General features: G+C 39.7%; 16 protein-coding genes across 20 annotated transcripts; 14 read left to right on the top strand and 2 right to left on the bottom strand.

Annotated features, from left to right (window-relative positions):
- Positions 1-6,692: 6,692 nt before the first annotated feature.
- LOC104435515 (probable LRR receptor-like serine/threonine-protein kinase At3g47570) lies at positions 6,693-8,770 on the top strand. Its single transcript, XM_039307147.1, has 2 exons — positions 6,693-7,232; positions 7,325-8,770. The coding sequence occupies exons 1-2, from the start codon at positions 6,693-6,695 to the stop codon at positions 8,768-8,770; spliced, it is 1,986 nt and encodes a 661-aa protein (XP_039163081.1).
- Positions 8,771-8,843: 73 nt separating this feature from the next.
- LOC120290758 (probable LRR receptor-like serine/threonine-protein kinase At3g47570) lies at positions 8,844-9,775 on the top strand. The gene is made up of 2 exons (XM_039307146.1): positions 8,844-9,366; positions 9,498-9,775. The coding sequence occupies exons 1-2, from the start codon at positions 9,042-9,044 to the stop codon at positions 9,773-9,775; spliced, it is 603 nt and encodes a 200-aa protein (XP_039163080.1). The 5' UTR covers positions 8,844-9,041.
- A 3,114-nt stretch (positions 9,776-12,889) lies between these two features.
- Positions 12,890-17,087, top strand: LOC104435516 (LRR receptor-like serine/threonine-protein kinase EFR). The gene is given in 4 exon segments (XM_039307145.1): positions 12,890-12,909; positions 14,027-15,197; positions 15,545-16,565; positions 16,693-17,087. Coding segments are annotated over 4 exon segments (2,607 nt in total).
- A 16,628-nt stretch (positions 17,088-33,715) lies between these two features.
- LOC104433218 lies at positions 33,716-35,152 on the top strand. Its single transcript, XM_010045902.3, has 2 exons — positions 33,716-34,513; positions 34,783-35,152. The coding sequence occupies exons 1-2, from the start codon at positions 34,282-34,284 to the stop codon at positions 34,965-34,967; spliced, it is 417 nt and encodes a 138-aa protein (XP_010044204.2). The 5' UTR covers positions 33,716-34,281; the 3' UTR covers positions 34,968-35,152.
- A 5,560-nt stretch (positions 35,153-40,712) lies between these two features.
- On the top strand, positions 40,713-48,049 carry LOC104433219 (protein CELLULOSE SYNTHASE INTERACTIVE 3). The gene is made up of 9 exons (XM_010045903.3): positions 40,713-41,064; positions 41,889-42,239; positions 42,336-42,551; positions 43,271-43,923; positions 44,529-44,625; positions 44,720-44,773; positions 44,867-44,985; positions 46,279-46,466; positions 47,237-48,049. The coding sequence occupies exons 1-9, from the start codon at positions 40,834-40,836 to the stop codon at positions 47,872-47,874; spliced, it is 2,547 nt and encodes an 848-aa protein (XP_010044205.2). The 5' UTR covers positions 40,713-40,833; the 3' UTR covers positions 47,875-48,049.
- A 659-nt stretch (positions 48,050-48,708) lies between these two features.
- On the top strand, positions 48,709-50,769 carry LOC104433220 (plant-specific TFIIB-related protein PTF2). Its single transcript, XM_010045904.3, has one exon. The coding sequence runs from the start codon at positions 48,885-48,887 to the stop codon at positions 50,484-50,486; it is 1,602 nt and encodes a 533-aa protein (XP_010044206.2). The 5' UTR covers positions 48,709-48,884; the 3' UTR covers positions 50,487-50,769.
- A 1,767-nt stretch (positions 50,770-52,536) lies between these two features.
- LOC104433221 (probable NAD(P)H dehydrogenase subunit CRR3, chloroplastic) lies at positions 52,537-54,315 on the top strand. The gene is made up of 3 exons (XM_010045905.3): positions 52,537-53,061; positions 53,441-53,580; positions 53,785-54,315. Exons 1-3 carry the CDS (start codon positions 52,817-52,819, stop codon positions 53,907-53,909), a joined length of 510 nt encoding a protein of 169 aa, XP_010044207.2. The 5' UTR covers positions 52,537-52,816; the 3' UTR covers positions 53,910-54,315.
- Positions 54,316-57,655: 3,340 nt separating this feature from the next.
- Positions 57,656-67,868, top strand: LOC104433223 (putative clathrin assembly protein At2g01600). Its single transcript, XM_010045906.3, has 15 exons — positions 57,656-58,025; positions 58,191-58,260; positions 58,398-58,495; positions 59,989-60,127; positions 60,245-60,372; positions 62,685-62,777; positions 62,881-62,931; positions 63,411-63,476; positions 63,587-63,652; positions 63,739-63,819; positions 63,942-64,022; positions 64,964-65,137; positions 65,224-65,305; positions 65,384-65,508; positions 67,158-67,868. The coding sequence occupies exons 1-15, from the start codon at positions 57,936-57,938 to the stop codon at positions 67,518-67,520; spliced, it is 1,707 nt and encodes a 568-aa protein (XP_010044208.1). The 5' UTR covers positions 57,656-57,935; the 3' UTR covers positions 67,521-67,868.
- Positions 67,869-70,152: 2,284 nt separating this feature from the next.
- Positions 70,153-71,368, top strand: LOC104433224 (HMG-Y-related protein B). The gene is made up of 2 exons (XM_010045907.3): positions 70,153-70,370; positions 70,487-71,368. Exons 1-2 carry the CDS (start codon positions 70,263-70,265, stop codon positions 70,988-70,990), a joined length of 612 nt encoding a protein of 203 aa, XP_010044209.2. The 5' UTR covers positions 70,153-70,262; the 3' UTR covers positions 70,991-71,368.
- Positions 71,369-77,953: 6,585 nt separating this feature from the next.
- Positions 77,954-89,219, top strand: LOC104433225 (phosphoglucomutase, cytoplasmic). Of its 4 annotated transcripts, none has more exons than XM_010045908.3 (19): positions 77,954-78,079; positions 78,249-78,343; positions 79,603-79,684; positions 80,764-80,819; positions 81,514-81,627; positions 81,754-81,816; positions 83,018-83,137; positions 83,244-83,344; positions 84,637-84,696; positions 84,795-84,894; positions 84,980-85,137; positions 85,221-85,316; positions 86,309-86,372; positions 86,464-86,545; positions 86,720-86,895; positions 86,992-87,068; positions 87,928-88,060; positions 88,621-88,737; positions 88,811-89,219. In XM_010045908.3, exons 2-19 carry the CDS (start codon positions 78,263-78,265, stop codon positions 88,880-88,882), a joined length of 1,752 nt encoding a protein of 583 aa, XP_010044210.2. In that variant the 5' UTR covers positions 77,954-78,079; positions 78,249-78,262; the 3' UTR covers positions 88,883-89,219. The 4 variants fall into 4 exon arrangements, with proteins under 4 accessions (XP_010044210.2, XP_018724545.2, XP_039162570.1 ...); XM_018869000.2 differs by having other exon boundaries at positions 77,983-78,079; positions 78,260-78,343; XM_039306636.1 differs by lacking the exon at positions 77,954-78,079 and adding an exon at positions 78,106-78,141.
- A 2,566-nt stretch (positions 89,220-91,785) lies between these two features.
- LOC104433226 (pectinesterase) lies at positions 91,786-94,519 on the bottom strand. The gene is made up of 2 exons (XM_010045910.3): positions 93,498-94,519; positions 91,786-92,679 (listed from the first exon to the last, which is right to left on the bottom strand). Exons 1-2 carry the CDS (start codon positions 94,462-94,464, stop codon positions 91,988-91,990), a joined length of 1,659 nt encoding a protein of 552 aa, XP_010044212.2. The 5' UTR covers positions 94,465-94,519; the 3' UTR covers positions 91,786-91,987.
- Positions 94,520-103,420: 8,901 nt separating this feature from the next.
- LOC104433227 (21 kDa protein) lies at positions 103,421-104,191 on the bottom strand. Its single transcript, XM_010045911.3, has one exon. It carries the CDS (start codon positions 104,175-104,177, stop codon positions 103,533-103,535), a length of 645 nt encoding a protein of 214 aa, XP_010044213.2. The 5' UTR covers positions 104,178-104,191; the 3' UTR covers positions 103,421-103,532.
- A 5,196-nt stretch (positions 104,192-109,387) lies between these two features.
- LOC104433228 (endoglucanase 8) lies at positions 109,388-114,440 on the top strand. The gene is made up of 7 exons (XM_010045912.3): positions 109,388-109,681; positions 109,876-110,283; positions 111,176-111,268; positions 111,361-111,522; positions 113,256-113,367; positions 113,567-113,730; positions 113,861-114,440. The coding sequence occupies exons 1-7, from the start codon at positions 109,439-109,441 to the stop codon at positions 114,182-114,184; spliced, it is 1,506 nt and encodes a 501-aa protein (XP_010044214.2). The 5' UTR covers positions 109,388-109,438; the 3' UTR covers positions 114,185-114,440.
- A 3,113-nt stretch (positions 114,441-117,553) lies between these two features.
- On the top strand, positions 117,554-119,376 carry LOC104433229. 2 transcript variants are annotated; one of them, XM_039304247.1, is made up of 3 exons: positions 117,554-117,768; positions 118,339-118,465; positions 118,567-119,376. In XM_039304247.1, the coding sequence occupies exons 1-3, from the start codon at positions 117,627-117,629 to the stop codon at positions 118,658-118,660; spliced, it is 363 nt and encodes a 120-aa protein (XP_039160181.1). In that variant the 5' UTR covers positions 117,554-117,626; the 3' UTR covers positions 118,661-119,376. The 2 variants fall into 2 exon arrangements, with proteins under 2 accessions (XP_039160181.1, XP_039160178.1); XM_039304244.1 differs by having other exon boundaries at positions 117,558-117,768; positions 118,246-118,465.
- Positions 119,377-121,760: 2,384 nt separating this feature from the next.
- LOC104433230 (protein PLANT CADMIUM RESISTANCE 2) lies at positions 121,761-124,716 on the top strand. The gene is made up of 4 exons (XM_010045913.3): positions 121,761-122,004; positions 122,164-122,235; positions 124,118-124,330; positions 124,420-124,716. The coding sequence occupies exons 1-4, from the start codon at positions 121,818-121,820 to the stop codon at positions 124,512-124,514; spliced, it is 567 nt and encodes a 188-aa protein (XP_010044215.2). The 5' UTR covers positions 121,761-121,817; the 3' UTR covers positions 124,515-124,716.
- An 11,182-nt stretch (positions 124,717-135,898) lies between these two features.
- On the top strand, positions 135,899-139,137 carry LOC104433231 (dynein light chain 1, cytoplasmic). The gene is made up of 2 exons (XM_010045914.3): positions 135,899-136,508; positions 138,723-139,137. Exons 1-2 carry the CDS (start codon positions 136,272-136,274, stop codon positions 138,876-138,878), a joined length of 393 nt encoding a protein of 130 aa, XP_010044216.1. The 5' UTR covers positions 135,899-136,271; the 3' UTR covers positions 138,879-139,137.
- Positions 139,138-140,286: the final 1,149 nt, after the last annotated feature.

The raw sequence follows: 140,286 nt of genomic DNA, 5'->3' as shown, positions 1-140,286 counted from the left end.
AAATAGTCAACGGTCAAAGTCAACGGTCAACGGTGGTCAACACAGGTCAACGGTGGTCAATGACGGTCAACGGATGACCGGGTCAAGTCAACGGGTCTACCGGGTCGGGTCGGGTCGGGTCGGTCCGGTCGGACCGGCACATGCCCTGCGCGTGCGTGGGCAACCGCCGATGGACGTCACGATGACGTCAGCCGGCTCGTGCAAGGCACGCCGCAGTTCCCACATGCGCGTGCGGTGCACGCGCGAGTGCGTTACACTCGCCTGCGATTTCCACCGCTCGCGCATGCGTCGCACATGCTTGGGAACCATCTCGCACGCGCGACGGAGCCGAACACATTGGCCGCGTGTGACGGCGCGTCCGGCGGCGTCCGGTGGCAAGCCACCACTCGAAATTCTCGTAACAATTAGCTCTTCAACCCTAAGCAATCAGAAACGCAATTCAATCTACGGAAAATCAAAAAAACTAGGGGGAACAGTACAGCGTCGAGATTTTTCCGTCTCTTAATCAATTAACAGTGACGTTTAACGAAAAAACAATCAATTAAAACTTGTTTATAAACGTAAACAGTAATCAGGAAACATGATCAAGAGGCTTTGATAACAATGTTGGGAAGAGATTCGGGAAACGGGATTCCCAAAACAGTGATTCGACACAGAATCGAACACAAACGTAGTGGAAACGAGCCCAAGAAATTCATGAATCACCGATTCTAAGGCACATCACATAATCGAACGTACCTTGTTTCTACAGACTAAACCCCAGTGTTGCGAATCAAAGAGGAAGAATCCACGTTGTTCTTCAGAGGATTATTCTTTTCTGTTCTTCGGGAGAAAGCGGTTTGAGAAGACGTAAAAACTGAGAGAGCGTAATCTCACCTATTCAAAGTTACGTAACTTCTCATCCGTTAACCGCCTCCAAGATTTTCCCTTTATCTTTAATACTTTCCTCCATGGGCCCTCAACTCACAGGCCGGGCCTTTTGGGCCCAACATGGGCGGATGGGCCAACTCAGGCCCATCAAAAAAAAGGAAAATCTATCATAACGAACTTGGATATCGAATCCCAATTTAATTGCCAACGGCATCTTTGAAAACTCAAACCAAATGAGAATTTATTGGAGACATAGACATTCCGTGGAGAAAAGGAACCCAAGGATTGGTGCTCTGACTTGGAAAGAGAGGAATGAACAATGAAGGACGCGACCTTTTGTTGAATGATGGGCTGTTTTGGCTGGAACTTAGGTTTGAGCTCATGCGGTCTCTATCTATAAAATGGAGCCGCCGGCGAGCATGAAAGATTATGTAATACGGCAAGGGTCTCCTACTTTTGTACTACGGTAAGGGTATTCTCCTTTTGAAACACGCCAAGGGTCTTCTACGGCTTCTCACTCGAATGGACGGTGGTCCTTGAGTATGGAGATATGTTAAAAGAACCTTCTGTCCTTTAGAGGTAATCATGAGACATTCTCTTGGCAGTTGTCTTTTGAGTACTCATTACCATGCGTCTATCATCAGCAATGGGACACCAAGTGGAGAAAATTAGTCATCTTCACAGCAATTAATTGTTTGCCGTAAGTATTTCGCTGAATGTCCAAGTCAAAAACTCACCTCGTTCACTACTTTTGTATTTTCTTTTTCTTTGTTATGATATTTTTCTTTGATTTAAGTAATAGAGGTATGGGTGAGCACCGGGTCTGACTCAAACTGGGGGTTATCATGATAACCCCTTCCGTCCTTTAGGGGGTTATCATGAGACGTTCTCTTGACAGTTGTCTTTTGAGTACTCATTACCATGCGCCTATCGTCGGCATTGGGACCCCAAGTTGAGAAAATTAGTCATCTTCACAGCAATTAATTGTTTGCCATAAGTATTTCGCTGAATGTCCGAGTCAAAAACTCACCTTTTTCACTACTTTTGTATTTTCTTTTCTTTTATTTTGATATTTTTTTTTTTTTATTTAAGTAATAGAGGTACAGTGTGAGCACCGGCTTTGACTCAATGTGGGGTTATAACCCCTTCCGTCATGATAACCCCTTCCGTCCTTTAGGGGTTATCATGAGACATTCTCTTGGCAGTTGTCTTTTGAGTACTCATTACCATGCGCCAATCGTGGCAATAGGACTCCAGGTGGAGAAAATTAGTCATCTTCACAGCAATTAATTGTTTGCCGTAAGTATTTCGCTGAATGTCCAAGTCAAAAACTCACCTCGTTCACTACTTTTGTATTTTCTTTTTCTTTGTTATGATATTTTTCTTTGATTTAAGTAATAGAGGTATGGGTGAGCACCTAAGTCCGACTCAAACTGGGGGTTATCATGATAACCCCTTCCGTCATTTAGGGGTTATCATGAGACATTCTCTTGGCAATTATCTTTTGAGTACTCATTACCATGCGCCTAATCGTGGCAATAGGACCCATCTTCACAGCAATTAATTGTTTGAGAAAATTAGTCATCTTCACAGCAATGAATTGTTTGCACCGGCTTTGACTCAAGTATTTAACCCCTTCCGTCACTGAATGTCCAAGTCCAAAACTCACCTTTTTCACTAATTTTGTATTTTCTTTTTCTTTTGTTTTGATATTTTTCTTTGATTTAAGTAATAGAGGTATGGGTGAGCACCGGGTTTGACTCAACTCGGGGTTATCATGATAACCCCTTCCATCCTTCAGGGTTATCATGAGACATTCTCTTGGCAATTGTCTTTTGAGTACTCATTACCATGCGCCTATCATCGGCAATGGGACCCCAAGTGGAGAAAATTAGTCATCTTCACAGCAATTAATTGTTTGCCGTAAGTATTTCGCTGAATGTCCGAGTCCAAAACTCACCTTTTTCACTACTTTTGTATTTTCTTTTTCTTTGTTTTGATATTTTTTTTTATTTAAGTAATAGAGGTACGGGTAAGCACCGGGTATGACTCAACCTGGGGGTTATCATGATAACCCCTTCCGTCCTTTAGGGGTTATCATGAGATGTTCTCTTGGCAATTGTCTTTTGAGTACTCATTACCATGCGCCTATCGTCAGCAATGGGACCCCAAGTGGAGAAAATTAGTCATCTTCTCAGCAATTAATTGTTTGCCGTAAGTATTTCGCTGAATGTCCAAGTCAAAAACTCACCTTTTTCACTACTTTTGTATTTTCTTTTCTTTGTTTTGATATTTTTCTTTGATTTAAGTAATAGAGGGGTGAGCACTGGTCCGACTCAAACTTGGGGGTTATCATGATAACCCCTTCCGTCCTTAGGGGGTTATCATGGTGAGGTCCGAGTCAAAAACTCACCTTTTTCACTACTTTTGTACCAGCGTCTGATTCAAAAATTAGTCATCTTCACAAAGAATTAATTGTTTGTTATCATGATAACCCCTTCCGTCCTTTGTTAGAGTTATCATGAGACGTTCTCTTGGCAGTTGTCTTTATTACCATGCGCCTATCGTTGACAATGGGACCCTAAGTGGAGAAAATTAGTCATCTTCACAGCAATTAATTGTTTGCCATAAGTATTTTGCTAAATGTCCAAGTCAAAAACTCACCTTTTTCACTACTTTTGTATTTTCTTTTTCTTTGTTTTGATATTTTTCTTTGATTTAAGTAATAGAGGTACAGGTGAGCACCGGCTTTGACTCAATGTGGGGGTTATCATGATAACCCCTTCCGTCCTTTAGGGGTTATCATGAGACATTCTCTTGGCAGTTGTTTTTTGAGTACTCATTACCATGCGCCTATCGTCAGCAATGGGACCCTAAGTGGAGAAAATTAGTCATCTTCATAGCAATTAATTGTTTGCTGTAATGTACTACTTTTGTATTTTCTTTTCTTTGTTATGATATTTTTCTTTGATTTAAGTAATAGAGGTATGGGTGAGCACCGGGTCTCGACTCAACTCGGGGTTATCATGATAACCCCTTCCGTCCTTTAGGGGTTATCATGAGACGTTCTCTTGGCAGTTGTCTTTTGAGTACTCATTACCATGCGCATATCGTCGGCAATGGGACCCAAAGTGGAGAAAATTAGTCATCTTCAAAGCAATTAATTGTTTGCCGTAAGTATTTCGCTGAATGTCCGAGTCCAAAACTCACCTTTTTCACTACTTTTGTATTTTCTTTTTTTCTTTTTATGATATTTTTCTTTATTTTGATATTTTTCTTTGATTTAACCCCTTCCGTAATAATGAGGTACGGGTGAGCACCATGCGCCTATTGTCGGCAATGGGACCCCAAGTGGAGAAAATTAGTCATCTTCAAAGCAATTAATTGTTTGCTATCAATGAAAGTATTTCACTCCAAGTAAAACCACCTTTTTCCTACTTTTGTATTTTCCTTTATTTTGGGTTTTTCATTTAAGAGAGGTACGTTCTCTGACTTAGGAGTTATCATGATAACCCCTTTCGTTGTCTTTTGAGTACTCATTACCATGCGCCTATCATCGGCAATGGGACCCCAAGTGGATAAAATTAGTCATCTTCACAGCAATTAATTGTTTGCCGTAAGTATTTCGCTAAATATCCGAGTCCAAAACTCACCTTTTTCACTACTTTTGTATTTTCTTTTTCTTTGTTTTGATGTTTTTCTTTGATTTAAGTAATAGAGGTATGGGTGAGCACCGGTCCGACTCAACCTCACATTATCGTGATAACCCCTTCCGTCCTTTAAGGGTTATCATGAGACGTTCTCTTGACAGTTATCTTTTGAGTACTCATTACCATGCGCCAATCGTGGCAATGGGACCCCAAGTGGAGAAAATTAGTCATCTTTACAGCAATTAATTGTTTGCCGTAAGTATTTCGTTGAATGTTCGAGTACAAAACTCACCTTTTTCACTACTTTTGTATTTTCTTTTCTTTGTTTTGATATTTTTCTTTGATTAAAGTAATAGAGGTACGGTGAGCACCAGTCTAACTCCAAGCTGGAAACCGGACCGAACCAACCGGTTCAAGGGCTGAAAGCGGCGATTCCCGGATTGAACCAGTTTGGAATCGGTCCTGTAAATAATAAACACTTTTGCACACATGGAGAATCGAACCGTGGTCTTTGACATGAAGAAATATCAACATAATCACTTCACCAATATTTGATTTTGGAGTGAAATGGAGCAATGTTAATATTTTACAATAATAATTTGATTTTTTTTCAACAAAACAAAAAAGACCGATTCCAAATACTAGAATTGGCCAGTTCAGGTTCTCGATACCAATGTTTGGAATCAAAAGTCACGGCGTCGGCTTCCAGTTCTATGCCAAGATGTCGCATATGCTGAGATAATACTATATTATTCTTATGAGCTTTTCGTATTGCAGGCCAAATCGTCACTTATTCGTTCAATGAAAAATGTGAAACACAAGTTTAATCAAATTAATTAATTCAAATTCACCATTAAATACAACAATGAAAAAATAAACATAAATCCAAATATATCTAATAATATAATCGATTAACGTCATTCACGAAAATAAGTAAACTTATGTAAGCCTATCTACCAGACTACCATTATCTTAAACAATTAAAGCCTAAGCCAGAGACTAAAGTCAAGTTTCTACAGTTTTCCTTTTTAATCTCTGCTATATTCATTCAGTTAGAAACACTTGGGGTAGAGTTCCACGTAATAGACCTTTATTTGGTCAATTGTATTCAACGATAGTAAATGTTAATTAATGGAGAAAAATGTGTAAGGTGAACGGTTTGGGTGTGGTATGTGCAATAATAATAATAATAATAATAATAATAATAATAATAATTTGATTATGAGTAGTATTAGAGAAAGTATCCGGGAAGTTCAAAAGGTTTGCTTTTTCCCAAATTATTTAGTTGTTTATTTATAAGATAAAGCCTATTATAATATATACATATTCATAGGAGGAGTCTAGCTTAGAGAAGGAATAATCAAGTTTAATTTTCTTTTTCTTTTTTTTTAACTTCGAAAAATAATATGTATAAGAACTTTGCTAACATAACAGTTTTCCGGCTATTATAAGAATAACAACTTCTTGTGAGTCACGCATTCTTCAAAAGTGAATCCCACAATAATGTATAATTATTTGTTGTTTGATTTTTTTGTGATCCAAAACAAACTGTTATTCTCACAATAAATTAAAAACCGTCATCCAATCACATTTCTCTACGTTTAATTACTGAAAATGAGTCAGATTAATGCACGGTAACAAGTGACCCAGAAGTACAAGATAACAGTCCAAAGATAGGAAAAAGAATTTTCAATGCACGTTGAAGAACATTGCAAATTAAAACTCTATTCTCTTTTTAGCATGTCATAAATAAATATACAAGTTTGAAAGCAGAAGTAATGTTTCTTATCAGGGAAAATGACCCAAAGGCCTACCTAGATTAGATTAGATTAGATGTACTAGTGTCGCACTAATGAGCACCAAATATTATCTTATGGCCTCTTAGTAGGAAAATAGGGGTGAAAATTCTGGCTCCAAAATGAGGGTAGAGTATTGAAAGAGGATCTTGTCACTCACTTTCGTCTCCCCTTGGCCTTATCCTACATTAACAACTTCAAACCTGCCAAAGGAAGCAGCCAGGAAGATACACATGGTTTGGTGCGAAGACCTGAGCTACTTCGAAAGTCCAGAGACATCTATCTTTGAATTTCCACTAAATGAGGCTGATAAATAGCTAAGTTAACCCAAGCCCACTTCACTCATCCTTCATTCCAATTTCCAGATATCAGCAAAATGGGACATCAATGCTTCAATTGCATGAAGTTCCATCTGTGCTATTTCATTTTTCTTGCTACTTTTGCGCTCCACTTGGACTGGGGCTCTTCTGCTACCAACGAAACGGACAAACTGTCATTGCTTGCATTTAGAGTTGCAATAACCGAGGATCCGTTCGGGGTGCTGCGCTCATGGAATGACACTGTCCACTTCTGCAAGTGGTATGGTGTCGCATGTAGTCTCCGGCGCCAACGAGTCACTGGGCTGGACCTTCAATCCAAGAGCCTCTCGGGGTCCATCTCTCCACACATTGGAAACTTGAGTTTCCTTAGGGAATTGAAACTCTGGATCAATAATTTTGGTGGTGAAATCCCTACACAAGCAGGGCAGTTAGGCAGGCTACGTATCTTTTTTGTTGAGAATAATTCTTTGGCGGGTGAAATCCCGAAGAATCTGTCGAGTTGCTCCAGCCTTACATTACTTGGGTTGACCGGCAACCAACTTACTGGACGAATTCCCATCGAGCTTGGTTTGCTGTCGAAGCTTCAGCTCCTCCTGGTAAGTTCTAACAATCTAGTGGGAAATATTCCTGCATCCTTAGGGAACCTGTCTTTGTTAGAACAACTTTATCTTGCTCGAAACAACTTAAGTGGAAGTATTCCCGAAGCTCTAGGAAATTTGATCAGCATAAGAGGATTGCTTTGGGAGCGAATTTGTTGTCCAGTTCAATTCCTCGTACGATCCTGAATTGCTCGTCCCTGGCGTTGTTGGACGTGCCTGTAAATCAACTGCAAGGAAGTCTCCCAGCAGACATAGGCTTCACACTTCCCAACCTCGAATTTTTCGGGACATCCCTTAACCAGTTCACCGGACCAATTCCTCCCTCGATATCTAATGCCACAAATCTAGTAGAGCTCGAAACTGTCTTGAACAATCTTTCAGGGGGCGTGCCTTCTTTGGAAAATCTGCACAAGCTTAAGAGGTTTTTTGTTTCCGCCAATCATCTTGGAAGTGGACTCCACGACCTAAGCTTCCTTTGCTCTTTGAGAAATGCCACTGGGTTGGAAAAGTTGAGGATAGACGACAACAGTTTCGGTGGGATTATGCCCGATTGCCTCAGTAATTTTTCGACGACCCTCACTGAGTTGAATACAGGCGGGAATCCTACTTTTGGGGAGATGCCTAGAGAGATTGGAAACCTGGTGAATTTGAGAAGACTATTTATGCATTCCAACGGGCTTTCCGGTGGCGTCCCCTCCAATATAGGGAACCTTCGAAATCTAGTTGAGCTGAGATTGGACAATAACAAACTTTCTGGGGTAATCCCATCCTCTCTTGGAAATCTAGAGAAGTTGCTTAAATTAGGTCTTAGTGGGAATAGCTTTGAGGGAACCATCCCTTCAAATCTATCCAAGTGCCAACAATTAATAGGCCTCGATCTTTCTGATAACAACCTGAGTGGTACAATACCTCCAGAGGTTATAGGTCTCTCATCATTGTCGTATATTCTGAACTTGTCTCAGAACCACTTGACTGGAGTCCTTCCATTTGAAGTGGGGAATTTAAAACTTTTGGCTTACTTGGATGTCTCTGGTAATGTGTTGCGTGACGAAATTCCAGCCAGCCTAGGCAAGTGTGAAGGATTGTTAGTTTTGAAAATGCAGGATAACTTCTTTCACGGTTCCATTCCCCATTCTATTAGTTCATTAAGAAGCATCGAGGAACTAGATCTTTCGCATAACAACTTATCGGGTGAAATTCCTAAATTCTTGGAGGCGTTCGACTTCCTGAGAATTTTGAATTTGTCTTATAATGATTTTGAAGGGATGCTACCAATGGAAGGAATCTTTAAGAACATGAGCGCCACTTTTGTGATCGGAAATGACAAGCTCTGTGGAGGAATGCTTGAATTTCAGCTCCCTAAATGTTCTTTTGGTGCTTCCCAAACAAAGAAGTTTGTCCGTAAATTGCAACTCGCCATCTTTATTTTTCTTGGGTTTCTTGGCGTAGCTCTTGTTCTAGCTTCTCTGTATCTTTATCGGCTGAAAAGGAAGAGGAAGGAATCAGTTTCCACTTCAAATTTGGATGTCTTATAGAACAATTGTGCAAGCGACAGACAATTTCTCTTCAGAAAAATTGATTGGTGTTGGTGGCTTTGGATCTGTTTACAAGGGGATACTTCATGAGAATGGGAACATAGTTGCCATAAAGGTGCTGAATTTACTGCACCGTGGCGCTTTGAAGAGCTTCATAGATGAGTGCGAGGCTTTTAGGAACATCAGACACCGCAATCTTTTAAAAGTACTGACAGTATGCTCAGGTATTGATTATTAAGGTAATGATTTTAAGGCTTTAGTTTATGAATACATGGTCAATGGAAGCCTAGAAGATTGGCTGCACCCATATCCTAGGCAAGATGGGGGAAACAGCCATACCAAAAAATTGAATTTTGTTCAGAGGATAAATGTTGCTATTGATGTTGCTTCTGCGTTAGATTATCTTCATCACCAATGCCAAAGACCCATGGTTCATTGTGATCTAAAGCCTTCCAATGTCCTCTTGGATGCTGAGAAGGTTGGGCATGTTGGCGACTTTGGTTTAGCAAAATTTCTCCTCAATACCTCCTCTAATGCTTCAGCCAATCAGATGAGTTCTGCTGGTGTAAGAGGAACAGTTGGGTATGCTGCTCCTGGTATCTCTCTCTCTCTCTCTCTCTCTCTCTCTCTCTCTCTCTCTCTCTCTCGCATGCACGCATGCAAACGCACATACACAACCCACGCATTCCCGCATAATAATTGCTGTGTTGATATTTATGGACTGCAGAGTATGCAATGGGAAGTGATGTTTCAAGAGAAGGAGATGTCTATAGTTATGGCGTGCTCCTACTAGAGATGTTCATAGGATTGAGCCCAACAAACGAGATGTTCAAGGACAACTATAGTATTCGCAATTTTGTTGCAGAAGCTGTGCCTGAACGAGTCTTGGAGATTACTGATGACATTCTTCTGCAAGAAAGAGAGCAGTATGAGCCCCAGTGGTCCTCTGTATGGGCATTGCCAGACAAAAGACATAATTCAAGAGAGTTTGGCGACATTATATGAAATTGGACTTGCTTGCTCCGTTGTGGCGCCTAGAGAACGGGTGAGTATCACCGAAGTTGCAGTTCAGCTGCGTTTGATCAGGAACAAACTCTACGCATCTGGTTTCCATGGATAATCATGACAGGAAAAGAGATGAAATACCTTAGCAACGACTGACTGCCTGTGCTCTTTTCAGAAGTCCGGTGTTATTTATTTCTGCACTTGCCCATTGCTCTCGCTTCCTCTCAATCTTGCGTAAGCAGGCTCATATGTATTTTCAGGTACTACTGATTGCTGTGATATAGGAATGATAAACTTGTGCACTACTAAATGCACAGATAAATGAGTACACAGTTCCCATGCGAAGGGTCTAGGTATCTGCAAATGCAATTTGAACCTTGAAGTATCTCTTGTTTACAACCAGAATTCCTATTTTTATCATATTAAATCATATATATCCTTACTCAAGAATGATCCGCATGCAAGTTTAAGTACCAGTGTCGTATACTGCATGCAGTTGCGGGGTTGCATCCTGCAAGATATGTTCACGGGAAAAAGACCCACATATTGATTGTCATGGATGTTGGAAACCTTCAGTTGGCGCTCTTCTGGATATGCCCCAAATGGGCAAACCCAATAGGTGCTTAATAGATGAACTCACATGCTGAAAGAAGTACCCTGCAGTTGGAGGGCCTGCTTGTCTGATGATGAATTCAGCATCCGTATCTTCCCCTCTGAAAAATGTGACTTCATTTGAGATTTCGTACCTTTGCTACGTGAATGCTTCTCACCGTCCAGCGACCTTTTGCACTGAGAGGTCCTCAAGTAGACATGATTCTGTGCATTTAAACAAGCATGCCCGAGCTTGTCTACCTGGTTCAAAACAAAAGGCACATTTTCCATCTTTTCCATCTTTTCTCTCGGGGAGAATGCATGAGACCGCTCAATTGTCCTGTGGCATCAAAACTTTGCTAAAAATTTCGATGGAAAGCCCATGCTCGCTACAAGATAAAAGATAAATAGCAACCATATCTTACCAAACAATGATTACTAAGCAACATCACAATTTTTGTCATCCTAAAAATCTCTCATATATTCCAAATCTAAATTAATCTTCCTTATCCTGTAAGAATTTAAATCAATTTCCTAAAGCAATTCAAATTTCATTAGCTTTTTCCCCTTATTAAAACATTTTTTTTCCATTTTTACCTCTCGTGTGTATGCCATAATTTATGGAATCCGACGTGTTATTATGCTGCATTTTTTGCTCATGTTGAATCACACTGATTTTCAAATCATGTCCGAACTTTTGGAAATGCTTTTTTTGATTTTCAGAAATGAGCATACTATGTAATACTTGTTGCCAAAATCTTTCGCTCACAAGGTTCACAACTTTTTAAAATTGCGCTGGAAATTTGTAGATATAATTGTTAGGCTCACCAAGCACGGAAGATTATGTAAGATGCCAAGGGTCTTCTGCTTTTGTAATACGGCAAGGGTCTTCTGCTTTTGTAATATGGCAAGGGTCTTCTGCTTTTGTAATACAGCAAGGGTCTTCTCCTTTTGAACCACACCAAGGGTCTTCTACGGCTTCACACTCGAATGGACGTGTGGTCCTTGAGTATGGAGATATGTTAAAAGAACCTTCTGTCGTTTAGGGGTTATCATGAGACGTTCTCTGGGAAATTGTCTTTTGAGTACTCGTTGCCATGTGCCTATCATCGGCAATGGGACCCCAAGTTGAGAAAATTAATCTTCACAGCAATTAATGTTTGCCATGAGTATTTCGCCAAATGTCTGAGTCTAAAACTCACCTTTTTCACTACTCTTGTATTTTATTTTTCTTTGTTTTGATATTTTTCTTTGATTTAAGTAATAGAGGTATGGGTGAGCACTGGGTCTGACTCAATCTAGGAACCGGACCAAACCAACCGGTTCAAAGGCCAAAACCGGCAGTTCCCAGATTGAACCAGTTTGGAATCGGTCTTTCAAATAATAAACACTTTTGCACACATGGAGAATCGAAATGGAGAAATACCAACATAATTACTTGACCAATATTTGATTTTGTAGTGAAATGGAGCAATGTTAATATTTTATGATAAAAATTTGATTTTTTTTTCAACAAAACAAAAATTAGACCGGTTCTAGATACTAGAATCAGTCAGTTCAAGTTCTCGATACCAATGTTTGGAATCAAAAGTCACGGGGTCAGCTTCCAGTTCTATGCCAATATGTCGCATATGCTAAGATAATACTATATTATTCATATGAGCTTTTCGTATTGCAGGCCAAATCGCCACCTTTTGTGTTCAATGAAAAATGTGAAACGCAAGTTTAATCAAATTAATTAATTCAAATTCACCGTTAAATACAACAATGAAAAAATAAACATGAATCTAAGTATATCTAATAATATAATTAATTAACGTCATTAATGAAAAGAAGTAAACTTATATTAGCCTATCTACCAGACTACCATTATCTTCATCAATCAAAGCCTAAGCCAGAGACTAAAGTCAAGTTTCTACAGTTTTCCTTTTTAATCTCTGGTATATTCATTCGGTCAGAAACACTCTGGGTAGAGTTCCACGTAATAGACCTTTATTTGGTCAATTGTATTCAACGATAGTAAATGTTAATTAATGGAGAAACCTGTGTAAGGTGAACGGTTTGGGTGTGGTAAGTATGTGCAATAATAATAATAATAATAATAATAATAATAATAATAATTTGATTATGAGTAGTATTAGAGAAAGTATCCGGGAAGGTCAAAAGTTTTGCTTTTTCCCAAATTATTTAGTTGTTTATTTATAAGATAAAGCCTATTATAATATATACAGATTCATAGGAGGAGTCTAGCTTAGAGAAGGAATAATCAAGTTTAATTTTCTTTTTCATTTTTTTTAACTTCAAAAAATAATATGTATAAGAACTTTGCTAACATAATAGTTTTCCGGCTATTATAAGAATAACAACTTCTTGTGAGTCACGCATTCTTCAAAAAGTGAATCCCACAATAATGTATAATTATTTGTTGTTTGATTTTTTTTTGTGATCCAAAACAAACTGTTATTCTCACAATAAATTAAAAACCGTCATCCAATCACATTTCTCTACGTTTAATTACTGAAAATGAGTCAGATTAATGCACGGTAACAAGTGACCCAGAAGTACAAGATAACAGTCCAAAGATAGGAAAAAGAATTTTCAATGCACGTTGAAGAACATTGCAAATTAAAACTCTATTCTCTTTTTAGCATGTCATAAATAAATATACAAGTTTGAAAGCAGAAGTAATGTTTCTTATCGGGAAAATGACCCAAAGGCCTACCTAGATTAGATTAGATTAGATGTACTAGTGTCGCACTAATGAGCACCAAATATTATCTTATGGCCTCTTAGTAGGAAAATAGGGGTGAAAATTCTGGCTCCAGAAATGAGGGTAGAGTATTGAAAGAGGATCTTGTCACTCACTTTCGTCTCCCCTTGGCCTTATCCTACATTAACAACTTCAAACCTGCCAAAGGAAGCAGCCAGGAAGATACACATGGTTTGGTGCGAAGACCTGAGCTACTTCGAAAGTCCAGAGACATCTATCTTTGAATTTCCACTATATGAGGCTGATAAATAGCTAAGTTAACCCAAGCCCACTTCACTCATCCCTCGTTCCAATTTCCAGATATCAGCAAAATGGAACATCAATGCTTCAACTGCATGAAGTTCCATCTGTGCTGTTTCATTTTTCTTGCTACTTTTGCGCTGCACTTGGACCGGGGCTCTTCTGCTACCAATGAAACTGTTAGAATTTAAATGTGCGCTGAAGCATGGTATAGTTTATATTTGATAGAGGATGGACAAGCGACAAGGATAGGATCTTTTGAGAAGGTTTATGGGACAAAGATAGTTTGTGTTGGTGAGGGAGCATGATGTGTGGTTTTTATGGTTAGCTCCCTTACCCAAAACATGGAGCACTTGCTCCTTTATATAGCTGCCAAAGTTGGTGGAGGAAGTCTCTAGACTTCTCTAACATAAGATGAAACTTCTAGACACATGAGCCTTCTAGACACATGAGCTTGTAGACAATTCTAGAGACTTCTCTTACATGTTGGACATTTTCCTCTTTCTTCTAGAAAATGTTTTCTTCTTTCTTCTAGAAAATTCATCTAGGGAATTCTAGAGAATTCTAGAAGTTTACCAACTCTAGGAAATTCTAGAAAATGGATCACCATTTCCAACATAAACGGACAAACTGTCATTGCTTGCATTTAGAGTTGCGATAACCGAGGATCCGTTGGGGGTGCTGCGCTCATGGAATGACACTGTCCACTTCTGCAAGTGGTATGGTGTTGCATGTAGTCTCCGGCACCAACGAGTCACTGGGTTGGACCTTCAATCCAAGAACCTCTCAGGGTCCATCTCTCCACACATTGGAAACTTGAGTTTCCTTAGGGAATTGAATCTCAGGAACAATAATTTTAGTGGTGAAATCCCTACACAAGCAGGGCAGTTAGGCAGGCTACTTATCTTTTTTGTTGATAATAATTCTTTGGCGGGTGAAATCCCGAAGAATCTGTCGAGTTGCTCCAGCCTTACTTTCCTTGGGTTGGGGGGCAACCAACTTGCTGGACGAATTCCCATCGAGCTCGGTGTGCTGTCGAAGCTTCGGCTCCTCCAGGTAAGTTTAAACAATCTAATGGGAAATATTCCAGCATCCTTTGGGAACTTGTCTTCGTTAGAAAAACTCTATCTTCCTCTCAACAACTTAAGGGGAAGTATTCCCGAAGCTCTAGGAGATTTGATCAGAATAAGAAAGATTTCTTTGGGAGGAAACTGGCTGTCCGGTTCAATTCCTTGTGCAATCCTGAATTGCACATCCCTGGCGGAGTTGGACGTGACGGTAAATCAACTGCAAGGAAGTCTCCCAGCAGACATAGGCTTCACACTTCCCAACCTCGAAATTTTCAGGATATCCTTTAACCAGTTCACCGGACCAATTCCTCCCTCGATATCTAATGCCACAAATCTAGTAGATCTCCAAATTTCGATAAACAATCTTTCAGGGGGCGTGCCTTCTTTGGAAAATCTGCACAAGCTTCAGAGGTTTTTAGTTTCCGCCAATCATCTTGGAAGTGGAGGACCCCACGACCTAAGCTTCCTTTGCTCTTTGGGAAATGCCACTGGGTTGAAATGGTTGAGGATAGACGACAACAGTTTCGGTGGGATTATGCCCGATTGCCTCAGTAATTTTTCGACGACCCTCACTAAGTTGAATAGAGGCGGGAATCCTACTTTTGGGGAGATGCCTAGAGAGATTGGAAACCTGGTGAATTTGGGAAGCCTATATATGCATTCCAACGGGCTTTCGGGTGGCGTCCCCTCCAATATAGGGAACCTTCGAAATCTAGTTGAGCTGAGCTTGGACAATAACAAACTTTCTGGGGTAATCCCATCCTCTCTTGGAAATCTAGAGAAGTTGACTGTAGCACAATTTAGTGGGAATAGCTTTGAGGGAACCATCCCTTCAAATTTATCCAAGTGCCAAAACTTAGTAGAGAGCTCAACCTTTCTGATAACAATCTGAGCGATACAATACCTCCAACGGTTGTAGGTCTCTCATCATTGTCGATTCTTCTGAACTTGTCACGGAACCACTTGACCAAAGTCCTTCCATTTGAAGTGGGGAATTTAAAACTTTTGGCTTACTTGGATGTCTCTAGTAATGTGTTGTGTGACGAAATTCCAGCCAGCCTAGGCAAGTGTGAAGGATTGTTAGTTTTGAAAATGCAGGATAACTTCTTTCACGATTCCATTCCCCAATCTATTAGTTCATTAAGAAGCATCGAGGAACTAGATCTTTCGCATAACAACTTATCGGGTGAAATTCCTAAATTCTTGGAGGCGTTCAACTTCCTGAGAATTTTGAATTTGTCTTATAACGATTTTGAAGGGATGCTACCAATCAAAGGAATCTTTAAGAACACGAACGCCACTTCTGTGATCAAAAATGACAAGCTCTATGGAGGAATGCCCAAATTTCAGCTCCCTAAATGTCGTTTTGGTGCTTCCCAAACAAAGAAGTTTGTCCGTAAATTGCAACTCCCCATCTTTATTTTTCTTGGGTTTCTTGGTGTAGCTCTTGTTCTAGCTTCTCTGTATCTTTATCGGCTGAAAAGGAAGAGGAAGGAATCAGTTTCCACTTCAAGTTTGAATGTGTCTTATAGAACAATTGTGCAAGCGACAAACAATTTCTCTTTAGAAAAATCGATTGGTGTTGGTGGTTTTGGATTTGTTTACAAGGGGATACTTCATGAGAATGGGAACATAGTTGCCATAAAGGTGCTGAATTTACTGCACTGCGGCGCTTTGAAGAGCTTCATAGACGAGTCCGAGGCTTTTAGGAACATCAGACACCGCAATCTTTTGAAGGTACTCACGGTATGCTCAGGTATTGATTATCGGGGTAATGATTTTAAGGCTTTAGTTTATGAATACATGGTCAATGAAAGCCTAGAAGATTGGCTGCACAGGCAAGATGAGGGAAACGGCTATACGAAAAAATTGAATTTTGTTCAGAGGATAAATGTTGCTATTGATGTTGCTTCTGCGTTAGATTATCTTCATCACCAATGCCAAAGACCCATGGTTCATTGTGATCTAAAGCCTTAAAATGTCCTCTTGGATGCTGAGATAGTTGGACATGTTGGCGACTTTGGTTTAGCAAAATTTCTCCTCAATACCTCCTCTAATGCTTCAGCCAATCAGATGAGTTCTGCTGGTGTAAGAGGAACAGTTGGTTATGCTGCTCCTGGTATCTCTCTCTCTCTCTCTCTCTCTCTCTCTCTCTCTCTCTCTCTCGCATGCACGCATGCAAACGCACGCGCACAACCCACGCAGTCCTGCATAATAATTGATGTGTCGATATTTATGGACTGCAGAGTATGCAATGGGAAGAGATGTTTCAAGAGAAGGAGATGTCTATAGTTATGGCGTCCTCCTACTAGAGATGTTCATAGGATTGAGCCCAACAAACGAGATGTTCAAGGACAACTATAGTATTCGCAATTTTGTTGCAGAAACTGTGCCTGGACGAGTCTTGGAGATTACTGATGACATTCTTCTGCAAGAAAGAGAGGGCTGTATGAGCCCCGGTGGTCCTCTGTATGGGCATTGCGAGACAAAAGACATAATTCAAGAGAGTTTGGCGATATTATATGAAATTGGACTTGCTTGCTCCGTTGTGGCGCCTAGAGAACGGGTGAGTATCACCGAAGTTGCAGTTCAGCTGCGTTTGATCAGGAACAAACTCTACGCATCTGGTTTGCATGGATAATCATGACCGGAAAAGAGATGAAATACCTTAGCAACGACTGACTGCCCGTGCTCTTTTCAGAAGTCCAGTTTTATTTATTTCTGCACTTGCCTATTGCTCTGGCTTCCTCTCAATCTTGTGTAAGCAGGATCATATGTATTTTCAGGTACTACTGATTGCTGTGATATAGGAATGATAAACTTGTGCAGTACCAAATGCACAGAAAAATGAGTACACAGTTCCCATGAGAAGGGTCTAGGTATCTGCAAATGCAATTTGAACCTTGAAGTATATCTTGTTTACAACCAGAATTCCTATTTTCATCATATTAAATCATATATTTCCTTACTCTAGAATGATCCGCATGCAAGTTTAAGTACCAATGCCGTATACTGCATGCAGTTCGCGGGGTCGTATCCTGCAAGATATGTTCACGGGAAAAAGACCCACATATTGATTGTCATGGATGTTGGAAACCTTCGATTGGCGCTCCTCTGAATATGCCCCAAATGGACAAGCCCAATAGGTGCTTAATAGATTAACTCACGTGCTGAAAGAAGTACCCTGAAGTTGTAGGGCCTGTTTGTCTGATGATGAATTCAGCATCCATATCTTCCCTTTTGAAAAATGTGACTTCATTTGAGATTTCGTACCCTTGCTATATAAATGCTTCTCACCATCCAGCGACTTTTTGCACTGAGAGGTCCTCAAGTAGACATGATTCTGTGCATTTAAACAAGCATGCCCGAGCTTGTCTACCTGGTTCAAAACAAAAGGCACATTTTCCTTCTTTTCTCTCTGGGAGGATGCATGAGACAGCTCAATTGTCCTGTGGCATCACAACTTTGCTAAAAAGTTCCATGGAAAGCCATGCTTGCCACAAGATAAAAGATAAATAGCAACCATATCTTACCAAACAATGATTACTAAGCAACATCACAATTTTTGTCATCCTAAAAATCTCTCATATATTCCAAATCTAAGTTAATCTCCCTTATCCTGTAAGAATTTAAATCAATTTCCTAAAGCAATTCAAATTCCATTAGCTTTTTCCCTTTATTAAAACACTTTTTTTCCATTTTTACCTCTCGCGCGTATGCCATTTTCGCTAATTTCTGGAATCCGACGTGTTATTATACTGGATTTTTTGCTCATGTTGAATCACACTGATTTACAAATCATGTCGGAACTTTTGGAAGTGCTTTTTCTGGTTTTCAGAAATGAGTAATATGTATTACTCGTTGCGAAATCTTTTGCTCACGAGGATCACAACTTTTTAAATTGCCCTTGAAATTTGTAGATATAATTGTTAGGCTCACCATCAGCATAACAAAATCTGTACACGTTGATTGTACGATGATTAACATATATACTAGACACTATTTAACTAGCAAAATTTTTCACGAGTCAATCATTCCACCGTCAATATTTTAATCAATTCACACATTGGCGTTGGACCTAATAAAACACTTGTAAAAATAGGAACCCAACTACTATTAGTACAACAGATTTACTGTGTGGTGATATTTAAGCATCTTTTCCTCTTATCTTTTCTAGGGGTGAGCACCGGTCCTGCCCGACCCAAGAACCAAATCGAACTCACCAGTTTTAGGTGTGTCCTGATTCCACTAAAGGAATCGAATTGGAAATCGGTTGCTCCAAAATAGAGTTTAGGGCTCAAACTCCACTCTTATGTTTTCGATTCATCTCCTGTAATTGTAATAAGATACTAAATTTAATCTATTTAGAATTTACTATGGTTTTATCTCTAGTTGAGTATTGAATTTTTGAATGACCGTTCTACCTCTTCCTTAATTGTTGATTTTAGGTTCGCTTTTGGCCGAGTCTACCAATTTTGTAATGGTGGAGAGTTCATGTTTGCCTGATTATGAGTTTGCCTATTGTAACTATTGACACCTAAATTTTGGCGACCCGTTTAGTCATTTATTGCATTAAAAAATTATGGGTTAATTTTATCCCTTAAAAAAAATAATTAATTGCATAGCATATAGTTTTAGGTGCATTTATTTTAATTTGCATTTACATTGGGCCGGTGACGGATGGGTTCGAATTAATGCTTCAAAAACTTTAATTTGATGAGTTGGGCTAAGCCCACGAAGAGAGCAAAGTGGCCCAAGCCCGTATCCTTGAAAGAGATTTTACTGATTTATCTTTGTGAGGTTTTGATTCAAAAGCAAATATTGCGTTTGGAAAGACAAATATTGCGTTTGGAAAAGAAATTTTTGTGGATATGGTTTTGGAAAATTAAAAAATCCTAATCCGTGGCCTATAAATAGATTAATACGCGTAGGGTTTTGAGAGGGGGACCACACAATTGAGAACACACGGCCGCAAAAAAGAGAGAAATCACGATCTCCACGGAGAGAGAGGCAATACCGAGGGGAAGACTCCTTTTTTCACGAAAGTGGCGATAGAGCAAAGTCAAAATACCGTTCCAGCCGTCTTTTTGGCGTTGTGCAGCCTTAGTTCTTCATCCGCAACGCCTTGTTAATGAGTGCTACCCTATTGAGCTGTTGCCGACACCATGGTTTGACGTGCCTGAGTTGTGTCGAGTTCCCCGATGTGCTGCCCTCATCACGTTTAAAGCTCTTGGTTTGTGGAATCTCCAGTGAATTGCTCCGACAGATTTTAATCCCAACCCTGAGCACACCACCAAGAGTTGTTTCATCGCGCTGAGAAGCATCACCACACAAAAAAAGCCTTGTTGCGATCCGTCACCGACTTTTGCCCCGTGATGTGACATCCCAATTTTTCTCAATTTTATTTTCAGTCAATTGAGTCGGGCAATTCATCCGTGCATGTAGTTCGTCTCTTAGAGTTGGCCACTCACGAGGAACTAGTTTATTGAGTGAAGTAATTAAGGAATTTTACCGCGTCGACTTGGGGACCGATCACCTCGGGTTGGATGCAAGAAAATTTCCCCAAAAGCTACTCAATGGATTAGGCGAGCTGAAATCGCACCGGATTGAATTCAACCGTAAAATTGGGATTGAACTTAGAAGTTGGAAGCCGGTCATGTCACATACCCTATTAGGAACCTTGGATTAATTTATGGACTGTAATTTGGACTCAATTAGAAGAGAATTGATGGAAATTGAAGTAATTGAATATGCAAGAGCTTGGACCCCGCGGAAATGAAAGTGAACCTATTGGAAAATGTTATGAAGGGTTTGAGTTAGTGGAGAATGACATCGCGGTGATGTCATGATGGAGGCCAAATTCAAGGAGAGCTTGACAAGTGTCACAAGCCACCGGCTCACCAAAAGTGAGGATGTCACTTCCCTCTTGTCCCCATCATCTTCAACCTTTGAATTTGGAGGAGAGAGAGGGAAAGTGTGCGTGAGAAACCAGCGGAACCGCCGAGCTCCGTCCGCCCCGTCGCCCGTTCGTCGCCGTTCGTCGCTCGCCACCGGAGTCCGCCGTCGCCGCTCGTCCGTGCGCGATCGCTCGCCGTTCCGTGCGCCGAGCCGCCTTGCCTCCGTCTCCGCCGCGAAGCCTCGACCGTCGCAGCTCCAAGCCGCGTGCCGTTCGTCGTCGCCGAAGCCCCGTCGCCGCCGTCTGTCCGCTCAAAGCCTCCGCCGGTTGTTGCACGAGCTGTCGCCGGTTCTCCTCCGCCGTTTCTCCATCCGTTCAACCGCCGTTCCACCATCTCTCAAGCTCGGTTAGTGCTGGAAAAACCAGCAAGATCTAGTTCCTTCCGGGCTTGTTTTGGTCCCCTTCTAGTGCTCATTTGGTGTTGATCCGTATAGGTTTATCATCGGCGTCGTCGTGCTCTTCGCCGGAGACCCGTCGGAAAGCGATTCCGGTGAGTTTACCTCACTAATCCGCGATTAGCGAGATAATGATGCCCTAAGTATGTTTAGCTTAAGTTGATTGAGATTAGGTGGATAGATTGGCTTAATTAGTTGTGGATTATATTAAGGTGATTATTTAAGGTAAATGGTGTTTAGTTTAATGGTTAAGTATGTTTATTTTTAAAATAAACCTTGATGTGACTTAAATGAGTTTATTTATGATTTAAATAAATGCTTCAAATTGTTGGATTATTTAATAATATATCTTATTCCGAAATTCATTAAAATATTATTTTATAAAACAAAAAAAAAAAAACTCGAAAATTTTATTTTGACCCTAGTTGCTCAGAATTTTGTGCCGATCGTTGCTGTGCTTGTAGAATTTGAAATTGATGATTGGTTGTGGCGAATTGAATGTGATTTCGATTTATGAGGATTCTTTATAAAATCCTAAATGTGGAAATTGAGGAGCAGTTGGCCATGAAATACCACCTACTAGAGGTCGTGCCCGATGAGGCCGTGAAATACCACCTACTAGAGGTCGTGCCCGATGAGGCCGTGAAATACCACCTAGTAGAGGTCATGCCCGATGAGGCCGTGAAATACCACCTACTAGAGGTCGTGCCCGATGAGGCCGTGAAATACCACCTACTAGAGGTCGTGCCCGATGAGGCCGTGAAATACCACCTACTAGAGGTCGTGCCCGATGAGGCCGTGAAATACCGCCTACTAGAGATCGTGCCCGATGAGGCCGTGAAATACCACCTACTAGAGGTCGTGCCCGATGAGGCCGTGAATTACCACCTGATTGCAGGTCGTGCCAAGTGGAGCCGTGATTGCCACTGATTGTTAAACCTTTCTAATAGGGCCGGGATTGAGAGCAATGATTGATTTGCTAGAATGACATGTAATCGGCCGAGTCGATTGATCGCTGAGACGATCCAAGTGGTTGAATTGTTTTGATGATGTGATTGTACCATGGTTGGTTGATTATCATAATGGTACGTGGTTGAATTATATAAATTGTGCTAACCTGCAGATGAGGACTAAGTCGAGGTAAGTCTTCTATGTGTGGTGGCTAAGCTACTTCGGGGCGTATTTACTTTCTAATAGGGGTTTAGGAGGGGTGAACTTGCTGAGACAAAATCTCATCCCGGTTTGGGGAAAAATATTACAGGACCGTAGATGGCGGGACCCCCAGAGAAGAATGGCCTCCCAGTGCAGATCATCGAGCAGGTGCGCAGGACCCCTGATCTTGGGAGCCATTGGGTCTATGAGCTGATCAGGGCTACCGTGTGGATCTAGGAGACTGAAGATGTTAGGGTGCCCCATAGGTATAGGGCTTGGTTCCGTTTTGGGGCCAATGGTTTTAGGATTGGTCCGCTTGACGCTTTGACATTCCCCAGTTGTGATGGATGCTCTTCTAGGAGAGGGTATGGTTGACCTTCCCGATGGTAGGGTGGACAACCCATCATCTCCGGACCTTGCGCCGTCAGACGTGGAGGATGTGGGATCGTCGAACGAGTCCAATTAGTAGTTGCAGGGCCGTTCTTCTTTTTGGTGGGCTGATCCTTGATGTGTAGGCTAACCCTCTTTTGATGTGCATAGACTCTGACCCATTTTTGGTGTATAGGCCTTAGATCCGGTTGATGTATGTAAGCCCTGGTTTGTTGATGATATATGAAAGTATGTTGTTTGATTTTGAGTTGATGTTCCTGCTGTCCTATCCCATATGCTTTTGTAAGGGGTTTCTTAGTACGTTCCGCTTGCGCATTAAAAAGTAAATTGGGGTCGGCGACACTACCTGGGAATGTCGCATTTACATGACCATGGCGGGTTGTTCACGTGTCTCGGGGGTTCGGGGCGTGACACGTGATCTCTCCGGGCTGAGCACCAGCAAAGACCTGCCGTCCAGAAGAGCCGGACCACCAGTGGCTACCCTCATCAATGACCCCGGCCTCGACAACTCGCTACTCGGATTGTGCCGTTGAATTTCTTTGTTTTGCAGGCTGACTTGTGCGCCGGTGACCAGGTGGCCATGTCCCTATGATTCTTGAGTATATCGTCCGTGAAGAAATTCACTCGTGTTCACACTTCGGCGTCCATCAAGTCACGACACTTCCAGTTGAAATCAAAGAAGAAAAATACGAGAATTCTCGATGGAATATTTGAATTCACGGCCACTCATGAAGTTCACCCGAAAAGTTACAGCCAAAGGACAAACATGTGGGAAAGAATTGGCCTCTTGTGTAGCCTAAGGCGGTGGAAATTTGGTTTTTGGTGGGAGAGGGGGGTTAGATAAAAAAATAGAAATATAAGGGTGCATGGCAGCAGGGGAAACGCCGACAGTAAGGAGATTCGAGGGTTTGGGGTCTAATTCTTTAATCCTATATATTGCGTTGGTCCTTGCCGCGCATTTGTTTTGATTTTGCAGTCAACCGAGCACCACACCGTGAATTACCAGCTCGAGCATCCCAAGCTGAGATACCTTGCCGGCTTGCTCTGAAGCACAGTTGGTCATTGGCCGCCATTCGAAGACCAAATTTGGAAGCAAATATTTGGGATAGGTAAAAATTTTGTCTATTTTAATTTCTGAAAATTTTGTTTCCTTATTTGATATATTCATGGGTGCACATGATGGAAATTCCTGATATGACATGATACTCGCAACTCGAGTAGCCTTCTAAATTGGGAAATCTTCCTAATTTCGCAATGTACATATGATTGACGGTCCGATTTCACACTCGAAATACGACCCGCAATCGTACGGAAAAATCACCAATCCGATCTCATGCTCGAGATACGATTCGTGATTTTATTTTAAATTGGTCAATCCGATCTCATGCACGAGATACGATTCGTCAATTTATTTCCCAAAATTAAATGGACATGGATGATATCTTGCTTGATTTGGTGCCGTGCTTTCTTGATGTCTCTATTTGATTGCTCCCGTAAAAGAAAAACCCAAAAATATATATTTGAGTTAGATTAAGTTCATGTTAGAATATTACTTGTTTTAGGGTTATTTTGCATGTTTAGAAATAGGAAATTTATTTATTTCGAATTCCTTAAATAAAAATCCAAAAAAAATGCGTTCAGTTAGGATGTTAGTTTTTTTAATCTAAATTGCACGTTTAATTATTTGGCAATTTTAATGTCGAATTTCATAAAAGAAAAAGAAAAAAATTAGAATTATGGCATTCTTTGCACGTCATTGCATATTATGATAGATTGTATGCTTATTAAGAAAACAAAAAATCATGTGCACGTCATATAGAATTAGGTTCATGAAATGCACATCATTTATTGATTGTTGTTAGGTTCATTTAATTAGAAATTGCTCGTCATTAGATTAGGTCATTTATAAATGTCGCGTGACATATAGCTCGCATATTAAATTGCATGTTGCATGTCATTTTAGTTAAAATAATTTTGTACGTCATTGCATTGCATTACACGTCATTAGAATTAAGTCATTTTGGTTAATTTAGATTGCATATTTAATTATTGCAAACTCATTAAGAAATCACAAAAAATTTTATTCATTCATATAGTTTAGAACATGTTGCCATGCCATATCATTTCATATTAGATTAAAAACATTGCATTGCATATGGATTATAGTCTCGTCAAAAAGTGAAAGCGAAAATTGAGTGATTGCTTGTTAATTAGAAATCATACGTAGGATTGTTGATATGAATTCTGATCTAACAACGCAAATGCTTTCGTTGCTACAAGGTAAGTCCTGCAATTTATTCATTGCTTTCTTGGATGTTAAAATGGTGGTTTGCGCACCCGCATGATCACCTTACATGTTAGGGAAATAGATTTAAAATTAATCCAAGCTGCTTGCAAAAACATTTTTTTAAAATAAAAAAAATGATACCGAAAGAGCGTTAGAAAAATCTAGCGTAACCAAGTCCCCGTACCCAAATCTCTGGTTCGTAGGAGTAAAGTAAATCTCCCATTACTTTACTTGGGTTTCTAATCAACCCACCAAAAATAGATTAGTGGCGACTCCTAATTGAAAATCAATTGCATGTTAAGAACTTGAACCTAAGTCGCGAATTGGTATAGGCTTGAGAGAGCCCAAGTTAAGTCTAGGCTTAACAATCCATTAGCCAAACCTTAGGTGGTTCACACCCGAAAATTTGGTCGTGATAGTAACTCAATATGTAAAAGTAGAAACAAAAGAAAAAACCAGAGCCACTCCACAAGGTATGTTTTTTAAGGAGGAACCTACCTGAAACCGATCACCTCTAATCTTTTCACGGATTGAATTGACATTTTTTTTCTTTTGAAATATTGACACTACTTTAATTTACGTTAGCATCAAAACTAAAGAAAAGGAAAAATAATTGCAGTCGTCCATAAGGTATTTGTTAAGAATAGGTATGATTTTCAAAACTTAAAAATATAAAAAAGAATGCTTCTCACATGTTTAAGACTCCATTTGTTTTATGAAAAATGATTGTTTTGAAAAATAATTTCCTAAATGATCCATTATATTACTTGAAATAATTAATTAATAAAAATATTTTCATTACTGACAACAATTTATGCATAAACATTTTCATGAATGAAAAGAATATTTTGTGTTCATTCGTCTTATGCGAAGCAAACATAATTTAAATTTTTTATGGATGGATGGAATCATTCATCTTATGCGAAATAAATATAATTTAATTATTTTATGAAATATGTGGAATCGTAGTATCACGTGTGTCTCAATTTAAATGAATCATAGAAAGTTTTGAATCTGTGACAATAATGCCGAAAAATGTCCAAATTCGTTGACATTCAATCCCCCTGAAAATTTTGCTTAATCAACACATGGGTGGCGCGCGACAGCCAAACGAAGACAGGTCAATTCGAGGAGTTTCCTCCGATTTTCTAAATCCGCGGGGCTCGTGAGAGAACGAGAGTATGCCATTCAGAAGGAACAATCATGCGCACCCAGTCATCTACCCCGAAATTAGACAGCGGGTCGGTCCGCAATGACAGCTTACCCACACCCATTAAAGAAACGATGAAGAGAATTTCCATACCGTTAATGTCACATGCCCGTTCTGTTCATAGAATAAGTATGGAAAATGTCATTTTTGATGGCCCTTTGCTCCTGTAGTTTAGTTTCTCAGTCAAAGAATATTCGGTTGAATAAAGACATGAATAATAATCGCTCTTGGTGGAGTTAGGTAAGAAATCACTGCATGGTTCAAAATCAAGACGGAATGAGCTGGATACATGTTGGTAGGATAAGGGCACCGCAAATGTTGTAACTTTTGTTTGATGCTTACTCGAGGACCATCACTTTTTTGTCGACTACTTAAGTGTTATAATTTCTAAAAAATGTTCATTTAAGTACCATAATTTTTAATCGATTACTTGAATGCTTAACTTTTTAAAAACATTCATCCACATGCCAGAAATCTGATGTGACATAATATTTATTGTGAACATCACTCATGTGATAAATTGAAAAGGTATATAATACTTAAATGGTCGGGAAAAAGAAGTTAGGACACTTAAATGAACAACGTACATAAATTATGACACTCAAGTGATTAAAAGAAAAAATTATGATACTTGCAATATCATTTTTCTCATGTTGTTGAGTGAATTACAGTTGAATAAATTGAATAATGATTTTCCTTTTTCATGCAATGATTTGGTAGAAGTATGCCGCTCACATCCGATGAAACCAAATGATTAAGGAAGAATTACCGTCTTGTGATATGATCCGAAATAATTACATCTAATAGAAATCAATATTACTTTAGCTATGTCAAATCTCTTATTTTTGTAATTGTGTTAAGCATTCAAGTGAGGAAGACAGTACAATTTTCAATGCATTGATTATTCTGATCATATATATACTTGGGAAAATAGAAAGTTTCATCATTATAAATATATATATGTATATGTATATTAATTGTATTAAAGCCACTTGTGAGGGGAAGATTGAAATCATTTCGACATATGACGCGCGCTCCCCTTTTTGGAATGGCAAATAGATTTTGTCAGCAAGCACGAGGGCATCAATTAAGTAATCAATTAAGACAATGAGCCATGGGGTCTTTGGCATTGGTGTTGAAGATAATGTGACGCAAAAGGAACATCAATAGCAACATTTATCCTCTAAATGAAATTCAATTTTTTTTGTGTAGCCATATCCCCATCTTGCCTAGGATCTGGTGCAACCATTCTTCAAGGCTTTCATTGACCATATATTCATAAACTAAAGTCTTGAAATCATTACCTTAATAATCAACACTTGAGCATACCGCTAGTACCTCTAAAACAGCGCGATGTCTAATGTTTCTATAACCTCACACTCGTCTATGAAGCTCTTCAAAGCGCCATGGTGCAGTAAATTCAGCACCTTTATGGCAACTAGATTTCTATTTCCATTCTCATGAAGTATCCCCTTATAAACGGATCCAAAACTACCTACACCAATCAAGTTTTCTGAAGAGAAATTGTCCGTCACTTGCACAATTGTTACACAAGACACATTCAAACCTGAAGTGGAGACTGATTCCTTCCTCTTCCTTTTCAGCTGATAAAGAAACAGAGAAGCTAGAACAAGAGCTATGACAAGAATCCCAAGAAAAATAAAGATGATGAGTTTCAATTTATGGAATTGTTTGGAAAGCACAGAGAGAACATTTAGGGAGCTGAAATTCAGGCATTCCTCCACAAAGCTTGTCATTTCCGATCACAAAAGTGGCGCTCGTGTTCTTAAACATTCCTTCGATCGGTACCATCCCTTCATAATCATTACAAGATAAATCCAAAATTCTCAGGAAGTCAAATGCCTTCAAGAATTTAGAAAGTTCAACCGATAAATTGTTATGTGAAAGATCTAGTTCTTCAATGCCTTTTAATGAACTAATAGATTGGGCAATGGAACCATAAAGAAGTAATCCTGCATTTTCAAAACCTTCACAATTGCCTGGGCTAATTGGAATTTCGTCACATAACATATTACTTGAGACATTCAAGTAAGCCAAAAGTTTCTAATTCCCCTCTTGAAATGGAAGGACTCCGGTCAAGTGGTTCCAAGACAAGTTCAGAAGAACCGACAATGATGAGAGACCTATAACCTCTTGAGATATTGTATTGCTTAGATTGTTATCAGAAAGGTCAAGCTCTATTAAGATTTGGCACTTGGATGAATTTAGAGGGACACTTCCCTCAAAGTTATTCCCATTAAGATCCGCCTCAGTAAGAGTCCTAGAAAAGTTACTGAGGCAACCGGGCATAGTCCCACCGAAACTTTTGTTGGCTATGCTCAACATCTTCAACCCAGTGGCTTTTCCCAAAGAGCAAAGGAAGCTTAAGTCGCAACGTTCTCCACTTCCAAGATGATTGGAGGAAAATAAAAGCCACGGAAGCTTGTGCAGATTTTCCAAAGAAGGCACACCCCCTAAAAAATTGTTCATCACAGTTTCGAGGTCTACTAGATTTGTGGCATTAGATATCGAGGGAGCAATCGGTCCAGAGAACAGGTTATGGTGAAAATTTTAAGGTTGGGAAGTGTGAAGCCTATGTCTGCTGGTAGACTTCCTTGCAGTCAATTTTGCGTCACGTCCAACTCCGCCAGGGACGAGCAATTCATGATCGTACGAGGAATTGAACTGGACAACACGTTTGCTCCTGAAGCAATCTCTCTTATTCAGTTATTCTGATCAAATTTCCTAGAGCTTCGGGAGTACTTCCACCTAAGTTGTTTAGAGGAAGATAAAGTTGTTCTAACGAAGACAAGTTCCCTAAGGATGCAGGAATATTTCCCATTAGATTGTTTACACTATACCTGGAGGAGCCGAAGCTTCGACAGCAAACCAAGCTCGATGGGATTTCGTCCACTAAGTTGGTTGCCCCAATCCAACGAAAATAAGGCCAGTGCAACTCGACAGATTCTTCGGGATTTCACCCACCGAAGAATCATTATCAACTAGCAAGCTACGTAGCTTGCGTAACTAGTCTACTTGATTAGGGATTTCACCACCAAAATAATTGTTCCTAAGAATCGATTCCCTAAGGAAACTCAAGTTGATTACTATATAGATTACTTAATAGATTATGAAGTACTGAAGAACGTGTAATTTGAACCATGAAGTATCTCCCGTTACGACTAGAATTCCTAGTTTCTTCGTACTTCAATCATACATTTCCTTGCTCTGGAATGATACATGCACGTCCAGTGCCAATGTCGTGTACTATAGTTGCGGTGGCATGGTGTCTTACAAGATATGTTCACCGAAAATGACCCACATATTGATTGCCACGGTTGTTGGAAACCTTCGGTTGGCACTCTTCTGGATCCGCCCTAAATGGTGGAAACCATTAGGCTGCGTTTGGCAGTCGGGATAAAATTCGGGATAGGATATAATTTATCATATCCTACGTTTGGTGCTCACTCGGGATAGGATAAAGTCGGATATAAGGGGGATATAGACAGGATAAAATTATCCCATGGGGAGGTGGGATAAAGGTGGATAGGATTTCTAACGTCAATAATAGGAAAGTTATTTTTCTTGAATAACAAATTTATTAAATTAACAAAATTGAAATTATATTTCAATATAAATAATATTTGAATTCTAATTTAAGAAAATAAAAATAAAAAATAAAAAATTATTTTTAATTAATCTTATTTTAATTCTATTTTATAATAAACATTCAATCTATAAATTAAATATTTATATTTATTATATATTTTAGGTATTTTTGTATTTTAAATATGTTAGTACAGTTTACTATTTGATAAATTTTTATTAAAAGAATGATGAAAGGGAAAAAGAAATAATAATGGAAATAATATAAAAAAAAAAAAAAAGAGGAAAAATAAAATAAATAATAAATAATAAATAAATTAAGAAATAGTGTAACGAGATATTTTCACCATCTTCATTTATGAACATTTAGGTTCATTTATAATGATATACTTTTTATATAAAAAAATAAAAATGTATATGATGTGAACATATCCGACTTTAATACTGTGATTCACCAAATACTGGACGGGATTTAAAAAAATCCCAGGATTTTGTATCATATCCTATCCAATCCTATCCCGATTAGAAATCCGGACGACCAAACGTAGCGCTAGTGCTTAATAGATGAACTCAGGTGCTGAAATAAGTACCTTGAAATTGTGGGGCATGTTTGTCTGATGATGAATACAGCATTCACATTTCCCTCTTTGAATAATGTGACTTCAGTTGAGATCTCGCAAATCTGCCATATGAACGCTTCTTACTGTCCTGTGACTTTTCGCACCTAGAGGTCCTCAAGTAGACATGACTGTGCATTTAAAAAAGCATGCCCAAGCTTGTCAACCTTGTTCAAAAGGCATCTTTTCCATCTTTTCTCTTTGGAGGGATGCATGAGACAGCTCAGTTGTCCTGTGGCATCAAAACTCTGCTAAGAAGTTCCATGAAAAGCCCATGCTAGCCACAAGATAAAAAAAAAACAAAACAAAAAAACAAAACAAAAAAAAACAAATAGAAACCATATCTTATTGCTTTTCTCTAAGTAAGTAGTCACCTTGCTACCACCAAGAAAGGCATGGCCCGCCTCAAACAAAATGAGAAAAAAAAAGAGAGGCTGACTAGAAGGAATCCGCGGGAAATTTTGTATATTTTTGTCATCCTAAAAATCTCTCATATATTTCAATCTAAATTAATTTCCCTTATCCTGTAAGAGTTTAAATCAATTTCCTAAAGCAATTCAAATTTCACATGTTAGCTTTACTCCTTTATTAAAACCCTTTTTTTATTTGTAATTACTGTGCATATGCCATTTTTGCTAATTTCTAGAACCGGCATATTACTGTACGGGATCTCTTGCTCATGTGGATTACATTGATTTTCAAATCATGTCAAAACTCTTGAGAAATGCTTATTTTGATTTTCAGAAATGAGCATATTACGCATTACCTAATGCAGGATCTCTTGCTCACGTGGATCACACCTTTTTGAAGTTGTGTTTGAAATTTGTAGAATTACTTTTTAATCTTCTGAAACAAGTATAATTATTAGGCTTCCCATCGATATAACAAAATTTGTACACGCTAACTATACAATGATTAACATATATATTAGACGATATTTAACTAACCAAATTTTTTCATATGTCAACCATTCACACGTGAATATTTAAATTAATTCACACATTGGTATTGGACCTATTAAAATACTTGTAAAGATAGGAACCCAACTACTATTCGTAGAGCATTAATTGCATGGTGTTTTTTAACATCTTTTCCCTTATCTTTTCTACGCACCAATCCCAGCCCAGCTTGAGAACCAATCCAAACCAACTAGTTTTAGGTGGTTCCCGGTTCTATTGAAGAAATCGAATTGAAAACTAGACAGACTAGATTGGATTAAGAACTAACTGCCCTAAAATGGAATCTAGGGCTTGAACTCCACTCTTCATCTTCGATTCATCTCCCTTAATTGCAGTATGATACTAGATTTATCTTACTTGGAATTTATCGTGGTTCAATCTCTACTAGAGTATCAAATTTTTGAATGACCGATGTACCTCTTCCTTAATGGTTGATATTTTACTTTTGGCTGAGTCTACCAATTTAATGATGGCAGAGAATTCATCTTTGTCTCATTGCGAGTTTGCCTATTGTGACCCACTATAGAAAAAGTGCAAAAAAAAAGCCAATCCTGATCCAATCCGAGAACGTGATTGTCACCAACTAATCTAGTTTCTCATTCGGAGCCTGATAATAAACCTTGGCCAATCCGGTTCCTAGTCCCAGGGTGGGAACGACCTAATCCTAAAATCGATCACTTCTAATATTTTCACGGATCGAATCGACTTCCTTTTTTTTCTTTTTTTCTTTTTGAAATATTGACATTACCTTAATTTATGTCAGCTTCAAAACCAAAGAGTGAGAAAAATAATATGGGGTGATCATAAGGTATTTGTTAAGAATAAATACGCTTTGCAAAACTTGAAAATTAATAAATAAAAGAAATGGCGTTATCCATATATTCAAAATTCTGTTTGTTTTACATAGAATAATTATTTCTAAGAGAAATATATTTCAAGTCATTCGTTTTTTTATGAAATAGATGGAATCTGAATTTTCTTAAACCGGTGAAACCGTCGCGTGGATCTCAATTTTAATATGCCGTGGAAAGTTTTAAAATCTCACGACAATAATGCTTGAAAAGTGTCCACTTGAGTTGACACATCATGGGCGGTGGGCCGAGCCAGCTGAACGGAAACCGGTCAATTCGACGACTTCTTCCCCGAAATTTCCAGATTCGCGTGCCACATGCCAAAACGAGAATATGCCGTGACAGAAGGGAACAAGCATCCGCATCTTGCCATCCGTCCCCGAAATTAGGCAGCCGCTCGGTCCACAACGACCGCTTACCTACGCCCCCCCACTAAAATAATTGAAAAAGAGCATCTCCCTATCATCTACCAATCCATACACGTCCCAATACATACCAATAAGTACGGTAAACGTCCCTTCTCGATTGCTCCTTTTCGGTGGTTTGGTTAAGATATTACGACATGGTTCGAGATCAAGACAGGACTAGCTGGATATATGTTGCTGAGTGAAGTACAGCCGGATGGAATCGAGCAATGATTTTTTCTTCTTTTTTTTCATGTGATGACTAGGCATAAGTATTCTAGTGGGATTCAAATGATTATGGAGGAATTATCATCTCATGGCATGATTTGAAATAATTACACCCGATAGAGATCAAATCGTTGTTTTGGCAATGTTGAATCTCTTGTAATATAATTGCATTAATCATTCAAACAAGGAAATATAGTAAAATTTTCGATGTATCAATTGTCCCCATGATATAAACGTACAACTTGATATTTTGAAAATAAATAACTATTCATTATAATATTATATATATATATATATATATATATATATATTAAGTGCATTAAGCCGCTTGTTAACAATATTATTAAAGAAGAGGAAAAAGAAAAGCTTTAAATCATTTCAACATGTGGGTGCGCTCCCTTTTGGGAATGGCAAATAGAATTTGTTTGTAAGTACTTGGGCATCTATTAAGTATTCAATTAAGACAACATTATAACTTTAGATAATTGTGAAGTCAGTTATCAATGTAAATAAAATAAAATAAAATAAAAAAGAAGAAGGAATCTTTGCACATTCAATATCGGACAAGAAACACGTGTCCTCAAGGCTAGTTTCATAATCCAATTCTTTCCAATGTTAATAATCCAAAGATGAATGTGTAGACCCAATGAAAATTGACGGCTTTTATTTTTGGTTCATACTACGAGAAACTCATAATTGGTACATCTATAATAAATTTATCGAAAACTAAGAATTTGTACATTTATAACAAATTTACCGTTAAATTGAATTAATACTAAAAAAAAAACCATAAATCAGTACACTTTTAACTCAAACTGATATATATGTCAATTATGACGTATAATTCGACTCAGTAGGTGTATTAATTTTGGATTTTTTGAGGTATCTTTTTTTTCTGTATTAACTTTTCCGGCAGAGAGGGTACTTCTTTTATTTATTTATTTATTTTTGGATTTTTAAAACCGGAAATTATTCTAGAAAAGAAAGGTTAACGAGCGCGTGGGTGGCGAGATGTCCTGAAAGGGAAACGCGGACCTCCAGCGACAGCGACGACGGTCAAAATACCTGGGAAAACGCCGGGTGATGGGCATCTCCACGATTAGTCGGCGCGAACCGAAGCCAAAATCGCCCCGACCCAAACGAACGCCACGCGAAACCTCATCATCGTCCCTGTCCGTCGTCTCCACATTTCTCTCTCCTCATTTTAAAAGCCCCCACCCCAACCAAACCAGAGCAAAGCGCAAAAGCAAAAAACCGCCCCTCAAACCCGATCTCGATTTTTAGGGGGCACGACGAAGGCGACGAAACCCTAACTCTTACCCCACCACCACCTCCATTCATATAAGCCTCCCCTTCTGCCGTCTCCTTCCTCAACCCCCATCGTTTCTCTCTCTAGATCTCTCTCTCTCTCTCTCTCTTTCTCTCTTCTCCTCTGGATCAATCGGTGGAGCCCCAACTCGTTGTGAATGGTGGAAATCTCGGCCGGCGGTAGCGATTTCATGCTCACCCTTTTCCGATCAAGGGCGAGCGCTCTCGTTTTCGCCTTCGGTTCTTGCAAGGAGGGCTGGTACTACCGCTGCCTCGGCGTCGACCCTTGAGACCCCCCCATTTGATTCCCCGCGAGATCGCTTCCCGATTTTTGCCTCTCTCTCTCTCTCTCTCTCTCCGGGTCGCGCTCTTGATCCCGTCCTTCCTTTTCCTTCCTTCCTTCGTCGGGATTGGTTAATTCTTGTTTTTGGGTTTCTTTGAGACTGTTTGGATTCGGGGTCGGTCGCGAAAGATGTTGCTCTACAAGCAGAAGAAGAATCAGAGCGCCAAGGGCAACAGGCTCCTCATCAGCATCAACGTGCTGGGGAGCGCCGGCCCGATCCGGTTCGTGGTGGGCGAGGAGGAGCTCGTCGCCGCCGTCATCGACACCGCCCTCAAGACCTACGCCCGCGAGGGGAGGCTCCCCGTCCTGGGCTCGGATCTCAACGATTTCTTGCTGTACTGCCCAACTTCTGGATCAGATGGTGCGTTACGTGGGAACAAATTTGGGGGTGTGAAAATATGCCTGATTGAGTTATGATGCGTGGAACTGAAAAAAGTATATGAATGGGTTGTCTGTTTCCTCGTTGAATTTGACGTCGTACGAGTCTGTGTTGAGATTTGGTTTACAGATTAATTCAGTAGAGCCCAAAATTTTTAATTTCAGTTTGTCGGTATATTGAGACTGTTGTGGTAATCCTGCAATTGGGTATATGACTCTTATGATTCTTACGATTTTTGTGATTGGTTTCAGCTCTGAGTCCATGGGATATGATCGGGTCGCCCGGAGCTCGGAACTTCCTTCTGTGCAAGAAACCGAAGACGGACGTGGTGGCTGATGAGCGGAGGTCCCCTGATGCTGGCATCGCGAGGAAGGGCAATGGAAGCTGGAAGTCGTGGATCAATAAGTCCTTCAGTCTCAAAGTATCTTCCCACTGAGAGATTCATCTTTATTAGGTGATTGGCCTATTCATGGTCGTGAGTGGCTTGTTATCGTTCTAATTTTGGTCAAATTGGTCATGTTGTTCTTACCATTCTTGGTATTTCTCGGAATCCTTGTTATGGTGGTTGATCAGAAGACTTCTTTCCAGTGAATAAAATTGCTTTGGTTGCTTTTGAATTTACTTTGAGCTTCGCCCACACAATACTCTGCTTCTGTAGGTTTTAGTTGCATCTTAATATTTTTGCTTCGCAAAAAAATCTTTCTGGCTGGAACCAGGAAGAAGCATGTATGCTCAAAATTTCTCAGGATCACTAATTTGTTGGTCCGTGTATGTTATATCCCATGAGGTTCCGAGTCTGAACCAGGAAGAGGCATGTATGCTCATAATTCTTCAGGTTTATTGACTTCTTGATGATTATAATATAGTCTTGATTGAGCAGCCTGAACTTTTGTAATTGCAATCTTCTTATTAGTCCTTGAATAAACGTGTGTATCAGATGGTTAGATATGGTATCCGAGCTGAATTCCCTCTGCCATTTATGGGATGAATCACATGACTCCATGTGAGGACCACTAGCGTGGTGGGGGAGGTCAGGGTTTTGTTCCAGCTGGTGTTGATGTCATAAGCCGAAAGTTCTTTTGGATTGTAGCATCAAAGCTGCAAAAATCCTGTCATTTGAACATGGGCTTAGATAGAATAATGTTTGAGAAGTGAAAATAGGCTTTTCGTACCTCTCAGTTTTCTATCTTTTGTTTTGTTTTGCTCTTTTATTTATTTAGTTGAATTTGAGATGCGCCTTGAGAATATAAATTTCGGTGGTGATTTTGCTGGCGAGAGGCACTTGTTAAGCAACTAGTTAAGGAAAATTTATGATCTCAATTGCACTGATTGTCTTTGTTTCATGCACAATCAAGCATTGGAGGTTGGATTATTCCAAATTATGTAACTTAATAAATGTCTTGGGAACATTCTTTAACATGATTCTTTTGATAGTACCCTCTTTTTTCTTTCGAGAATTAGGCTGTATCCTCTGGATCATGGTCCAAGGTGTGGGGTAAAGTCAGAAGTTTGAACTTGTCAACACTTGCTTTGAAATGAATGTAGCGGACGCATAATTAGGTGACTTTGTTACTTTTGCTATGTGGTAGGTGATGTCTTTTGTTGTTTCAAAGTCGAATTAGGAAACCAACGGTGGAGCCCTCATTGAGCCACAGCGCAATTGCCTTTTGCTTGTGTTTTGTTGGGACAAGTCCGTGACGTTTACTGGTAGCGAATTGGAGAGTACCACGTCTTTTGAAAAAGGGGTGAAAAGGAGGGATTTTTCAAGGACTTTTCAAGCCTTCTTGGAGGTAATAGCGAATGAGAGCATGGAATTAGGCGAGAGCGAGATTGATTGGGTTCGCCGTTCACCTACTCCACTTTCTCTTGACTTTTCTCTGTTATTGTCCGTTTCTTCGTTTTCCCTTCTCCTTAAAGGTAAACCACACGATTCAAAAGTTAAATATGCGGTGAGAATATTCGATGCTTATGAATGGGTCTCAGAGTTTTGCTTTAGCTTTATGGAACTGTTTTTATGATTCCAAATGCCTTTGGAACCGTGCCTTTTAGGTAGTGTGCCCCGTGACTCTAAAATTCCTTTTGATGGGTTTTCATATAAGGGCGGGCTGGTCTTAGCTAGAGCCCATGTGCGAAGTCATACTCATCGTCTCATAACGTGTGTTCTGTCTTAAGACATAGAATTAGCTTTACAAATTGTTTCATCACATAAATTATGTGGTAGTTTCGCAGAATTAGCTACGAAGACTTTATGCTACAATATGAATAATTGTGGGGTGAGCAGTGTATTGTACATTAACAAGTTGACGGCTATCTATACGGTCGTGTGGAACCAATCATTGTAAACAGTCTAAAGTGCGTTTTGTACGTGGAACATTCACCAGATAACTTCTCCTTTGTGAAGAATTAAGTTCATGTGTTGTTATTAAAAAAATCAGATATATGAAGTGTGTCGAGTACAATGGAAGCGCCCACGCTAGTTCTTAGTTAGGAAGCACCGATACCCTACGTTTGGTCGTCGGGATAATAATCGGGATAGGATAGGATAAAGTAGGATATTAAATCCCCTGGATAATAAAGGTGGATATATCTAATCCTATCAAGTGTTTGGCGCACTTCAGGATAAGATTAAAAAATAAATATGATATTCAATTAAATTATAAAATTAAAAAATAGAAAATTCAATTAATTAAATGCCATGGAAAAGCCCTAGATCTAGGAATTGTGGCCACCATTGAAAATGGCGAGATGCGAAGATGGGAGAAGAAGTGGAAGAAGAGGAGAGACAGAGGCATCCATTTGATGTAGATGCTTATGATATCTTCTCTTTTTGTTAAGTTCTTTCTTTCCTTAAAAAAATTCTTATCCAATCCGGGCTTATCCCACCCCCTCCCGGATTTTTATCCGGCATTTTATCCGGATGTATCCGGGTTTGTCCGATCCGGTGGACATTCCCAAACATTGGATAGGATAACAAATTATCCTATCCAGACTCAAATCTGGACTACCAAACGCAGCCTAAAAGCTTTCGTGTCATTTCAAACATTTTGACACGTGTTGAATACTCTCCGACAATAACGTATCAAAAAATTCAATATCTAGTCAATTTTCCCAACATTTCGTAACACTTGAGTCAAAATTTAGACATGTGAATTTCTAATATGGTGAGATCAATTTTAATAATTTTCAATAAATAATGGGTCAAAATATATATGTGAAAAAAAATAATAATAAATTAGGAAAGGAAAAACGTAATATTCTATTCTTTTCAGCCTTTCATTTCCTGTGATATACAATTCATCCTTGAGTTTTTTTTTCCTTTCTCTTCCAACACATCTACACATGAATCCATAATGTAAATTGCTTATTTTTTTCTCCAAGTTTTATGAATTATTAGAATGGAGTTGAAATTATCAAATTGAAACAATGAATGATATTAGCAAATGATGGATTAATATTTTTAGTGTAAATTCGTTCTATGCTTTTATTATTATTTATGAATTTAAATCAAATTAATTTGATTGAAATAATCATAAAATGATCATTTATTATTTATAATTTAGTCCACAACGCATCTCAATATGTTAAAATTATTTGTTTTTTTAGAAACAATGTGCCGGCATATCGTGTCATATCGTGTCACGTGTCAGTGTCAATGCTACTTAGGTTCTTAGGTTTATAATAGAGATCAATGTAGGTAAATTTCTTTTTATGACAATAGTTCCACTTCTATAAGGTGAACTGAAATCTATGAAATACTTTACTCGTTTCAAGAACTTAATAGAACACACAATTCTGATGGGTAGTTAAACACGGGTCCATAATTTATTATTATTGGAGACTATTATGATCCATGAATGTAGAGAAATCAAGAGCATTTGTTTTAGATATAGAAAGCAGCATTCTTACGCTTGAAGTACGATTACAGTTACTGTTTTGTTTATTTATGACGATCATATTCTAAATTTGTTTATTTATAGTTATCGATTTTTTAGTGCAATTTGCCCTCGCTAGGACTTATCTATATTATATGTTGCATAATTAAAATATGAACCCAGCCCTTTTGGCGACTTATACATCCAATCTTTTGTACTTCATAGAGTGGGACTTCGCACTCATGTGTGTTTGAACCATTTTCCGATTTATCCAATAATCATTAAGCAACTCTACGAGTTAATTCAAAAATAGGGATTTCATATATATAATTTCAAATATATACTTTTGTTTATACAACAATAAAGATAACATTTATATTTTTGTTAAATTGCGGAATGGCGCATTTGGGCATATTGGCTTGAGCTGAAGGTGGAATTTGTCTTTTTGGAACTTGTTCTCGTGTGATTAGAGCCTAAGCATAATTTTTGCAATGTCTAAATGATTAAATGGATCGTTATTTTATAAAATTGGGTGAACAAATAACTACAAAAGGAGTCATGAGGCTTTAACACGAATCAAAGATACATATAAGAAGAAGATGAAGTGAATTAGAAAAATGGTTAATACCTTGAAAAACCCCAAACTGGTACACCTGTGATAAATTTGCTCCAAACTAGTTTTTTGACCACCAAAAACCCCAAATTGGTATACCTTTGACAAATTTACCTTAAACTGGTACACTTGTGACAAATTTACCCTCTGTTAGTTTTAGTTAAATTTTCTTGTTAAATTATAAAGTTAAATAATACATGACAATTGACCAATATATTAATTTGGGATTTTACACTTTGTTTGTCCCAGTTTATAATTTTTGTGATTTTTTTGTGGTATTAATCTAATTTTTCAGAGGGTATATTAACCACAAATCTAAGAAATTCTTTGCTGATTTCATGAACTTAATATGACACGAGTCAGAATCCTAATGGCCTGCCACGCATTGACCCGTAATTATTATTATTGGGGACTAAAACAATTATTATTCCGTTTATTTATAGCGGTTATATTTTAAGATTGTTTATTTGCAGTTATCGATTTGTGAGTGCAAGTTGCCCATACTAGAATTTATCTATATGATTATGAACCCACCCTTTTTGGTGATTTAAACATCGAATCGTTCCAATTATGTGTTTAAACCACGTGCCAATCCGTAATCATTAGGTAACTCTATGAGTTAATTCAAATACATGAATTTCAAGTATGAACTTTTGTTTATTCGACAAAAAAAATCACATTTACGTTTTTGTTAAATTGGGGAATGGCGTGTTTTTGCTTGAGTTGGGGATGGAATTTGTTCTTTTTTTTTTTTACTTTTTTTAATTAGAGCTCAAGCGTAATGTTTACAATATCTAGATGACCAGATCGATTGTAATAATGTAAAAGTAAGTGGTATTTATATTTGTAATTCGCCGATTGGAAATGCAATTGATAGAATAGGAATTTGAAGAAAACTATATTCAAATAGAACACTCGATTATTCAACGTATTGACAAAAATATGTATGGATATATTCAAACTTTATTTAAAGGAGAAAGTGAAATTCCAAGTTGAACTTCTACCATTTTTTGACAATCTTTTAAAAAGCATTTGGAAGGAAAAAATCAACAGATATATGATGTAGCATATTTTTTTACTGCTGGTCCTAAAATGTTTGCTATTTTGCGACAATCTATTTATTAAAAGGTACTTCTTAACCGTATCAATGAGATGAGTAGATATACATCGAGTGCAATCTTTTTCATTAATTTTTTTAGCAAAAATTTATCATACCGAGACATCTTTAAAAAGTTCGAGACACTACTTATTTAGTTTGATAAATTACACAAAAAATAATTTTGAAGTGCATGAATGACTCGAAGCACATTAAATTAACATAGGATCATCATGTACAATTTCGACATCAATGCATTTGCTATCCTGATATTTTTGTCAATTTCACTTCAAGAGTCACGCAATTTATTGCACATTGGACAAAAATCAACTTAAGCACTATATATATATATTAATTATCGTCAATAAAAATAAAATTTAATAGCACAAAATTTTTCAAATTGGTACAAGTTTAAGATTTTTGAGATCAAAAAGTTAGTTTTGGATAATTTTATTACACGCATATCAATTTGGGATTTTTGATTTTTTTGTGATATTAACTTTAAAAATAACAGTATTTTTTTTTTTTTTGGAAAAAGAAAAAGAAGAAGAGACTCTTCTAGTAGATTCCTACAAAGCCCAAGGTTCAATGGGTCAGCCCTCGAGCGAGAAAACGCTAGCAGCGCGAAATATCTTTCCGTCTCCTTCTTGGTACGAACCGAGTCCAGAGTCTCTCTACTCAATCAACTGCGAGTCCACGGACATCTTCTCCAGCCGCAGCGATGGCTGCCACCATCTCGACCCACTTCAGCTTCACCCCTCGCCGTCTCCGGCAGACCGTTCTTCCGAGCTCTCGTCCCGAGGCCGTTCGATTCCCGAGCACCGGAACCAGGAGGAGGAGGAGGAGGACGCTGGTCGGTACTAAATTCGATGCCGACAGTTCGTTTCTCGCCCGGGTCAGTGGCGACGGCGGAGGCGCCGTCGACGCTTCCACGCACCAGTCCGCGTCTTCCGTGAGTTCCCTTTCTCACGTGGCCTCTCTCCGTTTCTGCTGCGTTTTTTTTTTTTTTTTAAAAGTTTTCAAGTTTTCTTTTGTTTTGGTCGTGGTTAATTTAGGCGTACTGGGTTATTTTATATGGGTCGTGTGGGTGCATTTTCCTTGGGAGGGTTTTTTTTATGGTTGAGTTAGGGGATGTGGGATTGTCTCTGTTTTCGCATTTGGGAAGAGAAGAGGATATTTTGCCGTCGTCGCACATAGGGAGTTGGCAGTTGTTCTTCATTCTGTTGATTTAACAATTTGAGCTGCCATTTGTTGATGGATACGCGTTTTTCTTTTCATTGTTTATTGAAATGAGGAACAGGGACGTTACGGGCATGCCGTTATGTTTAATAGTAATGAAAGTGCAAAGGCGCTCATGTCTTATGTTTCTACTGTTTATACATGGTTTTGTGTAGGTTCTTTGAGGTAATGATTTAGCTCTCTCGGAGAATACATTGCTTGTTTTGCATTTTGCTTTGGAATTAGGATGGGCCCATTCAAAATGTCAGGGAAATGCATTGGAATGTGCAGTGATTTTAGTGCATTCTTTCTGTTGATATGATGTCTAATGTGCTTGTTTACATCAACGACAGTGAGGTTAGTTGCTGAGGGTTGTGGTTTCTTGTCTCTCTCTTGTTGTTCTTCCCTGCATATGTATCTTCCTTCACCTAATTATCAGGCAAGAGGAATTTGAAAGAGATATGATTGTTACTGGACATATCATCTTCCTCCTCGTATCGTACATTGCGCTATCCTATTTGGTTCACAATTGTTCTTGTCTTGTTGCTTGAGATCCAGAACATTGAGGAAAAAGATGGTAGCAATTCCAGTGTCGGTGATGGTTATGTAGCCTTGTTCGTGCGGATGCTTGGGCTAGACCAAGATCCTCTTGACAGGGAACAGGCAGTAGTGGCACTCTGGAAATACTCACTGGGAGGGAAGAAGCAGATCGATGCCATTATGCAATTTCAGGGGTGCATAAATCTAACAGTGAATCTTCTTACATCAGACTCAACTTCAGCATGTGAAGCAGCTGCAGGACTTCTGAGATCAATATCATCTGTAAATATATATAGAGAGTCAGTGGCTGGAGCGGGAGCCATGGAGGAGATAACTGGTTTGCTAAGTCGGCCTTCTCTGACTCCCGAGGTATAGGCAGAGGTATCTATTGGCAGAATTTCTCTCCACTGAGTATATGGGTCTTGGAAGGAGAAATTAAGGCATTTTATGAACTAATTTCTGCAGGTAAAAGAGCAATGTTTGTGTACTTTGTGGAACCTGGCAGTGGATGAGAACTTCAGATTGAAGATTGCGAACTCTGAGGTCTTGCCATTAATAATTAAATCCCTGGATGATGAGGACATAAAAGTGAAGGAGGCAGCAGGAGGGGTATTATCTACTTTGGCGCTAAGTGAATCAAATCATGAAATCATGGTTGAATATGGTGTCATCCCAAAATTGGTGAGGCTTCCTTTAATTGCATGGTTCCTTGAGCAATGATTAATTGATAGTGCTAAAAAATTTAATGGCACTTTACATGTCAGACCAAATATCTAATGCAAAACGAACTTGAAAAAGGTCACCTTTGAACCAAAATTAATAGCGTTGGACTAAATTTATTCAAGAAATTTCATCTTTTTCAAACTATTAATAATTTAGTAGTGCATGGTCTCAAGTTCTTGCCACTCAGCATTGAGATGTACCGAAAAAAATGTTGACTTGTACAATGCTATTATTCTGACATACTTTGAAACAGTGCTTCTGATTGAATACTTGATACACACCTGCTTGCGTATTCATGAATAATTTTCCTCTTTTTTTAATCTGTGGAGCATTTTCTTGTCGTCATCGTGTTATGTGCATTGAAACATGCTTTACATGTATTAAAATATGTCTTGTGTCAGTGTTACAATGAATAAGTATGGTGACCCTAGGAGGCTTGGAGCAATATTGACCTGTATTCTCTTTGGTTTTCATGCCGAGAGAAACTGATTGAGAGATACTAAACTGCTGGACTTTTTGGAGTCTGTTAGATGATCATCTGTCATGAAGTGGGCTAAGTCTGTCAGTGTATAAGCATGTCAGTCGAGTGGAATTTTTTGCTCTTCTTTATCTGAATGATGATAACTTTGACTTTTGGTCTTCCTTCACAAGAGGCTAATCTATTTGGTGCATTCCAGGCAAAGGCTCTTTTAAAGCCTGATGTGGAGGGATCCAAAGTCATCAGGAAGGAAGCGAAAAGCACGTTGTTGGAACTTGCTAAGAACGATTACTATCGAATTCTAATTATTGAAGAGGGTGTTGTTCCTGTTCCCATGGTCGGTGCACATGCATATAAATCCTATAGGCCATCTTTGCATTCTTGGCCTAGCTTGCCTGATGGTACAGAGATTGAAAAGACTTCTAAGGGCCCTTCAAGGTTCGGTGCCTCTGAATTACTGCTTGGATTAAATGTAAATGGAGAAAACCTGAATGTTGAGGAAGTTAGAATGAATGCGATAGTTGGACGGACTCATCAACAATTTCTTGCCAGAATTGGGGCTATTGAAGTAGAAGAGGAAAGGCAATCCCAACCTGAGAATTCTTCTGGTGGGAGGTTAACACTTTTGCCGTGTGTGGATGGTGTAGCTCGGCTTATTTTAATTCTTGGACTTGAAGACGAGTCTGCGATAACAAGAGCTGCTGAGTCCATTGCTGATGCATCTATCAATGAATATATGCGCATCTCATTCAAAGAAGCTGGTGCTATCAAGCATCTGGTGAAGCTTTTAGAGTGGGATAATGATGCTATAAAAATAGCTTCGACCCATGCTCTTGAGAGATTGTCCCTCAGGTAACATGCACCTCTATATGTTTCAAGGCCCTTAACTCATTGTGACAGGTTTCATTTTACATGTATCTAGCAATTGTCCAAGATATTTTGATGTATCCTTCTCTCTTTAGAAAAAGAAATCGTTTAATATTAGAAAGATGATGGTAGTATAATGTTTGAGGTGAGAACTTTGGAGAAAGATACTCACTTGAAAGTTGGTCTCTCTGCCGATTGAATTGTTTTTAAGAACTTAAGGTAGGGTTGAAAACTACAACATGGAGTGCTCCACACTTTTGCTTCTTTTGCATTATAAATTCGGAGGAGGCTCGTTGATAGTTTGCACTTGCCTTCTTTGATGTTGGTTATTGATTAATTCGGCATGAGTTCAGATACCCTCCCTTTTTCCATCCAGCTGGAAAATAATGGGTTTGGGCTTTAGATTTTTAGATCTTTCTTCACTGTTTCGGTTTTATGTTATCATGTTTGCTTACATGTGGTCTATGATATCTAAAGTGGTTTGTCAGCCACTTTCCACTTAGTATTTGGATTTAGCAGCATTTTCCTCTTTTACATCTTTTCATCTTATATCTATTTTCAATTTTCATGTTGGTTATTTTCTGGTGCAGCAATGGTGTTTGCCAGATCATTGAAGCTGAAGGTGCTTTGCGTCCTTTGATCAATACTCTGAAGCAGAAAGAAATCTCTGATACCCTGTTGGACAAGGTTTCATTAGCTATTTAGTTTCATATACTTATCTGCCTCTTTTCCTAAATTGCTGAAATTTTTCGTTTCTATAACCTTCTATTCTTATGGGCAGACACTGGATTTACTTACCAGGATTTTAGATCCCACCAAAGAGATGAGATCCAAGGTCACTTGTCCTGTCCTTATGTTCTTGTTTTTCGTTCAAGATTGGTCTTTGTCAAAGAACGACATTCTGACTATCTTTACCGGTATGCTTCAGTTTTATGATGGACCAGTTAATGGATCAAAAGGAAGTTCTGATTCAGTTAGTAGATCTGATGCTGCTAATGGGTTTACTGGGGTGAGCTCTGAGGATTCCATATCAACAACAAATTCAAGGTACTCAGTCTGATCTCCCTAACTAGACAATTTTGCCTCTTCATCATTCTTAATCAGTTATTACTTGGTATATACTTCTTATTTCATGTATGTTGTGTTACTCCTATGTTGTCAAAATTATCGCCCTTTAATCCTGTGACTTTTATGTCATCAGAAAATTACACTGATTAATTCAAGTATTAAACGCCAAATACAGCACATGAATTTCACGAAGATCTGAAATGAACGAAATCTTCATTTTCATGTGTTAACCGAGTAAGCTTTGCCAAGTTTGTATACTAAACGAATGTTGCATGACCTGAGATTTGTGTGGTGCTTGCGATACTTAGATTCTAAAATGTGTGAAATGAATTCTAAAGTGTCTTCTTTTACTCTCAATATTTATAATAGCTTTGTTAAATCTAATTAAGCACTGGGTTCCTACAAAAAGTATGTTTTGGAGCAGATAAACTAGAAAAACCCCCCTAGAATCTGGCATGGACTGCCTGTCCAATGAAAAAGTATAATGGGACCAGCAAAAGAAAAAAAGGAAAAGGGTAGGAAGTTTAGTAGTCAGTTACTTTACATGCTCCTTTTGCAACTGTCTGGATATGTCTCCTAGTCTGAATCTGGCGACTGCTGCTACTGCACCCAGTGGTCTTATGCTCAGCTTGCCTAAAACTGACAACTACTCCATAGTTGATTTGCCATCTTCTTCTTCTTAGCCTGGCTTTGTTCTTCTTCATGTTCTTATGCATCCTGTCTCACTGCTTATTCTTCTTTGCCTATGGCCTCCCATATCAGTTTGATGGGGAACAATGCTATACTGATGATCTCCATTTTTCACTCGTATATATATAGTGTCCGGTGGAGACATATATCTTGACAGGGAAACGTAGGCAATATGGGACTAATTGGGATTCTTAGTCTCTTGTCGATTCACTTTTTGATGTAGCTATATTTGACTGTAAGATGGGTCGATGCACAATGCATAACAAGTATTGCTGGTTTTGGATAAGCTTCTACTCTGGACTAGGCATTCATGTATGCACACATAAATGTGGATAAATGAGAAGTTTGAGGAGTTCGAGATTCTCTATCTCTCAAGCAAAGAAACTAATGTGATATTTTCAATTTATACAAGTAAGGTATGAATTTTCATTGTTCTTTGGACTGGAAGTGAGATTTTGCAAATGCATTGTTATCCGGATCCAATATGGTGTTGGTTTCAGATTATATTGCTTGTATTGGTGCCTGGTGGAATCTGTTTGAATGAGTGCATTTACTTTTTGCATGCCTCAAAATAAACTGCAGGGTGCAAATGATAGACTCTGCTGTCATTTCTCGCCTTTTTGAGATTTTGAAGACGTCATCATTAACTCTACAGAGAAAGGCAGCTTCAATCCTTGAATTTGCTTCAATTACCTCCAATGTAGACACAGTTGATCCTGCAGACATTAAATCTGGCCTGGATGCAGTCTTCCAGCTAAATGTTTTGGAAGGTAAGCAAAATGTATGCTTTTGACGAGAGAATTTCAAATTTCAAGATTACATTTCGTAGCAATTTTACCTTGGATGTAACCTGTGAGCAGCCTGATGTCTCGGGTCCTGTTCTAAAGGACTCACTGCTGAGTAAATTGTCGCGGTATTAGCATGGGATTTAACTGACTTCATTAAGTTTTTGAGTTGAAGCTAATGAGGATCACGATAAAGCGCATGCACTGTGCTTAGTGACTGGGAAAAAATCTGGCAACTGGAGTGAGTTTGTATTCTGCAAGACAAATTTCTGGTTTTACACTTGCACCTCTCAAAAACTAATCTGTTTTTTCTTCTGATGTCCATGGAGTCAGTCATATACATAGATTGTACTTGTTAAGTCACCGTTGCTTATGTTTTTTGCAAGCATTAGTGTAGGAGACTCCGGTAATGTTCTTACTGTCATGATATTGAACCTTTTGTTTACTCTGAAATGGAAAATACTTTCCTGCTCTGTTATCACTATCATGATATTGAGCACTTCATTTATTTGTTTCTCTGTTGCTCTATCTGGCAAGGAAACGCATAATATGCCTATGACTTGTCCAGCAGATCTGTAAGGTCCTTGTTTACTCTGCCTGTTTGTCTTCAGGCGACCATTTATTGTTGCAATTGCCTTCTCTCGACGCACGCTCCCTCCTTCGTGTGGTTGATGATTTGCGCTCACTCTTCCTTTTGGCATTGCTTTCTGTTCCTGCTTCATACCTTTGACATTAATCATGTTTGTATTTACCAGACACAGAATCTGATGTGGAGGGAGAGCAGCCAGAACAATATGCATTGGAGGTTGAAGAAGCTGGACTCACAATATCTGCGGCATCTCGCTTGCTAACGAAGCTTCTCGACTCCGATCACTTCTGCAAGAGTGTAGATTCTTCCCATTTCACTGACTTGCTCCGGAAAGTCCTCAAATCAAACATCCCTGTCCACTGTAAGGATTGGGTGGCCGCTTGTTTAGTGAAACTAAGTTCGCTCTCTGGTTTCAGCAAGTATTTCGAGAATCCAATTAATGTGGAGGTGACTCTTTATGAAACAATCCCGAGATTAATAGAACAGCTGAAAGCCTCGTTCTCTCCAGAAGCTCAAGAGGTTGCAGCCGTGGAACTCAACCGGATAATCTCTGAGGGGGTCGTGGATTCCACAAGAGCGGTCGCTTCTGGTGGCGGGATCTTCCCATTGGTCAATCTCCTGGAAGAAGGGACCGAGAGGGCATCTGAGGCGGCCCTGTCGATACTGTATAATTTGAGCATGGACAGCGAGAATCATCCGGCGATCATCGCAGCCGGAGCCGTGCCTGCTCTGAGGAGAATCATTCTAGCGCAGAGACCGCAGTGGACGAGGGCGCTTCAGTTGCTGAGGACATTGCCTGTATAGCTTGATGGTCAATTCAAAAATGCACAGGAAAACCGAAGTACATGTAAAAAGAGCATAGCGGATGATGTCGTGTAATCCACCAGTTTTGCGAGATTTTGATACTTGCATTGTTACACTTATGATGCCTTCGATCAGAGGGTCATTCTTATAAGGGTCGGCATAAGGTTTGGAAATATCATCGCTCTCATCTTACTTCCGAGAGGGGTTCAATGTGTTGGATCCGTGCGCAAGCCGTGACCTCGCGTGATTAGAATGAATGGACCGCTTCCAGCCTAAAAAACACACATGAAATCAGATGGCGAGTTACGAATTAGAGGAGAGCCAGCAAGATGAGCTTGAACTGATGAGATATGTAAAGCACTGATACTTTCGCAGACAAAATCAGGAATGAGAAGTGAACTTCGGATAGCAAAACGATACGCGTGAAGTAAACTCAATAATATCTTTCTATTTCTTTTTCTATTTACCGACCCAAAGAAAAATCTCTTTCTATTTAAATTTTACTCAAAAATTTCATGAGGGTCCCCTGTATTAATGAGCAATATCATACCTTTGAATTATTGAACATTTAAGAAAACCGTAATTTTGGTGGAAAAAATCATTATTCTTAGTTATACCATAAATCCCTCACATGCTTGTATAAATTCGTAATAAATCCACCTTTTTTTGTTAAAATTAATGGTATTCAAAATCCAATTTCTGGAATAATTCAAATCAGCATATACCTTCTTTCTTCCTTAATAATTTAAATTTTTTTCCAAATACGCATATGCATGTGCTTTTATTTAGTCGGGAAAAAAAGAAGAAGGGGATTTTCCGTCCTTTCCTTTGCTCTTTTCATCCAGGGTTTTAACACGGCCCCGAAAACTCTCGAAAAATTTTCTCGGGAAAATATTTGAAAACTTTCCCCGAAAAATCGAACGGGCGGCGGCCCCCGCCGAATCACGAAACCCTAGAGAGAAATCCCTCTTCCCCAATCGTCGGAGTTCCTCTTTCTCCGGCCGTCGTCAATGGACAGGTCGCGCTGCAAGAGCTGCGGCGCGAGATCCCTGACCCGGGACGACGTCTCGGGCATCCTGGTGTGCTCCGAGTGCGGCTGCGTCGCCGAGCTCGACGACTTCCAGGCGCACCTCGGCGGGATCAGCGGGCCCCAGGGCACCTTCGTCCGCGTCGGCACCTCCGGCACCGGCACCGTCCTGAACTACCGGGAGAAGAAGGTCTTCGAGGCCCAGAAGGTGATCGACGACTTCCTGCTCCGGCTGGGCCTGTCCGGCTCCCGGTCCGAGGACGTCCGGGACATGGTCTGCCGGGTCACGGAGGATGAGTTCGGGCAGGGCGAGTGGTTCCCGGTCCTGATCGGCGCGTGCGCCTGCGTCGTCATGAGGAGGGAGGGCCAGTCCCTCCCGATCGCCGAGGCGGCGTCGGTGATCGGGTGCGACGGCCACGAGCTGGGCAGGATGGTCGCGCGCGTGGTCGATTTCCTCGAGCTGAGGGGCGAGTTCCCCGTCTACGACGTCGCGGTCGCGTTCGAGCGGGCCGTCAGGAACTTCTCCGGATTCTCCAGGCTCCCTCGGGATAAGGTCGAGACGATGCGGAAGCAGGGCATGTTCCTGATACAGTGCGCGGTGAAGTGGTTCTTGACCACGGGGAGGAGGCCGCTCCCGGTGGTGGCCGCGGTGTTGGTCCTCGTCTCGAAGCTGAACCAGATTGAGCTCGAGATTTCGGACGTTTCGAGGGAGCTCCATGCTGCCGTCGCGACGTCCAGGCGGCGGTATAAGGAGCTGCTGGAGGCGCTCGTGGAGGTTTCCCGTGCCTTGCCTTGGGGGAAGGAGGTTACAGTAAAGAATGTGGTGAAGAATGCTCCACTCGTGATCCAGTACATGGAGATGAAGTCGATGGAGGAGCGAGGCGCGAAGAAGAAGGATTCGGGAGCCGGGCAGGTCGATTTGGGCGATGTGGTGAGTGAATGTTTGAGAAAAGATGTGTATGATTTCGATGTAGCTTATTTGGAGAGCGAATCTCTTTATCTTGATGCAAAAGATAAACGCGATGATCATCGAGGACCGGATGCGGATCGGTTGGATAGGATTGAGATTTCGCACGAGTGTTTGGCATTGGCTTACTCAAAGTTCTTGGAGGAAAGGGCCTCCCTTATTTGCATCGGCGAAAATGCGAATGCTCGTGGCAGAAGGCAAACAAGCTTCGATTTTCACGCATCTAAAGATTGGTGGATGGGAAAATCGTCGTTGAGCAAGCGGTTGATGCTTAAGGAGATATTGGAAAAGGACGTGGGATTGGACGCCATGCCGCCTTCTTTCATCAACAGCTGTATCGCCTACGAGAGGAGGAGACAGAAGATCGATGCTGCTAAGCAGCGCATCAATAGGATCATGCACCCCACAGCTTCTGGTCCTATCGACATTTGTGATTCCCAAACATCATGTTCTGCGCATGGTAAGAAGAAAAGAAAGAGAAGTCAAGCGATAGACGTGGATTGGGAAGATTTCATAATCGAGGCCCTGCTTCTTCATCAGGTGAAGGAGGAGGAAATCGAGAAGGGTCACTACAATACTTTGCTCGATCTGCATGTCTTCAACTCTGGGATAATGTAGGCACCCAATATAACATACTAACCTTTTTGGGTCATGCTTGGATTCTTTCGTTTTTTGTTGATCGACTCTGCTCTTCCTTCCCCCTTTTGTTCTCTTGAGGCATGCTGGTGCTGCTTGTCAATGTAGTTGCAGAGCATTTTTGTCGAAATACCAATGTAAACAGAATCTGTATAGCACGAGTTAGTCGTTTTCCTGATGGTTTGATTGATATGAAACATCAGAGGAAGATCTAAATCCCATCTACATAATAGAATTTTCTGCATTACAAATGCTGTTTTTGAAATTCCATGATCTGGTCTGTTAAAGGGGGCTTGCGGTTCCTATGTATTTTTGGCTCATTCGTGTTGTAGAAGCCCCTGCATCAGATTAACTCTGGCGTGGCTTGAGCTTCGCCCAGACTGTCAGGTGCTTCATAGAGTTTCATGACTACATAATTGCATTCTCTCTATGGTGGTCATGAAATGGGGCTGCAGGGTGAAAAGCTACCGTAGCGAACCGGGTGCAGCTGAAAGTTTTGTGGACGGACCAAGATTACATGTTTCTTTTGTCCCTTCAAGAGCGGTTCGCAAAAAGAATGTTGAAAGATTGAGTTTCATGGAAGAAAGGAGGAGATGGAAAAGAAAACCTAGCAAGGCCTTATCTTCCATAAAATTAATTAGTTCCAATGGCAGTTCCCAATCTGTTAAAAACAGATGCTAATTTCAAAGATGTATGCTGAGAAATCTTTCATCTTTGGACATTAACATGTTACATGGAACCAGTAAGACAACAAGTCTGTATTGCTTCTTCCATGGAAGCATAACTTTACTGCTTCATAGCTCGTAGAGTTTTAAGTGCATGATGTCCAAAGTGGCAGCTGAAGGTTCATCCAATGCAATTGCAAGTCCTTCCCTTGATGACCAGAACAAACACGAAGGTAAATCTGTCGAGGGAATCCTTTCCATACCTGATAAATATCTCATTAACAAGAATACTCGCAAGCATGTTTAGACTTCACCGCGCCGACGGAAATTGATTAACAAGTTCCAACTCGAGGAATGAGGTTTCGTATCAATCCATGTTTGCATTTTCCGTCTCCCGTGCTGTATGTATTCCCACTTCGACATCCCAGTTGTGTTGTTTCCTCATCTGTAATCTGGTGTTTGCTCTTGCCTTATTGACCTAGGTGCAGTTTGCCGGATTTCCTCTGACCATCGAACCGACACTTCTCTTTATGAGTTACCTCGTTTTCAAAACATATGAGATTTTCAAAAGAATTATAACCTCCCTCACTCAAAACGTTTTTCTTTATTCTTATCATTCAACTCCAGAGTATGAAGTAGACTAAAGGAGGAGTTGGAATTTGATCAATGTGCATCTTTTCGCCTGCTTCTATATGTCGGATACTAATCGCTAGCTTCTCAAAATCGTAATTTGCTTGTATAATTAATAGGATTGATTGATGGTTAATGGTTCCACTGCAACGGTTCTATCTTATGTTGCGTTTGATATGATGGAATGAAATAGAATGGAATGAATTCAGGAAAATGAATAGAATGGATTCAGCAAATGGAGTGCAACGGAACAGAGTGAAACAATTTCAACATCTTCATTTGGTGAATTGCCGAATAGAATGGAATGACCTCTTATCTTTGGTTATAAGGAAAATGTTCTGGGCATCAATTGAATGAGATTTTTTTTGTTATTCATTTAAATTTTATGCAATTTACATTAATAGTATACTAGACTTTAAGGTTAATCCTATTATTCATTAATTATAATTTGTTAATAATGAGTTACAATTAATTCGAAAATGAACTCCAAAAACATCGATTATTTTATTAAAATAATAAGTTTTATCTTATAATATACTTCTAAAAATAGATAATTTATTAAATTTCTTTCTGTGCTGTGGGAGGAGGACTGGCATTCGATCGAAATCAATCTCGCCCAACCAACTGAAATGGCCAACCGAACATATGATTAAGAATAATAAGATTTCCATTCCAACGTTGCCAACCAAACGCAAAGTACAAGTTCCATCGAGCATGATAATGATGAAATTGTGCTTTCCTTTTCCTCTGTTTTTTCTCCCTTTCAGATGAGTGTATTCATGATAGAATTCGACAATCATTGCCAAAGAAATTCCACGGTTGCCGCCGGAGAATCTTCGGCTCCACATCTCACCGTTGATTTTGCAGCACATGCAGAAAAGAAGCCATGAAAACAGAGTGACTTCAGTGGCTGCATTAGAAAACGTTATCCGCATCTCCAGAGAGAGAAACTGAGCCGCAGCAGCAGCAGCTTCCCGTCTCTCGTAGCGACTTCCCTGAGTACTTGCCCGAGTCGCTATGCCTTGCTTATCCTGCCTTTCCATAACCACCCCGAACGCATCGGTTCGCGCCTCGCTTGCTGACAACAGCTCCTTACCTTCAGCTCCCCATGTAAAGGTCGACCCGAAGCCCTCAACCCCAAGAATCAGAACTGCCCCATCTCCACCAGGAAACGAGCAGAAGAAGACCCAGAAACAGCAGCCCTCCATCATCGAGATTGAGCGGGTTATTGGTGCCGGCAGGTTCAGCGACGCCGACCCCAAGTACTTCCCTTCTTTCTTCCCTCTGTTGCAACTATTTTTAGTTTCTCCATTTGTGTTCAAAGGTATAGTTCTTCAGGCCCCGCCTAAGTAAGTAAACACAGCCCATGAAGTATCCCGCTAATTTCCCAAACTAGGTAAGGTGCGGTTCAAAGTCCCCATGGACGGCCTGAATTATGAGATTTTTTGCGTTTGGTAATGTGATCGATCAACTTATTAATTTAGCCAATGGATCCAGTTGGTCCGGTATTGCCAGGCAAAGACCTGATATACTTAATTTCGATGGGCATGGATTGGATAACATATCGGATTCGGCGATGCATTTGTTGTGTCAATGCTTAATTGGGGGAGAGGGTGAATTTATTCGAATTGAATTATATAGGGAGTTGGAGCAGAGGAAGTCTGTACTGGATGGGCTGCTACCAACTGATGGTTGGCAAGTGGAGAGCTCGGTGGAGAGGAACCTCCGAGAGACTGGAGAGTGGATCGTGGATCAAACCGAAAGACGCCCCGCATCTGCAGGTAATAATTTTTCCCCGGGCCTTCAATTATACTTGCGCATTTGTTCGTTTCTGAGAGTCTGTTTTCTGAGGAGTTGTGTTTGGTGTTCTTAAAGATTCTTGATCTGTTCCTTTCAATCTAGCCAATTGTTTTCTGGGAAGTTCTGTGGGACCGCGCATGCACTTACACATGCTAAGTCTGATAAAATACGTCTTCTTTATGCAGGGAAGAGCATCCTAATAGTAGTGTTCAAGTGGGTTTTGCCCGTTTGGGTTCTTATGTTTCTAGTCGCATCCGGTGCCATAAAGCTACCGTTTGGCATTCCATTCCTCGATGACCTGATTAGGTGAATGTCGTGTGCAGATTCAATCCTGCACGTCCATGCTTAATTAGCCAGGGTGCATTATGCATCATACCTCTCGACTATTTGATCGGGAATCAGCTTAAGCATGAGTAACCTGAAGAGTATCTCGCGACATAAGTAGCTTTTCGAAAGGCTGAAGTGCTTTGATTGCTGAACCTGCTTTGCAAGAGCTCCGTTATGAGTCAAGACACATGGCCACTGTTTACCAGAAGTTGTATCAGAGGGGGTCAGGAAGGGTCTTGGATGAATTTCGTTTTGGCATGGGATTTCTCCTCTGTTTCCTAAGCAATTTGTGTCGGCACTCGATGTACATTGAACTGTGTAGCTTGGTCCTTAAATACACGCCAAGAAAGTTCCCTTACTTTCCCAGAAGATTACGATGCTCAATCTCAGCATTGGGTCCTTGTTTTCTACTTCCTCTCTTGCAGAGTATGAGCGAAGCAACTTCACAAAACGTCTCCATCTTTCTCACCTAGTTTGCTCGTCAAAATGCTTCAGAAATGATATGCTCGCCGAGTCTTAGGGTCCTACATTAGCTCCCCCTGCGCCTTTCTGGCATCGGATCACGCTTTTCAATCGTCAGGTCGGAGTTATCAAGTCCTAACGGACTGTCCCGACATTAAAAATGACAGAGAGAATCTGTTGGAAAGTCTGGTTGATATGGAAAAAGACAGCAAGGAGTGTCAACAAAGCGATCTTCTTGCTGTTGGCAATTTGAGAAACCCGAAGTTGGGACAACTACCTTACCAAAGAGGAAAAGGGCATTGCTTGTGATCTGTGTGATCTAGGGTCGGCCACATGCCTTTTTTCTTCTTCTTTGGTCAACAGAGTCCGTCCCATGGTATTACTTTTATACGAATTTGAACGCTAAGGTTCGCGTGCCCAGCCTGGTCAACGAAAGCGTAATTTGTCCTCTGTCTGGTCATATTTTTCAACGTCTAGAAGCTGCCATTATTCTACCTCTTCTGTTCTCAAGCCAAAAGCCTCAATTTTGAAGCAAAGAATCAATGCAGCGCCACAGATCTGCCCGAGAGAAAGCGATTATCAGGCCGGGGCTTTTCTTCTTTTAATAAACCGGTCTAGGTAGCTACCGTTATGGGTATGCAGTATTTTAAAGCTCTCACAGATTATCTGATGTTTAATTTGAGTCGTGATTACTTGTTACTGTCCCAATTTCAAACTTCCGATCCGATTAGATCTCTGCAATATGCATCGTGTATTGGTACGATGAATTCAAGAGGGAATAAATGTACAGTCAATTCAAGGGATTTGCTTGAATTCAAGTACTTGATTGTTTAGAAAAAAATTAAAATAGCAAGGTCCCTTTTTCGTAGATCTCTAGACTCTAGTAATTCTGTGGTGGGAAATTACTTTGGGGAGATATTTCTAGCTTCATTTGAGGAGTAGGTGCACTCCGTTGTCCAATTTCATGAAATGCAAGATAGGCTCTCTCAAACTACTGACCGTCGTGGCGAAGATGCATGCTTTTCTTTTCTTTTTTTGTTTTTTTATCCATTTTTATAAAGTTGACAATTCGAAGCTTAGGTGTGTTTCACATCGACATCATCTCATTTATGAGCCGATCCTTTCTAGATCTTTCATCTTACATCGAATGGTTAAAACTCAATTAAGACGCATATATTTTAATGAGCATGACACCCTCATCGTGATGCTTTCAACACGCCCATTCTATTTATAGTTTCCCTTTCTTTTTTGTTACAATTTGCAAAACTCTATCATAATTGAACATTTTGTCATCAATTAAAGCTGCGTAGGGTCACATTGCATGTGCCAATTCGATTCCATCTTTTGAAGTATCCCTTCGGTGCATCCTTTGTACACGTGCTTTCATTGAGGATCCAGGCTATCGATTCTTCATTTTGTCATCATTAAACTACTCGAACGTGTCTGAATTGCCCAAAACCAGACAGGCCTTGCCTACATGGCAAGGACTACATATTACTCAATCTTCTCCGTGGTCCGCACTCCTTTCACATGACGCTACCTTTGCATGGCATGAAAATTTGAAAAGAAGAAGAAGAAGAAATTGACTAATTCCATGGCAAGCTCAAGGTCAGATCTCTTATTCAAAATTAGAACATAATCCCACCTTGTTATTATAATTACCTGATAGTAAGAGCAGGTGAAATGTCAACTTATAATAAAGCCGTGCTTAAGTTTCTAAGAGTAGATTATCTCGGTCAATAATGTTGATTTCAGTCGGCTGATTCACGACACTTCGCTAATTTCTTACTTGGTACAAATTTCTTTTGTTCTTTTTTCGCAAAATCAGCTCCAGGCATAAAAAAAAAGATTTTGCAACGCACAAAACGTCATTCAAGATAAATATGGGCCTTCAAGGGGCATAATGCTCTTGATATCAGTGCGAGGCATGCAGTCTGACGTCAAATCAGATGTAATTATGACATCAATATATGGGATAAATATGAACGGAAGTGGTTCATGAAAAATCAAAAGAGGCACTAAGATAAAAATTTCATGCTAAGCTTACAATCGCTAAATGTTTTCTGTACCAAGTATGATTCATACGGGAATTAGCAAATTTTATAAGACCATGATAAAGCTTAAAAGTGCCGGTGCATGAAATGAATTTTCTATTAGCTTGTGGTGAAAAAAGAAATTTGAAATTTACTACATGAAAACCTTTATGTCATTGTTTTTTTTTTTTCGGGTCGGTACCTTTATGTCATTGTTTAGGAGGCTAAAAAGATCGAATTTACAAATGGCTTCATCCCGTATGTGTTTGCTTCGTGGATAAGGAATGTAAATGCACAATGAGAGGTGCACGATGGACATTTAATAATTCAATCTTGCATCGTCTTTCCTTATTATCAGAAAAAAAAAAAAGGAGTTGATAAGCTAGATCAAATACATATCTTTGGACATCATTTTGGTTTTAATTTGATAAGCAAAATGGATAATCATTTTGCAAATCGACCGCCATAATTTATGGTTTTAAACCATAAACAAGTTTGAAAAGAAGCAATAGATAGGAACTCAAAAACATCATTACTTGGTAGACACCCAATTAAATTAAAATAAATGATGAAAAAAATTACACAAACCATAAATATATATACACACACATATATTTGTCTCCCACGAAATTAGGTGTGTCCACTTTTTTTTTTTTTTTTTTTTGGTCGAAAGGTGTGTCCACTTCAATATCCAATAGTAAAAATCAATATTTTATTAAATGCGTTTTTGTTCACCTTTCCTTTTTTTGTTCCGTCATTATAAATATTGCCGAATAATTATATTCCTGTAATAAATGGGGCCTCCGAAGCTGTCATATCGCCTTATATAGATGGGGAGAGCCCCCGGTAATTATGACAAGCAATGAGAAAATTCTCATTCCAAATTGCTTTCTCCCTTTATTCACGAATAAAAAAATAAATCAAGGGCGGGGTCCACCGCTGCCAGCCACTGCGGGAAAGCGAAAATCATGACGCGACGAGAGGAGGCACCGAAAGAAAGAGAGAGAAAGCATCCCCAAAGCAAAAATCCACCGTGGAATTTCCTTCCCATCATCCTCCCACTCGAAAAAGGAGAGAAAAATCGCGAAACGGTCAATAAATAGATTATTACCCAAAAATTAATAAGGAAAACAGATACAGAACAGAAAGAAATATAAATTAATTCCGTCTTTATTATCCTCTCAGGCGAGAGCACCGAAGACGTCCGTGGACGCGAGCCCTCGTCCCTTCGATCGATCCCCAATCTAAATCGCTCTCCTTCTCTCTTCCTTCTTCTCCGTGTACAACCAACTGCTCCGTCAAAAGAAGCCCGCCCCCAAATATACAGCACAGAAGAGAGAGAGAGGGGGAGAGAGAGAGAGAGAGATTGAAGGCCTGTTCGCCACGTAAACGAGCGAGCGAGATCGTCGGAGGAGAGCGCCCGGGGCAGAGGAGGGCGGACGCCGTCGTCGTCGGCGGCGGGAGAGCGATCCGAGCGGGCGGAGGAGGCGAGGAGGGCGTTACGGAGAGGAGAGATGGGCACGCTCAAGACATGGAGGAAGGCCTACGGCGCCCTCAAGGACTCCACCAAAGTCGGCCTTGCCCACGTCAACAGCGATTACGCCGTACCCTCTCCATCCTCATCCTCATCCTCATCCTCATCCATCGAGATTCCGTTCTCCCTCCCTCTCTCTCTCTTCCTCCTTCTGCGCTTTGTTTTTTCTCTTCTCATTTTCTATTTCGGGAGATTTTACGCCTTTTTTTTTTTTTTTTTTTTTGGTGTTTGATAGGAATTGGATGTCGCCATAGTCAAAGCGACGAACCACGTCGAGTGCCCGCCCAAGGAGAGGCACCTCCGCAGTGAGTATTCCTCCTCCGATCAGATCGATATTAGAGTTTTCTCCTCCTGCTGCTGCTGCCGCTGCTGTTTTTGATGCGCTTGTGGCGTGGATGGGATGTGAAATGATCCTGGATTGGCGGTTCTTGTCTTATTGCAGAGATTGCCTTCGCGACCTCGGCGGTTCGCCCGCGGGCCGACGTCGCCTACTGTATCCAGGCCCTCTCCAGGAGGCTCACCAAGACGCACAATTGGACGGTACGGATCGGTTCCTTAATTTGTATTGCTCGGATCGGATGCTGTCTAGTTCGATGTGGTTCGGCGTGGATCTATGCGTTGTTTGGATTGGAAAACTGACTGTTCTTACGGTTGCTTAGCCTGATTGGTTTTGTATATAACTACTCATTGCTGCAGCGCAGCACGTAGTATATTCTACAGTAATGAACTTACGCTGACACTGATGCTAATGATGCTACTGCTGCACTTACTTACATGTAAGCCTCGGATGTATTGGATCGTGGCTTCAGATTGATTTTAATTGAGAGAACAGAGTTTGAGAGCGTGTCTTTTTAGGTGGATCGTATTGCTCCCTTTATGTGCTTTGAAGGTTCTGTTATAGCTTGAAATGGTAGCCGTTTCGTCTTCGTAGGCTTTGTGATCTTAACGCAGCTATCAATATAAGGCGACTTATGTTGTTTGACACTCACATTCTCACCTTGAGCAAATAATCCATCATGAGAATTCGTATCTTCTTTGTGTTGCCTTCAACACTGAAGGATTGTACATGGTCGTTACTGCATTCTGAGCTTTCATGATGGAGGAGTGGGGAGAAAGATGTCGAACTGGTCTAAGCTCGGACTTGGTTTTGTATGAGATCTATTTGCAACATCTGTGTGCATCTAGATGTAACCTGAGTTTTGGCTGCTTAACTTTTTTAACTCTTGTAATTGAGACCTCAGAAAAGTTAAGAATATATATCGTACTTCATTCGGCAAGAACAAAGCATTCTACAGAAATTTCGGTTGATATGACCCTGTGTTCTCTCAGTGACTCTTATCTTCCACAAGAGCTGCCTCAAATAGTCATCACTTCTATGTTATTTTTGTGTTATTATGCCTAGTCTCTCTGTGCACTGTGCGAGGGCCTGATATGTTGAGAAGAGGCACTGACGCTGATAGAAAGAGATGCAAATGGTGTGGGTTAGTTGTTGAACATAAAGGAAATAACCCTTTGTGAGAATGCGTGAAGAAAGTGGATTACAGGTGTGAAGTTTTGAAGGAGACGTATGTAATCGGAGATTAGTTGTGGTGTGAAGGTGGGTGGTATAGTACTTTTTCGCATTATTTCAACTTAAGGTAGGTTTTCATGTAGGGGCAGAAGCAGAAATTGAACTAACTAAAAGTGAGATCAAAGCAGTTTTTCTGGTTATAGTAGTGGGTATTACAATGAGGAACTTATGTTTTTTGTGATGAGCTAATCTCTAATTTACTGGTAGTCTCAGTAAAGGAAAACCCTCCTACTTATCTCTACTGATTTGTGTCTTTTGCGAGTGCTGATTTTTTAACAGTCAGCATGTACTTTTGGCAGTTTGAATTCTATTACAGTCAGTGTTCACTTGTATATTATGAACGACACAATGTCTTTATGAAGTCTTGAAGTTAGTTTGATGTGAATTTTCGTTCTGTATACAGTTTTTTGATGTTACATTTCATTAACCTGCTAATCTTCTCGAGTTCTTCATGCTCTAACAGGTGGCACTGAAAACACTGATAGTTATTCACAGACTCTTGAGAGAGGGAGATCCTACATTTCGGGAAGAGCTTTTGGCTTTTTCACAGAGGGGACGAATTCTTCAGCTTTCTAATTTTAAGGATGACTCAAGTCCCATAGGTTTACCCCTCTCTCTCTCTCTCCGATGCATCAGCTTTTAATTTTCTTGCACTAATCATTGTTCTTATCTTTAAAACATGGAATATGATGCTATCACTGTTTTTGGCATGGTTGCAGCTTGGGATTGTTCAGCCTGGGTGCGCACCTATGCACTGTTTATAGAGGAACGGCTTGAATGCTTTAGAATAATAAAATATGACATTGAAGCAGAGCGTCTTCCAAAACCTGCTCAAGGACAGGAGAAGGTATTGCATTGTAGTGTATCTTCATTTTCTTTCCTTAGTGTAGTGAATAAATTCTCAATGAGGAGAACATGCTTGATTTGATTGATATTTGTAGTCAAGTTGGCCAAGAAACTATGTGGAGGCTTGTGATGCTGATTTCTGAGGTCTGTCGATTTATTTATACCTATAGTTTTACAAGAATCATATAATTTGCATGAGTCATGTCGTCATTGAAAGTAATTTTTTCTTGCTGGAAATATTCCTAATCCCATTGATAACGAGTGGGACCAAATAATTCAATAGGTGTAATTGTTGAACCAAACCACATAGGTCCAACAACAAAAAAAGCTGCAAACAAGACGGCAGCAATACTGCTGGAAAGTATGGTTTCAATAATGCTTATACGTAATCCCTTATATAGACATTGGGCGGACGGACACCAAAGGTGCGCATGACAAAATTTCTGGAACAAAAATTGATTTCTGATTTCTCAACTTTTATTTCAGAAATTGAGAAGTTAAAAATTTTAACTCTTGGTTTTTTCTTCAAATCTATTTATGAAATAGAAATATGTTCTAGAAATAGAAAAATCAAATTGCGTTATCAAACGGAATTCTATTCCAAACCTCTTCTGGGGAAGAGAGAAATAGAGAAATAGAGAAGTAGAAATTTTATCATGCGCGCCTTAAGGGTGCATTTGGTAACCATTCTGTTCTTAGAAATAATTTTTGCTTAGAGATGATTTTTTTTATTTATTTATTCTATTCCTGTCAACAATTTCCGAGTTTTTAAAGACGCTTGGTAATTGCTTTCTGGAATAGAAATGCATTTGATAGGACTCTTAATTTTTTTTTTTTTGTTTCTTCTAATTTTTTAATACTTAGATTATATTTCTCTCTCACTCTCTCTCTTCTTTTTCCTCTTCTTCCTCCTCTTTTGTGGTTAGTGGTGAGCTTTAGCAAGTTCGCCAGAGGCTCACTTGACCACCATGAGCCTTAGCCTCACAGATGTGGGCAAGGCTCCACCTTGCCCAGGCAGCACGGGGTTGGCCTCGCCCTAGCCTGGCAAGGCCCAGCCTTGTGCCAATTGGGCAAGGATCAGCCTCACCTTGGTTGGGCGAGGTCAACCTCGCCTAGATCTAGCGAGGCTTGAGGCCACCTCAAAGTCGGCCTCATCTTGGCTGGGCGACATTGATCTAGTGATGGCTCGACATGGTGAGGCTCGAGCCGACTAGCCTCATCGTGGCTCGGCGTCACCAGCCACGGCTGAGGAGGAAGAAGAAGAAGAAAAAAAGAGAGGGAAAAAAATAGACTTGATTCTAGGAATTGTTCCCGGGAGCAAGAAATAACTTTTTTTCACTTTTTTATTCTATTCTAAATCTACTCCCAAGAGCAAAAAAATGAATTTTTATTAATAGGAATAAAAAATTTATCAAATGGATTTGTATTATTTTTTTATTCCGGGGAACAAAAGAATAAAATCAGGCACTGTTTGTAGAGTTACCAAACAGGCCCTAAGATGAAATAGGCCCACTAATATACCCAAAGTATGTGCAGCAATATGACAAGAGGCTATTCCTCCCAAATCAAAAATATCAAAACCTTTCTATACCCCTTGCTGGATTTACAGGTTGTACCTTTCATTAGTCCATAAGGATTGGACACCCATTTATCTTTAGTACCATAGGATGCCATAGTCAAGTTATTGTTAGCGCGTGGAAGGATCAGAATTCGTTATTAATGGAAATTTGCAAAATTGCAAGGGTCTTGTGGGGATTGATATGCATTATTGAAATAGAAAGTGGTAACAGCCACTCTTCAAAGATATCATGCATTTTACGCATATGGGATGGATGATTGTTTCTTATGAGCGTGTTTCTATCATATGTTAGTTTTCATTCCGCATGTTGTCTAAGTGGACTTTACAACATAACTTGTATATGAGTAATTCACCATCAATATGGAGCATTTGGGCATTTAAAGTCTTATGTGGTGGCTAGTCTCTATTTTTCTCTATTTCACTAGCCAATTCTGCCAATTTTTTTTTCCTGTGAAAAATTGCTTCTCTACGAAGCAGTCCTTTCAAAGAAACAAATTTATAGCAGTTTCATTATTCTCTTGTCCGCTTAACTATGTTTTTGTCCATTGTCCAGTTTCAGTGGTGTGTGCAATATCCGAACTTTATTTTTGCTTGAGTTTTCACTTGTTCCATCAAGCTTTTCAGTAAGAAAGCATAAGCTGCGTGTGCAATATAAATGTGATCTTGCGGAAGTATGAGGTGTTCCTCTATTAAGTATGGTTTTATTTCATTAATCTTTCATCTTTTACTGGTAGGGCTATGGCAAAACGAGGGAATTGGATAGTCAAGAGTTGTTGGAACAGTTGCCTGCTCTACAGAATCTTCTTCACCGTCTTATTGGTTGCCAGGTACAAACCTGAGTGGTTTATTTTCCCAAGTTTTGGAGAAGACAGGTCATTTTGGAATTTCCCTATTTTATTGATGAACTACCTTCTTACACATTTTTGACAGCCCGAAGGTGCAGCTGTTGGCAATTATTTAATACAGTATGCCCTGGCTCTGGTATATTTTATACCTCTGGCCTTCTTTTCATTTATTTTTAAAGCACTGATAAACACATGCTACTCTCGCTTTTTTTTTAATAAGTATATTCATTCTGTTACCATTGAAGTATTTTTTGTAGAGGTTTTACTTTTCTGGCCAAATCTCCTGTACTAAACTAAAATAGCAAATAATTTTAGCAAAAAACATATGCATGAGAAGTTGCATGGACTGAAATGCAGGTTGCATGAACATTAGTGAAATTTCTGTGGGGAATAGCTGCTACATGTCTTTGAGCTGTATTCCCAACATCTCCTGTGTAAAGTGCTTATGATTGTTTAATGCGTATGGCTTGTTTGCCTAAAGTTGCTGTGTAGGATACTATCTTTCTCTCATGAAAGCCTTATCTTTTAATGTTCTTTGATAAGATCATCAATTTAAAAAAAATTGTTTTAGTATTGAGCATGCGACGGGTACTTCTCACTGTATTTAGTTTCCAGGTGTTGAAAGAGAGCTTCAAGATCTACTGTGCTATCAACGATGGAATCATTAATCTGGTTGATAAGGTTTGTTAAGCTTACCTCTCCGTAACTTTAAATACCATATTTACCTCTAGCAAAGTTCTCTTCAAGCTTTGCAAGTCTTTTTACTCTGTATATTTACAATTTTCGTCCAGTTTTTTGAGATGCCTCGGCATGAAGCTGTCACAGCTCTGGATGTTTACAAATGTGCCGGCCGACAGGTGACTGTACTGGTCCTATATTGGGGTATCTGACCAGCGGATGTGACTTTACTTCTAATATCCTAAGAGGCCCTTATTTTATGCAGGCTGGAAACTTATCTGATTTTTATGAAATTTGCCGAGGTTTGGAACTTGCAAGGAATTTTCAGTTTCCAGTCTTGAGAGAGGTAACGTGCTGTATGGTTGATCAAATATCTCCCCTCTTCTCTTGATCCCCTTGAATACAAATCGATGTATATGTATGTAAATGTCTACAATGTTGGATTAAATTCATCTGCCCTCCTTGCAGCCTCCACAATCATTTCTGGCTACCATGGAAGAGTACATAAGAGAGGCGCCACGAGTGGTTACTGTTCCAAGTGAGCCATTGGTCAGTATAGCATCTATTTACATGCTGGATTACATATTATGGCAGAAACTAGTCTCTTTTATGCCATCTTCCTCTTTACTTTTCTGGTCTAGTAGACCATGTGTCATACGGATTTGAAACATTTGTCTAATTATTAAAATGACTTGAACGTAATGGCGCACATGAGCTAATTATTATTTTGATTTGTGTAATTGATATACTTGTGATTTACTGTTAAAAATAATAAATAAACAACTCTTGTGATTCCACATCAATATAATTGAAATTGAAATTACTCCTACCTATTTATGAACTCTTTACCTCTGGGGGATTCTTCATGACTTAGCATTATGTTTTTAAGTTTACTTGGTGCTTGGGTGTTTGGTAGCTTGCTCTATATATATTCTTGTTCTTTTTTTTTTGTTTTTTGGCTGTTTAAGAGTGCTGCTACATTCTTTATTCAGTAGTTAATGGGAAAGCTTTTTGTAACATGTTCAATCTTTAATGTTACTGCCGTGATTTAAGGGAGGGGAATATGAAATTTATTAATGGACAGGTATTTATTACCATTTAATTTGTGGCCTTATTTACTGTATCAATCAAACTTGTGTAATTCTTGTGAAGAGCAAAGAGAAGGGTACTTCTGGTGACAGAGAAGCTTGTTTGCTGTTTTTGCATGAGGGTAATAATCTAGACAGTATGTGGTAATTTTAATTCGGTATCCTGGCATGCTTGGCTTTTAAAGCAACTATGAGTAGTCAACCCTCCTTGACAATTTTTTACACGTGGTACTGTTTGCTTATGTTATGCTTCTGAAATGGTTTATATAGATAGAAAAATTATTTTTGGTGGTCAACTCTTTTTTTCTTTTGGTTGAACATTATTCCTTTTGTTTTTTTCTTTCCTTTGGTAATTCTTTTTCTGAAACATGTGCGGAGCTAATACTTTACTATTGTTAACAGCTTCAATTGACGTATAAACCAGAAGAAGTTAACGATGAAGATGCCAATTTATCTGGTGTTGAACCTGAGCCACTTCCTTCAGATGTTGTTGCTGCATCTACTGTGGAGGTTGCTGCTGCTGATCCACCTCCTCCTCCTCCACCTCAAAATAATCTGGACACGGGAGATTTGCTGGTATGAGCATTAACTTTATGGTGTCTGTTGATGGTTGTTCAGTGTAAAATTATTTGCGTATGATCTTTATTTCTTTGGCCTTTCAGGGACTTGGTTTTGATGCACCTGATGCTTCTTCCATTGAGGAAAAGAATGCTTTAGCCTTGGCAATAGTTCCCTCAGAACCTGGTAAGCATTTTGTGTATGACTCATGTCTACTTTTTTGTTGTTATGCTTGCTTGAGCGAAGTTTGGCGGGTTGTGACAGGTGCTGCTTCTTCAGCATTTGGTTCTGGTGCTACTCAATCTAAAGACTTCAATCCCACTGGATGGGAGCTTGCTCTGGTCTCTACCCCAAGTACTAACATCTCTGCAGCTAATGAGAGGCAACTGGTAATCTCCGTCTTTATCTTCTATGATTCTGTGGCAAATGAATTCTGTGAGCATTAACATCACGAACTGTTTGTTTGCTGCTGTTGCTTGACTTTTATTACATGGTTAGGAATTCAAAGGGCAGTTTCAATGTCTTTTCTTCTGGCCTCGGTAGTCCAAAAAACTCTGAATTAGTAATAGCAGTTCTTTTTGTCATTCATAACGCTGTTATGTTGTTATATTAGTTGTGTTTTGGGTGCTTCGGTCTTTTAGTTAATGACTATGCCTCCATAGATTCAATAGGAACTAATAGTTTAGTTTGAGGCTTTAAGACTTCCAAAAAAATGTCTTTTAGCACATGCATACTCACATCTGCTTACACTTGGACAATACATGGATAGACAGAGTGAGAACCAGGAAGGGATACATGATTTTAAGCAACTAAATTGAATTGACCCTGTATCTTTTAAGTACATGTATCTTAGGTGGTAGAAAGAATATACGAGCACTGGTTTCATCATTTTCTCTTGCTCATGGCATCAGCTATGATTCTTAACTTGTTATATCAATCCATGAGTTGATGCCTCTATGTTGCTGTAGTTAAAATTAACATTTAGTTCATGTTAGAATGGCATGTGGACTATCTACTCAGTGAAATGGTCACAGACAGACATATCAGAGTGATCTACATGTCTGCAATCGAGTAGCCTCCAACTTTTTTTCTTTTATTTAGAGGGTTTAAGTGTTGTCGTATCTATTTTTAATCAGAAAAAGACATGGTATTCGCATTCACTTTCTCAGTCCAGCTTTTTACTAGACCAAGACAACACTTTTAATTTGGCCAGCTGGTTTATTCGATTTTTTGGTAATTTTGGCCAAACAAAAAATGGCAGTTAATTATTGTCAGAGTTGATTGTATGGAGTAAGAAAGTTCTCTCTGACTTCTGGAGTTTTTCTAGTATTTAAGACTTAGGTTTATTGTAGCCGGATATCCTCTGCAGTGCTGAATCTCCTAGCTCTATCACATGGCACTTGGCTGCAGTGCCACGATACAACTGATGCCTACCAGTTATTGGATTGATGTTACCCGCATCTTTGTTTTTGAATGAATATGATATGTTGCTCTTGCCTGCAAATCAATGCATTGGGTGAAGTAATATAGTGCCATATGCATCTTCCATGGGTTGATGAGCCATAGTATCAGCCTGTCAGGACAACAACAGTCACATAGACTTAAAAGATAATCATCCACTGTGTTTTTGGCATGTGGTATATTTGCTGAATGTGCAATTTACTGATTGATTTAAGTCTGCTGAAGCATGCATTTACTTCCGTTAGTTCTCTTTTGTTAAACCAGAAGAGTAGTTTTGGCTGGTGTTATATTTGCAGAACCAACAGCGTGTATAAATCAATGCATGAAGAAGTAAGTGATTGCTAGACATCTGAGTAGAAGTGGATAATGATGCATTTGTCAATCTGTTAATGGGTTTAAATCTACTGATATGGACCTGCATTGACATGTTTGCTGTGTGTGTTTTGTTCGCTTCATAATCTGGTGAAGAAAGCAATATGTATTTGTTGGCCTCATGATTTTTTCCAGATCTGGAGACGTTACCTTTGATTACTTCTAGTGTGATTATATTTTGAGTCACTCTTCTGTGGATTGTTAGGCTGGTGGGTTGGATACTCTCACACTACACAGTTTATATGATGAAGGGGCCTATCGAGCTTCCCAGCAGCCTGTGTATGGAGCGCCAGCCCCAAATCCGTTTGAAGTACAGGATCCTTTCGCTATGTCCAATGGGATTGCACCACCCCCATCAGTACAGATGGCAGCAATTAACCAACAGCAAACCAATCCTTTTGGACCATACCAACCAACGTACCCGCCGCAGCAGCAGCTGCCTCAGCAGCACTTGATGATGGGACCCACCAATCCCTTTGGGGATCCTGGGTTCGGGGCATTTCCTGTGAATTCTGCCTCTCACCCTCCTCCAGCCACTAATCCCTTCGGGAGCACCGGGCTTTTGTGATGCGGGGTCAGATTTTGTACAAACTGTAATCTAGTCCATGCGGTTGATTTTCAGTGTGCAACTTGAGAAAAGATTAGAGACTCTTGGACCCATCAGAGGGGAGGGTGCAAGGCATAGGATGGTTTGCATGGTTGAGCAGCGAGGACGCTACGCGAAGTGAATAGAGGGAGAGGGAATGTGATTGAAAATATGTAGGACACAGTTACTCTTTTGATCTTGCCCCGCCGGTTGTCTTGTCTTGTAAGCTGTCTGGACAGCGATTTGTAAGTAGGAGGAATAAATACAACCTTGTGCTATTCACAGGACAATGACTATGTGATTTGATTGTTTGATGCCTACTTTGATTGCTGTGTTGGGCAACCATTTATTTTTAGTCCTTAATGACTTCTGGCTTCTGCGCGAGCCTCTGAAGTAATTGTAGCAAATGAAAGCGATGCATGCTATAGAGCATTGAGGATTGTGCAAATGGAGTTATACCGAACGACAATCTGTGAAGGTTTTGCATATGATTGGCGCGCACGTTGTATTCTTCGTGGCGTCAGAGTAAGGATCAGGTGTCTCATATATAATATCTATCTCCCAACTCATTCAGCATATATGCCTGGCATTCATTATCATAAACAGCCTCAACAGGGGAAAAGGCTTCCGGGCCTCGCCCAACTGAAGAAGGTTCTCCGAATAAATCTTTTTTAAGGAACAAAATGAAAGCTAAAGTTCAAGGAACCATATATGCTTTCCTGTCCAATCTTTAGAGGGGATCCCTTTAGGGCCATAGAATTCCTCTACATATTCCCAGACTCTTCCTAGCAAGAAAGGGAAAAAGTAGAGAGCACAAACCCAATTGGCCAATTTCATCAAATAGGCATCCGTTGAACTTCAGCCATCTATTTAATGTACGAACCCCCATAAATTTCGGTTTTATTGAGGATAAAAACACGAGGCCTCAGCCTCACAAAGTGAAGGGTAGGCGTAATGATGTGGCGGATTGTACGGTTCCACAACCTTGGAATCTCGCGAGACCGTTGACGCGCCCATTTCTGACCAGTGGTCAACATCGATGTCGCCGATGTCGGTTCACTATCCACCGAAATCAAAAGGAAATTTGGGCGGGAGACTGTGATCGCGGCAAAGACGGGAATATGTGGTAATTACGGAAAGGGGTTCGCTTTATTTATTTCTGCTACATTGATTACTATTGACATGGATGAGTGAAAGAGGTTATTAAGAACAACTGATAATTATTTTATTTTTTATATAATTTTTGTTACAAATAGATATTTTTGTTTTTATTATCTAAACAAGTTTCGAGTAAAAATTAAAATAGAAATTCGATTGATAAGAACATAAAAGTTCTCTCTCTTGGGTAGCTGAGAGAGGTGGCAAATGGCAAGAGGCAAAGGATGGTGGGTGGCAAGTGGCGAGATGAAAGCGAATGGACAATACATTAGTAGTGAGACAAGTGAAGATAAAAATTTTTATTTTTCATTTCTATTTCAAAAATGAAAAATGAAGGACTAAAAATTTGTTCAAGTCCAAACCTATTCCCAGCAAATGAAAAATAAATTTGGCTAGAAATAGGATAACTATCATATATGCCCTAAGGGACAACACAAAAAAATTTACTATTTTGAACCTCCTTTTTTTGGTTATTACATGTAATTGCTACTTTAAAAATCAAAATACTTCTTGTTATGTATACTTAAAAAATAGATTCATATTCATTGTCTAATAATCATAAGTTGTTTTGTATAAACACTTCAAGAAAATGTGTATTTCACCGATGTTTGTAATTCAAAAATCATACCAACTAATTTTTCTCGAGGGTCGTGTTGGTGAGTGTTCGATGGTACAAGTTTAACATACTTAACAGCAAACTACACAAATTTCGAAATATCGATAACACTTGTCACGAGTACAATCGATGCATCGAAAAATATAAGATTTTGCAAAACTAATTAGAAGCTCGAACGCATGCGCAGAATCTCAGCCCCGCTTGGACACGGGCGAATCACTCTACAAACCCCCCTGGCCGTTCAAGTTCAACCTCCCAACTCATGCAGCTCGATCCTGCTCCAGAACAATTCGAGCAGGATTCAACCGGAAATCCTCCGATGCCCCGACCGGGTCTGACCCGGTCCTCCGAAATGCGCGCCGGGCGGTGAGAATCGCGCACCCGCACTTGCATGGCGCGCCGCGCGCACCCCCCGGCTGTCGCGTTCCGTGGTCCGTACATTGTCCCCCCAACGGTGTATCCCGCGGATCGACCCACTCACGCGTCCACACGTTTCCGATTGTCCCAACGCCTGCGCAGTACAGGATCGGGGCCTCGACGAATTTTGTCGCGACTTGCGAAAGGGGGGGACGATGGAAATTCAAAGCCTCGCCCCTCCCGAAGGGTCAAGCCCGTAAATTCGGTCGGTCAGCCCCTTCCTTCCTTTCCCCGTACATGCAGAATCCCCGACAAGCCCCCGCCACGTCATCGATCCACGAGACTCGCCTGGAAGCCGCTGATCCCCGTCCGATCTCTCCCCCGCAGTGTCCAACCCCAGCCGTCCGATCTCTCCCCCACCCCCAAAAATCTCCAACCTTCTGCTTTTGCTTTCAGATCCGCGTCCTCGAAAGCACCATCCCCCCTCCCCTTTTTAAATTCTCCGCCTTCATCATCTTCGCTCTCCACCCACTGTACTCCTCTCTCTCTCTCTCTCTCTCTCTACCATTCTCTCACTCTCTCTCTCTCTAAAAATGGCGACTGAAGAGACCGGCAACAACCCTCCGCCGCCGACCGCCGCCGCCGCCGCCGCCGCCGCCGCCGCAGCCGCTCCTAGTTCCGTGCTCCCGCAGTATCCCGAAGTACCGGCAACTTTCGCTTCCTGTCCTTTCGCTCGCTCTCTCTCTTCGTTTTTCTCGGGGGAGCTCCCGATTATCTAGTTAATTAATGCTTTTTGTTTCTACTGCTCGGCGTGCAGATGATCATGGCGGCGATCGAGGCGCTCAACGACCCCAGCGGCTCCAACAAGTCGGCCATCGCCAGGCAAATCGAGTCCACCTACGGCGATCTGCCCCCGGCCCACTCCACGCTGCTGGCGCACCACCTCAACAAGATGAAGCAGAGCGGCGAGCTCGTGCTGGTCAAGAACAACTACATGAAGCGCGACCCCAACGCGCCCCCGAAGCGCGGCCGCGGCCGCCCCCCGAAGCCCAAGGAGCCCCTCCCGCCGGGAACCGTGGTCTCCCCGCCGAGGCCCCGCGGCCGGCCACCGAAGCCGAAGGACCCCAACGTGCCGCCTCCTCCGCCGAAGCGGAAGGCCTCGGCGGTCGTGAGCGGGAAGAAGCGGGGCCGCCCCCCGAAGGACAAGCCGGCTGCTGCGGCGTCGGCTCCGGCACCGGCGGCGGCCGGAGGAGGAGGGGTCAAGAGGGGCAGGGGGAGGCCGCCGAAGGTGAAGCCGGCTGTCGCGCCGGTCGGGGCGTGAGCGCGAGCCGAGCCGGAGGGGAGGAAAGCATGAGAAGATTAGATTTTTTTTTTAGTTTTTTCTTTGGTCTTTGTTACTTTTGTTAGGTGTATCACTTTAGTTAGACCCCTGTGAGCTGTGCTGATAACCTTTGGATTTTTCACTTTTTTTTTTTTTTTTTTTAATTTTCTAATTTAGCTTTAGGCCCTTTATCTTTTCCGTCTAATTTGATTTAATTTAATGTGGGTGAGTGTTGTTTAGGTGAGTGATGATGATCTTCTTAGGAGGGAAGTTTCTTTGTGAATTCTAATTGGAATGTACATTGTATCAACCCCGGCGATGGAGGCTTTTTCTAGGGCCCTTTTTCCTTATCTAAAATTCTCTCCTTTTCTTTTTGCATTTCATGGAGTGGGAAAAGAAAGGACAGCACGACGCTCTTCTTCTTGGGTTCCTTCTTTTAACTCTTCGCTTTTGCCTTTTTCTTTCGTTTCAGTCTCTTTTTTTTTTTCCTTTTTTCTTTTTTTATGCTCATTTGGCGAGGGAATTTGAAACTTTTGATGAGGAGCGGTCTAGGCAAGAGCAAAAAGTCTCGATCTTTCTTTTAATTCAGGCAATTAATAGATGGAAAATCGCTCGTGAGGCAAAGGATTCGGCTGTTCTAATTGTTTTAAAAGGTAGCGGGAAAATGGGTAGGTCGAATTTGCTTCATCCCTGCAAAATTGGAGGGTAACTTTCGGAGGTTTCGTTCGGAACTGAACTGAACTGATGGTGCTACAATTGCCCTTAAGAAAGAGATGCCTCGCATCACGAGTTGAATGTTTAAGATTTTTGAGGGGACAATTATATAAATGGTTATTGAATTTTAGCTTAATATGTAATGTTATTCCTAAATTTTTATGTTCTTTGTAAACGTTCAATGTGGTTTTCAATTTTTTAATTTGTTTAATGATTATGTTTCGTTTAGTCTTTAAATTATATAAAAATAGCCATTGATATCTTTTCATTAATTTAAGTTTAGGGATCTTGACCTAATTTAAAGTTTGAAGGTCATATTGAACATTTATTAGAAGCTCATAGATTTTATTAAACAAATTAAAAACTTAAGGATGATATGGAATATTGAGCCAAAATTCATAAATTATTTGTATTATTTTCCTAATTATGAAATTGTTGCAATGGTGCATTAGTGGGTTGGTGTGTGTTTGGGTGGGGTCTATTTCCTTACAATACAAGTCGATTGCCATAATCTACGCAATTGAGTGGAGTGGAGTGCCAATAGTTCAACATTTGACTTTGACTCCACTCCTATCAAGAGACTAGAGTCTTGCACAAGGCGTTGTGCTTCCATTGGGGGTTTTATGAATTCATATATAGTGCGAATATATTCTTTTAGTTTTATATTCAATACGAAGGTTCAAGGCAAAATGCACCTTTAGCCATGCACTACACTAAAAAAAAAATATTATTTTTCTAGGCTTTGATTTCCTTCTTTTTTTTTTCTCTCCGGATCTAATTTGCGAGTCTTATTTCACCTCGTTTGGCGTTCTCTTTCTCTCGTTGTTATTTCTCTTAGCTCGTCAAAGTGAATATCTCTGCTGTTATTTTTCTTAGCTCGTCAAAGTGAATATCTCCGCTTGCAGTTGCAACTTTTGTGAGAGCATCATCATCAATCCAACTAATAGGATGCCCTAGACATGGTGGTGTGACTTCTCCAAGATTCAACAGAAACTCTCCCCTCTCGATTTAGGCATAGATATAAATTTGGAAGCTTTTCTCTCTCAATCGAAATATAGATTTAGGAGTTTCTTAGAAGCGTTCAATCTGTGTTGAGGATGCCAAATCTAGATGTACACTACAAGTCATACTTTTTGGAGAGAAAGATATTGGTGTGTGCTTATCATTGATGGTACCGATGGTTAGTTACCGATTATCTTTGTTGTTATAACAGATCTGGCCTTTTGGGATGAGAGCGTGCTTAAAGCGGCACATCATACTCTTTTGTCATTTGGGTTTTTTGTTTTTGTTTTGTACCCCTTTTAGCAATTGCTTTACTTGTAAGCTTTTTATGTTCCTCTCATGTTTGATTATAATAAATGGATGGAATTTTCTTTTGAGAATAAAAAAAAAAAAGGACCAAAAAAGAGCTGGAAACTAGTGTGAAATCTTCAATATCGTGGCTCTCTTTTTATTTGCCACCCTAATATACTTTCGTAGGGTGTATGTGGGCTTGAGATCATAATTGAAGAAAACATCGAAGTGCATTGACATTATGTTCTTCGAGAGGCATTGTATCTTAGAGTCAGTAATTTAGTTGGAGCCATTTGTGTTATAGCGGAAAATAATAATCTTGAAAAGTTTTTCTAGAATTGTCTTACTCCATTAAGGCTCCATTTGTTCGAGGAAGATGGATAATATGGATAGCATTTTTTAAAAATAATCTCTTATATTGTTTACAAAAATGAAGAAATAAAAAAATCATCATCTAAAAAAATTTATGCATTATTTTTTTTCAATAATGAAATATTTTTGTTGACTAATTATTTTAAAAAATAAAGTGATTATTTTTAAGAAATTATTTTTCACATAATTTATTTTCACGAAATAAACGCATATTAAGTTTCTCTTCTTTCTTTCTTTTTATTTAATTTTCTCATTTTTCTTTTCAGTTTGATTTCTTCTAATTTCTCTTTTTAAATCCATGTCCATTTCCACAATACACGCTTACGAAAGAAATTATATTTAACAAGGAATGTTTTAATTACATTGCTTATCCTACGTAGCAGAAGAGAATTGATACATTAAAAATTCGATCTTTTATTTAATTGCTTAGCAAATAAGCCGATAGTATTCAATCATTCTTTGAACTTGCTTCATTTCTCAAGTTCTTTAGAGTGCGTTTGGTAACATTTATGCTTTCGGGAACAATTTTCGTTTAGAAATAATGTTTTCTAATTCTATTCCCTGGATAAATTTCTGAGCATTCGAATGTATTTGATAACTACACAAAATTTCTATTCTTGAAATTGAAAAAGAACATGGATATGTTTAGTTTGTCTCTCAATTTTTTTTTGTCATTTAGAGTTTCTTAGTTTTTTAATAATTTTTTGAATTTTTTCTCTCTTTTTTTTTCCCCTCTCTTGTTGGCGAAGCTTACCTTGCCACCAAGGGCCTGCAAGGCTACCCCTAAAGGAGGAAGAAGAAAAAAAGAAAAAAAGAAAGACAATGACCCATTTCAAAAATTATTTTTGGGATCAAAGAAGTTGGTTGTTTTTATTTCTTATTTTTGTTCTAAATCTATTTCCTAGCCACCAATATATTCTCGAAAATAAAAAATTAGTTAACATTACCAAACAGATTTATGCTCTCATTTTCTTCCAAAGAACAAAAGAACATTTAAATTGAGAAACATAAACATTACCAAACAACCCATCACCAAACATGCCCTTATTATGATCTCAACTATTTCCAACGATGAGGTAGGCTCATGACAAGAACATTGAAAGGCAAAGTTAACTAGAAATCTATTTAATAACTTTTTTTAAACAAAATCTAACTTTTTGAGTTAAAATTAGCATAGTCATATATATATGTAAAAGGACTAAAACCAAATACAAGTGTTTAATATCGTAAATCTACCATCCCTATCTTATCACATAATAATATATGAACTCTCTAGGCAGTAATGAAAATATCCAAGTACTTATTGATTCCAAGATTGGCAAGCCGCTCAGTAGAGCGATTGCCTTCTCGAAAGTTATATTGCACTTTGAACTTGAAATGAGAGCGCAACAGTCTTCTGATATGTTTAAACAAAATAGGGCGAATTGTATAAATCATAAGTTCTACACTAACAAAATCAGTGATGGATTTAGAGTCAATCTCAATGATAATTTTAAGAAAATCAGGTTGTTTTGAGAAGTTAAATCCCAATCACAAAGCCCAAAGTTCTACTTGTGTTGACGAACATATTCCTATGACAAAATTACAAGCTAATCACCCTCTTCACTTTCCTAAACACAATGCGCTTTTTGCGGTTGGGGTTGGGTCATCTTCTATTAAAAGCTTCTTGTAGAAATCTACCGTAATGAATTTCATTTCCTCTTAGTCAAACACTCATTCTCCGATATTATTCTTTATAGCACCAATTTTATTTTTCATGAATGATTGTGGTAGCACGAAAAAACTTCATATTTTTATCCCTAAGCTGCAGTCATTGGTGTCTTGATTTTTTTTATACCAGTGGATTTCTTCTTATAATAAGATATTGACAAACTCTTTCTGTAATTTCGCTTCAAGTTTCAACAAAAAGGGATTTGCAACTTTCTCGAGTGCCTTTTGAATGTCTCCTAATCTGGCCAACGAGTTCTTTTGCCTTCTTAAAATGTTTCTAAAGATATTCTAATGAGTTTGCTCAACTTAATTGAGGGGACACATTTTGATTTGAAGAGAGCTTTTACTAGAGAGATGCATAAGGGAAAACACGGCGTTGTCAGGGTGCAGATTTAAGGAATTAAGTGACAAGGTGGATAAATTGTTTGGAGTTGAAGAACTTTGTTGGAAGCCCTTGTTATTGTTTTTAGGAGGAAGGCCCTGCACAACTCTGGTTATTTTGCACATGAGGTTGAGATGGTCCCAAACTCTCTATTTTTTTATGAATTAGCAGCCCTCATAATCGAAACCAACAAATTTACCTTTCTTTTTAGCTTTGATTCTATCCGCGTTTTCCTCCTTCGAAATATGCATCTTTTACTTAGGAGAACCATTCATATCCTCAAGGAAGTTTGCCTGAGGTAGCATTGAAAGTCGGGACCCTGGAGCAACTGTATCTCTAACCTTCTTTTTGACCATTAGGTAAAGCTTCTTTCGCTTGTTGTCTCCACCCCTTTGGATTTTGTGCACAACCATCCACAGGCCTAACGTATCTTTAGGCTCCCTTTGAACTTCTTGTTGTTTTGTTATGTTCAATCATAAAGTTACCATTCCCAGTTTCTTCTGCCATTCTACCCTTTTTAGGCCTACAGTCATACGATCCGTGGCCATGATGGCCACATTTGAAACAAATTAGATGTGTAACTTCATATTCCACGCGTCTATAATTTCCTTCAAGAAAAATCAATAGTGTAGACTTCAACATAAAGACAAGCACCTTACCAAAAAAAAACATAAAGACAAGCATACTTCCCTCTGGCTCCTAGCATTGTAGTAGAATCTGCTAAACAAAATTGCATTAGAAAATCCTCATAAAAATTTTCGATATTGGAAAACCTAACCTAAGTCGTGACCATATCAATTATTATCTCGTCTAGATCGAAATTGGGATGCCATCTCCCCATGGACAAAATTATGTTGAAAGATTATGAAAGATCCTTCCCTAAGTACAATCTGATAGTCCTCTAGCAGGGAAAATTTTGCAATGAAAAAGTCATTTTGCCCAAATCAATCACAACCAATTCTTCTTTTGGGGACCGAATATACAAAAGTTTCTTATAAAGCAAATTGTATCCCACAGTTTGACCTAGCAATTTGATAAATAGAGATTGATGCCAAGGTCGACACAATCTTTCATTTTCCTCCTCACTTAGCTTCATATTTGGGCCATCCTCGAAGCTTGTCTTGTCGGTGGTTCACCCATGACTTCATCATCTGAGACTACAAATTTTGATCCTTGACACTGCTTCAGATCAAGTTTGCGAAGTGCTGGATGCCATAAGGAATTCCTGATAAGAGGATCTTTGAATTGAACCCACAACGAAAACTCGGTAACGCTTAATACCTTGCTAAAAGGATGATAAAACCCTTCCATCGTGATCATAGTGCGAGGGGGGAAGAGCAAGGCGGCTAGCGTCAAAACTCATAGGCTACCATATAATGTTGATTATTTATGTTCTTTTTTGTTTAGCGTAGTCCTATTTAAATCCTCCACAGTAACATTTTGGGAATTAGAACAAGATGTTGCCATGAAAATCAATTTCAAAATCAGTAGTATATATCCAAAAAATTAGTGTTATTCTCTTCTTTAAAGTCAATATATGACGTGAAAAAATGTGGATTATTAAATAACCATCGGTCTTCCTTGGATCCTGGGTGGCAATTAATGGTGTTTACCTCACCAAGGAAGAGGACTCATTTCACAGGAGCTTCTATGGCCTATCCTCTTGTGAGGTGGGTGTATCCTTTTAGTATTTTACATCTCGATTTTCCTGATGTCAGGATTGGACCAAGATGAAATTTATTAAAAACTTGCTCTGATTTAATATTCCTTTATGACGTTCACCGAGCATCATCCATCGCGAAGCCAGAGAGCTTCACTTTGTCGAAGACAAGACAAGAGCATCATAATATTAAGGAAATAGAAGGAGAAATTTTGAAATCTTAAAAGTCCTGCCGTCGAGAAGAAGTAAAGAATATATCTAAAAAGAATCTTAAAAGTTATTGAAGTCATCTTGTAAATAACTTCCTTTTTTGAGGAAAAAGGAGTTGTACATATAAATTGAAATAGAAATGGCACCAAATAGATTAATGGAGAGTGGCCCAGATTCTAGATTAATTGTCATTCTAAAATTAAGTTAGGCCGTCACCATAACTCCAATACTAAAACTTTCAAAACCTAAATTGGTTTATATCAGGAAGCAGTAATTATATAGAAGACAAACATTTGGCCTATTTTCCGCGCACAAAAATCAGTTGCGTTTGTATTTTAATTTTACAAATAAGTCGATCAATATTTGCCGTGCACAAATCGAATATCTTTCGGAAAGGAGAAAAAGGAGGATAAAAAAAGGGGGAAAAAAGAAGGATAAAAAAGGGATATTCCCTTGGGATATATATTTATATATATTCATCTTATTTTATTTTGCTTTATTTATCCATGTGCCAACGGATCCCTCCCCTCCGCTCGTGGTTTGGCCTTTCCTTCTAGATCTGCCGTGGCCCGTGGGAATCGTTCGTAGCTAAAAGAAAAATAAATAAATAAACGAAAATAAAAAAATATATATATGTAAATAAAAGGAAATAGAATTTGCAGACAAAATTTGAAAAAACTTCCATTTCGCCTTGCTCATTTCCTCACCACCTTTCCTGGCACCATCATCGACATCCTCCCTGTTTATGGTGATCTCACTCTCCTTTCTCTCTTCTTCCTGGCACCATCATCGACATCCTCCCTGTTTATGGTGATCTCACTCTCCCTTTCTCTCTCCTCTCTCTCTTTAAATCTCTTCTGCGAGTTGTCTCGTTCTCGCACTGCTTTCTCTCTTTCTCTCTCTCTGGCCGGCGGAAGCGAATCGGCAGAAAATGGTGACGTTCCAGGTGTCGCGAGTGGAGACCGCGCCCTTCGATGGCCAGAAGCCCGGCACCTCCGGCCTCCGTAAGAAGGTCCTTCCTTCCCCCTTTCTCCTCTCCTCTCTCTCTCCCTCCCTCCGTGTTCCGCGCGTTCGATTCCGATTCTCGATTTCCCCCTTTTTCCCGCTGCATCGGGTTGCTCTGTTGTCCCTGAGCATGCAGATTCAGCTCGTTTCATGCGCCTGTCGCGATTCGTGCAGCCGGCGGTTATATCCCCCGGCGATCTGTTTTCGTCTTGTCAGTGTGTTTTTAAATTTTTTCGGATCGTGCCGTCGTTGGATTCGGTGCGATCGAGTTTTGTTGATCAATGCCGTGGATGACGGATCGAGCTTCGAGCGGACGCGTTTGTGTCGGTCCGCCTCGCGATCGTGCGCGGTGCTGAGGTCGGAGGGGATTAGATGTTTCTTGAATGCCAGATTGAAGTCTTGGTGCGTATACGGTGGGAACAGTTGGCCTGACCAAACGAGAAATCTAGTTGAATGTGATTGTTGGACGATGAAAGGTTTGGTGCCAAGGGTCCAGTAGTGATCAGTTTTATATAATGGAGAACTTCGCGAGGAAAAAGCCCAGATTTCTGGCCAGAGAATTCGTCCTGCATCGGAATGAGCATGTGCATGGAGATTGCATAGAACCTAGTTATGTTGAAGTGGCGCATTAGGCTTTCTAGAACTACAGATACTGCTTAGTTTCTTACGAGATGTAGGGTCCTTTTTGGTTGGATAGTTCTGGTGGGCAGTTTGTTCTGTGGATACAGTTTCCTGTCATTGCCCACTTTTCTTTGGATATACTCTTGTCATATCTACTAAGATGCATATTTCTCAGGTTTATTTTTCTTCCTCTTTTTGTTCCTTTTGTGCTTCCCTCCTATATCTAATGTCATTGCGTATCTTTGACTAGTTGAATAGGTGTGTATTTCCCGTTTGTCGGTGTATGAGTTTTATCTATTCAAGAGACTTATCATCGCATATTGTCAATAGTGTCAAATTTGGTTATAGGCACAATATGCGTGCATATTGCTGTCGTCTCTGTGTTAGCATGTGCTTGTACAGGTGAAGGTTTTTGTGCATGTGTGTTGTATTTAAGTTTCTGTTCTTTTTTTAATTTGCAAGACACATTTTAAAGTTAAATTATGTTGCTCTTGTAGAAGTGTCACTAAATGCCTCAGGATCTCATCAAAGTAGTATCAGTATTACTATCCGACCTTCTGAAAGAAACCCTACAAGATTTTTGAAGTTTTCTCATGATGTTTTTTTTTTTGTCCTTGTAATTTGATTTTGGTGTGCCTGTTCCAGGTGAAAGTTTTTGTCCAGCCCCATTACTTGCAAAATTTTGTGCAATCAACATTCTATGCCCTTTCAGCTGAGAAAGTCCAAGGTATGAGCACTCTCCCACACAAAGTGGATTAAGAGACAATTTTACCTCAATCCTTAGTCTTTCTACTCGGTTTCCGAAGAAATAACTTGCCTTGGATCGTTGTTTCTGAGGATCTTAGGCTCATTTAATTTGTTAGCTTAAATGAGAGCCTCTTGAGGCTTGCAGTTAGGCTGAAGTTCTCTGATTGAGAAGTGTTGAGGAAATACCAGGAGTTGTGCTGTTGAATAAATGCCTCAAAGAAATCCTAGTCATGAGTGTAGTCATAGAAATAGAAACAAAAGCTCGACTTTGCGCAGCCAACACAATCTCGGTCCTAACTTCAGGAAAAATAAGATTGCTAAGAGATGTAAGGAGTCAATTTTTTGAATGGAAAAATACTGAAGACTATCGAGATCATTTTCAAGCAGTAACTACCTTTATAGCTTTCTTTGTTTAAACATTTTACTCTGCCTTGGCTTAAGATCAATCACTGCTAAATCAAGATGCATAAATTTTTAGAAGCATTGCACTGCAGACTATAAATTCAACTTTGGTGGGTATATTTGTTTGGTGAGCGGTCCTAGAACATGTGAATCATAGCTCCAAAAATACTAGTTTTCGCTGTCCTTTCCAGAATATCACTTCTACATTTGCTTGTTTGCATTGCATATGGTGTGAGCTTATTTCATGGCTTGTGAGTGAGGAATTACCTTCTTTGTTGTGGTTTGGTTTGCCCATTTGGTTTTTAGGGTTAGTGTCTCTCCCCCAGCCCTATATGTATAGTGACCAGTTCCGCCTTTCTCCTGTTGCATGTGTATGATGGAAACACAAAATCACTAATGCTATGATGCTGAACTGCCTATTAAAAGAAATTATATATCATTGCACAAGTTATGTGCAGATCTTTGAGCAAAATATTTAAGTCTAGGCAAAGTTCAAAAACTTTGAAGTTGTGGAATTCTGTTGCTAAGTTCGTCTAGAGTTAATGATTGACTTATATTATTTCATCTAGTTGCTGATCATGCATAAAAGAACTGACCTTGTTAACTTGTTTCTACGTGACACGCAAAGTTTAGTGAACTTACATTTTGTCTTTGCAGGAGCTACACTCGTTGTTTCTGGTGATGGGCGTTATTTCTCAAAGGATGCTATCCAGGTTTGTATTATTTCCTTCTATTTCTATTGCTTAGTTTATCAGATGGGTGACTATGACTTGATTCATTGCCATAATGAACTTGCCTACGAGCATATTCCAAATATGAGTACATAGCTGGTTGGAAGGAACAGGTTTGAGATTTGGGTAGTAGCTTAATATTAGCTAACCAAGCCAGAAATGGTTTGGTGTGTTTGGCTGCAATTATAATGATCAAATTACAAGTCGATTTTAGGTATATCCTGATTTCTAATTTTTGGTTTCATTATTAGTTATTAGCTTGGAATGTCATCACAACCAAACCTGAGTGCTATTGTATAGCCCTACATGTAATAGCTTTTATTTTTCTGTTACAGTTTACATGTAATAGAGATTCCCTAAAGGCCCTTCTCTTGTTTAAGATTATACTACTGTTTTAGGTTTGCGCTTCGAATCTTTATCAATCGCTCTTTTTTCTGTTCTGCCTATTACTTCTTGTCATTGTGCTCCTACTTACTCAGTCTTTTGTTTGATGTGATTACATCCACATCTTGTTTTTTACATTCAGACCTTGCTTGTATGAAGGTTTTAGAGCATGCACTTTTCGTACTGAATGAACATTATTTTCACCTAACTTGTAGCATATTCTTGTTCTTTCCTAATATTAGAAGTCCTTCTGTTGACTGACTTTCTAACTTTGTGTTTACTGGAATCATAGATCATAATAAAGATGTCAGCTGCAAATGGAGTAAGGCGTGTCTGGGTAGGTCAGAATGGATTACTTTCCACTCCTGCCGTGTCAGCTGTGATCCGTGAAAGAGTTGGGCATGATGTAAGCTATCTTTTTCTCTTTGGTGGCATCCAGTTGTATAACTCTTTGACTATGCAATCACAATGCAGCAATATTATCTAGATATGAAGTGCTCTCTAAGAAAATACGTACACAATCTATCATCAGGGATCCAAGGCTACAGGAGCATTTATTCTGACGGCAAGTCATAATCCCGGTGGTCCCCATGAGGTTGGTAGAAGCTAAATCATTTAGATTTTCTTCCTTCTGAAGAACAAAGCAGGACTTATTTCATCAGACTATTGAGAGTTCATATTTTCCATATAAAGGATTGAGTACTTCTTCTGGGTATGATCAAACCTAGTTATGTTCCCATTGATGCAAATTCTTATTCCTTACTGCTTCCCTGTTGTTGGGGATGGATTGGGGTCGGAGGATATCTATGTTTTAGGGTTCTCGGTGTTTGTTAAACAAAAATTGTAATGGCCAGCATCTGTCAAGTGTACCCAGTGTTTCCCCCACCGTTCTCGTGACTTCAACCAGTGTCTTGATCATACCATTATAAAGAGCACACCACGTGGTGATCCCAATATTGATGCGGTGGCGGCACTAACATTTAGTTATTGGGGTTTTAGGATGATGTCTACAAGATTTTGTGATTGGAGAGGTTGGACCTGGTTAGTGATTTCAGAAAATTCTGATGCCTAGTATGGCTTATGGATGTAAAGGAATGTTGGGTGTTGAAATGTCCAATATAGTAAACTGCTTCTGATGTGGTATAGCATTCATGAAGCAGCATTAAGGAGCAGTGTTCCTATGTACTTTTTTCTATGCAGGAGTGAACCATGTAAGACAAGGCCGTCATAGCTTCATAGTCCATATATTGGCTTATCTAAGTTATCGTAACTTGTCATCGCGTTGTATATTACTAGTTCTATAGCTTCACTTGTTTGACCCTTGTCGATTATGTTCCTTTTATGGTTATTATTAACATTTTTAATGAGCTGTTTCTAGTTGTTCAAATGCTAGCACATCTGTTGCTTCTTGGGCTTTCTTAATATTTTCATGTTGTTTCCTGTGCGACATGCATCGATTTCTTGGTTATGAGGAGTTTTTATTAGTCATGTGAGCAATGCGAATTTATGTGTTCAAAATTTGGTCCCAAAGAGAATCATATAGTTGTTGAAAAGTAATCTAGTCAATGAAATAGAATGTGGCCTGGGATTTGGATAACTTACCTGTCAAAAAGCCCTCTAAAATTTTGTTGAATAACTAAATTACAGGAGGCATTTTCAAGGCACACGTAAAATTTCATTTATGGTTGTTGGCTGATGAGACGTTGAAGGGAGACTGAACACCAAAAAAAAAGACCAACCTACATTTACTCACTTTACACTTGGTGCATAATTCTATCTCCCGCTTCTGCTTGCAGGATTTTGGAATCAAGTATAACATGGAAAATGGTGGACCTGCTCCTGAGGCGATCACTGATAAGATGTATGAAAATACAAAAACAATAAAAGAATATCTAATTGCAGAAAATCTCCCTGATGTAAGACTTACCGGGCTGCAAGTCTGGCATTTTCATTTTTCTCTCTCTAGAAATCTCCGCCCACGGTCATCTCTGTTTATCACTCTTTCCTAATATGCATTGTTAGGTGGATATTGCTGCAATTGGTGTCACAAGCTTTACGGGGCCAGAGGGTCAATTCGATGTTGAGGTTTTTGATTCAGCCAGTGACTATGTTAAATTAATGAAGTAAGCTTCCTTGTGTGCAACTTATCCTTGTTTGTAGAAATCTTTTCTCTAAATAGTAAGCACGTTATGAGAAATGTTATGTTTGTTACCACCAATCTCATGATGATCGTGTGTGAAAAATCATGGGGTAGATACATGCAGTACAGAATTTGTTTTCATTTGGTGTACAGACATGCATGCAAAACTATCCATATTGCATTTGGCATTTGTTTCCCTTGACGAACAAACTGCAAATTGTTACCTAGCGTATTGTGCATCAACCTGAGAGGCATCTGTGATTGCTGAAATTCGCGCAGGAACATACACTTCCAATTTGAAAGGGAATATTCAAACACATATTTACTCTGACTCTGAGAAATGCACTGGAGTATCAATGTGTACCATGCATGTGAATTGAGAACTACATAAAGAAACATAATTAGTACAATGGAAATTGCACTCATGGTTATTAGTTGCTCACAAGCTGGAAAAAAAGTATTGTTTATATCATTAGCACTTTCCAATTAGCTCTTGTTTAGAAATTATCTGCATGTGTTGCATGGTACCTTCATGTAGTGAGAGGGAAAATTTATTTAATGGATAAAATGCTAGTTTGAAGGGCTTTGCTTTATCACCTCTTGATTCAGTCGTTTTAGGGACTTAGTGACTCAAGTGTGCCTTTTATGACACTGGTCTAAACAACTGGTTCTGTTCTAGTGGTAATTTGAGGTTAATCAAGGTTTTCCATGTAATATTCTGTGTTTGTTAACTATTGGAAGAGTAGTTTATTTTTTTGGCTGAAAGAAGAGTAGAATTAGCTTGTGTTTAACCCAACCACGGGCAGCGCAGTTGGTGTGCGTTCTCCCTTCCATCACAGAGGTCGGGGATTCGAGCCCTCTCATTGCTAAAGTGTCTTAAGTGGGGGTCCTGGTGTTGGGGTCTTGGGCTAGCCTCCCCCGAGGTATTGACGCTTGGTCCGGAGTGCACCACGCACTCTATGGGCCGTGGGCTGCCCGGCGGGCCTGGCGGATCCTCAGTTACCAAAAAACAATAAAATTAGCTTGTGTATAGATTTAGTGGAAAGCTTAAAATCAGATATAAACTTGTGGAACTAGGGGATGGAAAATGTAATCTATTGTCTATATCTGGAAGTCTACTACCCTGATATTTCCCATAATGACATCTCTATTAATATGTGTAAGTCTATATAGTTGCTCACAAAAGAGAATCTTAAAGCTTATTTTCCTTGTCTTTTATGCATCTTTTATTCCTATAAATGACACTTGATCTTCTTTTCTTGTTTGATGAGCTAGGTCAATTTTTGACTTCCAGGCGATCCGAAAGCTGCTTTCATCTCCAAATTTTACCTTCTGGTAGGTTGACAAGCTTCAATTTTCTCGTCTCTAGATTATGGCCTTTAATGCTCATTTATTTGAGGGCTGTGTATTCTTACATTCTTTTTAATGTAAAGCTATGATGCTCTACATGGAGTTGCTGGAGCATATGCCAACCGCATATTTGTAGAAGAGCTTGGTGCACAAGAGAGCTCATTATTGAACTGCACACCTAAGGTCTTGATGCATACTTGTTTTCCACAGTATGACTCATAGAATCTTGTAAATCTCAAAAACTCAGGAGTTGTTTTAATGTGTACAGGAGGATTTTGGAGGGGGTCACCCAGATCCAAATTTGACATATGCAAAGGAGCTGGTGGCACGGATGGGTTTGGGCAAGTCAAGTCCTCAGCATGAGCCACCAGAATTTGGTGCTGCTGCTGATGGTGATGCTGATCGTAATATGGTTCTCGGAAAAAGGTAGCATTAGCTTATTTCATGAGATTCTCTTCAGGTGTATTACTATTTTCTTTGAACTTTAATATGTGAAACCTTTGCCATAGGTTCTTTGTTACTCCATCAGATTCTGTTGCTATTATTGCTGCAAATGCTGTTGAAGCAATACCCTACTTCTCCGGAGGCTTAAAGGGAGTTGCCAGGTGTTAACACTTAGCTATCTTCAGTATATATGGATGCGAGCATTTTTCAGTACTTTTTCTTCCTTGTCATTGGTTCTGCCTGATGAAAGTTCCTAACTAAACTGCTGCTAACATCATGGATCTATTCAAGGGGCAGGAATTTGAGATCTTGGAGATATAGAATTCGCCCATATTATATATGTTGTCAAAGTACTACTAAAAAATGTTTTCTCTGCGACTTGTATCTTACAGAGCTGTAAGATCTTCAGCTATGATGTCACATAATTACTAAATTAACAGATATTTCATTTGGTGGCATAAAATGTTCATTCTAGGAGATGCCATTTTTGGAAATCCAAGAAAACATAAAGGAAACTTCCGTTCGAACAATCAATTACTTATCTGTTTGCCTGGCCACTTGGCATGGAGGTGTCTGGGCCTTCACAGGCAAAACCTCATGAGAACAAGATGCCAAAATATTTGAGCTTCTGTTTTTCTTACCGATGCCAGACACAAGTTGCAAGGTTCCCATGTAATTTTGCTAAAACTAGGAACATGTATGGATTGAAGCAACTTGGATGATCCAAAGACTTTGGAGTATGGTTTATAGAAGGGTCTATGACTAAAAATTGTGGCATAGATCTAACTTTTATTTGGTCGTTTGCTCTGATTGTGTGTGCAGCGTCAAACTATGTTGGCATAGTTGTTGGCTGACAAAATACATCTCTTTATTAGCCCATTGGAGTTAGGATCCTTGTATGATAATCACTTCATGGAGAAATAAAAATTTAGTGCAGTAGGTTATGTATACGTACAGATTTTCATGTGTGAGTGTCTGTGTTATCCAAAGTGTCCCTATACACTTCCAAGTGTATCTGTAAAGAGTATTTATTTCTGGACTGTTGCCTTGAATGTCACCATAAGCTCAATATCTTAATTAATCAATTTGAGTAATCTCTTCTGGATCTGTTTGTAGTTATATTGATTGTTGTTTTTGCATTTTCTACCTGTAGGAGCATGCCAACATCAGCTGCCTTGGATGTTGTTGCTAAACATTTAAATTTGAAGTTTTTTGAGGTATTCATGTAAAAGATCTCAAATAGTTATTTGTGTTCTGGCACCAGTAGTTGAAATTTATGTAGTTTTCTCCTTCAATGGGTGGTTCCAGGTTCCAACGGGCTGGAAATTCTTTGGTAACTTAATGGATGCTGGATTATGTTCAGTTTGTGGGGAAGAAAGTTTCGGAACTGGTTAGAATTTATTGTATCATGCTTCATAATAGTGGTCAGTTTTTTATTTGGAGTATGTACTGCTTTTGTGAAGGAACCATCATGAAGTAAAAGGATTCACATTGTAACTCCACCTGGTGGAATTAGTTTGTTGTTGTTGGCACTTGTTGCATAATCCATCGCATATGTGAACAGGGTCAGACCATATACGTGAAAAAGATGGTATCTGGGCTGTTTTGGCATGGCTTTCCATCCTTGCGTACAAGAACAAGGAAAATATCAATGGTGGAAAGCTTGTATCAGTTGAAGATATTGTTCACCAGCACTGGGCAACTTATGGTCGCCACTATTACACTCGTTATGATTATGAGGTATCCATATGTCAGTTACTCGAGATGCCTCTTATTCTCTCCTTTGAACAATCGCATTTAGTCTATTGGATACTAAATTTCATTGTTTTCTTGAAGAATGTTGACGCAGGGGCAGCAAAGGAACTAATGGCATACTTGGTCCGGTTGCAATCTTCCCTTGGTGAAGTTAATGAGTAAGATTGTCCTCTTATTTCAAGATTCTGTGTATTGTTCTAATGTGATTTTATGTGCATGGTTTTCCCTAAAGCTCAAACCGATTGTGTAAGTCAAGTAGAGGCATCTATGGATCATTTTTGCCACTTAGATGTTGTGAAGCAATTAGCATGTATAGATGATGGTGGTTTTTGATGTCCTTTGTGTGCTCGCATTCATGCGTTTTCTTCTCTGTTCTCCATCAAAGCTAAAGTTCCATTTTGATGGCCTTATTCTTGAATTCCAAGGTACTAAAATAATAGATAATGATAATCTGCGCCCTACATATTGCAATTATAGAAAAATTTTGGCTGATCAAAGTTCCCACTTCACATCCAAGGGACTGTCCTTCAGTTCGAAAAAGACATTGAATGATAGGCCAAGTAGAGGCATCCATGGATCATTTTTGCTGCTTTGATGTTAGGAAGCAATTAGCATGTATAATTGATGGTGGTTTTTGATGTTCTCCATGTGCTCACGTTCATGTGTTTCTTATTCTCGAATCCCAAGGAATTAAAATAGTAAATAATGATAATCTGTGCCACGTATTGCAATTATAGAAAATTTTTGGCCGATCAAAGTTCCCACTTCACATCCAAGGGACTGTCCTTCAGTTTGAGAAAGACATTGAATGATAGGCCTTTCTTCAATGTTTTTGGCTTGGAAGGTGAAGTTACTACCACAAGGATTGACAATTGGGTTTCAGAATTTTGCAAAATATGACCTTTTCATGTGGTGGACTGTGGCTGAAGTCACACTGTTCTATTGGTATGCCATGAGAAAATTTACACTCACTGGAGAATAGTGTAAGACAATGTCTGCAATTCTTTGCTTTTGCAGGATTGTCAAGGGAGTATGTTCGGATGTGTCAAATGTTGTTCAGGCTGATGAGTTTGAATACAAAGATCCTGTTGATGGTTCCATATCGAAGCACCAGGGCATTCGTTATTTGTTTGAAGATGGGTCACGCCTGGTAAGTAGATCTTTGTGCTTTGCTTTAGAAGTTACTCCATAAACAACTTCAGATTGATTAATATGTCTTGACTGAACTTTTTGTTGAAGGTTCATCAATATGATTTGTTAATGCTAAGTACCTAAGCAATGCTAAAGTTCCAAGGCCTATTACGTGACAAGTTTGCAGTCCATCTTTTTATATGATATATCTTCTGGTGCTTCGTGGCATAATATTCTCTTGTATTTAGGTTTCAGCAATGGTTCTGTTGTTTTATTTTTAGCTTGTGTTCAATTTTAACCTTAGGAATAATGGAGGCTGTGATTCTCCAATTATGCAGTGATTTATTTTCTTAGTTGGAATAAGTTTGTTAATAGAAGTATAAACGTTTCAGATCTTTAGTGGAACTAGTATATTTGTTGCGTGGTCAATGCTCAACTTATGCTTGTTTGTTTTTGTTATCATTTGTGTTCTTACTTGATATATGGGTGGAAGAACACTATGTCATGTCAAAATTATGGGTAAATTGTGAAACAACGTTATTGGCTTTTAGAATGATTCCTCCTATATGTTCTTTGCAGATTTTCCGTCTCTCAGGAACCGGCTCAGAAGGGGCAACCATTCGTCTTTACATTGAGCAATATGAGAAGGATCCCTCAAAAACTGGGAGAGATTCTCAAGAAGCTTTAGCTCCTCTGGTGAGTAGCCCTGCATATTCCTCACCCAAGCTTTTTCAGATTTATTTGGGCTGATGTTTATGCTTTGTTGCAGGTGGATGTCGCACTCAAGCTCTCCAAGATGGAGGAATTTACTGGCCGATCTGCTCCCACGGTCATCACATGATGGGCTTGCTAACTAAATGACAGGAAGAGCAGACTCAACGAATATGAGAGATTTCTCTAAACAGTTGGCAACCCTGCTAGACCTTTCACATGTTTGTTTCATATGGTTGACTTCATGAGAGGCGCATCTTGATCTCTCTATTATCTTTAACAATAAGTTCTCGAAATAATTTGTGCTATTCAGTCTTATTGCATTATTGAGCTGCGCATACTGAATCTGTTGTGCCAAAGTGCTCCTTCCATAAGACTAAGAGGCATATTTTTGGCTGTTATATAGTTCCAGTGTACTTTGGACATTCGTTTGGGGCCCAAAAATGAAATATTCCCTTTAGGCGACTTATTTGCAGGGCAAACTGCAAGCTGGCATGGTCCCGTTACAGGTACGACGTCGATGGTATTTGACAGAAACTCCTGCGCGATGCTTGGAATAATCGCAAGATCCCAAGCAACGAATTTGGTGGGTGGTCAATTTATCAGCCTTTGGAGTTTTATATTGGCCATTGTAGAGTTTGATGTGATCGGTAGGTGCTCAAATTCTCTGATCATTTCGTGGCTTGCCCATCTTTGTGATTGGAAAACTGTGAGTCGTGCCAGACGCTGTAGTCCTTGTGTTCCTTCCTGCATTCCAATATCTCAAGGGCCGAGCAACCAAGAACCTATGCTAGGCTTGGGACAAGAGCAACGATCACAGAGTGGCTCGCTGTATCCTCTTTTGTTTTGTCAGTACGGTTTGGCATTGTCTTTCGTTCTCTCAAATTTGTGTGGAGGCTCGATGAATCATCGGTGGCACTTATTGCTCGCTCCAAGTTTATAGATGTCTTCCTGTTCAGCTTCAAATTCACCGGCTTTCTCTTGCTAGAGCTAGCAGCTGCAGCCCGATGAATTTTTCCAGAGTGCTAAAACTTTAAGTGTTGCCTATTATTTATCGTATTGATGTCGAGATGTTGTCGATGATGACACCTTTTCTAACGAAATAAGAACGGCCAAGTTGGGCCAAATTATGAAAAATCAATGCCAGCGAAGACCATGACTTCCGATTCCGAGTGCTTACCAGCCAGCGGTCGCATTGATAGTTTTTTTCTTCCTGGTTTAAGCGGATGCAAATCTAAGGATAGCTCAAGATTTGGAAATTACATTATATTAGTTTAAGACTAAGCATTAATGAATCAATTAATGAACCGCGGGCCTCTCTAATCTGGAAACCAAGCGCCCTCTAATTTTCAAGCATGAGCGTCCCGTCAAAAGCTTATCTTGGTTAGGTAGGTCCACATGCTTAAATTATTTGAGAATGATATGCGCAACCATATGTGGAACCCAAGGAAATCAGCGGAACCATTGGTCCTCATCGTTGCTTATCCGAATCCTTGGCAAAGTCAATGTTCATATTAGTAGAGATACGAATTAAATTTGTATGGATGGCGGGTGCCCCCTTCGACCAAGACTTGGAGGTCCGACAAAGTCCTTAAGGGGTCCAAAATATGTGGCGTCTCTTAAATGGAGTTAACTAAATTTTCTATGAAGACAGGAACTCAAGAAGAAAATATAAATGTCATTATTAGAAAATAGACGTCCATCCCAAGTCGTAATTGGATATTGTGGCTTGAAATAGTGCTGTCCCACATAGAGCCTAGAGAGTGTTCCTTACGATTTTGAACCCCAGCTGTGAAAGTGGGCGCTTTTTAACTTTTGAAGCTCGTCAGATGTCTAATCCGAAAATTATCAATAAATACAAGAATCGCGTCTTTATAAATGACATATAATCTTCATAAACAAACAATACGGGATATTTTTTATTAGAAGAGTCTCACAAATATTTCACGACCGTAATATCTAATAATAGTAGCGTTCGACAAATATTTCATGATTGTATTATCTTAGTTCTGCACGGCTGTAAACACATCAATGACTTTCAGGAAATAATTTCACCCGCTTAAAAGGCATTGTAACTCAGATGTGGAAACATAATGCCGAGATACGTCTGTACATACATTGTTAGTCCTTGTCTTGACAATTCAAACTTTTGGGAGGTTCGATATCAAGAAGAGGGCTTTTATTATTCTTATGTTACTGACCACGTATATTCCCAGAATCCTGGAGATACAAAGTATTCATTCCCCAGTGATACTATGTTACAGAAGGTCAAAATGAAGGAATGAAAACGACTTCAGATGTCCACCCATCACCTTGCTCTTACCCCCATTAAATGTATAGGACTATAGCAATGAACCGACTTTTCTAAAATAATAGTTGCATTGCCCGCTAAAACTTCTTTTGACAGGAAAAGTAACAAGAGGCGCGTTCTACTAATTTGACTTTAAAGTAATTTCGTGTATACTAAAAGATGTTTCTTAAATAAATAAAATAAAAATGACCAAGAAAATTCTCTTTGAGATGATATATAAAAAACATCTAGATGAGTACCGCCGATAGCAAGACACGTGTAGAATAAACTCTAGCTCTATAATGATAATGCTCATGTAAACCTTTGTCCTCCATTATTGAATATTGATGAGCTTAATAATGAGAAAAGCTGAGTCTTTTGTATTAATTCCAGATCATTGTGCCTCGCCATCCTTTTTCCTATTTATAATTCAGGACATAAGCACGGAGACACAGTTATTTGGAGACCTATAAATGCATTATCAGTCTCAAAAATAGGTTAAGTTCATATCTTTACTTTGTGTGAATAGCCATGATTCAAAACACTTTGCATACGCTTTGTGAGATTCGAATAGGTAAACCTTAAGTTTTTGAATAAATAATTTTTTAAATCTTCAATTAGCTATGATTTGAAGTGAAAGTACCGTTACCCCTAGAAAAAAAAGAAAAGAGACTCGAACCAAAGAAACTATAGGGGGACGAAAGGGACAACCCCCTTGGAGTACTTCATTTGTTTTCAGGGGATTGACAAAGCGAAGAAACCAAAGGCATCTTCCCTTACTTTATATTCGCAACAATACCATTACACAAAAGTACAGGACGGTCCACATTTTCCCAACTTGATGGCGAATGTCCCTATCATATTTACACATATTTGACACATACCCACAACTCCTAGGGGAGTTTGCAGAAAGACCTAAAAGAAAATCATCCCCACAACATCATCTCACAGGCCGGCTGAGAACGGCACTCCGGTTGCTGGAAGCCACGAGTTTCCAGCCAAAAAGTTCCCAACTGTGAACTTTGCCGCCTCTGTTGCGCTCATCGTCGCGTGATACCCTGGCCAATTCACTCTCCCACCGGTACCTGCGCCGCCACCAGTGTTCATGTACTCGCCATAGTACAGAGTGCTCAAGGCGAAACTACCGCTCCATGGATACCAGCCCTGAGGGGCAATCAAGCTATCCAAGAAGGTCCTCATGAACACGGTCCTCGAATACTTCTGCCACGGCCGCCCGAGGTAGTTTTTGAACGAGCCTTGCACAGGCTTCATGTCTGAGGAAGCCGTAACGCGAGAGTTGTGGACAATGATGCCCGTGTTCTCGTTCGGGTCGCTCCTCCCTTGAGCCGTGACTGTGTTTATCTGGCCACTTATCGGTTTCCTTATGTAGATGTTACAGTTCTGGAGGACAGTCACGGCATCCCCAAAAATGAAGTCTTGAGTCCCATAGATGTCGCAGTCACGGTAGAACTGGCGTTGAGCGTAGACGTACAAGGTGTCTTGATAGCCCTTGAAGCTGCAAGAGTAAAAGACCGAGAAATCCGAACCAGAGCGGAGCGCCACAGCTTGGTGTTTCTGCGGCCCAGCCGTGTTCTGGAAGGTTATGTCCCGTGCTATGAATCCGTCACCCATAACAGCTGGAGGAGAGAGCATCGTTATTTTAAGTGAGCATAATACAAGTATTTAGCTACAACTTTTGAATTGTATGCATGTATCTACCTCTAACTGGTATTTGGTTTTGTTTAAGGTGCTTGAATATGTTATATGCCTTCGATTCTAGGTTGTTCATTTTGCAAATCTTAGAATACACATTTTTGGACTTTTTGTCTGTCCCTAAGATATATATCATCAAGTTGGCTCATACTGGTTCCCTTGGAAAGGATAAGCTTTTTGAATGCTAATGCTACAGTTCGTCCCTTGATTATTGTTAAATCATTGTAATTTTTTGTTTGATGTAAAAGATGGGGCATGGGTAACTTTCTGTTCAGATACCACGTATCAGTTGTACTAAAAACAAAATAGAAAACGACTTATGTTACATGGACAGGGGTTAAACCCGCTTGTCAAAAGCTGTCTCCTTTATGAGGCCATGACCACTACTTTTAACTAAATTGAAATTGAAATTTGAAAAGCGCGACTAAAAAACTATATTAATCAACCAAGGGTGAAGACAGAATTCATGTGAATTTAAAGTAGTTCTCAGTCGTGATGTTACAAGAAAGGAAAGAGGCTGACAAGTTTAGAATACTTTTCAATCATCGAAAACGATATAAATAGAGAGAGACACACACACACACATATATACGAGGGTATTGTTCACCCGATTGTACATGCAAACGCGTTTCCTATATTTTGACTTGGAGGATCCGCAAAGAGGGAGTGTCACCGTTTAAAAAAGATCATGGATTATGACTTAGAAAACTTTGAGATAATCGAGCTTGGCAATGTAACTTACCGAAAGTTGCGGACCTGAAAGTTGTCGAACCATCTTGAGCATTCTTATTGCCAGTAACGATAGTAGCGTCAATCCCATCTCCAACGATCATCAGATTCTTCATGGACCTTTTAACCTCCACATTCTCACTATATACACCTGCTTTAACATATATAACGAATCTCGAACTCCCGCTTCTCTTACTAGATGATGCTGCCACCGCCTCCGAGATAGTCTTATAGTTCCCTGAGCCATCTTTTGCCACTACAAGGTCGGCTTTGGCCGGTGCCCTGGCCGTTTGAAGAAGCTTCCGATCGGAGGCTGAAACCCACGATGGAAACTTCTCGTGATCGCCGAGCAACCGTCTACCCCTGACTTGTTTACTAAACGAAACCCTTGCTGGCGAATAAGAAGAAGACGAGACCTTATTTATTGCTAGGGAGTTACTAAGCAACTTAGAGAAGTTGCTCAACATCAAAGGGAAGGATTCTAAGTGAGATGCTAAGTTGAACTCGTTAAACCCATTTTGGCAAGTTCGGTGGTTTGTGATCGCAGCGCTTAGCCACGTTTGAGAATCGCTAGGCTTTTTTGAGCTCACGGAGCGATTGAGCAACCGCACCGAGTCCTCATAGAGCTCAATGCAGTCGGACCAGGCCAACCTAGTTCGCTCATCGAAGGAGCTCGGGTCCATGGAGGACACCAGCTCATGAGCTCGCAGAGCTTCGCTCATAGCTACCTTGAGGGCCACATCACGGAAAGAAAACTCAGTCCGGTCGAGTTCCGACAGCAGCTCGGTGCCGATGAAATAGTGGCACGTTTCGGGATACGGGGTTTGAGCGCATGATGCCATCGGGGCACCACGCACAACAACAAACCCAAATGAAGAAGAAAGAAGCAGAACGCAGGCGTGGAGAACGAGTTTGTGCACCATCATATCCATGTCGAAGGCCCTAAGCGAAATGGTAGGGTGGGATCTGGGAAGGAGCATTGGCCTGTTTTTTGATCAGGAGATGGTGAGATATAGGGGTTGGCTTTTGGGGGGTTGGACTTATATAGGCGATCGTACTTGAGCTGTGGTACGTACGTACCATCGAGAGTTTTGAGAGCGCTAGTGGGGCTTGATTTTCCAATGTGTGTTGGGGCCATGCATTGACACTTACGTGAAGGGAGAATCTTCGTGGCTTCTTGTTTCGGGTAAGATCTCGTGGTTGGATTTGAATGCCACGTAGTTATCTTAGGGGTTTGAACGAGCTGCTGGTTTCGGAACCCCGTCGACCCCACGCCCTAGATTTTCCGCCCGTGTCGAGAAGTGTAAATGTTTCGGTTTAGATAATATTGCAAAATATTAAAATCCAGTGCGTAGGGGGGGCGATGACATATGGAATCGGCAATTCTTTGTCGTCGCTCCTGCATAATTGAGGAAGACATCTTGTTGTTATTATTTTCCCATCGAAAGTATCGCATTTACTTGGAAAACTTGTGGGTCAACCCGAGAGTGCAAGTGGGTTCCAATAATTCGTCGTTGTTGATTTTGATTTGCCTGTGTTTTCAAGCCTTATATTCGAGACGACGGGGTTCTAAGCAATACCGCAACTTATAGACGCGTATGTCATGATCAGATTTTCATGGGACACAAAAGCAAGGAAGAAATTTCACAAATTTATCTATCAAAACCACGTTCGTACATCTTCGGGTAGGTTCTTGATTTTCATTACCATTGACTTTGCTTTTTAAGATGGATTTAGTGGTTTTTTTTTTTTTATTGCACCTATTGCCAGCAAGAAAGTCTATTTAAAGACAAAAATTCAAAATAAATTATCTAAATAAATTATACAGAGTGTAATTTTATCAACTTTTAAAAGCTTTTTATTGCTTTCTCTTCGAACCTTCGAAAATGGAAGAGAATATTTTTACTTTTTCAAAAGATATACATGACATAGCCCTAAAGAACTTAAGATGACAACATTTATAAAACTTAAAATGAGAATAAAATAAAGAAGAAGAAAGTAACCTGCCCATGAGAGGGGAACAATGACTGAAAATGGCCACTAATGCCTTGTTGGCTTTGGAGCAAAAGGGAGAATTTGCCCAATGAGAGGCTCACGTTTGATTAGCCAATTGGTGAGACAATAGCTCATCAAGGCGATGATTAGTAACTAATTCGAGAGGATAATCAGCCACATCAGGACTGAGATATGATCTGGACTCCTAAATACACCCTAAGCTTGCTCTGTGCTTTGCAAGTAATCGGGTCGTGGTCTCCATGCGCACACACAAGCAAGAGGAAATAGAAATGGAATCGTGTAATTTGACAAATATCACCAATACGATAGCAAAAACTCAGATGATATCTAAAATCCAATGCGATTTTCCTTTGCTTAAGTGCCACGCGTACACGTAATGCCATTGCGATCCACGATCAATCACAGAATCATCTCCCTTCATTAATGAGCGTAGGTGGCAGCTTCTCACTAGAACTCGTTAATCACCACCGATTTTGCTTTCGAAAGAACGCACGAGACGATGATCATCCCGTGAAGCTTTGGGCTCGATCGCGATGCGGACTACATCTCTGGGGTCAACAAACTCGTCCGACCTTTTCAAGTTCTGGTCCTGACATGCGGCTCCGTGTCAGCCATCCCGGCTTACGACACGTGTCATCCCTGCAGCCTCAAGTGTCACCGCGTGTCTGGCGGCCTAAAGGTGACGGTAGAAAAAGATTGATCGACATATGCAAGTGCGCCTTTTCGAGGGCGTCTGAATTTCTTCTCTTTTTTTGTCGGTAGTCTGAATTTCTTTTGGGAGCTGAAATTGGGACTAATTATCTGCTCGATAGGGAAGGTACATAGGAAGTGACTGATAATTAACGTTAACAAATCTTAGGCCGGAGATCTTAATCATACCTTGGGATTTTTCTCTTGAGCGACGATAGATAGGTACAATATATATTTGCTCAAAGAGGGTTATTTTTTCTTTTTCCCCTTTAGGAGGTGACGATGGATACTTCACAATATGGTTAATGCCCAATTCAGAATATGAAGAGTGGTGAATTTCATCGAATCGATAGATTAATTTTTTTATTTTCACCTGCTAAAATAATCCTGAAATATTTTATACGAATACCGTAAATGGAAGTGAGATCTTATGTCACACAAGTAATTTTGTGCTACTCCAGTAGAGTGCTAACAGTTGAGTTGGCTTCTAAAATCTCTTAAAATTACGTTTGGTCGTTTGGATTTTTAATTAATATAAGACTAGATAAAATAAGATATGAAATCCATGAAAATTTATTATATCATATATATATATTATTTGGTAATTATAATAATAAAGTCGGATATATTCACATCATATCATATGTATTGTTTGGTATAAACATCATATCAACATAAATGAATTACAAATTTTACAAACGGAGATTTAAAAATCTCTCGCTACACCATTTTATTTTTATTTGCTTTTTGATTTTATTTTCCTCTCCTTTTTTAATTAATTTCTTATTTACTTATTTCTTCCCTTTCCTCTCCGATAAAATTTATTCTTCCCCTTTCGTTACTCTCCGATAAAATTTTATTAAGTAGAAAACTATACTAATATACCTAAAATATTAAAACACCTAAAATATGTAATGAATATATATTTATATATTAAATTTATATTATAAGATATAATTAAACTTGAGTATATAAATAAAATAAGATTACATTTAAAAAATAAAATAAATTTTTATTATTCTTAATTTCTTATATTAGAATTCAAATATAATTTATATTAGAATATAATTTTAATTTTTTTATTTAAAATTGTGTTACTTGAGAAAAAAAAAACTTTCCTATTGTGGATATTCAAAATCCAATCTATCTTTATCCAACATCTCTCATGGGATAATTTTATTCAATCTATATCTTCTTATGTCTTGTTTTAATATCCTGTCTTGAATAAGCACCACACACAAGATATGATAAATTTTATCCTATCCTAATTTTATCTCAATCACCAAACACAACCTAAGTGTTATATACCAGTTTCAATGGAAAAGAGAGCATAAAGCTTGAGGAAACTCCACAAGAAGGAGAAATTTTGCTACATGCTTACAGTTACAAACACCTCATTTTCTACTAAAAATTCTTGAAAGTTTGATCAGGTTGAGGATTTACTCACGAGCTTTTTCAATGCACAAAAAGTTACTTTAATTTGATTCATAGAGAGGATGATGCGCAACTTTTCACCATGACCGTTTGTCTAGCTCAAATCGTAGAGATGGGGAATTTTTGGTGATCGGACTACGTTTTCGAAAATGTTGGATCCCAAGCTTTCTATGGGTGAAAATCTGAGTCCCAGAAAAAAAGAAAAAAAGAATTGGTCATGGACAAGTGCCGTTTGGCACTTTCAACGTTGGCCAACTGTGCGCTCGGCAGTCCCATCGCCACCAAGGCTGGAACCCGTGCTGGAGCTTCACAAGGCCCGCGCAGGGGGTAGTTGTTCATTTAAAACTTTAAAAGATGTCAATTCCAGTTTAGAAGGCCTAGGTTATCCTTCCAAATCGCAAAAATTACGTGAAGACAGCTCTAGGTGTGGACCATTAACGCAAGCTAAAGCTCTGAACTTGGTCAATTCACAAGATTTGTAAGGTGTTCCATAGGTCTCTAAATAGTCAGGTCTTTGAATTTGTACCACTTTGTAAAAAAAAAAAAAAATCGCATTGATTTATTGGGATAGCTTCTACAAATTTAAAGAGTCAAAATAATATAATATGTATAAAGGAACACGTTGCTTACATTTTTCACCTTTTCAAGCCCTTTTTCATAGAAATTCAAGCATCTTATCATAAGATCTAAAAGGGGATTATTTGTCACGTTAGGTAGGTTGTCCACGAACCATCTCAATGCCTACTTTACTCTTTGACATTAACTGCTTAAATATACACGTAAAGGAAATCTACAAAAGGGACATGATGGCGATGTGCATACATTTGTATCGTAATGATGGGATCTTTTCATCAACTTGTCTAATTAAAAGTTTATAACTCTTCAATCCGATACCCACCAAACCACCTCAATGCCATTACTATTACCATCTTTATTAGCAATATCCCATCAATATTGTCGTTGAAAGGCAAACTCTTGTTCCCTTCGTGTGACATGTAATTTCTAATTATGGCACCCCAATAGAATTTCTAAAGGCAATTTGCATGAAGGTGGGCGACAAACGTATTTTTCACTTATGTTGGCGCGGCTCTTATGGCATTACGTAACCGGCTTAGAAGTCCCGTCGATTGGACTTTGGATAATGAGAGGATTTAATATTTATCAAGACTTAGTTGTGTAAGCTTCAGTCAAATTTAGAGGTTGGAAAGCCATTCGGGACACCTCTCAAAACTTATTAATATTAGTATATGGTTGGCTCTCTCCCCATTAGTAGCCTGTTCGAAAAAAGATATTCTAAGGAAATTGTGGTTAAGATCACATTATTGGGTCCAGTAGCTTGTCGATTGTAAGATGTCAAGCATGATAACCGAAATAGGAAGAATTGAATCGGGATGAGAGAAAGTTGAGGATTTTTTAAAACATGTCATCTTTTCCCACAAATTTAAGTGATATCACGAGACTCTTATTGAATATAAATGAAAATTTTGAAAAAAATGAGCATAACGATGCGTGCACGATTAGTTATTTAACGGATAGTGGTCGTGAAGTATTAATTGTCACTAACATGTCTCTTATAAGAACCTTATCCCCCTTTGAGGATATGCACACAAGTGACGAAGTTCAATCAATAAACTATATTACTTAATTTAGAGGGTAGCACGTCTTATAATTTGCATTTCATTGCATTTGTCCAAATTATGCATTCTCGAAAGCTTGATAAACTTATTAAATATTCCCGCATGCCGATTGCTTCCAAGCATTACATAGTGTAGAAAGGTCTTGATATACCAATCGAAATCGGCTACTGTACATCTGATGCATTATTCATGGCCAAGAGCTTCTTTGTCCCCCCCATGTCCTTTTTAAAGTGGAGAGCTTTATCATCTTTCAAGTTTGAAAACTCCCAAATGATGCAAGGCGGTGCGGTCCCAGATTTGGAGAAACTCAATTATCATTAGTGGCTATTACGAGATGTCCGAATCTTTTGCTATCGATCGCTCTCACGCGTGTGTAAGATTGGTTTACACTTAAATGCTCTGCCGCCAGCATTAGTCTTTGCATAATCTCAGCCATTAGACCGTGCAGAGCGTACTCCTGATGGCCTGTACAACTCCATTTCATGCAATCAATGTTTGCAATACTCTGACAGCACCTAAAAAAGTCCAAATCATTTCTTGCTTTGTGATCATACTTGAATCACACAGATCGATTTGCTGCTACAACGGTGCACATGCATCTCAAAGGAATTCATAACACAGGAAGAGCGAGAAATTCGTTCTCAAATTTGCATCACTTTTTCAAAATCATTTTGTCTTCTCAATTAGATGATCGAGATTATTTTTCATTTTATTTATGTTTGGATTCTATCATGTTAACCTATGCTAGTATATCTTGACTTTTACATTTTATGCACAATTTCCTATATATATATATATATTTGCATAATTTCCTATATTGCTTAGCGTAGAAAAATACTTGCATTGGTCTTCGATTGTTAACTAAAGAGCTATGGCGGACTGTCTCGAATATATTACCTGAAAGGACATAAGGCAGAGAAGTATGTATTGATTGTGGATGGAAGATAATTAGACCACGTGGCTAATGATATGACAACTTTTCACTTGAACTAATTTGGGCCGATCCACTTCCAGAGCTGACATCAAACAATCAATAGTGATTTGGGTTTTAGACAGCAAATGATATGTCCGGCCCAATAAGAAAGACTAGGGATCTGCGTCTACTCTTTCCATTGCATCTTCCATTTCCACCCAAAATGAAAAACATCTTCCATTTACTGTCTTCTAAGTTGACTCAGGAAAAAAAAAAAAAAAAAAAAAAAACCTCTAAATGAATGGCGCATCAGCTTAATTGGAATCCAATCGTCACGATTGATCATATCCCACTAAATGCATAGGAAGCCATCATTTCCAGCCTAATTGAAACTCTAATCTCCACACGCCTTCCAATGGACATGCAACGGTTGATTCTCGACTCGACTTCGGCGACTGTCATCAACCTCTGATCTGAGGCCGATGACGACGGATGGCTGAGACTAGAGGTGGCAGAATTTTGGGGATGGTTGCATTGGTGCCAGCAAAGGAGTTCAGATTAGCGCAGCACCCGCGTCATATTGTGTGCGAAGAGATAAAAAAGTTCAAGACTGAGATTTAACGGTGGGTTCTTTTCGGGAGCGTGAGGGCATCATGATAACATGGGAAAGTCCAGTTTTTACTTGCTTATGTCTCAGTTTACTTAGATGCAGTAAATTGAAAAGGTTAGTTCAACCCTAAATAGAGTGGATTCCAATCTTGATCTTTTTTTAAAATTTTTTTATTTTTTATTATTTTGGGTTCGATAAATCCTCCGAAAAGCATGTCATTTTGAAAAACAACTCGGCCTTTTTGTTTACTCCATTAATATCAACAGTTATGATTAAGAACTAGAGAAGATAGAGCTCCTATAACTAACCTAAAAAAGCTGTGGAGGACATGGCTCTACAAATCCAGGACCCCATCAGGAGGCAGATGAGTTCCATCCCGTGAAACCTTGTCAAGCACCTTTTTCGCTCAAGTTGAGCCACGATTGCAAAAGCCTCAGCGTGTGACCTCTCTCTCTCTCTCTCTCTCTCTCACTAGTCTACTCGCTTCACGGGCAGGCATCCGGCTTGTCTACATCGTCGCCAAAAGCCAAAATAATCCTTCCAATGCATGCATATAATACTCGTTCGAATTCACCTCGGATGTCAATCATGGAGCCGTACGTGATTTGGCAGTCTAATGCGCCGAAAACAGGCCTTCCCGGATAGCGATACCACGCTCTGCGATCGAGCTTTGTGCGTTGAAAATTGTCAAGTGATCGAACGTCGCACGCCCTCCCATCGGAATTTGGATTAGTCAGGAACCCGCTAGATTTCTTCTTATTTGATCCAAGATCCGAACTTATCCTTTTTGATTGCACAGCTACGAAATTTAATAGTTGATCGGATTCTTCCTTCTTACTAAAGCTTTGTTAATTGTAAGGATTCTTAAGTGTCAGGTTCCACGTATTTTACGAGTCGACACCTAAGCGTCCACGCTTTCCACGCAAATTGATTTTAAACCACTCGTTGCTTTAAACAGGAATTCGCTGTGGTTCGTTGAAACAAAAGCAGAACATGATGATTAGTGTATGCTTTTTTTCCTTGACTATTTAATTAAATGGAGGGAAGGGCCCCGTGTCAATGGCGACGACTTTCTTCAAATAGTATTAAAACGGCAATTGTTACTCTGGCTTTTCTTGACCCCACGAGAGATTAGAGACTTTCCACCGGAACAATATTCCTCTTCCTTGTCTCCATACCCAATACGATTGTTCTTCAATTTCACTATTGGTCGTTAGTATTTGACATGATGAATGCCGAATATGACTTTTCCTCGGTCAAGGGGAAGTGGTTCACATGTACAGATTATTAATATGAATTCAAATGATGTGGTAGGTCTACATGAGCATTTTGAATACGACCCACTTGTTGAAAAGCCATTTATAGTCAAGAAAATCATCAAGGACGTGAATTTATATTTTTCCCGGTCGCTCAGATGTCGATTTTGTAAACCGTTAGTTGCGCCAATAGCATTACCACGTTCAGCTTGTCTTCTCGTTTCAAGAGATCTTAAACGAGGAACGTCGTCGTTAAAGAACATGGCATGGCATATACCCGAGATAGAGTAAGAACTAGAGCAGTGATATGCAATCTCAACTATACGAAGACCATGCAATCAAAAAACCTCCTTCCCGGTGGGACAAGCAGTAGTAGGGTTCGAATCGATTAGGAACGCAATGAGCATGTGAGATCAAAAGATCACGATCTGCTCTAATTACCCTAGGCAGACACGGATGGTATGTTTTTTTCCGCATGAATATCTAATCCTCGGACAATAATATACTAACAACGTCATATGATTTCATTCTCGGGGAATAATTTCCTGAGTAAACGAGACGCTCAAAGTGAAAAGGGATTAGGACACTATAAATTTAAGAGTGTAGCAAATTTTCAATGCATGCATTTTCACATAAAATGCTCTGCTAACCTCATGAGAATATGAGCTGAAACTCGGGCGATTGGCCTAAACATAAAGTTGTTTGCAGTTGACGTAGTTAGGCATCCATCCTTTACATTTTTGGCTAGTAAATATACCTTACTTAAACAATGCCTTGACCTATGCAGGCCAAATCCATATAGCATGGGTCAGATGACGGTGAATCCATGTGATCATCGCTCAAATAACTCAAAAGCTATATATGCATAAGTCGTTCGATTGATAGTCAATCTATATCGCTCGGCTTTTCATTTTTATACGTCGAAACTTGCTTAATATATTCATAACTAGGCTCAGCTAGATACTGCAATTGAGTCGAAGCAAAACCATGCAGAAAGTGCTAGCATAAGTGGCCATAGAATTGGCATCAACCTTAATATAAACTCTTGCATTTGGCAGACTTATGTATATTACTAATTCTTAAATCTCTCGTGACTGCCCATGTGAAAAAATATGCACCTATGATTTCTCAAGGCTTGCGCTTTCCATACTGCGTAGGGCATAGACAGTCACGTGCTCCCTAGAATGTTAAAGGTCCGTTCGAAAATGTTTAGCGTCGGCCAAGAATGAAAAGACCCTCGAATATTCCGTGTAAATTAGGCTCACGTGAATCAAAGTATGATAAGTAACCTTCTAGTCAATATGAGAGGCTACTACAAAAATTTGTAATTTTAATCAATTCTAAAGTTGTCCAATGACAGAAATTATAGTCTTGTGTTTGTCCATTTTCTGAACCCAATATAAAATGCATATCCATACAGTGAAAAAAAAAGGGGAAGGATGCAAAATAATGGGGAAAATAAAAAACAACAATTATATGTCCAATATCTCACTCATGGTGGTGCCTCCTTATTCACATAGCTGTTCACCAACGCCAATGCGTTGCTCGTCACCTTCTCCACCTCCCCGGCCCGATTGCAGACGTCCGACTTCACGGGCCCGTCCGGCACGTCCTCGAACCCGTCCGTACACGTGTCCTCGTCCGTCAGGGCGGCGCTCATCCACGTCTGCACGTTGCTCATCTGGAACCTGAACCCCTCCTGGCTCGCGGCGCCGGCGGTGGCGAGCTGCCGCATCTGCTTCAGCGAGCCGCGTATCTCGCCGACCGCGTCGCCCATGTTGGTGACGCAGTCCCGGAGCGCGGCGGAAGCGGCGGGCGGCTCGGCCCCGGGGTCGGCGGCGTGGGTGCGCGAGAGGTTGGCGAGGTAGGCCGCCATCTTCTGGGCGCTCGCGAGGCTGACGGCGATGGCGGCGCGGGCCAGCTGGCCGGGGCTCTGCTGCACGGAGCCGGCGTAGGAGGAGAGGGAGCTGTAGCAGACGTCCGGGTAGAGGGTCTCCCCGCAGCTGGCGCGGATGAAGTCGGTGCCGTTGTCGGGGGAAGCGGCGGCGGCGAGGATCGGGACGATGTGGAGGAGCAGCGCGAGAGCACGTCGGGCCTGCATCATGGGCATGCTTCTCTCTTTTTTCTGGTATCGCATCGATGGGAGTTCGCGCAGATTTTATAAACTCCCGGCGGATCACCGCACAATGACGAAGGTAGCCTCCGCTGTCATGCGATATAACGGCTTTGCCACTCGTCTTTGTTTTTCACGTGCCGAATTCAACCGATCAGTTCGGTAAAACTGAAAATTTTAAAGTCTAGAGCCCTCTGGTGAAGGCCGTCTTAGCAACCATTATTAAGGTCATGACATCATACTTTAAATGATTATTTATTTATACTCAGTGTATTATCTACCTCCATTAAAAAGTCTATAGAATCGTTGAATGTGATATTTTAAAAATCAATTACCAATTCCAATTAAAAAAATCTATGACCTTAGCAATCCCAAATGAGAAGCGAGACTTAAAGTGGCGATTGTGTTGGGAAAAATTATGACCCTTTTAAGTCCCATTACAATTGTGCATAGAGGTGGGAAATTAGTGGGACCCATTATCGATTAGGTTGATTTTGATTCCAAATCATATTCGGATGAGGGTCATTTCGATTTATAAAATTTGAAGACTTGTCTATTTTCTGATACAAGCCGAGATCAATTGTGAGTAGTTACTGGTTTTGGGTTCTCTAGGATGTGAACACGAGTCTGATTTTGTTTCGGTTTTGATTTCAATCTTTGCATGTTTGGACATGATCGAATTAATTTGAACTAACAGGTCAACTCTTTTGAATTATGAGTGAGTTCATAGTATCTTACTTTATAGTAATGTGAACTTTAAAATTCTATTTTAATACCTATTAGCAATGGATCTTCCATATTGCAAAATATGTTCGCGTATTTAACTATTGATAAGAAAAAAAAACTATGTAAAGCAAAATAAACGTAATAAGCAACCCAAGTTATTGAGATGCATTTTACAGATTCCGAGCAATACATTTTTTTAGCGAAATACCACACACGTTTACAAGCTAAAATGTTGAAAATTAAACAAGATTTTCTCCCACAAAAGATTAGGTTTCCCTCTTTTAAGTTGGTCCAACTTGGATTATGTCAAACCTATTATGGCCATTTTGGGTTCGGCATGTTCTACTATGTAGATTAGTTTGGTTTCAATTTTGTATAGGCTGGGGCAAAAATCAGATTCAGTTTGCTAAAACTTTGAATCGAGTCGAACTTAAATGGTTAAGTATAATTCGATTTCATCACGTTCAGCTCATTTCATATGTTTCAAGTTGTGGACTTTTCTTAGTCTAATTCGATTCCGATCGAGTCGGATCAATTTATGGATTGATTTGTAGTCGGCTTTTGCCATCTCCAATCAAGATGGTGTGGGATGCGAATCCTATAAACGCCAAGCCGCCTCCGTTGCAACCGGGAACGGCAGACGTCCGAGGACCACAAGTCGGCACCAATAATTCTTTTTGCAAGTTGGCTCGTGAACCGGTGTGGTTTTTCGGTCGCTCCTTAAAATTTTCGAATGCAGGGAGTCTTTTGTCTCCTCGGGTTCTTCCTGCTTGCCAGCGCCTGTGCGCTGTCGCTGTATTTTAGCAAAAGAACCGCAACGATCGTGCCGCGTGGCTGCGAGTTCACGAGGTCTCCATTCTCTTTTTGTTGTTTTCCTTACTCCACAGGGCGAATGGTCCTTGTCGGACCGCAGAAGTCAGCATCCGGCCTTTTCGTGATTCTGCTTGCGCCCGATGAAAGCGAAGCCTGAATGTCTTTTGCCCTTAGTGAAAATCGAGTTACCGGTTGTGACGTGGAGAGGGTCCATGAAATTTGCAATTCTAAAGGGATCTCTCTGATGCTGTTTAATTATCAAGTGAACACGAGATTTGTAGACGAGGTAATGTCTTTGTTTAATTATTAGTTAATGACTTTTTTTTTTTTTTTTTGCGTGCTGATCTTGTGATCCACTTTATTAAATTTTGCAGCCGCTAAATTAAGAATTATTCATGAGATCTACGGCTTGTATTGGATTCGTTATTTGGAATTTATCTTTCACTGCATATGTATAAGTATATATCCACATTGCAATATGTTGAAGTACGTTAGAGAGACATCGGTTGTCTATGGCACTTAAGGTTTTGAGAGATTTTCTCTCTTTCATATACTTTTGATTATGACAAATGAAGCTATGTTGAAAAATGTGAGAGACGCAGGACAGTGGTCAAATCACGTTAATAATTTGCGCCCTTCTTTTCTCTAGGTTCAATGAATTTTCTGGCCGTTCGTTTTTCCTTTGTGATGTCGCGTAATTGTAAAGGTCTGTGGTGCTTTTCGTCCTTGAATATTTTAAGATTTGCCAAAGCAGCTTTCGATTTAAAGCGGCTCTAGAGTTCTTTTTTGCCAAATAATCTCAAGTCTCGCTCAAATGATTTGGAGCGTAAAAATAATTTTGTAAATTCCCAAACGGGCACATAAACAATCCTTCGTGGATCAAAATTCTGAATGACAAGCTGTCTTTCAAGCCACCTAGCATAGAAGTGTTGAGGAAAACGACGAAAATGTGAAATCCAACCCATGTGACCTCTTTTTACAATGCTTATAGCATTAACAAAACAATTTCCCCGAAAAAGTACAGCAAATGTGAACCCTTGACCTCAAAGCACTCATATATCAACAAAAGTTTGGGGACAAAAATGTTGAATATTAAAATCCAAAAGATTATGATATATAAAATGATCTCACTAATAGTATATATCAACAGCTAGCCATTTAACAGTACATATCACGATCAAGGTACGGCTCAAATTGCTTTTGGCGATAAAACAAAAACCAAAAGCCGCGTCGTCAGCGCAGCAATTGCGGGACGGTGGTCGGTAAAAACATAGCAAATGCGAATCATTGTCCTGGAACAAACACCCAAAAAAGGAAAGGGGGGAACACTGTTCGTACCGGAAAACAAGTGAAAAAACAAGGATGAATTCTTTTCCGGGTTCTCTCAATGATGAGCCCGCCAGAAAGTTTCTCCCGGCGGAGGCCCACGCAGGTTGTGCGTATAAGCCCGCGACCGCCTGGTTCTCAGCAATTACATAGGACCGGGTGATCCAGCATGGGCTTTTCGCGATGTACGTGATTCTTTGTCCATGTATTCCCTTTTTCTTTTAATTTGCTCGTCCGAGGATGTTGAATTTGTCTCTCGTTCGCATTGCTTGTCTCGACATAGCACATGGACATCGCTCTTCCTAGTAGGAGGTTAAGGTTTGAAAGGTAATCACTTCGACTGTTTTAAAAACTTGTTATTAAATGAAGACGTGATCTTTTTTAAAAAATAAACGGGGTCTAGAAAGATTTGTCTTTCAATTTGCTTTTGTCTCTCGTTTGTATTACTTGTCTCGACATAGCGCATGGACATCGCTCTTCCTAGTAGGAGAAAAAAGTTTGAAAGGTAATCACTCCGACTGTTCTAAAAGCCCGTAATTAGATGAAGAAGTGGTTTTTTTTTTATTTTAGCATATAGGGTCTAGAAATATTTGAATTTAGGACCTCCAATTTTAATATTACGTGAGATTTTGTGGACCACCACCGAATATTTTAAAAATTTAAGCGGTTAAATAAATATATAATTTATTATTTAAATATTCAAACACAAGCGACTAGTTACCGTTACAAATCATTAGTACTGGGTTTGGGTGAGAAAAGATGGAACTACTTGCTCGATAACATGCGCATGTGATCCACAGGCAAAAGACGGCGCAGCATGTCGTAGCTCGACCTAGAGACCCTTGGATTGGGGAAGCGCACCATAATGCGCTGTATCCACCGTGAAATTCTGATAAGACGATAGGGCCCGTGACGATTAGGCCGATCGTAGCACGAAGACCCTCTCTCTCTTCCTCCCTATCCTCCAAAGGACCTGTCGTCGTCCCTCCAATTGATGGCCATCGGTGCAATGCACGGACCCCCCCATATCCAAAAATCTCGCGAACTTTATAAAGAAGACATCGAAAAAGGGAATTATTCCACACTCGCCCCCTCGCGACAACTTAATATTCTTTCTTTTTTGGACACGACATCATTAAATGGGTCTCAACGAGAATTCACATGTTATCGCTGCCACCTCCGATTCGTAGTAAATCACCCACCGAAGGAGTAATGATACATAATTACTGCCCGGTCAGCGCGCCACCCGACGCTTCCCCATCATTCCCGCAGCAGTTCCGTCCATTAGGAGGTGGCGATTTCCCTACGCTCTGTGGAGCCCACCGGTGATGGGACTCCCTCGCCACGTGTCGGTCATCGATGCGTCGGTGGACCACATGCTGTCAATCATTCCTTTCTTTTGACTCTTCAGAGCAGCCCCTAGATTTTGGGTCCGTCCGTCCCTTCATCTATCCTTTTTTCGTTCTCTTTGGCTTTTGCTTCAAAAGCCCTCTAACCAATACTTTTGGAGAGTTCATTCAGAATATGCAATTATAAATACTTTGATTTTTGAAGAAGGGATTACGCATTGGAACTTGTAATTTTTTTTAATTAATTCTTAGCAAATACACAAAGATACTCCAAACTACAAATCATATATGAGAAAGAAGCAATGTATCCAAGAGCGAGAGGAGATGATAGTTTGTTCTACAGCAAAGGCATAGCCAACGCCAAATAAAACATGATTTATAACTAAAACTTGAAATAAACTGCATTGGCCATCGAAGTTCGATCGTCTAATAAAAAAATATTTTTGGCAAGGTTTAGATAAAATAAAAGTAAAAAATGCTATGAATTTGCAATTTACCACTAGAGCTATTCCAATAATAAGTATTAAATCGAGTATAAGAAAAAGGAGGATTCAAATTAGACTTGGCAAAGAACTCGCATGCCAATCGTTTAGTGTTCATTGAATTTTAAAGTGTTAGTAATGTATTATTTTATAAAATAACTTCATCGTATCTCTTAGTAAATTGAAAATTTTGCCCAAGTGTCTTTTGCCGATCCATTTTTGGCTAAAATTTGTCCTCCGGTATCAATTCGGCATAGAGGATAAGTTTTCCCTTTGGACCAGAAATAGACGGACAAGTCGAGAGCTCGAATTTGGAACAATCACACGAACGACTCGGGCCACCCGACCCGACGATATCCACAGACCCGAAGACGAACCGGTCAAGCATGCGATTGCATTGGATTTGGGGACCGGAGCCGCGGCACGAAATCGTACTGCTTCACCCACGTGGCGCCATCCAATTGGCCCATTCTCTGGAATCCAATGCCACCTTTTTATGGGTTCGGGTTATAAGAAGGAAGCCGCTGTCCCTCCCGCTTCCTCACACTCACCTCGCCACCACCTTTCGCTTCGCCGGCAAGAGAAAGAAATGGCGCGAAAGGCCCTCCCCTCGCCCACCGCCTCCCCGGCGATCCCCGCCCTGGCCGTCCTCCTCCTGCTCCTCCACCACCCTCTCCGCCCCGCCGCCGCATCCGGCGGCGGCCACGAATACTTCGACGCCCTCCACAAGAGCATCCTCTTCTTCGAGGGCCAGCGCTCCGGCAAGCTCCCCCCCGACCAGCGCGTCCGGTGGCGGCGCGACTCCGCTCTCCACGACGGCGCCACCGCCGGCGTAAGTCACCCCACCACACCCCCGCATTTGCCCATTTCTTTTCCTTTCTCGCAAATGCACTGCGTCTCGAGTTCATTTTGACATGTTATCCGGCATCAACGTGAGAAATGTGATTTGATAAAATAAAATAAAAACGAACGTGCGAAAATTATAATGCAATCTCTCACGATCTGCGTCCGACGCCGCATCGCCAGGTGGACTTGACGGGGGGCTACTACGACGCTGGGGACAACGTGAAGTTCGGGTTCCCGATGGCCTTCACGGCGACGCTGCTGTCGTGGAGCGTGATAGACTTCGGGCGGACGATGGGCCCGGAGCTCCGGAACGCCGTGAAGGCGGTCCGGTGGGCGACGGACTACCTGCTGAAGGCGACGGCGGTCCCCGGCGTGGTGTACGTGCAGGTGGGCGACGCCTACTCGGACCACAACTGCTGGGAGCGGCCGGAGGACATGGACACCCTCCGCACGGTCTACCGCATCGACCGGGCCCACCCCGGCTCCGACGTGGCTGGCGAGACCGCCGCCGCGCTCGCCGCAGCCTCCATCGTGTTCCGGTCGCGGGACCCGGGTTACTCTCGGTTGCTGCTCGACCGAGCCGTTAAGGTACGTCCCTGTCTCTCTGAATTCAGACTCTGGTTCTCTCTCTGTCTCTCCTCTTTTCTCTACTTCATTATTCAGGAAATAGAAAAGACAATGCAAAATGAAAATGCGTCTAGCTTTTTCGTGGTCCTTGATTTGGGCAATTTCTGTTTTACTTTATCTTTCACTGGGATGGAAACGATGGTGATGTTGGTCAGAAAAAAGGTCGCGGTCGCCTCTGCAAACGATTTCTATTTTTTTTTTTTTTGGCACACTGCACGAGTTTGTTCAGGATTGCGGCAACATTATAGATTACGCAAACATTCCGAATTCCGATGCACGATTAGAATTGTCGTAATCTCGTAGTTATTGATGAAACTTGGCCCATCATTTGCTTATGACAAACGAGAATGTTCACCGGGTCATCAGCCATTTGTTTCGTGGGAGCCCGCCATTCTTTAACCCGTAATGTTTTCATTTTGCTGCATCATCATGCTGCTTTAGGTACAGGAGTACAAAAGAGGGCTTGTATTTAACAAGCATTTGAATACATTTCACTAAGGAATTAAGTAATCTAAAGTTGCACTTTTCTAAAAAGAGAGGATTTTTTTTAGTGTTGCTACTCTGAAAAACCGAATCATTCCCAGTGATCTGACGAAACGAAAATGTATTTGGGTAGTACGTGAAGCATTCCTCATTGATTTTTAGTGGAGAAGCAAGCTACTTGACACGGTCGAGAGGGACCAACGACGTCACTCGATCAGAAACATTCAATGCCAACGAAAACAGAGACGAAAATGAGAGAAAATATTCAGTGACCGTTGTGGTGGGGCGACATTGAGGTTTTGGGTAGTAATGAACGGTCTGTTTTGTCTCTTTGTCACTGATTGAGGTTTTGCGTCTCTCGGGTGTGAAGGTGTTCGCGTTTGCTGACAAGTACCGGGGCGCGTACAGCGGCAGCCTGCGCCGGGCGGTGTGCCCCTTTTACTGCGACGTCAACGGTTACCAGGTAAGCTTTCCCACCCCTCCCCTTCCCTAGCCGTTGGATCTCTCGGAACGAAACGAATCGGAGCCGTCGGATTGACGCGAGGGTGCTCGCAGGACGAGCTGCTGTGGGGAGCGGCGTGGCTGCACAAGGCGTCGCGTCGGAGGCTGTACAGGGAGTACATCATGCGGAACGAGGTGGTGCTGCACGCCGGCGACACCATCAACGAGTTCGGTTGGGATAACAAGCATGCCGGGATTAACGTCCTCATCTCCAAGGTACTAATTAATTATTATCATACTTTTTGATTGCTCCAACCATTTAGTTAAACGTCGCTCGGAGAATTCATTAGTATATATGCGCACCTGATTATTGCAAACGCGCACGCTATTTTCACAATCAATGTGTGCATGAATCTAGGAAAAAAAAAAACAACGACACTCTTCACACTAAAACTTCACATGCGATTCTATCACCAGTACCTGCCTAGTGCCTTGTGAGAATATATGCCGATTTTCCAACTGGAAACACGAATAAATGATTTTTTTTTTCATGGGTATTCTGAATTTTCTTTAATCAAGTGGTAAGTTGGCATCATACTCCAATAGAAATAGCCAAAAAAAGCGGTCATTTTCAGAACCTAGCACCATCTGTACTCGTGCCGTGCCATTTATGCTCATTGTCACATGGAGGGAGTCAGTCCCTCCCACTATCTTTCTCCAGACCAGTGGCACTGGCATTAATCTTTTCTGAGAGGGGATAAATGTAGATAAAATAAGTCGGAAAATGCTGGCGGTATCCCTCCATTTTTTCACATGCATTAAAGGGGAGCAGTTGGAATGGAGGGAACTGGAAGCATTCGGAGGAGGAAGAGGATTTGGTAGTACTGCTACGGAGTCACGTGATGTACCCGAGATGGGTGAGCTGCGATATGGAAAAGTCTGGAGATGGGCCCGCGAGTATATTCCCCGTCTGAGAAAAAAGGAAGAGAAAAAGAGGGGGATTGGCTTTGAAGATGTGGATTGCTTTTGGGGAGGGGGGACATGGCTGTGGCCTTTAGCACTCGTTTGTCAAGAATCGTGGGGAAAAGGGGATTTTGAATAATTCAAGGAGGGGCATGAGGATGATGATGTGCCTGGTTTGTGGGCTCTATGGACCCTACGTAGCTTTACTTATTTGAGGGTCGTACATTTAGATTATAATATATATTTAGATAGATGAGTGTCTCGAGTACATACTAAATACATGTAGCTAGAGAAAAAAAAATATTATTTTTTAAGGCGTTGGTCACTTATGATAAAAATCAAAATGTGAATAATCATGATGTTTGTATCGTACGTAGATTTATATTTCGACCCGAAAAGAGAAGCCAAACATAGATTATACGGGAAAATTGCCAAGATAACCGGAGCAAAATGATTGCACATGATGTTGGGCGAGACCTTGGCATTCGTTTTTTCCTTTCTATTTTTTAGCGGGGGCCACGTTTTAATCTTTCCACGGAATTGAATCTAGACACGTATTTCTAGGGGGAGGGGCATTTCTGTCTTTCGACGTTGCTGAATCAAAGGGCGGGGGGGGCGTCCTTTTCTTTATCCTTCTCTTTCCAATCAAAACCCGAAGGCGGGTTCTGGCGACTGACGGGGCGAAGTGGGCGCCACGTGTGGGGCCCGCTCCGATCTCGAGCTGCACCAGTCACTGCGCCGCGCATGTGCAAAAAGCCTGTGACGACGGCTCTTCTTCCCCATGCTTTTACAAGAAAAATCGCTCCTCCTTTTCTTTTTTTTTTTTTTTTTACAATAATAATAATTATTATATTAATAAAGATTGGTATTATAGTTGCTGCTAGGTCTCAGCTCTCGCTATTGGAAAGATGAACCAGTTCGTCTGGCATTGTTACGCCTAATAATTTTTTCTTTTTAATTTACGATTTTTCTAATTAGAGGAAATGTCAGTTACGTAATTTATCTTCAGCCTGCGTCTTCTTAATTTCCATGATTTGAATTTACAGGAAGTGCTGATGGGGAGGGCAGATTACTTCAAGTCGTTCAAGGCGAACGCGGATGGGTTCATCTGCTCTGTTTTGCCTGGCCTTTCTCACCCTCAAGTCCAGTACTCTCCCGGTACAATTTTCGCTTCGACTGCCGCACTTTTTATCTATTTATTAAAGTGACCTATTTATCGTACGCCTCATTTAAGAAATGGTTAGTTTCGGTAGCGCGTACGGAAATTCAAGCATTTGCCATAGTACATTCTCTTGGACGCTCGTGATTTTTCTCGATCTTGCCCTAATTTCTTGAATATTTTTCTCGGGAAAAAAAGGGGGGTTGATATTCAAGGCGGGAGGGAGCAACATGCAGCACGTGACGTCGCTGTCCTTCTTGCTACTGGCTTACTCCAACTACTTGAGCCACGCCAACAAGGCCGTCCACTGCGGCGGCACCTCCGCTTCTCCCGCCCTCCTCCGGCAGCTGGCCAAGCGGCAGGTCTCTCTTCTTCATCCTATTGCTTCCAAATTCATTTCAATCTTCTAATATTCTAATGTTAAGATAGGGCGACGACTGCCCACATTCGATCTCTTCTTCATCGGACATGGTCGGTTTAATAATGTTTCAGGTGGACTACATTCTCGGGGATAATCCGCTGGGGATGTCGTACATGGTCGGCTACGGCGCGCGCTACCCGCAGAGGATCCACCACAGGGCCAGCTCGCTCCCCTCGGTGCGGGCCCACCCGGCCCGCATCGGGTGCAAGGCGGGGTCCCGCTACTTCCTCAGCCCGGACCCGAATCCCAACCCGCTGGTCGGGGCCGTCGTCGGCGGGCCCAACGTGACGGATGCCTTCCCGGACTCGAGGCCCTTCTTCCAGGAGTCCGAGCCCACGACCTACATCAACGCCCCGCTCGTGGGCCTGCTCGGGTACTTCTCGGCCCACCCTTGACTTTCCTCTCCGCGGCGAAAGAAGGGACAAGAAATCTTAAAAGAGTGGTGCGCGAAGGTCACCCTACGTTGCATTTTTTTTTTGTGATGAAAAATTTAGTCTTCAAATGCTAATTTATGTTATTATTATTGGTAAAGTGAATGTAGTCTGTCACTGGCTCTGCCATTTTTCTTTATCCTTATTTATTAGAAAGTAGTGAATGTAGTTTCTTATTTGTTAAGTGTAACGATATTTCTTTTACCATCGATTTATTTAATTTTCGAGGTTTCGATTTATTTCAATACAAAAAATTATAACCTGTACCATCGGCCTCACTTTCCGGTTTACAAGAAATCCTAATTCAAAAACACAAATTCTTAACGGGGTTAGCAACGTTGATGGCGGCAGTGGCCAATCAGATAGTACTAGTAAATCATCAAAAGAAAAGCCAAAAAAGAAGCAGAAAACAAGTGACCAAAAAAATATAAAAAAAGTGGGAAACAAATCTCAGCAATTAATTTTTTTTAAAGATTTCATATTTTTCGTATTTAGGGGACTAAAGATGTCGATCTACCCCGGTATGAAAAATTCCACCCTTCTATGATTTTAGTTAATTACATATAACTAGAAAAGAAGTACAGACGGTTTTCATGATGAGAAATTATAAAAAAAAGAAATTCATTAAACAAAATATAACTAAGCATGTAAAGATTTTGATCCATTTTATGAATATAATTTCATTTAGCTACTTTATGTTTGGGCCCAGACTTTAGTTTTAATGTCAACATCACAACCTACTAAACCCATAAAGCCCCTTTGATAGGATATCTAAATAAGCTCGTCAATCATAAACGTCATAACAATATGATTGGCCCATAAAGCCGATCGATTGGATGTGTAACAAGCTCATTGATCATAAGTTTTTAATGGATAGAGTTTAAGTGAATTTCGTGACATGTAGTGACGATTGACTCGAAACCTGAAAAAAAATTGAAGATGGAGTCATCTAGGACTTTGTTTTTTTGTTGTAGAGTCATCTAGTATTCATCACCTAAGGGATATCCATAGTTGAAGAGTAGACGTGATACTTGTGAAAATGAATGACACCAAAAATTTACTTAAATTATGTTTATTTCGCGAAAAATAAATAATTTGAAAAATATATATATTTTAAAACGATTGTTTGTATTACTTACAAATGAATAAATGACAAATATTTTTATTGTTCAAGAAAATATTTAGAGATTAATTATTATTGACAATAAAAACATTTTTTATCGACTAATTATTTTAAGTGATATAAATAATCTTTTCTAAAAAAAATGCTTTTCAAATCATTCATTTTTCATAAAATAGACGAAGCTTAAGATATACAATAGTATGTATAGATTTTTTTTTTTTTTTTTTGGATCCATTTTTCTAGTATAGTTTCAATTGCAGTCGTGAAACGAAAGACGGGTATTTTTCCATTTAATGTCACAATAAAAGTCAAACCTCTCAGAAAAGGATGAGAGTTGAATGGGGGCTTTATGATGATGAGACGTAATACTCCAAAATTCTGATAATAACCATTTACTTCTATTTTAATTGATTAAAATCATGATATTTCGCGGATTAGGTTAAGTGTGGCAATCAGACTGCCCCTATAGGGGTACAGTGGAGATCAATTGGAAACTGAGTCAAGCTTAGACGTAACACGATCTCGGCGCAACAATTACTTGAGATTAGTTCCCTTTTTTTCTGAAATCGAGCTTGAACTACTTGAGCATCTTGTCAAGTATAGCTTGAACTCATCACAACTCGACTTGACAAGCTAGCAAACCTAATCAAGCTACTATTATATATATTTTTATACGTACTAGTTGTAAAGACATGCGTAAAATCCTCAAAATTACAAAGAACTCAAGAACGTTAAACGTGAACTTGAGTTTTATAAGTCGGTTGCTGTTGATTTGAGATCTTGATGATTTTAGTTGAATAGAGGTTGAGTGAGAAAGTTAGTTGTCAGTCGAGCTCAAGCATCACGTATGCAAGTCCAGTTGATCTCAGGCGTGGCACTACATTTTCTCAGCTCATCTCGATTGCAACCTTATCAATGATAGAGTAGCTTAGCCACTACAAGGGCAAGAAAGGTGTCTCGAAAATGAATCACCACAATCATAGAGTTGAACATTGCATCAATTATTGACTACGATAGCGTTAACCACACTAGTTTATTCATCATGAATCTGCATGGGATATGACGATCAGGTTTTGACTAATAAATTAAGATGACGTTCCTAAAAATTGACAGAGATTTAATCTAAGCAATTAGGTCATGAACCTTCCCCCTGCAATACCTAAACTTTTATTCACATTCAAGTTGCCGGCCTAAAGCATCCCCGGGTTTGAACTCTTCAGAACTCTGATGGACTATTCATAGTTGAAAGCAAGATGCTGACAACGCTACAATTTTTGGTGAAAGTCAAACTAAACCGGGTTTGAACTCTTCAAAACTCTGATAGAAAATTTATAATTGAAAGCAAGATGCTGACAACTCTACAATTCCATTGTTATATGGTCATTATTGGGACAAGTTCAATTGATCTTTGGGGTGTGATGTTCTACAACTTTTTCCATTGTTATATGGTCATTATTGGGACAAGTTCAATTGATCTTTGGGGTGTGATGTGGAATTGGGTCCTTCGATTTTTTCCTGCTATCTAGGTACTAACACGAAAATGTAGGGAAAGTCAAACTAGTTTATCTACATTAGCAGATTGCTGGTAGCGTATACCAATTTTTTATTCTGTTGGGTCAGGTATTTATAAGCAGGTAAACAAATCATTGAAGTTTGCATCCGAGTGATGTGCACCTCTAGAAAGAGACATGACCCTTCAGTCAAGTGTTGGGGAAAATATAACCTCTAGTAGAATACAAATTTGGACATCATCATATTTCCTTGTAATTTAGATCGTGTTTGGTATAGCTATCATGACGTTGTATCGTATCTTAAAACTATAACAACTCAAAACTGATAAAATTAGTAAAAAAATTCTAAATCTACTGTATTTTTATTAATTCAATGTAATAACCGGACGGACTATAATGACAAATTTTGAAAAAGGTTTTGGATTGAATTAGTATAAATGCAATTAATTTATGACTTTCTCGATAATTTCCCCTCAAAATTAGATGAAACCGTTTTGCATAAGTTGTCGTAATTCAGGAGGTGTTAGCAGAGCTGGGTGTATGTAAAACGATCTTACCAAGGAAGACCCAACGAGCATTCATCACATTAATGCAAATACCTAAACAAAATGGACTCGGTCAATTAATCGAGGAAGACGCAATAAGATTGGGCCACTTGCCTCTGCAAAAAACAAACCAGTCTCACTTGGTACGCTTATATAATATGAAGCATGCACATCCGGTAAGCTCTCCTCTCCCCCTCGGATGGGTGCACCAAACGACCTAGAGGCTCATGACAAGGCTACATCCTTTTCAAGAGCCTTCGCAGCCACCGGCGGCGGCGGCTAGAGCTCCAGTGGTAGTTTCGCCTCCACAGTTCGACTACGTCCCCTGGTCCACGGGTCTCTGCAACTACTTCTTCGACTTCGAACACTGTAAGTTTATAGATGTTACTCCTTGAAGCACAAGTGACAAGTGAAGCCGTGTCCAGTGTGATCTGTGCAAGACTCTTAACCACTAAAAAGGCAATTTGCAATTTCATAATCTTTGTGTCTAAATATAAATTGTGATCGGTGGATCATAGTAAGTGGTGGTCGTTAGAAGTGATGATTTATTGCAATCGTTTAATGAAAAATATATATAAAATCCGAATAGACGTTGGAATCGATTCTAGAACATATTATAAGGCAAGTTATAGGTTCCTGGTATGCATGGTAGATTTCAGATTATAAAAATTAGAGAATTGATTTCGACGAATAGGTTTTAGGTGAAACTTAAATGGAATCTGGAACCGCCCACCCCTAATATAATTCATTCTCGACATGTATCGATCGGCGTAACTTAATCATACTAGGCATTTTCTAACGCGTGTAAACAAGATAGATGATCCATCATAATTCATATGTTTGCAGCTTGTAGTTTAAATGGCGCAATGTACTTGTCATCGCATCGCTTGGTTGACTGGGTGTGCATGCTGCTGCTGCTGCTCCTTCTGCCGTCTAAAGATGAGGAAGCAGCACAGGATCGACGGGAAGGCCATCGAGGACTTTGCCCCCTAATGGTGCTGCGGGTCGTGCGCCTTCAACCAAGAGTATCGCGTGCTTCAGAATCGCGGATTCGACCCGTCCGTCGGTAATATTATATTGAGGACTTATTTCCTTCCTATTTATATATTTGTTATTGAATTTTAAAATACTTGTACAGTGATTAATTTGACACGGTAACATGTGTAGGTTGGTTGACAGCGTGGAGAGGCAAAATCACAGGGTGATGATGGCTTCGTTGCCACCTGTGGCTCTGGTCTTGGCGGACGGCATGGATCGTTGATGGTTTTGAGGTTGTTTGAAACACATCATTAAATGACTCTAAGCTCCATGTCGTGACTATGTATTTGTTATTGTTAGTGTATCCTAGTGATGTGAAAGACATATGAGAGTTTACTTATATTGCTTCACAAAATTGATGAAATGAGTAATGTGGGTAGAAGAACACAAGAAGTGTCAAAAGTTGTGTACGACGCTTACTTTAGTACCAAAAGTTTTCACCATATCACTTAAGTATCAAAAAAAAAAAAAAAACGATTACTTAAGTGTCAACGAACCAAAAATATTACGTACCCTTTTTCATTAAAATTTTTATATGACTTTACATATTATTTAAAAAATCCAATCCATGTACCATTTTGACATGGTATGTTTGGCATTTAAGTGATTGCTTTTAATAACCACTTAACTGAAGTGATAACTTTAAATAAAATTTGGCACTTGATCATTTTTTACAATTTTAAACATCATCTAAGGTTAATTTGCCAACTAGGTACGTTGGCGAGCCACATGGGATTAAAAATTTAATAAAATATGACCATGTCGGATTTCCAATTACTCATATCATATTTGATATTTAAGTGATCATTTTTTTTTTTATAAAAGTGACACTTAAGTGATTTGGAAAAAAACTTTTGGCACTAAAGTGAGCGTTGTACATAACTTTTGGCACTTCTAGTGTTATTTTCCTGAGTAAAGTGTACTGTTATTGTTAAGTGTGGAATGTCAATCATATGTTTAAATTATCACTTGCAATCTTCTGCATCATTTAGTATATCATTTTTGCACACAAGTAACCTGTAATTGCTCAATGTGAAAACTAGAATGCTTTTCCAAGACTCATATCCCTTCGGAAAACTGATTATGTGAGACTTTGGCGTTAGTTTAAACCTAAAGCGTGAAAATATGAGTCCTGGAAAAACTTGACTCAAAATCTCCTACTCTGATACTATGTGAAAATTTGTGAGATCATTGTCAACTTTTCTAAAAGTTTAAACTTTTAAATGAAAATATGGCTTATTATTTAAATATTTTAACACTCGTCAATAAAAAAGTTCAATTTCATCGGACATGAAAAGTAATCTAGTCTCCTTTAGAGTTTGAATATTTACCAGAAAATAGAATTCAGAGACCGAAATAATGGAATATCAGAATTAGTAATGGAACCACCTCAAGATTTATTGCTTATAATAATTCAAGTTTAATGATAGTTATGTTTATGTCCATAAAAAGGTTGTGTCTCAAGCAACTTAGGGTGTAGAAATAGCGCCTGTTAAGAAAAAAAAAACAGAATGCAAACAAAAGGAAAATACAAGGAGCCCTACACTGCCTTTATATTGTGAAAGATTAATAATTTTTGGAATATATATATTTTTAAAATGATCATTTATATCAATTACAAAAATAAATGAATATAAAATATTTTTTATTGTTCATGAAATTGTTCAAACATACATTATTGTCGATAATAAAAGTATCTTTCATTGATTGATTATTTCAAGCAATACAAAAAATCATTTTTGAAAAAAATATTTTCCAAATTGGTCATTTGGCAGAAAAGGGATGATGTGAAAAATATTTTTCTAAAAATGATTGTTTGTATGCTTGAAATAATTAATCAATGAAAAATATACCAATAACAATTTTGTGTGAACATTTTTATGGACAATAGTTATATTTTTTATAAGTGATACAAGCAATCAAATTTTAGGAAAATATCATCCTCATTGATTTTTCGCAAAAGTATAAAAAAAATGAGAAATAAATGTCAGCAGTTAAAGTCATTTATGATTACGTGTCATCCAGTTTTAGGGGACTAAAGATGTCAATACAGTCCATTATCAAAGATTATCCTTCTATATACTATATATAACTAGAAAAGGAGTACACAATGGCACTTGTGAAGAGAAATAATGAAAAAAAGGTTCAAGATAGAAAATAAAATAGCATGAAAGGGTTTTGGTCCATTTTCCGGATATAATTTCCACTGTTGTTGTTAAAATTAAGCTAATGCTTTTTTTCATTTTTTGACAAACTAGTAGAATAAAAATCAAACTATAAGATGTAATACTCCAAAAGTCCAAAAGACAAAGGGCTGGTACACGCTCTTAACGGCCGTTTACATTTATTTCAATTGATTAAAAGCGATAATCCGCGGGTTAGGTTAAGTGTGGCACTCATATGTATATGGAAAAAGGAAACATCAATTGGATATTATCATGATAAATCTTTCTACCTGAAGGAACAGATCATTGACCAATTTTCAGTTGTTGATGTCGGTAGGCATTTTGCTTAGCTGGAGATATATTAAAAGCGAGAGGGACTAAAGTGCTTGAGGAAACATATTTTAATGGCACTCTTCATATCTATGATCCGGGATGAAACTGAGCTTGATAATTACTCAGAGATCGGTTCACCTACTTTCAAATCGAGTTGAACTAACTGAGCATCTTGTCAAAATGCACTATGAGCACGAATCATGCAACATCTAGAGACATCAGGAATCATGAACAGCTCATTGGACTTTCAACGAGAATATCATTTGTAGTATATTGATTTGGATTAGACTTACTTTAAGTTTGAATTCCAAATTCTAATTTAGATTAGGTTTTTTTTTTGCTAAAAGTTTAATTCAGTGTACTTATTTCTGGTCATAAAAGCTTTCCGGCCAAGTCTTGGAAGCTTTTTACTTTCTCTAAATACTTCATTGGTTTCCTTTAAGGAGTTCATGTCCAAATTCTATTACCAATCATCATCTACATATTATTCTAATAGTTCGAAGTTACGATAAAGTCCTTGAGATTTCAAGATGTATTAGAACTCACCTAATCTTTATTTAAAGTCAGATTTGATGTCTTAACTGATCATCAATCAATCATCGTCCATTGGATGAGACCGTTTCTCATAAGTTGCTGTAAGCTGTTGTAACTTGAGAAGCGTAACACTTCAGTTGAGGAAGACTCGATTAGCATTCGTCACATAAAAGCAAATACTTCAACAGATGAACCTCCATCAATTAGGCCGGGGAAGACGCATGTGGCTGGGACCACTTGACTGCCGTAAAGGATAAGTTAATCTTCCTCGTCATGCTTATATAATATCAACAATGGTCATCCACTGAACACAAGATTCAAACAAAGCAACTCTCTCTCGCTCTCTCTATGGAAAAGATGGGCGCACCAAACGACCCAGACTCTACTGACAAGGCTGCTCCTTCACAGAAGGAGCCGCTGCCGCCACCGCCACCGCCGCTTGTGACTGGAGTTCCGGTGGTTGCTCTGCCTCCGTCGTTGGATTACGTCCCCTGGTCCACGGATCTCTGCGACTGCTTCTCCGACCTCGAACGCTGTAAGTTCATAGATGTCGCTTCTTGAAGCACAGGTGATGAGTGAGGCTGTATCTCTCCCGGGATTTGTTTGAAACTCTAAAACAATAAAGGGCAATTCTCTATTTCGAGTCTGTTGTATTAGTAGCTGATAATTAGTTGATTGATGATGGTTTGTGCAGGTTGCATTAGCTTCTGGTGTCCCTGCGTGACTTTCGGCCAGATTTCGGAGATCGTGGACAGAGGAGCTTCCTGTAAGTAAATCAAAACCCTGGTTTAAATTCAATAGAGAGATGATGAAATCGCTGCTTAGCACATGGTACCTAGTTCCGATTTTTTCTTCCTTAACGAGTCGGAACTTGATTTCGACTTGTTAATAAGCACCGTAGAGAGACTAACTCTGCTACAAGCGCTCAACGATGGAATCGAAATCCTAAGTTAGGTCACGAAAATCCGAGGTTTACACAGGAAGACACGGAGTGGAGGGCATTGGGTAGTGTTGGATCTTGAGGAAGCTTCGAAAGAGGGGGATATTCGTGTGTTTTTTCATTAGGGAAGATGTGGATCGATTTTGCTTTATCAAATCAGCAGGCTAAGCCCCACAAGCCAACAGCTTTATCCAAACGTGTGCCCACAGGACCATGAATTTACTACCTTCTTGCCACTTGCTCCATCAAAGCGGCCAAGGCGCTGTTTGATAACCATCCTCTGATTATATTATTTTGTTTTGAAAAAAAAAAAAAAATCTGTTTGGTAAAATTTTTATTCTTAAAAATAAAAATATTTTTTTTTACTCCCGAAAATAGATTTGGAGCAAAATCAATAAGCAGAAAAAAATAGCTTTTTGATCCCGAAAACAATTCCTAAAATCTAATTTTTTTTCTTCTTATCTCTTCTTCTCTTTCCTTTTCTTCTTCTTCATTTTATTTGCCAAGCCAAGGCAAGGCCGACCTCACATTACCTGGATGAGGTCAAGGCTCGCCGGACCTTCACCTAGCCATTCACCAGCCATGACGGTGGCCGGCGACCGGCCATGAAGAAGGAGGAAGGAGAGGAGAAAAAGAAAAAGAAAAAGAATATATATATATATATATATATATATATATATATATATATAAAAAAGTATTAAAAATTTTAAGAATCCCACCAAACGCATTTCTATCCCGGGAATATGATTATTGTAAAGTTATCAAACGTGTTCTTTTGCTCAAAATTTTTCTAAAAAATAGAATAAAAAATCATTTCTAATAAAAAATTATTTCTCGAATATAATTGTTACCAAACTCACCTTTAATAGCTCTGGATCACGCTGAATTATTGGATTTGGATCTTCTCGTCACAATCAGAATTATATTGAATTACTAAAATATGGTCCTGATCTTATCTAACTTTGAGATAATGACGTGGGTGGTAATTTTTTTTTTTTTTTGTCAATGTTTGGTATGCTTTTCGAACCTTTTTTTTCAATGGAGTTTCTGAATTTTTAATATTCACTCAGTGTGGTCTTTTCATTAAGTACACCGCCACACATCTATATTTTTTTGACGTGGGATGCCAACTAGCATTGATTGGGCCAAAATGAGGTAACTGTCACGTCATTCTATTCTTTTTTAGCCAAAATCATGAGAGCGAGAGAGATATAACGTGAAAATTATACGTGAGTTACTCGGATGCTAGAGTGGTAATTCCAACACCAAGTTAACATAAATTATGACTATGTCAGCTAAATTTTTGAAGTTACAACAGAAATACTACCTAGTTTGGATATTCAGAAGTTCCATGAGTAGATTGAAAAAGCAAAAAAAAAAACTTAAGAACCACATTAAACATTAAAGAAAAGCTTACTGACCTCACATATCATTATCCCTTTACCCTTTCTCGACTTTGTTCGATCCAAATTTTCCAATGTAAAGATTAAAAACTCATTGGTTCATTGGACTGTTGAGTCTGATTTGGTGTCTCCTTTTCTCCCTAATAAGTGCATTTTAACATTTAACACTCTAATTTGATGGATGATATCACGGTATAATTCATTCCACCATGTATTGATCGACATAACTTACTCATACTAGGGAATTTCCAACACGTTCATTTATGATAGTTGATCGATTCTATTGTCGAATCATGTGTTTGCAGCCTGTGGTCTAAATGGAGCAATTTACTTTCTCATCGCTTGGCTGACGGGGTGTGCGTGCTGCTATTCCTTCTTCTACCGTCTAAAGATGAGGAAGCAATACAGGATCGACGGGAACGCCGCCGAGGACTTCCTCCTCCACTGCCTCTGCGAGTCATGCGCCCTCACCCAAGAGTATCGCGAGCTCCAGAACCGCGGATTCAACCCATCCCTTGGTAATATCATGTTGAGGACATATTTCCTTCCGATTCATATTCGTATCATTGAACTCTCGATGGTTAATTCAACATGATGAAATGTTCAGGTTGGTTTGAGAACGCGGAGAGGCAAAATAATGGGGTGGCAATGGCTCCGATGCCGCCGGTGGCTCCAGTCGTGGAGGACGGCATGAAGCGCTGATCGTTTCGAGCTCGTCTGAAACGGGCATCTTTAAAAGACTCTAAGCTATATGTTGTAACTACGTGATCGTTATTGTTAGTGAATCCTAACAATGCGAAAGACAAATTTGACTCTACTTATATTGCTTTTGCAAAATCAATATACAAGCATTGTGATATAACATTGTTAGTTGTTGAATGTATCCTAATACCATCATTATGGATATGGAGAGTTTATGACCGCCTCCCAACCGGCGATTACCTTGGGTCACCCCCCTGCCTCTTGTCCTTTCTTTGCATCAGCCAGCCACCTCAAATTGACGACCGCCATCAATGTTGAGACTGCTCTGCTTCAACCGGCGAGCCCGGATATTGGACACAAATTCTTGCCTATGCACTTGCCCATTATTGAACAAGTATCAATATTGGATGATTTTGGGCAGGCCGAGGTGGGTACATAGGGGGCCAAGGGGGGGAGTAGCTTGCTCGGTTCAGTTAGCCATTTGAACCCGATCGGACTGAGGCTAGCCCATTGGCCCGCCTGCCAATGACAAAATCTTCTTCTTATTTCCACCAGAGTCGTCATCGTCTCTATTTTTTCACCATCGTGGCTCCTTTGCACTCTCCATCGGCCACGGCTCCATCTACTTTCCACCATCGTCCCTCTCGCTCAATCTCACCTTCGTCGAGACATCGACCGAATCGAGGCTCGACCGAGATATCTAACGCTTCCTCTCTTTCTTTTTACTCGATCCTTGAATAAAAGCAATCTGAGTAGTCTCTCTGTGTTTAATCCCGACCTGACCACGGCCCATGGACCTAAAAACTACCCTCCGGCGAGGTCCGATTCGAATGCATATCAAACCGGTCCGCCATCCATCCGGTCCAATTCGAAGGCACGTCCTTGGAGTTTGACGGTCAACGATGGTCCCCACTTCGTACGAAAGGGAGCCGACCGGCTTTCAAAAGGAAAATAGTCTTTGGGGCCCACACCCACAGCCCCTATTACAACCTTCTTCTTTTCTCATCTGCATCCTCTTTGTCTCGACTCGAGGAAAAATTACCCGCCGCAGAGAAAGGCATACTGTGCGTTTTTTTTTTTTTTTGGGGTGGTCAATGCACCTTTTATTTATTTATTTATGTTTATATCTTCCTATTGTTCCTGGTTGTTTTGGCGTTTTCCTTAATTCGTTTGTTTTGATTGCCTTTAACGGGTTTTGGTCATATTTTGGTTCTGAAGGTGGACTTTATGACTCTTAAGGAATGAATTTTAGGTGGCTTGTTTCAAAACATGCATTCATGTGCCCGCTGACGATGTGAATGGAAAAATTGTCAAAAAAGTTTAAAATTAATTACATTTTTGACCAATTCAATTTTAAACCTTTTAATTTTACCGATTGAATTTTGAACTTTTTCGTGTTTTGCCAATTGAGTCAATCCAGTTACTTTTAGTCGATAACCGCTGACGTATAATATAGACATTTTCTATGGTAAGGTCGCATTGACGTAAATAATTTTTTTTCTTCTGTTTTTTGTTTTATTTTATTTTATTTTCCTTCCAAGTCTAGCGAGGGCCGTTGGCCAGCTCTCATCAAACTTTGTAGGAAAAAAATGAAAGAGAGAAAGAAAAATTATAAAAAAATTATAAAAACATATCCACATTAGCTAGTTGTATTTATTTATTTCATGGTTCGCGTATCATTTATGTACATGAATTCAAAAAGTCTATAAATAGAATTCAAAATCTTCATTCCAACAAGAAGCAAAAATCACCAATATTTCTTCTCTTCAAGTTTTCTCTAAGTGTGCTGGTTTCAAGAAGTGCTCAACATAATCCTATTCATATAGCGTTGATACCAATAGGTTCGAGGTGTTGTATCTTGGGAGGCGAAGTGCATGAAGCTGTTTAGCACCGCTGGCAACAACTAATTGTCTTAAGGAGATTCGGCTAGCTATAACTCACCTCAAATTCTTGTTTATTTTGTTGTCACTTTCTCAATAAATTTTCTAATTACAACAAACAGTGTTATGTATTTTCTCCCAATACGTGTCTTCTTCTTCTCCTCCTCTTCTTTATATTCTAACAATCTTAAGCATCGGTAGCCCTGTTACTTTGTCTGGATTTGGTACTTGGTGGATGACCATTGTTGACATTTTGTTAAAAATGATTGCTTACTTCACTTACAAAAATAAATAAATGAAAAGTATTTTTTATTGTTTACGAAATTGTTCTAACATACATTATTGTTGATAATGAAAATATCTTTTATTGACTAATTATTTTAAGTGATACGAGTAACTATTTTTGCAAAATATATTTTCCAAATCGTTCATTTCACAGAAAATGAATGATTGGAAAAATATTTTCTTAAAAAAATCATTCGTATGCTTGAAATAATTAGTCAATGAAAAATATACCAATAACAATTTTGTCTAAACATTTTTTTGGACAATAGTTATATTTTTTGTAAGTGATACAAATAATCATATTTAGAAAAATATCTTCCTCATTTATTTTCCGCAAAAGTATGAAAAAAAAGAAAGAAATAAATGTCAACAGTTAAAGTCATTTATGATTATGTGTCATCCAGTTTTGGGGGACTAAAGATGTCAGTACAATCCTTTATCAAAGATTCTATCCTTCTATAGTTTAGTATGTTATATATAACTAGAAAAGGAGTACACAATGGTACTTGTGAAGAGAAACGATCAAAAAAAAGTTTAATTGATAGAAAAAGAAAAAATAGCATGAAAGGTTTTTGATCGATATTCTGGATATAGTTTCCACTGTTGTTGTTAAAATTAAGATAATTCTTGGTTAAAATTAAGATAATTATTTTTTTTTCATTTTTTGACAAACTAGTAGAATGAAAATCAAACCATAAGATGTAATACTCCAAAAGTCCAAAAGACAAAGGGCTGATACACGCCCTTAACGGCCGTTTACGTTTATTTCAATTGATTAAAAACGATAATCCGTGGGTTAGGTTAATTGTGGCACTCATATGTATATGGAAAAGGGAAACATCATATGGATATCATCATGATAAATCTTTCTGCCTGAAGGAACACATCAATGACCAATTTTCAGTTGTTGTTGTCGATAGGCATGTTGCTTATATGGAGGCATGTTGCTTATCTGGAGATATATTAAAAGCTAGCGGAACTAAAAGTGCTTGAGGAAACATATTATGACGGCACTCTTCTTCTCCATGATTTGGGACGAAATTGAGCTTGGTAATTACTCCAGATTGGTTCACCTACTTTTGACTCAAGTTGAACTAATCGAGCATCTTGTCAAGTACAGCTCAAACTCACCAAAACTCACCTCGACAGGCTCGTGTGCATAATTGAGAACATTAGAACATAGCTCGAGTCTTTAGAAGTTGATTGCAATTGATTAGAGACGAACTCGAGTATCTTAGCTTTCTAGAGGAGTAGAGCTCAAGCAAGAAAGTTAATGCATGTTTGAGCTCGAGCACCAAGCATATATACTGTGACACTAGGACCAATTCATGAGCCCAAACATAAAGAAGCTAGTGGCTCAAATCAGGTCATAACACTACATTTAACTCATTGTGTTTACTTAATTGATTGTGTAAACAAGCTCGTCAATCACAAAGGCCATAACAATACAATCGGCCCACAAAACCAATCGATTGAATATTTGACGAACTCATAGATCACGGGTTTCCAATGGGCATTGCTTAAGTGAAGATTATGCTATGTGACAATGATCGATTAACTCAAAACATGAAAGAAAGTTAAAGGTTGAGTTCAGAAGGATTCATCAACCAATGGATAACTATAGCTAAAGGGTTAGGAGCAATTATAAATCTATCCCTAGACTAACGCACAAGTCAAAAGGCGTTTATAAATTTCTGTGGAGATATGTGAGGATGCATAACAAAATGACTTATTGATGATAAAAGAGACACCAAAGTTCAACACACGTGCAACACTTGCCACATTCGACATCGACAATACGCTAAAAGCAAGAATCACCCGACATCAAGAAATATCAGGAATCATGAACAGCCCATTGGACTTTCAAGACGAGAATATCATTTGTAGTAGATTGATTTGTAGTAGATTGATTTGGATTAAACTTAATTTAAGTTTGAATTCCAAATTCTAATTAGATTAGTTTTTTTTCCCTTCAGTTCGGTGTACCTTTTTTTGTTAAAATTTTAATTCAGTGTATGTTTTTCTGGTCATAAAAGCTTTACGGTCAAGTCTTGGAAGCTTTTTACTATCTCTACAAACTTCATTGGCTTCCTTTATGGAGTTTATGTCCAAATCAGGTCGTCGAGTAAGCATTGGCATTCAAGAATTTAAGCCATTTGTTCTTATTTCTATAAAAGGTTTTCTTATTTATTACCAATCATCTTCCACATATTATTCTAATAGTTTGAAAATACAATAAAGTCCTTGAAATTTCAAGATGTATTAGAATCCATCCAATGTTTTTTTAAAGTTAGATTTGATATATTAACTGGACATCAATCGAGAAAATATTAGTCGAAGCTGGGATTTCACCATGTCAAATTACGAATCTATTTATCGGACGACACGTGTCGCTCGGGCCCACCGTGTCAAAACCTCTGACAACCACACCGCCCCCACCGCACCGTCGCCCCTCTCTCTTCCCTCTCTTTTTTTTTCTTTACTCTTCCCTCTAGTCTTCCCTCTCACTCCACGGTGGAACACACAGGCTTTGGACTCTGCCCTGGCGAGGTCCAGGGGCACCGAGACCTTCCCAGGTAGCCTCCTGGAGCTCAACCCGCAGGTCGCCCCATGCCGGCCCGTGTAGACGGAGACCTTCAAGTAGACCTCGCTGGAGAAGATGGACTTTCTGACGAGCTTGTCGAGGTGGAACTTGCTGAGAAGGAAGGTTGCACCACCGCCGCCCCCTCCCCCGGGAGGGAAGGCAGGCGGGAGGTAAGGGACAAGGGTAGTCTAGAGGGAGAAGCTCTTGAGCTTGATCTTGCATAACCAGGGGGAGGAGGAGGGGTGGACGGTGGAGTGGGTGGGCTTGGCAGCAACAGGGATCTTGAGGGGGAGGCTTGTTACGAAATCGTACGTCGATTCTAGAAAAATAACGTTCGCAAACAATTCACCAAATAGAATATAATAATAAAATAACAGAATCAAATAAACACGCCAGAAAATTTATTATCGAAGTTCACCCAAACCCGGGCTACGTCTCCTTGCAGAGGCACTCTGTAAATCCACTAGACTTTAGAAAAAGTTGGAATACAATGACGATCTTCTCTCAAGATCAGGGCACAAAGAGATTGAGAACCCTCATTAGAAAAAAAAAAAAAAAAAACTCACTTTTTTCTTCTCTCTATTTCTTGGCTCTCTATTTCATTTTTCAGCGTCTTGACGGCTAGGGTCTTGCCAGTTTTTTTCTTCTCTCTTTTTCTTGCCTCTTTATTTCCTTTTTCAGTGTCTTGACGGCTAGGGTCTTGTCATTAAATATATCACTTTTAACCTAAAAGCAAATCTGATGGAAAAGACAAAAAAGCCCATAAAAATAAATATTTGGCTTCATCTATAACAAGGCTCCTCACCGTGAGAGAGGGAAAAAGAAGAAGAAATAAAGGAAAAAAGAAAAGGGGGAAGAGAGAAGGAAGACAGACGGGCGATAGAGGTGGGGAGGTGTGGACGTCAGAGGTTCTGACGTGTTGGAACCGGTTAGTGGGCTCGTAGTTTGACACGGTATAATCTCAGCTCCTGTCAATATTTTCTCGACATCAGTCAATCATCGTTCATTGGAGGAGACCGTTCTTCAAAAGTTGCTATAAGCTGTTGCAACTGGAGAAGTGTCGCAGCCGCGGTGCTTGGAAAAACGCTTTAGTTGACGAAGACTCGATTAGCAATCGTCACATAAAAGCAAAGACTTCGAACCTCCGTCAATTGGCCGAGAAAGACGCGTATGGCTGGAAGCACTTGACTGTCGTAAAGGACGAGCCAGTCTTCCTCGTTATGCTTATCTAATATCCACAATGGTCATCCTCCAAAATCCAAACAAAACAACCCCCTCCCTCTCTCTCTCTCTCTCTCTCTCTCGAAAATGGGCGCACCAAACGACCCAGAGTCTACTGACGAGCTATGTAAGACGCGACACTCTCCCTGAAGCGCTTCGTGTCGTGTCCAACACTCCGACACGCGGTCAACGAGTGTCGAAAAATCTGACACGTGGTCAACTCTTTCCGACACGCTCCGACACGCGAGTCCAGAATTCCGACACGCGATTCCGACACGCACGGGGTCAATTTTAAAAATTTATAATACTTGAGAGGTCAAAATATAAATATACACAAAAAGTAATAAAATTGCTATAAATATACACACATGGGATCAATTTTTTTTTTTCAGTTTTATTTTTTTAGAATTGTTTTATTTTTTTTAAAGTCTTTTACTATGAAAGAAGTAATAAAAAATGCTATATATGATAAATAAATAAATTTAAAAATATCATTTCAGCATTTTTCTTTAAACAATGTTTTTTTCCTCTAAGTTTTGTGTATTATTGTAACAAATTAAAATAATGAATGATATTATTTAATATTTTTTGTGTAAATTAATTCTAGGCTATTTTTATTATTATTTATGGGATTTGGATACTGTCATGATCAAAATTACATCGACCTACTAAAATCTGGTCCCGATCTGATCTAACTTGGAGATTATCTCACAGGTGATTCTTGAATTTCTTTTTTCTCAATATCTAACATACTTTCCGTACCTAGTTTTTTTTTTTTTTTTTTACAATAAAATTTCTGAATTTTCAATACACTCAACGTGGTCTTTCCATTAAGTATATCGCCACACACTTTTATTTTTATTACGAGAGATGCCACTTTATCGGTCATTGGGCCAAAATATCGAGGTGGACTGTCATGTCGTTCTGTTCCTTTTTTAGCCAAAATCAGGAGAGCGAGAAAGATATAAGTAACAATGAAACTATTGTAAGCTACGTGAATGCTAGAGTGGTAATTCTAACACCAAGTTAACATAAATTATGACTATGTCAGCTAACAATTTTGAACTTACTACGAAAAGACTACCTAGATTGGATTTTCGGAAGTTCCAAGAGTAGATTAATTAGGAAAATAGTTTTAAGAACCATATTTGAACATTAAACAAAAGTTTATTGACCAAGCATTTCATTATCCCTTTAACCTTTCTCAACTTTGGTTGATCCAAATTTTCCGATATAAAGATTAAAAACTCATCGATTCATTGGACTGTTAAATCTGATTTGACGTCTCTGTTTTTCCCTAGTAAGTGTAATTTAACATTTAAACACTCTCTAATTTGATGGATGATATCACGGTATAATTCATTCCACCATGTCTTGATTGGCATAACTCAATCATACTAGGGAATTTCCAACACATTTATTCAAGATAGCTTATCGGTCCTATTCTCGAATTCATCATACTTCGTGTGTTGGCAGGCTGTGTTCTAAACGGAGCTATCTACTTCCTCATCGCTTGGCTGACCGGGTATGCGCGCTGCTTTTCCTTCTTCAACCGTCTAAGGATGAGGAGGCAGTACAAGATATGTGGGGACGTCATCGAGGACTTCATCCTCCATTGCTTCTGCGAGCCATGCGCCCTCACCCAAGAGTATCGTGACCTCCAGAACCGCGGATTCTACCCGTCCCTCGGTAATATCATGTTGAGGATATATTTCCTTCCAATTCATATTCGCATCATTGAACTTTAAGATAACTTGTATGATGGCTAATTTGGCATGGTGACATGTGTAGGTTGGGCTGAGAGCGTGGAGAGGCAAAATCGCGAGGCGGCAATGGCTCCGATGTGGCCAGTGTCTCCGGTTGTGGAGGACGGCATGAAGCGTTGATCATTTCAAGCTCATATGAAACGAGCGTGTTTAAAAGACTTTAGGCTATATGTTAAAACTACATAATCATTGTTAGTGTATCCTAATAATGCGAAAGACAAATTTGAGTTTACTTATATTGCTTTCACAAAATCAATATACTAAGTAATGCGATATAAAGTTGTTAGGTGTTGAATGTATCCTATCACCATCATTATGGATATGGAGAGTTTGTGACCGCCTCCCGACCGAGGACTACCTTCGCCCACCCCCTGCCTCTTGTTCTCTCTTTTCATCAGCCAGCCACATTCGAAAACTGCAATTTTCGTACCACCTCTATTGCCCGTCCCCGTCGCTCACCATTGCCACCTCCGAAGAAATCGCCACTTAACGATGGCGCTCGATGACCGCCATCGGGGTCTCGACTGCTCTGCTTTCCACCGGACATGATCAACCGGTCAGCCCGTTTATTAGACACAAATTCTTGCCTATACACTCGCCCATTAGTGAACAAATATCAAAATTGGATGATTTTGCGCAGGCCGAGGTGGGTCAAAAGGGGGCCAGGAGGGAAATAGCTTGCTCGGTTCAGTTAGCTATTTAAACCCGATCGGGCCTAGGCTAAGCCGATCAGCCCACCCGCCAATGATCAAATCATCTTTTTCCCACCGTAGTCATCATCGTCTCTATTTTTTCACCACTCGCGGCGCCACTGCACTCTCTACCGGCCACGGTTCCATCTATTTTCCACCATCGTCCCCCTCGCTCGATCTCACCTCCGTCGAGACATCGACCGAATCGAGGCGCAACAGCGATATCTAATGCGCCCTCTCTTTCTTCAACCCTATCCTTCATCAAGAGAAATCTGAGCAGTCCCCCTCTGTTTAAGCCCGATCCGACCCCGGCCCATGGACCTCGAGGCTCAAACTACCCTCCCACGAGGTCCGGTCCGAAGGCGTATCAAACCGGTCCGTCGTCTGTCCGGTCCAATTCGAAGGCACGCGGCGCCCGTTGAGTTTGACGGTCAACGGCCGGTCCCCACTCCGTACGAAATGGAGCCGACCAGCTTTCGAAAGGAGGATTGTCTTTGGGGCCCACATCCACAGCCTCCTATACTATACACGTCCTTCCTCTTTTCTTAATTTGCATCCTCCTTTGTCTCGACTCGAGGAAAATTTTCCCGCCGCGAGGAACGGCACTTTCTGCGTTTTTATTTATTATTATTATTATTTTTTTTGGGTCAATGAACCTCTTATTTATTTATTTATGTTTATATCTTCCTATTGTTTCTGGTTGTTTTGGCGTTTTCCTTAATTCGTTTGTTTTGATTGGCTTTAAAGGGTTTTTGGTCATATTTTAGTTCTGAAGGTGGACTTTATGCTTCTAAGGAATGAATTTCAGGTGGCTTGTTTCAAAACGTGCATTCATGTGCCCGCTGAATGTGGACGTAAATGGAAAAATTGTCAAAAAAGGTTAAAATTTATTATATTTTAACCAATTCAATTTCAAATCTTTTAATTTTATCAATTAAGTCTTAAACTGTTCACGTTTTACTAATTTAGTCAATTTAGCTCATTTTACCCAAAAAATATTGATGTGTAAAAGAGACATTTTATATGACATAATTGGCGTTAATTTAAATTTTTTCTTTTTTTTTTTTTTTTTTTTTTTTTCCTTCCAAGCCTAGCGAAGGCTTGGCTAACTCTCATCATACTTTGTAGAAAAAAATGAAAAGAAAGAATTTTTTTTTTTTTTAAATTATAAAAAATTATCCACATTAGCTAGTTGTCTTGTGCAACACTACCAACTCCTATATTAACAATTTTTGGTTAAAATTAGACGAATGGATATTCTCGCTTAATTTCGTCCACCCCTGTTCTCGCGGTGCAAATATGAAAATGTTTAAAACTTAATTGACAAAATTAAGATATTTACAAATGAACCAAAGTGCAATAAGCTTAAAACTTTTTAACAATTTTCCTTAAAATATACTAGTCATTCTCAATGAAAACTTGTTCTAGAGCATTCGACGTAAGATCCATTCAATTTATTTTAAGCATTGGAAAACGATATGACTTTACTAAACATTTCTACTTATTTTAATTAGATGCCGTGCAAAGCGATGGCATTGATTACTCTAAGCATTATCATAGGTTCTCACATCCATTGTTTGATGTTTTATTTGAGTTGAAACTACTCAATTCAGTCGAAACTTGAAGGCTTGATGTTAGTTACCTACATCTAAGCAACGTGCCAAATCCGAGAAATATCTCCACTTAAGGTAGCAAGTGCTTGAAAGCCGCTACCTTCTATTCATTCGAGTCATAACTATTTAGGAAGGGATGTGCGACCCATTCGTCACTCGACCACCACACAAGGCTGCAAACAATTGAAATCTATAACTCAAACTCATAATCTCCGAAAGACAAGTGACCCATTTTGTCATTAAGCCACTACTCAGACACGGTAAACCGAGCACTTTACTTAACAAACAATCAATTTTTTCAACACTTAAATGCACACGCATAATAACATACAATTTTTATTTTATTATTTTTGGAATTTATATAATCTTTTTGAATTTTGGCGAAGTAAAAAAAAGGAAATTGCTTAAATGTAAACACGCACTAACCCAACAACAATAGTTCCACAGTGTCGCAATAATCATGGCGTGACATGCTTTTTCTTTAGTTGGCTCACGTTTGCCATCATGTGTTCATGAGGATGATTACCATCAATTAATCAACTCACAATTTTACTTTACTTAGGTAAAATTTTGTCGAATCATAAGATATTCAGAATGGGTCATTGATTAGCGGGAGGAGTGGGGCTCGGCAAGTTTCGGTGATTGGGGTCGGCAGCTTTGCGCCTGGGGTTGGCAGCTTTGCGCTAATCGAAGCGCGCTGCAACTTGATTTTGTCTCCTCCGCCGCGGTCTTCACCTAACCCAACGACCTTGTCAATAGGGGTTCGAACCATTAACACAAAATGGAAAAGAAAAGAAAAGAAAAAACATAAAAAAAAAACAGTATTAGAATGATTTTATTAACAAGTACCATATAATTAATTTAATGAACGATGAAGTAAAACCGACGCCAAATAACCATCTGGCGGAGGGAGTGCCACATCCATTATAATTAGTCGGCTGCTTAAATAATCTTAATCATCCTTTTCTTTTTTCTTTTTTATTATAAAGGTCTCGCATCCGTTAAATAATGTTCCTCAGTACTTGGAAATAAGAAACATTGTTGAATAAGCACATGCTGATAAGCACCACTCAAACACTTGTTAATGAAACATTAATGATTTGGAAAATACATGGTTTATTAAGACTGATTTATAAACTCGATTTATTAAATAATTCGTGGAACGGTTATAGGTGTTTTGAACACGAGTCCCTTATCGTTATTACGCCCATTTGTAATTCGGGCACGTAGTCTAATAAATCAGCTAATATCAAGTTTTTACGTACTTGGAAAAAGGAGCAAAAATAGAATAAAATAAAAGAAAATGCCACAAAAGGCTCGAAAAGAGGAGAGAGGAGAGAAGAGAAGCCATGGAAACACCCCCCCACAACACAAGACAATCCTGCTTTTGATGACTTTTCCTTTGGCACTATCGAGACCCCTGTCTCCCCTCCCCCTTTCTCTCTCCTGTCTCTGGTCTGGTGCTCCGCTTTCGTTCTTTCGTCTCTCTATCTTTACTGTTCTCCCGCTCTCTCTCTCTCTCTCTCTCTCTACGGGTCATTTGATCGAACACCGGAAGCGCGCTTGAGCTCCGGCCGCCGGCATCGCGCCGCGCGCGGATGCGAGTAGTGTCCTGAAGAAGGCGTGGGGGCGCGGGGGACGGAGGGGGCCGGTGGGTCGGGGGGCTCGCCCCGAGTCATGAGAGGAAGCGCGTGAGACGGGGGCGGCGGAGGATAAATGGCGGGGAGAGCGGAGGAGGAGCTGGAGCGGAGGAGCAAGTTCCTGAGCAGCCTGATACAGAAGAAGAAGGCGGTAGAGGAGCAGGACCAGCACGATCGGCTCAACGTCCGCGTGCGGGCCTCGGACATGCCCGTCCCCCTGCAGAACAAGGCCTTCCGCTGCGCTCGCGATCACCTCGACGCCATGCGCGGCGGCAAGCTCGACAGCAAGCGAATCGCTCTCGCGCTTAAGAAGGTGAAAAAAAACTCGCTTTTTCTTTCTTTTTTTTTTTTTGCCCAGTTTTATGCGGTTCGTGTCGGTGGTTCGTTGGCGTTGTTTGCTTCGGTTCAACTGGAAAAAATGTGGTCCCGGACTTTACCTATTATCTGACATTTGGGTGAGGGGGTATGCATCGTTTTCATCTTTGTGATCTTCAGGCTGTGTTTGTCATTCTCAAATCAGATATTCTTGTAAGTTCTAGGGATACTTCTCACAGGATGAACATTTTTTTCCCTACTTGTTTGTAAGCATGAAGTGATCTTTCTTTCATCTGGATGGAATTACAATATGCCCGAAATTGGTATCCTGAGTCCACTTGTTGGGTGAATATCTAATGGCCTGTCGGTCTCCCCAACCCTGTTGCATGTTGTGGACAGTGTACTAATTATTTTAAGCCATTTTTCAACGCTGATATGTTCAAGAGATTTAGCTGATGTTGATTATAGGAAACTATAGGAAACAAATTGAAGACCATTAAACTAAGGCTATCAATTTGCCACTGACACTGGAACAACTGGCACCATACAATGTCAGAGTGCTTAACAGACTTACATTATTGTCTGAACTGTGAATACCTATAGCTACATGTATTATGCCATTGTAGACCTAGTCTATGTAATTACTTTTGTTGATGCTGAAAGAAAAGCTCTGTCCCTGTCTGTGTATGAGTGTTTTGGCTACAATTCCGTCTCTCTGTGTTTTTTTTCCTTGGCGATGCAAAATTTGCTACAGGTGGAATGGTAGAGCTTCCTGTATGAATTGTGAGGGTGACAAATATTAATTTTCTTTTTGCATATATATGGAAAATTATTTACTAGTTCGGTAACTTTGTTAACCTCATCTCCTGTCATTCCTCTGTCCATATTCCTTTTGTATGTTTTGTGATATAATCTTATTATTACTTCTGCTCTTATGAATTGGTTTTCAATATTCCCCCACTTTCTGCTAGTTTCATGATGTAAACTGCTGAATGAAATTAGTCTAGCAGAAAAGTCATGAAAGCACATAATGGTAACGTTTAACTCTGGACCATCGCATAAAACCTAAGGCAGAAGCCTCAGTTAATGTCATATAATTAGAGTAGTGTTTTACTGCGTTTATTGCAATAGAAGACATTGGTCCATTAAATCAGCATAAGTGGTCTGTCTCACACTATTTATCTACTTAAATATGAGCTCGTGGAATGAGCCAAATGAACTTAACATGGCTTCTTTCTGGAAATGGAAGGAAAGGATAGTTGTCAAGCAAGGAATTTCATCTTTTCTGATGGTCTATGGTAAGGATCAAGGTGGATGTTGTGCCTGTTGATTTTGTCTTTTGCCACATCGAGTCCATTCTACATTTTAATCAATATGTGCTCCACTTGGTGATTCTATCTTCCCCCTGTTCAGATTTTCATCTATTTGATCCTAGTCTTTTGTGCAGAAGATATTTACTAACTTAGACCATTATTCCTAGGCAAGTTGCATTTGCAGTGGGTTTTAGTGGATACCCCATCAGAGTTTTTAAGATTCTTTTATAATTCTCTAACCAAGTAGTCCTCGTACTTTACCATTTGGATGGGCTTGGCTGCGAATTTTAGGTCTGTAGCCCTACATTAAGCAGTGCTGGGAAGTCTTTTAGATTAAGCTTAACATATGACAGAAGACTGTATTTGCACTTGCAGAACTGTCTAAGATGTACAGGCCTTTGGTTTCTGAAAAGTTTTTATGGTCTCTATTGAAAGTGTACTAATTGATCAAAAGAATGTCTTCTTTTGCTACTACCATGATCTATTATCTCTCTCTCTCTCTCTCTCCCCCTGTGCATGTGCATGCATGCATGTATCTGCACGTGGGGACTCTGGGTATGCCTCTATCATGTAATGAAGCTGGAATTGTGCAACCTGCAATGGGTGTCTCTGCGCATGTGTGGACTCTGGATATGCCTCTATCATGTAATGAAGCTGGAATTGTGCAACCTGCAATGTGTGTATCTGCGCATGTGTGGACACTGGGTATGCCTCTATCATGTAATGAAGCCAGAATTGTGCAACCTGCAATGTCAAGAAGGGTTTTAGCCACTTGTTGAACCTGTCTCGAGGAGTCAGTGTATAAATGCAAATTTACTTCCCGTCTGTTTCAAGCAAAAGAATTAGCTTTCTGAGCCAGCTAACATCTCACTTTGTTTCCCCGTGTTTGTGCATTGCAGGAGTTTGACTGTTCATACGGTCCAGCTTGGCACTGCATCGTGGGAACTAGCTTCGGATCTTATGTCACGCACTCACTTGGAGGCTTCTTGTACTTCTCAATCGATAAGGTTTACATCCTTCTCTTCAAGACAGCAGTTGAGCCCTTGGACCACTGATTGTATCTGGACAGTCTATGTGTCTTGTTTCGCCATCACAAGTTTTTCTTCCTAGATTAGTATGTATAATTGTGGTTTGCGAAACTTCCAAGCGTCAACTTCAAAGGTATTCATCACTAACTGCCTGCCAGCGGACCGGTGACTACCAATTCTTGTAATAATTTCCCATGTTGGATTGAATCTCAACCATTTATCTGGTGTCTAACACTCTATACCTTGTTCCCAACTTAAATTTAGGTGGTTGTGTTATGATTTGCCACTCGTTAATGTCCTATTTATAATATGAGAGCCTCAACATAAGCAAGCTTATAGGTGACTGTTTCTGTGTTCTGCTTGATCGCAAGCGACAGCTGCTTAACCACATTAGCCCTGCCGCTGGGCCCTGAGGGTATACTCGGGTACTGTCACCACCCATCAATCATTGGATTCGTGCCTTGTGGAGATCCAATTCACCCCAAGAAAAGATCCCGCCCTCCTTTTTCCATCTCACTCCTCTGCTATGCCCAAGCAGATACAAACATTAAGAAAGGGAGAAGCGTTTTTTTTTTTTTTTTTTTTTTTTTTTTTTTGAGCAAACAAGAAAGGGAAAAGTGTTAAAAAAGTTCTAAACTTTTTGCATTTTTGTTAATTTAGTCATAAATCTTTTTTTGGTGCCAATTTAGTTCGAAACCTTTTTACGTTATGCCAATTCAGTCATTTTTGATCAATTTTGGTCAGATTTTGCTTACTTTGGACGCCGGTCGGCCGACGTAACCGATTGGCATTTACGTAAACAACTTTTAATAATATTTTAATGTTTTTGAATTTTTTCTTTTTCTTTTTCTTTTTTTTTTTTCTCCTTCTTCCTCTAGCCGATTGCCGGACCTCGGCGACCATCCAGAGGCGACGGCCGACGAGGTTAAAAATATTAAAATATTATTAAAAGTTATCTACGTTAGCATCAATTAAGCCACGTCAGTCAGCGGGCGTCCAGTAAGCAAAATCCGGTCAAAATTAATCGGAAATGATTGAATTGGCATAATGTAAAAATGTTTAGGACTAAATTGACATAAAAAAAGGTTTAAGACTAAATTGGCACAAATACAAAAAGGTTTATGACTTTTTTTAACACTTCTCCCCATTAAGAAAGCAGATACAAACATTGCCTCAAATCCAACAGCACCGTAGTGGCGGCTTTTCGACCATCGCTCGGTGGTCGGCAGTTGCAACTCTCAAACGACCATTAGACAGCGTGGTTGCTTGAGAGTTTCACTCTTCGTTGTGAGCATGGTCACCAAATTGGGATGATGACACCCCCATGACCATAAGGACCACCACACATTGGCCACCACGACAGAGGTAACCGTCATTGCGGGGGTTGCCACGGTTAGGCAACCTTTGCTGTGGAGGTCGCCATCAGCAATAGCGG

This window comes from Eucalyptus grandis, chromosome 2 (genome assembly GCF_016545825.1).
Source record: "Eucalyptus grandis isolate ANBG69807.140 chromosome 2, ASM1654582v1, whole genome shotgun sequence".
NCBI lineage: Eukaryota > Viridiplantae > Streptophyta > Magnoliopsida > Myrtales > Myrtaceae > Eucalyptus > Eucalyptus grandis.
This window is presented reverse-complemented; position numbering and strand designations above follow the sequence as displayed.

Bases quoted from the DNA above. Each gene is read 5' to 3' on its own strand.
- LOC104435515 (XM_039307147.1), top strand. From the start codon at position 6,693: ATGGGACATCAATGCTTCAATTGCATGAAGTTCCATCTGTGCTATTTC. The intron at 7,233-7,324 runs GTAAGTTCTAAC...AAACAACTTAAG, and splicing joins CGAAGCTTCAGCTCCTCCTG to TGGAAGTATTCCCGAAGCTC.
- LOC120290758 (XM_039307146.1), top strand. From the start codon at position 9,042: ATGGTCAATGGAAGCCTAGAAGATTGGCTGCACCCATATCCTAGGCAA. The intron at 9,367-9,497 runs GTATCTCTCTCT...TATGGACTGCAG, and splicing joins AGTTGGGTATGCTGCTCCTG to AGTATGCAATGGGAAGTGAT.
- LOC104433218 (XM_010045902.3), top strand. From the start codon at position 34,282: ATGTTGCTCTACAAGCAGAAGAAGAATCAGAGCGCCAAGGGCAACAGG. The intron at 34,514-34,782 runs GTGCGTTACGTG...GATTGGTTTCAG, and splicing joins CCCAACTTCTGGATCAGATG to CTCTGAGTCCATGGGATATG.
- LOC104433219 (XM_010045903.3), top strand. From the start codon at position 40,834: ATGGCTGCCACCATCTCGACCCACTTCAGCTTCACCCCTCGCCGTCTC. The intron at 42,552-43,270 runs GTGAGGCTTCCT...GGTGCATTCCAG, and splicing joins ATGGTGTCATCCCAAAATTG to GCAAAGGCTCTTTTAAAGCC. The intron at 44,986-46,278 runs GTACTCAGTCTG...AATAAACTGCAG, and splicing joins ATATCAACAACAAATTCAAG to GGTGCAAATGATAGACTCTG.
- LOC104433220 (XM_010045904.3), top strand. From the start codon at position 48,885: ATGGACAGGTCGCGCTGCAAGAGCTGCGGCGCGAGATCCCTGACCCGG.
- LOC104433221 (XM_010045905.3), top strand. From the start codon at position 52,817: ATGCCTTGCTTATCCTGCCTTTCCATAACCACCCCGAACGCATCGGTT. The intron at 53,062-53,440 runs GTACTTCCCTTC...TGAATTATATAG, and splicing joins TTCAGCGACGCCGACCCCAA to GGAGTTGGAGCAGAGGAAGT. The intron at 53,581-53,784 runs GTAATAATTTTT...TTCTTTATGCAG, and splicing joins AAGACGCCCCGCATCTGCAG to GGAAGAGCATCCTAATAGTA.
- LOC104433223 (XM_010045906.3), top strand. From the start codon at position 57,936: ATGGGCACGCTCAAGACATGGAGGAAGGCCTACGGCGCCCTCAAGGAC. The intron at 58,261-58,397 runs GTGAGTATTCCT...GTCTTATTGCAG, and splicing joins CAAGGAGAGGCACCTCCGCA to AGATTGCCTTCGCGACCTCG. The intron at 64,023-64,963 runs GTCAGTATAGCA...TATTGTTAACAG, and splicing joins CTGTTCCAAGTGAGCCATTG to CTTCAATTGACGTATAAACC.
- LOC104433224 (XM_010045907.3), top strand. From the start codon at position 70,263: ATGGCGACTGAAGAGACCGGCAACAACCCTCCGCCGCCGACCGCCGCC. The intron at 70,371-70,486 runs GTACCGGCAACT...CTCGGCGTGCAG, and splicing joins TGCTCCCGCAGTATCCCGAA to ATGATCATGGCGGCGATCGA.
- LOC104433225 (XM_018869000.2), top strand. The intron at 80,820-81,513 runs GTTTGTATTATT...CTGGAATCATAG, and splicing joins TCTCAAAGGATGCTATCCAG to ATCATAATAAAGATGTCAGC. The intron at 86,546-86,719 runs GTTAGAATTTAT...ATATGTGAACAG, and splicing joins GGAAGAAAGTTTCGGAACTG to GGTCAGACCATATACGTGAA.
- LOC104433226 (XM_010045910.3), bottom strand. From the start codon at position 94,464: ATGCTCCTTCCCAGATCCCACCCTACCATTTCGCTTAGGGCCTTCGAC. The intron at 92,680-93,497 runs GTAAGTTACATT...TCTCTCCTCCAG, and splicing joins TTTCAGGTCCGCAACTTTCG to CTGTTATGGGTGACGGATTC.
- LOC104433227 (XM_010045911.3), bottom strand. From the start codon at position 104,177: ATGCGATACCAGAAAAAAGAGAGAAGCATGCCCATGATGCAGGCCCGA.
- LOC104433228 (XM_010045912.3), top strand. From the start codon at position 109,439: ATGGCGCGAAAGGCCCTCCCCTCGCCCACCGCCTCCCCGGCGATCCCC. The intron at 113,368-113,566 runs GTACAATTTTCG...CGGGAAAAAAAG, and splicing joins TCAAGTCCAGTACTCTCCCG to GGGGGTTGATATTCAAGGCG. The intron at 113,731-113,860 runs GTCTCTCTTCTT...ATAATGTTTCAG, and splicing joins GGCAGCTGGCCAAGCGGCAG to GTGGACTACATTCTCGGGGA.
- LOC104433229 (XM_039304244.1), top strand. From the start codon at position 117,627: ATGACAAGGCTACATCCTTTTCAAGAGCCTTCGCAGCCACCGGCGGCG. The intron at 117,769-118,245 runs GTAAGTTTATAG...ATATGTTTGCAG, and splicing joins CTTCTTCGACTTCGAACACT to CTTGTAGTTTAAATGGCGCA. The intron at 118,466-118,566 runs GTAATATTATAT...TAACATGTGTAG, and splicing joins CGGATTCGACCCGTCCGTCG to GTTGGTTGACAGCGTGGAGA.
- LOC104433230 (XM_010045913.3), top strand. From the start codon at position 121,818: ATGGAAAAGATGGGCGCACCAAACGACCCAGACTCTACTGACAAGGCT. The intron at 122,005-122,163 runs GTAAGTTCATAG...TGGTTTGTGCAG, and splicing joins CTTCTCCGACCTCGAACGCT to GTTGCATTAGCTTCTGGTGT. The intron at 124,331-124,419 runs GTAATATCATGT...TGAAATGTTCAG, and splicing joins CGGATTCAACCCATCCCTTG to GTTGGTTTGAGAACGCGGAG.
- LOC104433231 (XM_010045914.3), top strand. From the start codon at position 136,272: ATGGCGGGGAGAGCGGAGGAGGAGCTGGAGCGGAGGAGCAAGTTCCTG. The intron at 136,509-138,722 runs GTGAAAAAAAAC...TGTGCATTGCAG, and splicing joins TCGCTCTCGCGCTTAAGAAG to GAGTTTGACTGTTCATACGG.